This window comes from Salmo trutta, chromosome 2 (genome assembly GCF_901001165.1).
Source record: "Salmo trutta chromosome 2, fSalTru1.1, whole genome shotgun sequence".
Lineage (NCBI taxonomy): Eukaryota > Metazoa > Chordata > Actinopteri > Salmoniformes > Salmonidae > Salmo > Salmo trutta.
Genome location: NC_042958.1, coordinates 33,219,607 through 33,326,943, shown reverse-complemented (window position 1 = coordinate 33,326,943; position 107,337 = coordinate 33,219,607). Strand labels below are relative to the sequence as shown.

Below are 107,337 nucleotides of genomic sequence, written 5' to 3'. Positions count from 1 at the left end.
TACTTTTCTCCGGAAATACTCAGGATACATTCAATAACATAACACTATTCCTGGAAAATGTGGGGTAGGTGCAACATAAAACAAGGGTTTAAGTGAGGACTAAACGGTGTCTCCGAAATGTGCACAGTTCCTAACCTAAGCAATTTCAATGCACTTTTATGGATCAAAGAAGTCTCCAACTATAAGGTACTTTTTTTCCTTTACTAGCTGTGCCTCGAGGAACTAGAGCAAGCACACTTGTAGGCTAGTTGTTTCATTTGAAACAACCCTTCATTCCCGCCATCACACAATTAGTGTTTACGCAATCCAAAAAGGTCCATTGTTTATCGCAATTTGGGTCATGTGGGCATGATTTGAAATCTTGTTCTATTGTCAACATTGACTAGTTAAATGATAAAATACGATTTACAGCGTTAGACTTTCACAAGGCAATTCAGAGAAACGGATCGTAATTTTGGTGCGCATAGAAAAGAGTTATGAGTGCATTCAGGTGCGTGTGGCCCGGCGAATTTTCTTCACAATAAACAACGTCTCATTCTGTTCAGAACAACCCAGGGTATGACGCCATGTCATATTGTAACTACATCAAACAGGGATCATAAACGTTGACACTGTATATGACATGAGCTTCATGATTTGGAAATGTTGCTGTAGATAATGTGTTCTCAGTCAATTTACCTGGTAAAAAAAAGATTTGGAAATGTTAAGTGCATATTTGGTTGACATCAAAGCGGTAGGCTATTTATTATTGGCTAATCAACATAAAATCTTTCAAAATACATAGAGTAATTTTAAATGTACAGCATTTTCCTCACACGGGAAAAACAAAAATGTGCTGAAGTCGGAGAATCGTTGCTGAATGATGACATTTATATTCAGCTAGGGGGATATATGCTGCACTGGCTAGGGGGGAGGTCTGTGCATATTTGTAAACAACAGCTGATGCACGAAATCTAAAGAAGTCTCTAGATTTTGCTCGCCTGAAGTAGAGTATCTTTTGATAAACTGCAGACCACACTATTTGCTAAGAGAGTTTTCATCGTTACTTTTCGTGGCTGTTCATTTACCACCACAAACGAAAGCTGGCACTAAGACCGCACTCAGTCATCTGTATAAGGAAATAAGCAAACGGAAACCGCTCACCCAGAGGCGGCGGTCCTCCTAGTGTCCGGAGACTTTAATGCAGGGAAACTTAAATCAGTTCTACCTAATTTCTATCAACATGTTAAATGTGCAACCAGAGGGAAACAAATTCAAGATCACCTGTACTCCACACACAGACGTGTACAAAGCTCTCCCTCGCCCTCTATTTGGTAACTCTGACCACAATTCTATCCTGATTCCTGGTTACAAGCAAAAATTAAAGCAGGAAGCACCAGTGACTCGGTCAGATGAAGCAGATGCTAAACTACAGGACTGTTTTGCTATCACAGACTGTAACATGTTTCGGGATTCTTCCGATGGCATTGAGGAGTACACCACATCAGTCACTTGCTTTATCAATAAGTGCATTGAGAACGTCGTCCCCACAGTGACTGTACGTACATACCCCAACCAGAAGCCATGGATATTACAGGCAACATTCGCACTGAGCTAAAGGGTAGAACTGCCGCATTCAAGGTGTGGGACTCTAACCCGGAAGCTTATAAGAAATCCTGCTATGCCCTCTGACGAACCATCAAACAGGCAAAGCGCCAATACAGGGCTAAGATTGAATCGTACTACACCAGCTCCGACGCTCGACTTATGTGGCAGGGCTTGCAAACTATTACAGGCTACAAAGGGAAGCACAGCCGCGAGCTGCCCAGCGACACGAGCCTACCAGACGAGCTAAATCACTTCTATGCTCGCTTCGAGGCAAGCAACACTGAGGCATGCATGAGAGCATTAGCTGTTCCAGACGACTGTGTGATCACGCTCTCCGTAGCCGATGTAAGACCTTTAAACAGGTCAACATTCACAAGGCCACGGGGCCAGACGGATTACCAGGACGTATGCTCCGGGCATGTGCTGACCAACTGGCAGGTGTCGTCACTGACATTTTCAACATGTCCCTGACTGAGTCTGTAATACCAACATGTTTCAAGCAGACCACCATAGTCCCTGTGCCCAAGAACACTAAGGCAACCTGCCTAAATGACTACAGACCTGTAGCACTCACGTCCATAGCCTTGAAGTGCTTTGAAAGGCTTGTAATTGCTTACATCAACAACATTATCCCAGAAACCCCACTCCAATTTGCATAGCACCCAAACAGATCCATAGATGATGCAATCTCTATTTTACTCCAAACTGCCCTTTCCCACCTGGACAACAGGAACACCTACGTGAGAATGATATTCATTGACTACAGCTCAGCATTCAACACCATAGTACCCTCAAAGCTCATCACTAAGCAAAGGATCCTGGGACTAAACACCTCCCTCTGCAACTGGATCCTGGACTTCCTGATGGGCCGCCCCCAGCTGGTGAGGGTAGGTAGCAACACATCTTCCACGCTGATCCTCAACACTGGAGTCCCTCAGGGGTGAGTGCTCAGTCCCCTCCTGTACTCCCTGTTCACCCACGACTGCGTGGCCAGGTATGACTCCAACACCATCATTAAGTTTGCAGACGACACAAAAGTGGTAGGCCTGATGACAGATAACGGCAAGACAGCCTATAAGGAGGAGGTCAGAGACCTGGCCAGGTAGTGCCAGAATAACAACATATCCCTCAACATAACCAAGACTAAGGAATGATTGTGGATTATAGGAAAAGGAGGACCGAGCACGCCCCCCATTCTCATCGACGGGGCTGTAGTGGAGCAGGATGAGAGCTTCAAGTTCCTTGGTGTCCACATCACCAACAAACTAGAATTGTCCAAACACACCAAGACAGTCGTGAAGAGGGTAGGACAAAGCCTCTTCCCCCTCAGGAAACTAAAAAGATTTGGCATGGGTCTTCAGATCCTCATTAGTTTCTACAGCTGCAACATCGAGAGCATTCTGACTGGTTGCATCACTGCCTGGTACAGCAACTGCTCGGCCTCCGACCGCATGCCACTACAGAGGGTAGTGCGTACAGCCCAGTATATCACTGGGGCTAAGCTGCCTGCCATCCAGGACCTCTACAACAGGCGGTGTCAGAGGAAGGCCCTAAAAATGGTCAAAGACCCCAGCCACCCCAGTCATAGACTGTTCTCTCTACTACCGCATGGAAAGCGGTACCAGAGCGCCAAGTCTAGGACCAAAAGGCTTCTCAACAGTTTTTACCTCCAAGCCATAAGACTCCTGAACAGGTAATCAAATGGCTACCAGGACTATTTGCATTGTGTGTGTCCCCCAACCCCTCTTATGCTGCCACTACTCTCTGTATATAATATATGCATAGTCCCTTTAACCATACCTACATGTACATACTACCTCAATTAGCCCGACTAACCGGTGCTTGTATATAGCCTCGCTACCGTTATTTTTCACCGTCTTTTTTACTGTTGTTTTTATTTATCTATTTGTCACCCATTACTTTTTTTTTACTTAAAAATTGCACTGTTGGTTAAAGCCTGTAAATAAGCATTTCACTGTAAGGTCTACACCTGTTGTATTCGGCGCACGGAACAAATAAACTTCGATTTCATTTTCAACGCGGCATTAGCTCATGCGTATAATAACGTCATCGGGTCTCACGCTTGTCTCGCGCTGAACTGCGCATGTGCATGCAGTCAACTCAAAAGCACCCCTTCGATATAAAGTTGATTTTGACGAAAATGAAAACGTGTCATCTTGTCACTTTCACGAGGTTGGCGTAATAACATGTTCAACTACTTAAGACATTGTCTCGAACCTAGGTTGTGCCTTTAAATTTCGATACAATTAACAACTAAGGAAGAATCAGCAGTTTGGAATTAATTATATGTAGACCTACCCATTGCTTCTTGAAATATAACTTATAAATTCCTCATGAGCTTTGTTCAACTGTCATTTTACTCCAATGTTTGTAGACAAAGTAAATGTAAACAAACACTATATAGCCTCAAGCATTGAAGGGATTCGATTAAGCTACCCCGGGTTAAACCGGGTTATGTGGGTCGGCCGTCATTGTAAATACGAATTTGTTCTTAACTGACTTGCTTAGTTAAATAAAGGTAAAATAAAAAATATTGCCCGTCACGTGAACGGATGTAGCTGGTGAGGGTGGCGCGCACTGCTCGACTCGAACGGTAATATGTGCTGCTTTCTGTCTTGTCAGGAAAGTGGTCCAATTCACACACTTATCAACAGAACATCCTTGGTCGTCCCTACTGCCTCCGATCTTGCGAACTCACTAAATGTTGGAATGTTGGAGCGTGCCCCTGGCTATCCGTAAATTAAAATAAAAACAAGAAAATGGTGCCATCTGCTGAACAATTAATTAAAATTTACATTGACCCCCCTTGTACACTGCTGCTACTTGCTGTTTGTTTGTCACTTCGCCCCCACCTACATGTACAGATTACCTCAACTAGCCTGTACCCCCGCACACTGACTCGGTACCGGTGCCTCCTGTATATAACCTCGTTATTCTTATTCTTATTGTGTTACTTTTTATTATTACTTTTTATTTTAGCCTACTTGGTAAATATTTTGAGAATGTTTTTTTTACTATTTGAACCAAGAAAAATAACTGATGTTGGCACAAGATGGAGGGAAAGTTGGTGCATAACTAACGAAATAAAAGTATGCTTAATCCAGTATAAACTAATGTATAGCATGTATTATATAAGGGACAAAATTAGCATCCTACAGCACAAAGGCAGAGTCATGTCTTAAACGCTGTGAGAAAAAAAAGGCCGCCCTGCTCTGCTCCGCTCCGCTCCGCTTCTCTCCTCTCTACCTAAATTACCGTCACAGTCCCTTCAATTTCGCTTAAATCCGGTTCGTTTGTCTGCTGAGTCTACCTTAGCTGTCACTCATCCATCATAGCCCTGCCATTCCCAACCAATCAGAGCGCTTGGAAATCCGCATCTGGACACTGCACCCGCCCACTCAGGGTGTTATAGTCGGGAAGGGAGAAGACCCATGTTTCTGAGGACTTTTTTTTATTGTCGTCAGTAACACGAATGTCTGTGCGTGCGTCGAAGTTTTTACATGGTCCGTAATTTCTCTGGATTTAGCGTCCAATAGTTTTACAAGCGTAAAACTAATAATGACTCAATAATCCATGCATTCTGGGACTACTATGAAGTCCGGAAGTTGTGGGCGGAGTTAGAAAGTTAGCTGTCAGAAGTATTAGTAAATGTACTTTTAATCCGTCTGTATGTATCATTTTAAAACACGGCATATGGAGGTGTACTGAGATACCGAATGGGCTGGACGATTCTCTTCTCATCACTCAGCTTAAAAAAAACGTATACAAAAAACGTGGAAATCAATCAACCATTAACAAAATGGAAAAATATAATGCCATGTCTTATTTAAATATTGAGATAGCATGGGCGACCGAGAAAAACAAATTGATCAAATGTTTAAGGCCAAGTGGCAAACAATAATGCAGACACTAGGGATGGGGGTGAGCATACGGCTCTGGGCAGACGAGATGTAGTCATTGTTTGTGTGCGTCTGTAAATTGTTGTTCATATGTATAAGCTTGTATCTGGAGTAAAAATTAAAATTCGGAGAAAAAGCGTAGATTCACCGCTATTCATCAGTCACATTTTCAGATTGTTCAGGTCAACAGAACTACACTGAACAAAAATATAAACGCAAAATGCAACAACTTCAAATATTTTAATGCGTTACAGTTCATATAAGGAAATCAGTCAATTTAAATAAATAAATGATGCCCTAATCTATGGTTTTCACATGACTGGGAATACAGATATGCACCTGTTGGTCCCAGATACCTTGAAAAAAAAGTAGGGGCATGGATCAGAAAACCAGTAAGTATCTGGTGTGACCACTATTTGCCTCATGCAGTGCAACACATCTCCTTCACATAGAATTGATCAGGCTGTTGATTGTGGCCTGTGGAATGTTTTCCCACTCCTCTTCAATGGCTGTGCGAAGTTGCTGGATATTGGTGGGAAGTGGAAGATGCTGTTGTACACATCAACCCAGAGCATCCCAAACATGCTCAATGGGTGACATGTCTGGTGAGTATGCAGGCCATGGAAGAACTGGGACATTTTCAGCTTCCAGGAATTGTGTACAGATCCTTGTGACATGGGGCTGTGCATTACCATGCTGAAACGTGAGTGATGCCAACGGATGAATGCCACAACAATGGGCCACAGGAATTCGTCACGGTATCTCCGTGCATTCAAATTGCCATCTATAAAATTCAGTTGTTGGTTGTCTATAGCTTATGCCTGCCCATACCATAACCCCACCGCCGCCATGGGGCACTCTGTTCACAACATAGACATCAGCAAACTGCTCTCCCACACAACGCCATACAAGTGGTCTGTGGTTGTGAGGACAATTGGACATACTACCAAATGCTCTAAAACAACTCTGGGGGCAGCTTATGGTAGAGAAATTAAAATTCCATTCTCTGGCAACAGCTCTGGCGGACATTCTTGCAGTCAGCATGCCAATTGCATGCTCCCTCAAAACATGAGACTGTGGCATTGTGTTGTGTGACAAAACTGCACATTTTAGAGTGGCCTTTTATTGTCCGCAGCACAAGGTGCACCTGTGTAATGATCATGCTGTTTAAATTAGCTTCTTGATATGCCACACCTGTCAGGTGGATGGATTATCTTGGCAAAAGAGAAATGCTCACTAACAGGGATGTAAACAAATTTGTGCACAACATTTGAGAGAAATAATGAACATATGAACACTTTCTGGAATCTTTTATTTCAGCTCCCATGAAACATGGGACTAACAATTTACATGTTGCGTTTATATTTTGTTCAGTGTAAGTCTAATATCAAGATGAAATCATATACCAGGACATTGGTTGTGGAGATAGAGCTATATGCCTCCACCCAAAATGAATGGAAAAGATAAGCACGGAATAAAACCAGGAAATTAGATGGTACTTATCTTTTCCATTTATTTGGGATGGAAGCATATAGCCATGTTTTTGTGCTACTACCATTTTGTGTTGCTACCATGTTGTTGTCATGTTGTGTTGCTACCATGCTGTGTTGTCATGGGTTTCTGCCTTGTTATGTTGTTGTCTTAGGCTTCTCTTTATGTAGTGTTGTGTTGTCTCTCTTGTTGTGATGTGTGTTTTGTCCTATATTTATATTGTATTTATTTTTTTAATCCCAGGCCCCCGTCCCCGCAGGAGGCCTTTTGCCTTTTGGTAGGCCGTCATTGTAAATAAGATTTTGTTCTTAATTGACTTGCCTAGTTAAAATAAAGGTTAAATAAAATAAAAAAGTAAATAGTGTCTGTGACTATGAAGTTGAAGTGACTATGACTATGAAGTTTTATTGAAATCCATCAATATATATTTTTATAGTTTAACTTTTTTATTTTTTTGACACTTCATTTTACATTTTTATTATTGACCTGCGGAACATTCCCCATGTATTTTATCATATATCATTATGTATGTATAAAATATTATTAATCTAACTCCAATAATCTTTTCATAAATAAGCAAAAGACAAAAGGTGTTACTTTGAGGTCTGAAAAAATATTACAAACTTTAATTTATGATTGAAATGTCCGTTTATGCTCAAATCTGGAGCGGCAGGTAGCCTAGTGGTTAGAGCATTTGGGCCACTAACCGAAATGTTGCTGGATCGAATCCGGAGCTGACAAGGTACAAATCTGTTCCCCGGTAGGCCGTCATTGTAAATAAAGAATTTCTTCTTAACTGACTTGCCTACTTAAATAACATTGAAAAAATGATCATATTAAAAAAAAAATCTCTACCTCATATCTCACCTCAGCAAAAAACGCCTCAAGAGGCTTTGTGTTATGGACTGTTGAACACCAGCGCTGTCGTGTGGTCAATTGATGCACCTGCCTAGAATTTTATTTAAAATAAAAATGCTTAAAAGTAACTGCAACGCAATTATCAATATTTCCTACTATTTATAAATTGATGTTTGACCAAATTCAATGAAAAATATCCTATCAATGACAGAGTCAATGCATGAATTCACAATATTCACATTAAAGTTCACAATAATGCTCTATATCCGGTATGATGTTGCATCATGGTTAAGACAGAACAGGCCCAGGCACGGTGGAAGAGTGTCTCCTATAACTGTGCTTTGATTTGTGTACATTTCCATTTAACACACACAAGGTCTTCAGTCACTTCCAAGTTTTTACTGTCAGTGGTTTTAAGCAGTTATGATTATATGGTTATTAATTTGTTTAGGCATTTTGTTTAAGGTTTTGATGCTCAATTGTCTATTATGAAGAATAACATTATTAGATGTATAATAGGGCTGGTGCCGGACACAGATTAAGTTTAGTCCTTGACGAAAACGCCATTTCAATGGAGATTCTCCATTGAGCATGCATTTTCGGCCAAGACTTAATCTGTGTCCGGGCAAACCGGCCCATAGTGATGCACTTAAGTCAAATCTTCTCTCCCTCTTATGAGGAAAAATATATAGGCTATTATATCTTGTGCCAAATTGCCATAAACGTCCACTTTATAGAATCTATTGCGCTCCATGTTCTGATCCTCTTCCTTATTGGACCTGCTCGCGAGGCTAATTAGATATTGACCGCCACAATGTCCGTAATCACTTTTATTGAGACTGCGTCCCTGCGACCGCACACCATAGAAATAGGAATTCGAATACTTAATTTATTTGATTTAATAGGGTATCTATACCGTAGACGGCCTTGACTGTGTCAATGTCTTTGAGCCTATGCCTAATGTAATTTCTCGCTGGTAGAATTATAATTATAGCAGTTTCCCCCGTTTTGGCGTCAGTTTCATGAAAATCATGAAATAGGCTAGTTGAATAATTGTACATTTGCCATTAGCCATATCGTAATTTCAATTAAGATCGTATATTTTCCTTGGCATTAGGCCTAATTTAAAACATTTAATGAATTGCTTTATGAGGTTCGGTTTAGGCATGTCCTTTAGATCAGAGTTTCTCGAACTCGGTCCTGGGCCCCAGTGGCGTGTATTCATGGTTGTCATGGACCCCAGTGGCGTGTATTCACGGTGCCATGGACCCGAAAAAATGTAAAAACATAAAATAATGATCTTTCGTCTCTCTGTGTTTCATAATTTTCCTTTATTTCGCAGGAGGCTGAATTTATCTCATAGGAAAAAGCATCCGAATTTGTTCAAACGAGTATGACATTGTTACCGCCCATAGCATTGAAGGCAAGGGAAGCCAGCGAGCATCTGGCCTCTCTTGTCAAAAAAAGTCTAACAAATGAGCCAATCAGTTTTCAGCTAACCTGAGCGTGCTCAACTGTGAATGGTTCTGGCGCACCAAAACAAGTGTCAAGGGAAACCAGCTTGGATTTAGCGTCACTCCTATCAAATCCCATTTACATTTGCATGTCAACATCACACTTTCAAAATGTTTTTATTTGTATTTATTTTTTAATAAAAAAAAAAAATTCTCCCCAATTTCATGGTATCCAATTGGTAGTTACAGTCTTGTCTCATTGCTGCAACTCCGGTACGGACATGGGTGAAGGTCGAGAGCCATGCGTCCTCCGAAACACGACCCAACCAACCCGGCACTGCTTCTTAACCCGGGAAGCCAGCCACACCAATATGTCGGAGGAAACACCATACACCTGGCGACCGTGTCAGCATGCACTGCGCCCGGCCCGCCACAGGAGTCGCTAGAGCGCGATGGAACAAGGACATCCCTGCCGGCCAAACCCTCCCCTAACCCGGACGATGCTACTTTCAAAATATTAGCTAGCAGTCATCATCATGAATCAAGTCTACAATCTACTGACAAATCCTTGTCATATGAAGAGAAATTGTCAAGAGAAATTATAGATAAAACATATCGGTGGTCATCGGCCATGGGACAAACATTACACAACAAGTTGGAACTCCCAAATTCAACAATGAGTGGTTTGGAAGGAATCAGTGGCTAACTGAAGGCATTGCAAAGCAATCACTAGCCTGCTATTCAGTGGAGTGGATGTGTGGTCCAAGTCTGGGTTTAAGGGTCTCTGTTCCAAGCTTAAAAGCATAAACATTCAACATTGGCTATGCTGTCAATCCAGCACGACTTCTGACGCTTTAATAACAACTGGAAACTTCATTGAGTTCAGGACAACTGGGAACTCTGAAAAAAACGAGCTCCGACTGGGAAAATACGTTTTGAACAGTCATCCAACTCGAAATTCAAAGTCAGGAACTTTGGCCTCTTTCTAAAGCTCCAACCTGAAGATCACTAACGTCATGATTGAACCTTGTTTTTTTCTGAGTTCCCAGTTGTCTTGAAAACACCATAAATCCTAAGAATGCCAGACTTTGATGACAAAGTTTGATGACCAAATTTTCCCGCGAAGGACTGCCGCCCCACTTTCCTGTTCAAGTGAGCACAGCACAACAAGGCGAGTCCAAAAATGTATTGTATGGTGCTGCATACAGTTGAAGTCGGAAGTTTACATACACCTTAGCCAAATACATTTAAACTCAGTTTTTCACAATTTCTGACATTTAATCCTAGTAAAAATTCCCTGTTTCAGGTCAGTTAGGATCACCACTTACTTTTAAGAATGTGAAATGTCAGAATAATAGTAGAGAGAATTATTTATTTCAGCTTTTATTTCTTTCATCACATTCCCAGTGGGTCGGAAGTTTACATACACTCAATTAGTATTTGGTAGCATTTCCTTTAAATTGTTTAACTTGGTTCAAACGTTTCGGGTAGCCTTCCACAAGCTTCCCACAATAAGTTGGGTGAATTTTGGCCCATTCCTCCTGACAGAGCTGGTGTAACTGAGTCAGGTTTGTAGGCCTCCTTGCTCGCACATACTTTTTCAGTTCTGCCCACAAATTTTCGATAGAATTGAGATCAGGGCTTTGTGATGGCCACTCCAATACCTTGACTTTGTTGTCCTTAAGCCATTTTGCCACAACTTTGGAAGTATGCTTGGGGTCATTGTCCATTTGGAAGACCCATTTGATCCCAAGCTTTAACTTCCAGACTGATGTCTTGAGATGTTGCTTCAATATATCCACATAATTTTCCATTCCCATGATGCCATCTTTTGTGAAGTGCACCAGTCCCCCCTCCCGCAGCAAAGCACCTTCAGGCGTTTGGAAATTGCTCCCAAGGATGAACCAGACTTGTGGAGGTCTCCAATATTTTTCCTGAGGTCTTGGCTGATTTCTTTTGATTTTCCCATGATGTCAAGCTGAGGCACTGAGTTTGAAGGTAGGCCTTAAAATACATCCACAGGTACACCTCCAATTCTCTCAAATGATGTCAATTAGAATAACAGAAGCTTCTAAAGCCATGACATAATTTTCTGGAATTTTCCAAGCTGTTTAAAGGCACAGTCAACTTAGTGTATGTAAACTTCTGACCCACTGGAATTGTGATACAGGGAATTCTAAGTGAAATAATCTGTCTATAAACAATTGCTGGAAAAATTACTTGTCATGCACAAAGTAGATGTCCTAACCGACTTGCCAAAACTAGAGTTTGTGGAGTGGGTGAAAAACACGTTTTAACGACTCCAACCTAAGTGTATGTAAACCCGTGTGGCTCAGCATGGTGTTTGCAACACCAGGGTTGTGGGTTCGATTCCCACGGGGGACCAGTACAGGGAAAAATATATGAAATGTATGCATTCACTACTGTAAGTCGCTCTGAATAAGAGCGTCTGCTAAATGACTAAAATGTAAACTTCCGACTGTAAATGATGTAATATGCCAGGGAGATATGTGTACTGTAGCTAAGAAAGTAATAGTAAGTGTATGTTGTGTCGTAAGCTGTTAGTAGCTCATGTGCCTCACCCTAATAATTTGGTCCCTTTTCCCCTCATAATTTAGCCTAGTGCTCTGACCAGGTGGTGCACATGCAGCCTGGAGCCCGTTATAGAGAAATTTCATTATTGAATATTGTAAGACCTTTCATTGTCTGCTTATGTGCACCTTTCTTTATCCAACATTTCAGACTTGGTGTACAATGAGAATACTGTAAGAACGGCACATGTTATTAATTCTGTCACTGTGCATTTCAAAAGTGCTGAACAAATAGTTGTATTGACTACGTCCATCCTAGCTCTCTCATTAATGTCTTCATCAAAATTACGGATTGCCTCTTATCCACTCATTGTCCCCTTATGCCATAGTTTGTACATCTCAATTGTCAGTAAAAACCTCATTTGTTTGAGCAAGTCAGCCATATCAGCTATGTTTTTTTGAAGGCAGTAAGTAAATGAGCCTGAATGAACTGTTTCGCTGCCAGACAAGGTTTCACTGATAGCCAGGTGTAACAGTATTGGGACTCTGCTGTTGGGACAGCTTTATGTAGACCCTAACAGTTTGTGGGCACCGTTTGTCACCGTTATAGTCCAATTAATGTATTGTTTAGTGTTGTGTTGTGTAGTGGCTTTGCTGGCATGCATGTACAAAAAAATTGGGGCGTTTGCCCCTCCAAAATTTACTTGCTAAAATCGCCATTTACCATAACCCAATACTTTCGTATTCCTTCATAGGCTACACTTCTAACGTGGAAACACTAAACCTTGTTGATTAATCAACCTTCGTGCAAATGGGCAATTCTTCATTCCCAACTGTTCCCAACATTGTTCCCGACCCCTTCAGTCTGACGCAGGAAGTGACAGTGGTATTCACAAACACATGTACGCAGAGCGCATTAGTTGCAGCTCATATAGGCATACGGATGTTTTACAGTCAGAGTTCACGAGACTATCAATGTGTGTTTGAGATCTGAATAAACGTGTAGGAGTTGCTCAGTTCAAACGCTGATGAGGTAGCCCAAGCACAATTTCCGTAGACGCACAGTTTACAACCATAGAGGGATCACTAAAACCTAACACAGTGGATTGGGAGTCACATAGGTCAGTAAACGAAGACACGGGCACATTTCCTCGGCTGGGGTGGAAGGTGAGAGCATTTTCTCTCTTTATTGCTATCATATTTGTCTCACTTTTGACATGAATGCTGTCGCTGGTGGTTATACATTTGTGTTCATTTTGTCAGCGTTAAAATCCACCTGGCATTTCGCTACTGTCAGCGTCGAGAGCCTGCGGAGATGCGCGCAATGTGTTTCAATGTCGCAACCTGGAGAGCCGCGGTCACGACTATAAGTGTCGTATTAGTTATTGCCATGCATTTGCAATGTGTGCCAACTTAGTTCAATGTATTCACAGTTCCTAGTGTATTTGTTTATTTGTCAGTGCAGCATTGGCAGCAGAAGAGAATACAATACTACAATGACATGCATTTGATAGAACATTTCAAGGAGGTAGTGGTGAATACGTATTATTATCACATCTAGAATGACAGGCAGAACGAATGATCAACGTTATCGTCAATACTTATCAATTGCCATTACACTAAATGTTATTAGTAAATATTAAGCATAAAGTATTTGACTATATGCAATGAGGCATAGGTGATGCTTTCCTCATCAATAGAGCACAGTAACTGGTAATTCTCACTCAATTACCACCTCAACTTACAAGTGATGTTGAACTTTCTGGAACTTACTAGAACTGAAGAGTAGTGACATTTCTATTGCTCCCCCTAGTGAAGGTGTCCTCACAGGTGCTGTTCTAGAGAATTCCTTATTTTCAATTTCCGTTAGATAGGATTTTCCATCACTGTAAACTAACAGTTTGAGGCAAGGCTTATAGCAAATCTTCCCAGAATGTAAAGGTTTTTAATGTCTGTTTCACTCAGACTGGAAAGCTCACAGAGGGCATTTTTACTTTCTAACATAAGTTACTTTGATTAAGTGATAAAACAGTAATTCATTTACAGTCTACTCTGTGATATTTGAGGTCTCTGAATTTAATATGTCATCTGGTTGTTAACTTTTGGGCTACTTAATTTTACTTTTGGTCACATAACACTTTCAAAATGTCACATACCTCACCTAAACACTCTTAAAAGCAATACTTCTAAGAGTAAACTCCCTGAAAGAGAGCAGGGCTAAGTTTAAAACGTAAAAAAATAAGGCTTTAAAGGGATAATCTGGTATTCAAACAACAACAAAGTCGGCAACCCGCCGCTTTTTTGGTGAGGGGATGGTGCTGGGGAAATGTAACCGCTCTCAAATTCATAGACAGAGCTATGAAGGCCCAGTCCTGGCAGTTCTGCCGCCCTAGGCAAGGCAACAACAAAAAAAAGAACCCTGCAAAACTTGAATAGTGTAGTTTACACTGTCATTCCGCAATGGAATTGGTAGGACCAAACACAGGAAAAGAACCAGAGGCACGCAGTATTATTGGTTGTTTGACTGAGAGCATTTGATGAAATGCACGCAGCACCGTAACTTTATCTCTGAAGCATTGAGTGAGTAACAGCGTATTTATGAGCACATCCAATGCAGATTAGGGTAGACGGGGGCAATACTGGGGATATGGGCTACTGAATATAGCCTATTCACGTTGCAGTTAGTGGCTAGTACGTTGTTTCCTTCTGCATGTTGTAAGACCAAAGCGGGGGATAGAATTGAACAAATAATTAAACTCTGATTCAAACTAAAACTCAGAACTATGTGTGACAAAGCAGTTGCATTGGCTTTAATAGCCCTGATTTCTGTGACTAATAATTTTGTCAATTTAAGCTCAATGTCAGCTACCCAACTTGCTCAGGAGTTATCCTGAGTTATCCTGAGTTATCCTGAGTTATCCTGAGTTATCCTGAGTTATCCTGAGTTATCCTGAGTTATCCTGGGTTATCCTGAGCCTATTAGCAATGAGAATCCATGTGTTTGCACAGCGGGAAATGTAGATGCATTTTTTCCCCCTGCTATGATGCAGCTCGTCAAAAATTGAGGCATACAAACTTGTAATCACTGATCATCATAACAATTTAGCCCACGGGGTGAAACTCAAGGACAGCAGTTGTGAGTAGCCTGATTATCCATTCCTTATTGACCATTTTACTTTGACCTGTTTTTAGGATATGGTCGTGTCATATTCACATCAAAGTGCAATTTTTTAATTTGATTGGGCTCCAGGTTAAGGTAAATTCACAGACTGTGGAGATTGAAACACTGAGCTAGGCTCTGTATCTTCTATGTCAGTTTTTTTTCTTCACAAAAGGGGCGGCTCCTTGTTATACGCTCCGGCATTCGGCATATCATTCCTTCCGCAGACGTGGGGGCAGTGTAGTCGCTTGGTTCCTTGATCTGATCTATAGGCTATTCATCAAAGTAGCCTATTTTGCATTGATAACCAAATATAATCTCAGCGACTGTTCAAACAGTAAACCAAACAACAAGAATCCACCCCAAAAGGTATTTTGTTTAGAAGTAATAACTAGGGGTTCCAGGCTATTGTGAAATGGCAGAACCTTCTGTAGCCAATGTGCTTTTTTCTCTGTAACCAAAACATGAGGTTCTATTTTTAGCTGATATGGAAATTAATAGACAAGCAGCACATCAAACTGGAATAATGTTTTAGGTTACACCGGCAAGTACAAGAATATTTGCCAGGGCATATTTTTTAAATTATAAATCTGATTATTTCACATGGATATGTGGTAAGCTAAAAAGGCTGTTTTTATCCAGGCTAAAGCCAGCTAGCCAGGCTGCCAGCTACTATCAGAGAGGAAGAGGCAAAGGGATAACTGGGCCCAAAATCTGTCTTCTCTAGCAGGTGTTTTATTTGTATTTATATTTTTGCTCACCAAGCGAGGAGTTTTTTTGTGAGTTGGACCGGCAAGGATATCATGTTAGCAAAAGGTGTCCACTGCTACAAAAATCCCACTCCACACACACACACACACACACGTAGATCAATGGAGTGAAGCTTTTAGTAACCTTTACGCTATTTGATCCGAGAAACGTGCATGATGTAAAAAGTGCCAGTCTCATGACATTGTCATAAATTTGATCTCCAGCCTGTAGGCTACAGAAAATGCCAGTCTTTCTAACATAAATCATATAGCCTATGTCAGATACTTTGACGTAATGTCGGTGTAGCGCCGAAGCGTTGTCTCTCCAACAGTGCCTTGGAGAGACGCGTTGGGCATCAACAAGCTAAATATTTAGCGCCCCTGACTTTGGCAAGGTGGGCACTACTTATCAGGGGGCGGCATCAGCACTCACCTCAGTAGCTCATGCCACTGGATGAGATAAATTGTTTTTGGGCAGAATCATGTGATGTGTTGTTGGATGTGCGTCTTCGTCAGTTTAGCTCAGAAAATGGCGTACTCGTCAATCTGATGCCCTATGAGGCTGCCTAATCCTGCCTAATGGGCGGGCCGGCTCTGGAGCTATGGATGCAAGGACTGACCATCCATGAGATCAAAATTACAATTTTAACCATTTTTTTAATATTAACCATCTAGTGTTTAATAACAATGGTGTAAAACAAGTTTTATATTTTGCATTCTGAAGGGGTAAGACAGTTGAACTAAGCTCATAAGGCATTTATAAGTTAAGTTCTTCAATATCAAGTCCAAAAATGGATGTAACAACCCCAAACGCCTCTTTTTTTAAAAGGGAGCCAGTGACACGAGAGGGCCACCACCTCTGACCAACACAGGACAGGAGTCCATGAGGATGCCTGAATTCTAGTGGGCTCACAATGACTTTACAGCATGCTGCCACTAATCTGGGCATTTAACACACTATGTTTTGTTCCCTATGTTACAGAAACCACATTCTCACTAGATGCCAGTTATAAAAATCAGTTATCTTACATGCAGCCTACATACAGAAGTGAAATGTCTGATGTGTAGTTATTTGCATCCCCCACACTACTAGACCCGATGCTTACCATCCCAGACTAATGGGAATCTAAAACAAGTTGGCTAGGCTTATTTCACCTGCATTTTACACAGAGATAGGCAAAGAGTTTTTAGGAAGAGCTAATGATAGCACTCCTCCCTAATTCTGTTGGCTGGCTTACTTCGCTCTGTTCCCTCTAATTCTGTTTTCACAAGCTGGCAAAGACGTGAGTCATATTTTAGAACCTGCCCCGAGCGATGGGAACTGTTCCAGTAGCCTACTTCTACTACCTCTCGTTTACCAAGGTATTACTGATGAGGTTTGACTTCTTCATACTGACCCCGTACACGCTCGGGTTGTATAACCGATGTACAACGCATTTCACACCACAATGGTTATGATACAACTGATATTCTTGTGACGCAACAGTTGTGTAAATAGTTTTTGTGCAGACAAACTCTGTTCGATCACTGCTTTGTCAAGTGCGTTGTACAAAGGGTTGCACATTTTGGGGAATATTCAGAGGTGGAAACTTCCCATGGGAATATAGGGGAATTAATGGAAATTTATGCAAATTAATATTAATACCATTTAAATGTAGATGTTTTTTGCATTGGATATATTTACCATATCATACGGAGACAAACAAACCTTTTACCTTTATCATAAGTAGACATAATTGCAAATGATTAAATCCTTCCAAATGAACATTTTTTATTTAGTTACGAACTGAACTTTAATTAAATGAGTTGACTCTTCACATGGGATGATTTCACTGAACAACAAAACAAAGGGAATATTGAATGATCCATCGCATCTCCAAAAACATACATCTGTAAAATGATAGTCTAGAAACTACAGCTTTGGTTGTCTTCCTCTCAGGCTTCCATGTCTTCTCCCTAGACCTCCTCAATGTCCACCTTTTGAACATCAGACTCTGAGGCCTCATCTTCACTGTCACTTTCCAACCTTGTTGAGGATGGCTTGTTGTCAGGCTTAAAAAGCCCGGATGGCCTCCAATTTTTCAACCCTTGTATTGGTCAGCCTGTTGTTTGCTTTGGTGTGTGTATTCCCAAACAAGGACCAGTTGCGCTCTGAGGCGGCTGATGTTGGTGGGATTTGGAGGATGATGGAGGCAACAGGGGAAAGAGCCTCAGATCCACAAAGTCCCTTCCACCAGGTGGCTGATGAGATATGTTGGCACGACTGCCATATTGCATCTCCATCCCAAAACCCTTGCTTGGAAGTGTACATCGTCAGACTGCCAAGAACCTTGCCCTCATTCAGGCCAAGGTGGTGAGACACTGTAGTGATGACCACCTTCAATGATCGGCTATGAAAAGCCAACTGACATTTCCTCCTAAGGTGCTGACCTGTTGGACCCTCTACAACCACTGTGATTATTATTATTTTACCCTGCTGGTCATGTATTTGAACATCTTGGCCATGTTCTGTTATAATCTCCACCCGGCACAGCCAGAAGAGGACAGGCCACCCCTCATAGCCTGCTTCCTCTCTAGGTTTCTTCCTAGGTTCTTGCCTTTCTAGGGAGTTTTTCCTAGCCACCGTGCTTCTACACCTGCATTGCTTGCTGTTTGGGGTTTTAGGCTGGGTTTCTGTACAGCACTTTGTGACATCAGCTGATGTAAGAAGGGCTTTGTAAATACATTTGATTGATTTGATTGATGACACCATAGGCCTTGTTCATCTCTGCACCAGACAGGATGCTCTTGCCAGGATACTTGGGTTCCAACATGTACGCTGCGGCGTGTATGGGCTTCAGGCAGAAGTCTTCACGCTTTTTGATGTATTTCAGAACTGCAGTTTCCTCTGCTTGGAGCAACAGTGAAGTGGGCAGGGCAGTATAGATTTCTTCTCTTACATCTGCAAGCTGAGTCTGAACATCAGACAGGATGGTATTGTCTCCCTCAATCCGTGCAATGGCTACTGCTATAGGATTCAGGAGTTTCAGGCTGCTTACCACTCTTCCAAAATTCATCATCCAGGAGGATCATCTTGATGTGGCTGACCATATCGGCAGACTGTGATATGGCCATTTCTTGGAGAGACTCCTTCCCCTCCAGGAGACTGTCAAACATGTTGACAACACCACCCCAACGGGTGTTGCTGGGCAGCTTCAATGTGGTGCTCTTATTCTTCTCACTTTGCTTAGTGAGGTAGATTGTTGCTATAACTTGTTGACCTATCACATGCCTAACCATTTCCTTGGCTCTCTTGTAGAGTGTATCAATTGTTTTCAGTTCCTTGATGTCCTCGAGGAGCAGATTCAATGCATGAGCAGCACAGCCAATGGGTGTGATGTGAGGGTAGGACTCCTCCACTTTAGGCCAAGCAGCCTTCATGTTCGCAGCATTGTCTGTCACCAGTGCAAATACCTTCTGTGGTCCAAGGTCATTGATGACTGCCTTCAGCTCATCTACAATGTAGAGACCGGTGTGTCTGTTCCTTGTGTCTGTGCTCTTGTAGAATACTGGTTGAGGGGTGGAGATTAGAGGTCGACCGATTAATCACCATGGCCGATTAATTAGGGCCAATTTCAAGTTTTCATAACAATCGGTAATCTGCCTTTTTGGATGCCGATTTTGGCCGATTACATTGCAATCCACAAGGAGACTGACTGCGTGGCAGGCTCACCACCTGTTACCTTAATGCAGCATCAAAAGGACATGGAGCCAAGGTAAGTTGCTAGCTAGCATTAAACTTATAAAAAACAATCAATCTTCACAATCACTTGTTAACTACACATGGTTGATGATATTACTAGGTTAACTAGCTTGTCCTGCGTTGCATATAATCAATGCGGTGCCTGTTAATTTATCATCGAATCACAGCCTACTTCGCCAAACGAGGGATGATTTAACAAAAGCGCATTTGCAAAAAAAGCACAATCGTTGCACAGATGTACCTAACCATAAACATCAATGCCTTGGTTAAAATCAATACACAAAAGTATATATTTTTTAAACCTGCATATTTAGTTAAAAGACATGCATGTTAGCAGGCAATATTAACTAGAGAAATTGTCACTTCTCTTGCGTTCATTGCAAGCAGAGTCAGGGTATATGCAGCAGTTTGGGCCACCTGGCTCATTGCAAACTGTGTGAAGACCATTTCTCCCTAACAAAGACTGTAATTCATTTGCCAGAATTTTACACAATTATGACACAACATTGAAGGTTGTGCAATGTAACAGCAATATTTAGACTTAGGGATGCCACTCGTTAGATAAAATACGTAACGGTTCACTGAAAGAATAAACGTTTAGTTTTTAAAATGATAGTTTCCGGATTTGACCATATAAATGACCAAAGGCTCGTATTTCTGTGTTTATTATATTATAATGAAGTCTATGATTTGATAGAGCAGTCTGACTGAGCGGTGGTAGGCAGCAGCAGGCTTGTAAGCATTCATTCAAATAGCACTTTACTGCATTTGCCAGCAGCTCTTAGTAATGCTTGTTGCACAGCGCTGTTTATGACTTGAAGCCTATCAACTCCCGAGATTAGGTTGGCAATACTGAAGTGCCAATAAGAACATCCAATAGTCAAAGGTATATGAAATACAAATGGCATAGAGAGAAATAGTTGACGCGTCATAATGCCGATAATAATGACAACCTAAAACTTCTTACCTGGGAATATTGATGACTCATGTTAAAAGGAACCACCAGCTTTCATATGTTCTCATGTTCTGGACAAGGAACCTAAATGTTAGCTTTTTTACATGGCACATATTGCACTTTTACTTTCTTCTCCAACACACTGTTTTTGCATTATTTAAACCAACCTGAACATGTTTCATTATTTATTTGAGACTACATAGATTTCATTTATGTATTATATTAAGTTAAAATAAGTATTCATTCAGTATTGTTGTAATTGTCATTATTACATATATAAAAATTGGCCGATTTTAATCGGTATCGGCTTTCTTTGGTCCTCCAAAAATTGGTATCGGCGTTGAAAAATCATAATCGGTCGACTTCTAGTGGAGATGATGTAGCCCTCGAACATTCGACCACCCATCAGAGATGATTGCAATACAGTCTGCTTTCTCTATGATTTGCTTGACCTTCACTTGAACTCTGTTGAACTCTGCATCCAGCAAATGAGTAGATAAAGCATGTCTGGTTGGCAATAGACATTGCCTGTGAGCATCAGAGGTGAACCAGTTACATACACAGCTCGAGCAAGACATTCATCAGCATTTCTCTGACTACGTTCCTCCATTGAGTAAAAAAAAACGTCTGATTCCAGGAGGACAATGAGCTGCTGCTATCGATATGATGTCTGATTCATCATTTTCACCTCGAATAGATGTGGAGTGACTTTTGTCAGAGCTTGCTTGTTGTGAGCGCTGAGGGGAACTTTATGCACTTGGCCAGATGATTCTGCATCTTTGTTGCATTCTTCACATATGATTTGGCACAGTATTTGCAAATGTACACAGCTTTTCCTTCTACATTAGGTGCAGTGAAATGTGTCCACACATCAGATGGTGCCCATGGCATTTTCCTGTAAAGATTAGTATAAACAACAACAAATCAAAGTTTATTTGTCACGTGCACCGAATACAACAGGTGTAGACCTTACAGTGAAATGCTTACTTACAGGCCCTAACCAACAGTGCAATTTTTAAGTTAAAAATAGGTATTAGGTGAACAATAGAGGAAGTAAGGAAATAAAAAAACAACAGTAAAAAGACAGTGAATAATAACAGTAGCGAGGCTATAACAGTAGTGAGGCTATATACATACACCGGTTATTCAAGCTAATTGAAGTAATATGTACATGTAGGTATGGTTAAAGTGACTATGCATATATGATAAACAGAGTAGCAGTAGCGTAAAAGAGGTGACCGGCCAACCCAATGCAGATAGTCCGGGTAGCCAATGTGCAGGGGGCACCGGTTAATCGGGCTAATTGATGTAGTATGTACATGAATGTATAGTAACAGTGACTGTGTGTGTGTGTATATATATATATATATATATATCTCCTTTTGATCCTAGACTTGGTGCTCTGGTATCGCTTGCCATGCGGTAGTAGAGAGAACAGTCTATGACGGTGGGCTTTAATAATTTTTAGGGCCTTCCTCTGACACCGCCTTGTGTAGAGGTCCTGGATGGCAGGCAGCTTAGCCCCAGTGATGTCCTGGGCCATACTCACTACCCTCTGTAGTGCCTTGCTGTCGGAGGCCGAGCAGTTGCCGTACCAGGCAGTGATGCAACCAGTCAGGTTGCTCTCGATGTTGCAGCTGTAGAACCTTTTGAGGATCTGAAGACCCATGCCAAATCTTTTTAGTTTCCTGAGGGGGAAGAGGCTTTGTCGTGCCCTCTTCACGACTGTCTTGGGGTGTTTGGACAATTCTAGTTTGTTGTTGATGTGGACACCAAGGAACTTGAAGCTCTTAACCTGCCCCACTACAGCACAGTCGATGAGAATAGGGGCGTGCTCAGTCCTCCTTTTCCTGTGGTCCACAATCATCTCCTGAGTCTTGGTTACGTTGAGGGATAAGTTGTTGTTCTGGCACTACCTGGCCAGGTTTCTGACCACCTCCCTATAGGCTGTCTCATCGTTGTCAGTGATCAGGCCTACCACTGTTGTCGTCTGCAAACTTAACCTGTTATGGATAGGGGGCAGTATTTTCACGGCCGGATAAAAAACGTACCCGATTTAATCTGTTTATTACTCCTGCCCAGAAACTAGAATATGCATATAATTGTTTGATTTGGATAGAAAACACCCTAAAGTTTCTAAAACTGTTTGAATGGTGTCTATGAGTATAACAGAACTCATATGGCAGGCCAAAACCTGAGAAGATTCCAAACAGGAAGTGCCCTCTCTGACCATTTCTTGGCCTTCTTTAGCCTCTTTATTGAAAACAGAGGATCTCTGCTGTAACGTGACACTTTCTAAGGCTCCCATAGGCTCTCAGAAGGCGCCAGAACGTAGAATGATGACTTTGCAGTCCCTGGCTGAAAAACAGTAGCGCATTTGGATAGTGGTCGATCTGAGAACAATGAGACGGGTGCGCGCATGCACGTGAAGAGTCCATTTTACATTTTCAGTCTTTGAACGAAAACGACGTCTCCCGGTCGGAATATTATCGCTATTTTACGAGAAAAATCGCATCAAAATTGATTTTAAACAGCGTTTGACATGCTTCGAAGTACGGTAATGGAATATTTTGAATTTTTTTGTCACGATACGCGCCGGCGCGTCACCCTTCGTTACCCTTCAGATACTGTCTTGAACGCACAAACAAAACGCCGGTATTTGGATATAACTATGGATTATTTGGAACCAAACCAACATTTGTTGTTGAAGTAGAAGTCCTGGGAGTGCATTCTGACGAAGAACAGCAAAGGTAATCCAATTTTTCTTATAGTAAATCTGAGTTTGGTGAGTACCAAACTTGGTGGGTGTCAAAATAGCTAGCCTGTGATGGCCGGGCTATGTACTCAGAATATTGCAAAATGTGCTTTCACCAAAAAGCTATTTTAAAATCGGACACCGCGATTGCATAAAGGAGTTCTGTATCTATAATTCTTAAAATAATTGTTATGTTTTTTGTGAACGTTTATCGTGAGTAATTTAGTAAATTCACCGGAAGTGTTCGGTGGGAATGCTAGTTCTGAACGTCACATGCTAATGTAAAAAGCTGGTTTTGATAACCAGGAATCAGGAGGATAGAATTGTGGTCAGATTTGCCAAATGGAGGGCGAGGGAGAGCTTTGCACACATCTCTGTGTGGAGTACAGGTGATCTAGAATTTATTTCCCTCTGGTTGCGCATTTCACATGTTGATAGAAATTAGGTAGAACTGATTTGTTTCCCTGCATTAAAGTCTCCGGCCACTAGGAGCGCCGCCTCTGGGTGAGCGGTTTCCGGTTTGCTTATTTCCTTATACAGCTGACTGAGTGCGGTTTTAGCGCCAGCTTTCGTCTCTGGTGGTAAATAACCAGCCACGAAAAATATAGATGAGAACTCTCTTGGCCAAAAGTGTGGTCTACAGTTTATCATGAGATACTCTTTTTCAGGCGAGCAAAATCTAGAGACTTCCTTAGTTTTTATGCACCAGCTGTTTGCAAATATGCACAGACCTCTCCCCCACGTCTTATCGGAGTGTGCTGTTCTATCTAGCCGGTGCAGCGTATATCCTGCTAGCTGCATATCCATGTCATCATTCAGCCACGATTTTGTGTAACATAAGATGTTACAGTTTTTCATGTCCCGTTGGTAGGATATTCGTGATCGTACTTCATCTAGTTTGTCCAATGATTGTACATTGGCGAAATAATATTGACTAACGGCAGCTTTCCCACTCGCCTTCTCCGGATCCTTACGACGCACTCTGCTCTGTGTCCTCTGTACCTGCATCTCTTTCTCTTGCCGATAACGGGGATGTCGGCCTTGTCCGGTGTTCTCAGTATATCCTGTGCATCCTGCTTGTTGAATAAAAAATCTTAGTCTAGTAGTGGTGTGGGCTCAATAGCATCTCATTAGTGTGCAAGATCTTGAGAGTCAGCTGTACATGTGATGGAAGAATGCACTGTGCATGCAGAGCATTGCAATTCCATTGAATTGGGGATAGTTTAACCAAAATATGCCACAAGACCCAGAATTGCCTTATGTGTATCCCACAAAAAAGTTCAGTGTTATAAGCTAACTTTTTTTTAATGAATTTTAAGTAAAATTGCCAAAATTCCCCAGGCTTAACTTCCCATGGAAAATTTCCGGAAATTTCCTGGAAAGTTTCCGACCCTTTGCAACCCTAGTTGTACAAACTGGGTATGTATGGGGATATTGATACTAGTATGGGCTTTAGATAGTAATCTGTAGATGATCCAGTCAAATAGATTTTATGAGCATGTGGACACACGCCTTCTTTTGACATGCTGGCCCCATGGTATCCATCCAAACTCAAACAATTAGTTCTCATTTTACCACATTTTAATTTTGAAATCGAATCAAACCTTCTGGGAAGATTGAATATCTTGGCACCCTTGTGTACTCACTGAATCCACATGAAAGAAATTTTTAGTTGCTTTCATCAAATATTGTCTTCATAAGCTTCCACCTTGAGGTTTAATTTGGCACAGCACTATAAAAAAGAACTGAGAATGGTTTTAATCTCGCAAACCCAGAATCAAATCTTGCAAGAGTGCTCCATTTAGGTTCTGGGGGAGATGTTTAGATGTTCGACTAGTGCGAGTGGTGGAACTAGGATGGAACCTCTTTGGTAGTTCCTGGCCTAGCTCTGCTCTGTTTGGATTCATTCTGCTCATCCTGTTTACACACTGTATAAACTGTACAAAATAGAAGCTTTTTTTTCACTATCATGTATGGTCAGTCCTTGCATCGATAGCTCTATCTATGAATTTGAGTGGTTACATTTCTCCAGCCCCATCTGTCTGGGCATTCATAACCTATATGCATTCATAACCTATAGGCATTCATAACATGTATGCATTCATAACCTATAGGCATTCATAACATAAAGGTCATTAACAGCTTGTTACACTCACTTGTTGTATTGAGATTTTACTGCAACAGAGTTGTTCTGCATATATGGATAAAATATATTTGTCAATTGATGGATGTAATGTAGGATTTGACCTAAACTTGGCAACCAAGAACCAAATCTTGCGTGAGCACTTGTGTCTCCCATTCCACAGATCAAAAGATACCAGGTGTAGGTGCACCCCTGTGAAATAGGAGAAATGTGGGATTGATTGACCCACATTCACTGCTTGGACACACACATGCAAGCAAGCACAGACAGTAGTCTGATCCATTAGCTAGCATTACAAACCTGCCTGAGGGGAATGATAGGGGATGAGGGAGCCTTGGGTCAAGACATTGAGATGATTGTGGAGAAAATGAAAGGGCCAAACAATCATGGATGGATCGCGGTCCGGGCCCCGTTTTCTTAATGTCTCAGAGTAGGAGTGCTAATCTACGATCAGGTCCTCCCTGTCCATGCAACCTGATTTTATTATGATCTAAAAGGCAACACTGATCCTATATCCGCATTCCCATGATAAAACACTTCATGAACAAGGGCTCTGCTCTCAGCTGTGAATGTGTGCCTTGAGCATGACTGTCTTATTCATGATCTAGTTCTATTGGAAGGGAGCGAGGGAGCGGGACAGAAGGAAAAGAGCGATTCAGTATCTTTCTATCACTGTTTATCAACGCTTCCTCAAACGGTCTGCTTTTTAATTCCGGGAATATTCCTGACCTTTTCGCTGTCCACAACTAATTCCCATTCTAAACCCCTGTGGTGTGTGTGTGCCTTCATCTGAGAGAGGAACCCGTCATCTGTCTGTTGCCATGTCTTTCTCACTCTCACAACAGAACAGAAAAGGGCACAGAGGCTATTAATAGCAAACAAACAGGATACAACTGGACTCCTAGAGGAACTGGTAACTGATCGCTCTACAACGTTGATTTAATTGTTTATCAGTTTGTTTATGTAGTTAAGAAGATATTATTTGACAAACACAATTCATTTATCAGTTTGTTTTAAATCTGGGCTTGGGCCCATTTGTGTTTTGATGTTTAGTAATAAATCTAGTTGACATGGCTAAATTAGCTTTGAACATGTATAGGACTTTCGTTGGTCGCTTTTTGTCTGTCTATCTTTGGACAACATGGGCTGCACAACGGTTTCAGGTTTAGTTGAGGACGAGAGCTGATTTGACCCATCGGTAGTGTGGAGTGGAATCATGAGCTGTGTTTGAATACTCATACTATCCGCACTAACCATACTTTTTGGGATGTGAATTGAGTATGGATATAGTTAGTATGCCAAAAGTTTGCAGATGTCGTACTAAATTCACCAAAATACAAAGTATACAAGTAGTGGACACTATCGCTGTACTTTTAGGGCCCATAATGCAATTCTTCAGAAAATGGGCGTGGTTTCACAACGTTTTCTTATTTGAAGAAAATTATGGTTAATATGTATCTGAAGTCTGACGAAAGCAGATAAAACAATGAATTTTTAACTAATTATGTTAAGAATATGTTGAGCAATGTAATGACTTTTCAAATAAGTTACACGTTATGTTGGCTGACAATTTTGTTACCTACACTATCCTTACGAACCGCATAGCATTAAAGCAGTATGTAACGTTACCGGTATGTTGCCTAGTTACTTAATGTTAGTTGGCTACTAATACATTGAACTTGCCAGGCAGTATATTAACTAACTACCCAATGTTTATTGACTTGATTATTCTCCTATTTCTTAGCTAAATGGTATAGTCGTTGTGCGTTTTTAATGTACATTGTTAATTCTGGCTATATACTACGATTTCAGAGCACTCTCACGCAGAATAACTAATGAATTTACTAACGCTCAACACCAGTTGAATATGGCCGGTGTCAGTAAACGTCGGCAAAAAAAAAGCCTAATTAAATTGTTGCCAGCAGCACAGTCAGTCACCAACTCTCTGGATAACATGAAAACAGCCTAACCAGCTCTGGTAGGGTGTGTAAAATGGTCAGAGTGAGGTGTTCTCTCATTTGTTTCTGGAAGTAGCTAGCCAATGTTAGCCAGTTAGCTTGGGTGCTTGACTGAACGCTTGGATCAACCTACTCCTCGGCCAGAGCGTCCAGTGTGTGCGCTCTGAACACTGAGATTGAAACGCTCTGAATTTATGAAGAGACAATCTGACAACGCTGTGGATTTACAAATGCCCAGAGCACACTCTGGCACTCCAGGTTGAATTTACGAACACACCCGAAATCGTAAAATGTCTATTTATTTGTTATGCTAACAAGCTAGAAAGAGGTTGCATAGCAACCGCATCAACTTAGACGGTAGAAGGGTGAAGCGCTAGTATGCTCAAGTGAAACGATACTGTCTGTTTACAGTATACTAAAATGAACTAATAGTATGTAGTATGTCAGTATGCGTATTTGAACACAGCTATGGTGTTTTGTAGTCATATAAAAAATAATATATATAACTAGGCAAATTCTTAATTACAATGACGGCCTACCCCGACCAAACCCGAACCCGGACGACGCTGGGCCAATTGTGCGCCTCCCCATGGGACTCCAATCACGGCCGGTTGTGATACAGCCCAGGATCGAACCAGGGTCTGTAGTGACGCCTTTAGCACTGAGATGCAGTGCTTCAGACCGCTGCGCCACTCGGGAGCAGTTAGTGGAGACATGTCAAGTTTGTTTTATGGTCATTTGCTGGCCATCGTACAGCATAGAGCTTCTCCCAGCGTAGATTAATCTGGAAACATCTGTGTCTCACTCTTGTTCTCTCTCTAGGGTGTAGGGTGTCATTTTGGGAGGCACACTAGAGCATAGCGCTGTGCCTCAGGTCTGTTCTCACTGCTCAGTGTCCATCTACCATTGGGAAAGGGAAAAGAGGGATACCTAGTCAGTTGTACAACTCTTCCTCATTTAACCCAAACCCCTGAATCGTAGAGGTGCGGGGGGGCTGCCTTAATCGACGTCCACGTCTTCGGTGCCCGGGCAACAGTGGTTAACTGCCTTGGGATCTGCTGTCTAAGGGACTCCATTGGGATGCATAGAAACCCTAACACCATTATTTAAGATACCTCTGTATGTTAGTACATTGTTTCTGCTGAACAGCCTCATGGCTACCAGTAGGTAAGCACCTTGAGCTATTGACATTTTGCGGTGATCTTGCTCAATAGGGCGTGTGCCATTTTGATGACTGGCCATTTTACTGTGGTATTGTATTCTCTCTCTCTCTCGCTCTCGCTCTCTCTCGCTCTCTCTCCTAATCTCTCTATCTCTGTATGTCCTGTTCTCTGCTTCTCACCCTCTTTCTTTCTCTCTGTCTTTCACTCTCTCTTTCTCTCACAACACTCCCTCTGTAATTAATCAATACTCTTTTAAACATAGTATGTGATTTCAAAATACACAGGGAATACCAGCCCTGTTCACATAATGACTCCTACTTAGTCTTAATGATTAGGCGTTGAACAATGTGAGGCCACATTAATGAAATCAGGGAGATTTCTTCCTGTGTTGTGTGACGGATCTCCTTCAGCACTCTCTACTGTTAGATCAGGTATGTATCAAGCATTTTAGAGTTGGAGTGCTGACCTAGGATCAGGTTCCCTCTGTGTATGTAATCTTATTCATTGTGATCTAAAAGGCAAAAATGATCCTAGATCAGCACTCCTACTCTGAGACGCATGATAAACACAGCCCATCATTTTAAGTGGTTTTAATGGGCGTTTTCCATTTTGATTTGTTTTATACCTAACCAAACTAGGACTAGACTGACATTGAAGTTGTCCAATTTGTAGAATTATTCCTTTATATAGCACTGTAGCAATTTATCATTATAGGATCCATACCATATGTGGATTCATACCGGTATACCTTAAAAGGCGATATATTACCCTGCTCTAACACTAGGTATACATTTTGTATGCTCTAGTCTATACAGTACCAGTGACAAGTTTGGACACCTACTCATTGAAGACATCAAAACTATGAAATAACACATGTAGTAATCAAAACAAGTGTTAAGTAGCCACCCTTTGCCTTCATGACAGCTTTGCACACTCTTGGCATTCTCTCAACCAGCTTCATGAGGTAGTCACCTGGAATGCATTTCAATTAACAAGTGTGCCTTGTTAAAAGTTAATTTGTGGAATCCAATCAGTTGTTGGGGTGGTATACAGAAGATGGCCCTATTTGGTAAAATACCAAGTCCATATTATAGTAAGAACAGCTCAAATAAGCAAAGAGAAAAGACAGTCTGACGTTACTTTAAGACATGACGGACAGTCAATCCGGAAAATGTCAAGAACTTTAAAAGTTTCTTCAAGTGCAGTCGCAAAAACCACCAAGAGCTATGATGAAACTGGCTCTCATGAGGACCACCACAGGATAGGAAGACCCAGAGTTACCTCTGCTGCAGAGGATCTGTTCATTATAGATAACTGCACCTCAGAAATTCAGCCCAAATAAATGCTTCACAGAGTTCAAGTAACAGACACATCTCAACATCAACTGTTCAGAGGAGGGAATCAGGCCTTCATGGTTGAATTGCTGCAAATAAATCAGTACTAAAGGACACCAATAAGAAGAGACTTGCTTGGGCCAAGAAACATGAGCAATGGACATTAGACCGGTGGAAATCTGTTCTTTGGTCTGATGAGTCCAAATTTGAGATTTTTGGTTCCAACCGCGGTGTCTTTGTGAGACACAGAGCATGTGAACGGATGATCTCTGCATGTGTGGTTTCCACCATGAAGCATGGAGAAGGAGGTGTGATGGTGTGGTGGTGCTTTGCTGGTGACACTGTCAGTGATTTTTTTAGAATTCAAGGCAAACTTAACCAGCATGGCTTCCACAGTATTCTGAAGCGATATGCCATCCCAACTGGTTTGCGCTTAGTGGGACTATCGTTTGTTTTTCAACAGGACTGTGGCCCAACACACCTCCAGGCTATGTAAGGGCTATTTGACCAAGAAGGAGAGTGATGGAGTACTGCATCAGATGATCTGGCCTCCATAATCACCCAACTTCAACCGAATTTAGATGGTTTGGGATGAGTTGGACCGCAGAGTGAAGAAAAAGCAGCCAACAAGTGCTCTGCATATGTGGGAACTCTTTCAAGATTGTTGGAAAAGCATTCCAGGTGAAGCTGGTTGAGAGAATGCCAAGAGTGTGCAAAGCTGTCATCAAGGCAAAGGGTAGCTACTTTGAAGAATCTAAATTATATTTAGATTTGTTTAACACTTTTTTGGTTACTACGTGATTCCATATGTCATAGTTTTGATGTCTTCACTATTATTATACAATGTAGAAAACAGTAATAATAAAGAAAAACCCTTGAATGAGTTGGTGTGTCCCAACTTTTGATTAGTACTGTACGTGCTAGGTATACATTATGTATGCTCTAGTCTATACACGCTACAAGATCTCTTATCTGTGCTGTTATGCGAGTGAGATTCCATCTACTACTCCTTTGTGAGGTTGCCAGGTTGGTGAAATTCGCAGAAGATACTGAGAATACCATCTCCTCTGTGGTGTGAGCTGCCAGGTCCAGGCCAGGCAAAACCTCCATATGGCCTGCATTTTAATTCATCACTTATATACGTGTGTGTGTGTGTGTGTGTGTGTGTGTGTGTGTGTGTGTGTGTGTGTGTGTGTGTGTGTGTCTGCATTCCAATGACATTATAGTATCAGACGTGGAGTAGAAGTGATTTTAAATTAAGTGGAACAAATAAACAAAAATAAGTGATGAATTAAAATTTTATATTATTCACACACACAGTTTTCTTTTTGAATCAACCTGTTTTAAAAAGGATTTCATTAATTTTCATAGTAGATGTAATAGATAAACTCAGCAAAATAAGAAACGTCTCACTGTCAACTTCGTTTATTTTCAGCAAACTTAACGTGTAAATATTTGTATGAACATAACAAGATTCAACAACTGAGACAAAAACTGATCAAGTTCACAGACATGTTACTAACAGAAATGGAATAATGTGTCCCTGAACAAAGGGAGAGGGTCAAAATCAAAAGTAACAGTCAGTATCTGGTGTGGCCACCAGCTGCATTAAATACTGCAGTGCATCTCCTCCTCATGGACTGCACCAGATTTTCCAGTTGTTGCTATGAGATGTTACCCCACTCTTCCACCAAGGCACCTGCAAGTTCCCGGACATTTCTTGGGGGAATGGCCCTAGCCCTCACCCTCCGATCCAACAGGTCTCAGACGTGCTCAATGGGATTGAGATCCGGGCTCTTCGCTGGCCATGGCAGAACACTGACATTCCTGTCTTGCAGGAAATCACGCACAGAATGAGCAGTATGGCTGGTGGCATTGTCATGCTGGAGGGTCATGTCAGGATGAGCCTGCAGGAAGGGTACCACATGAGGGAGGAGGATGTCTTCCCTGTAATGCACAGCGTTGAGATTGCCTGCAATGACCACAAGCTCAGTCCGATGATGCTGTGATACACCACCCCAGACCATGACGGACCCTCCACCTCCAAAATTGATCCCACTCCAGAGTACAGGCCTCGGTGTAACGCTCATTCCTTCAACGATAAACTCAAATCCAAACCATCACCCCTGGTGAGACAAAACCGCGACTCGTCAGTGAAGAGCACCTTTTGCCAGCCCTGTCTGGTCCAGCGACAGTGGGTTTGTGCCCATAGGCGACATTGTTGCCGGTGATGTCTGGTGAGAACCTGCCTTAGAACAGGCCTACAAGCCCTCATTCCAGCCTCTCTCGGCCTATTGTGGACAGTCTGAGCACTGATGGAGGGATTGTGCGTTCCTGGTGTAACTCGGGCAGTTGTTGTTGCCATCCTGTACCTGTCCCGCAGGTGTGATGTTCGGATGTACCGATCCTGTGCAGGTGTTGTTACACGTGGTCTGCCACTGCGAGGATGATCAGCTGTCTGTCCTGTCTCCCTGTAGCGCTGTTTTAGGCGTCTCACAGTACGGACATTGCAGTATGTTGCCGTGGCCAAATCTGTAGTCCTCATGCCTCCTTGCAGCATACCTAAGGCACGTTCACGCAGATGAGCAGGGAACCTGGGCATCTTTCTTTTGGTGTTTTTCAGAGTCAGTAGAAAGGTCTCTTTAGTGTCCTAAGTTTTCATAGCGGTGACCTTAATTGCCTACCGTCTGTAAGCTGTTAGTGTCTTAACGACCATTCCACAGATGCATGTTCATTAATTGTTTATGGTTCATTGAACAAGCATGGGAAACAGTGTTTAAACCCTTTACAATGAAGATCTGTGAAGTGATTTGGATTTTTACAAATGATCTTTGAAAGACAGGGTCCTGAAAAAGGGATGTTTCTTTTTTTTGCTGAGTTTATGTTAATTGAGTGGTAATTGGGCTGTTAATTTATATATACATTAATAAAGTTTGCATAGTGTTGCTGGGGTGAGAGTGGGGGTTGATGGTGTGGTGGTGGAGTGATGTTGACACTGAAAATTGATAGAGTAAGATGTTATCTTCCCCTGGAGTTTATTCTCTTTTCAAAGTTGCCTCTCACCTGCCACATTAACCAGAGATGAAATGGAAGACTTGTATCGGATGGAAGTATATTTGATTCTGGACATGTTTTGCCAGGTGCTCCTGGCTGCTTATGATATAAAGTCATGCTTATGAAAAGGGGTTACTTGGCTGTGGCTTCAGTTCTTAATTTGTCCTTCCCTAAACAATCATTAACTTTCAATCTGACTTCTAGCCGCAGGTTATCCACTCTACCTCATCTTTATGTAATATTAGAGCTAATGTTAGCTTAAGTCCCGTCCGCCGCTCATCGCTTTCTCTCCCTTAAGGGGGCTCTATTTTCAGGGCAGTTGATTACTTTGTTTAGCTTTGCCACCCTGTGAGATGCCCTGTCCCTCCCCCGTCTTCTAGCCCTTTTGGGCCAGAAGGGAGGTTTCTTAGCTGTCACACATGGCTGCATCTTTCATGGGCCCACTTTGCTGTGCTTTCCTCCTCCTTGAGTTCCTCCACATTGTTTTTAGACCTTGCTTTGCTCCCTCTGCAGAGCGACGGCTAAAGACTGCTGACTAGAAGGAGCCACAGAGAGAAACAACCATGACAGAATACTATCAGATCTTAGGGGTCCAGAGAAACTCGTCGGCGGAGGACATTAAAAAAGCGTGAGTACCCCAGTCCGGCATGGCCTCTATTTGTACACGCATGTTGACGTTAGTAACGTGTGACACTCCGAAGGATGTAGTAGACTAATTATAGAAACTGAATAGAAACCAACACAGTGCTAACTGCAAGGCTTTCGAAAGTTTCCACTCTGCTCACTCTTCTTGTAACCTTGCTGTTTCACTCACACACACACACACACACACACACACACACACACACACACACACACAGCCCTACTCAGGTCCTCTGATCAATGTTCCCTATTGTCATTTGAGAACTGATGAGTGTTGTGTGTATTGTTGTTTTGCCAGTAATATGTTGTGAATGACTCACACACACACACACACACACTCTTTTAAAACAGCATCATGATTGTGAGAGTATGATCTGCCCATTAGTGCTGCTAGGCTTGTGGAATCTAAGGTATGCTCGGTTTTTAGGGTTTGGCTGAACTTAAAACTAACTCAATTGTGAAGAACTCTTTTTTTCCCCTATACTGTTTTTTTCCCAGTTTTAGTGTTGACTACAAGGTCAAACAACCATCTTAGTCACTAAATGAACTGAGTAGTGGTAACTTAAACACAATCAGAAGTCGTACTAATTGTGTTTTTACTTTCATTCTTAGTGCTGACTGTCCAGCATTTGACCTTTTGAGTAGATAGATACCACCCTAGACAAAGGTCATAAGGTTAGGTCAATTGTTTAAAAACATCTCTCTGATTCAGTTGATACTCTTACCACTGGGCTGCCCACTTCTAATTCCAGTGCCGTCAAAAACTGGATTTTTTCCCCTTCTGTGTTTTATATGTATTTACACACTGAGGTTGGAATAATACTGTGAAATTGTTAGAATGCCCTTTTAGTGTCAGAGCTGTTTGAAAAGACCGCCTGAAATTCCAACCTATTTTGGTGGGAGGGCGTTTTGGCCTGCCTGGTGAAATCAGTAGACCAATATGAGAGTTCCAAACCAATAACAGCTAGTTTTCAGTTTTCCCCTCCCCACTCAGACCACTCACAAACTTATTTTTTTTACCATTTTCATTGAAAACAATCACAGTAAGGTACTTAAAACAGCTGCATATGACCTTTTTATGAACAAAAGTATTATTGATCGTATCCACCACCATTGGATAAGATTAATGAAAACCACAGATGACACCTCTGTGATAGTCACATAATGAACTGAAGTAGCTTGCAAACAGTAGCTCTTCTGAGAAATCTTACCTGTACAGGAAAAGCACTGAAGGATTTGTAGATGGTGCATTTGAAAGTATTCAGACCCCTTGACTTTTTCCACATTATGTTACGTAACAGCCTTATTCTAAAATGGATTAAACAATTGTTTTCCCTCATCAATCTACCTACACACAATACCCCATGATGATAAAGCAAAAACTTTTTTTTTTTTTTAATTGTTGCAAATGTATAAAACAACTATCACATTTACATAAGTATTCAGACCCTTTACTCAGTACTTTGTTGAAGCACCTTTGGCAGCGATTACAGCCTCGAGTCTTCTTGCGTATGATGCTACAAACTTGGCACACCTGAATTTGGGGAGTTTCTCACATTATTCTTTGCAGAACCTCTCAACCCCATGTCAGGTTGGATGAGGCGTGTTGCTGCATTGCTATTTTCAGGTCTCTCCAGAGATGTTCGATGGGGTTCAACTCCGGGCTCTGGCTGGGCCACTCAAGGACATTGAGACTTGTCCCATATCGCATTGTCTTGGCTGTGTGCTTAGGGTTGTTGTCCTGTTGGAAGGTGAACCTTTGCTCAAGTCTGAGGTCATGAGCGCTCTGGAGAAGGTTTTCATCAAGGATCTCTGATCCTGACTAGTCACTACTGCTGACATCCCCACAGCATGATGCTGCCACCACCATGCTTCACCGTAGCGATGGTGCCAGGTTTCTTCCAGACGGGACACTTGGCGTTCAGGCCGAAGAGTTCAATCTTGCTTTCATCAGACCAGAGAATCTTGTTTCTGAGAGTCTTTAGGTGCATTTTGGCAAACTCCAATCGGGGTGTCATGTGCCTTTTTACTGAGGAGTGGTTTCCGTCTGGCCGCTACCATAAAGGTCTGATTGGTGGAGTGCTGCAGAGATGGTTGTCCTTCTGGAAGCTTCTCCCATCTCCACAGAGGAACTCTGGAGCTCTGTCAGAGTGACCATCGGGTTCTTGATCACCTCCCTGACCAAGGCCCTTCTCCCCTGATTGCTCAGTTTGGCCTGGCGGCCAGCTCTAGGAAGAGTCTGGAACCATCAAGACTTCTTCCATTTAAGAATGATGGAGACCACTGTGTTCTTAGGGACCTTCAATGCTACAGAAATGTTTTGGCACCCTTCCCCAGATCTGTGCCTCGACACAATCCTGCCTCAGGGCTCTACAGACAATTCCTTCGACCTCATGGCTTGGTTTTTGCTCTGACATGCACTGTCAACTTTGGGACCTTGTATAGACAGGTGTGTGCCTTTTTTTCCAAATCATGTTCAAACATTTAAATTTACCACAGGTAGACTCCAATCAAGTTGTAGAAACATCGCATGGATGATCAATAGAAATGGGATGTACCTGAGCTCAATTTCAAGTCTCATAGCAAAGGGTCTGAATACTTATGTAAATAAGGTATTTATTATAGAGTATTGTGTGTAGATTGATGAGGATTTTTTTTATTATTTCATCAATTTTAGAATAAAGCTGTAACTTCACAAAATGTGGAAAAGGTCAAAGGGTCTGAATACTTTCCGAATGCACTGGATTTGCTCAGGTGAGAGCTATGCCTTACGGCCAAGTTGTGGTCTACCTAAGGCCTGAAGCACCCTACCAGTCCTCTTATGGTGTATTTTAGAATATAATGAATAATATTAAAATGACAGGGAAGACCTGATCCTAGATTAGCACTTTTCCTCTGAGAAGCTTGATACTTATGGCCCCAGTTCTGTATGGAGGACCAGTTTTTAATGTTCTGATTCCCAGCAGAATGTATTGACTACAGATTCTAATAGTGTCATAAGACACTAAATCCTCTTTCCCTTACGAAAAAAGATTTCAGTCAGAGTGCAGTATAACTGCAGTTATTCTGCAACTACTGTGTCCAACATACCACAGTTGACTGCAGTTACTGCACTTTTACTGCAGTTTCAAAACTGCTATCTTTTTTTTGTAAGGGGTAGTCTGTATACGTAGGTTTCACCTGCGTCAGTCTGTCACGTCATGCCGTTGTTAGGAACGTTCTCAAGCTGCCCTCTGCCGGGGGCGCCATAGTGGTGCCCTAAAGTGGTGATCAGCCCAGTCAATCTGGACAGAGGCTAACTACTGTTCTGTCTAAATTACACTATAGTGCCTGGACATGCGATGATGTTACAAAGCAGTCAAAAATCTAGTAGAAAACAACGTTGCCAGCCTTATCATGTTGTGAAATTTACTTTAGAGAGATGGCAATATCTTCAAAAATAGCAATGCTAATGTTAGCTAGCTAAAATCCGGTGTCCTCCCTTCAATTATAGCTAGATAGCTAACGTTACACTGCATCTAAAGTCAATCTGGCAACATCGAAATGACAAAAGGATTTCCTACTAATTATCCTTTTGAATGTCATAGTATTTCCAATCCACTCTAATGCACTTTTGAAATCTTAGTCTGCGCTCATTGACAATGCATTCAGTAGAACGCTCAGTCAGGCATAAGTTCAAAACGAATGTGAAAAACAATATTGTGATGAAACATGCAACCCATGAATCCAGCCCTATAGATGACCTCTGAGTCTGGCCCATCCTCTGTGGCATCTGTGTGTCTATTGGGCTCTGATCAAAAGTTGTATACTATAAATGGGACAGAGACGCTGTCTCCTGCAGGAAGGGTTTAGTCAGAGAGAATTGCTGATTTAGCACAAACCTCTGTACTGTGCTGTCCTGGACTGCAGAGCCATGGAGTTTACACTGCCTCCCTATTGTTATCCCTTGCTTGGGGGGGAGGGGAGTAGGGCTGGCAGCCTAAAAAAGCCCTGCTGCTCTGCATGTCTCTTGTTGTGGTTGATGTAGTTTTTTTCCTTCTTGATGAAGCATTTAGTTAGGACATACAGCCTGATAAGTGGACAGGTTTTTTTTTCTCCAATTAATAAGTGTCACAACAGTAGGTTGTGTAATTTGAATGGTGAAATCGGATTACTGAATCCTTTTTGAAATCCACTGTTAATTGCTCAAACTGTATGCTGAATCTGTTAAAAAATAATACTTACACTATTGTTCCTGGTCAGCCCTCAGTCATCAACCCCCAATTTATTTTATTAGCAAATGATAAAATAATGCCTCTCCCAACGTATTAATAGTTATGGTGTAGTTAGTATTTGTGTCATTATGTAATAAATGGTGAGATTACCTTCTCATTAGATTACAAATTATACTGTTGTTAATTGACATATTGGTTTCATTACCCTGTTTTCTTTTTTCTTTTATTTCATCTTTATTTAACCAGGTAGGCCAGTTGAGAACAAGTTCTCATTTACAACTGCGACCTGGACAAGATAAAGCAAAGCAGTGCGACACAAACAACATCACAGTTACACATGGGATAAACAAACGTACAGTCAATAACATAATAGAAAATCTGTGTACAGTGTGTGCAAATGAAGTAAGGATGTAAGGCAATAAATAGGCCATAGTGGTGAAGTAATTACAATATAGCAATTAATACTGGAGTGATAGATGTGCAGATGAGGATGTGCAAGTATAAATACTGGTGTGCAAAAGAGCAGAAAAAAAGAAATATGGGGATGAGGTAGGTAGTTGGTTGGATGGGCTATTTACAGTTGGGCTGTGTACAGCTGCAGCGATCAGTAAGCTGCTCTGACAGCAGATGCTTGAGGTTAGTGATAAGTCTCCAACTTCAGTGATTTTTGCAATTCGTTCCAGTCATTGGCAGCAGAGAACTGGAAGGAAAGGCGGCCAAAGCAGGTGTTGGCTTTGGGGATGACCAGTGAAATATACCTGCTGGAGCGTGTGCTACGGGCGGGTGTTGCTATGGTGACCAGTGAGCTGAGATAAGGCAAAGCTTTACCTAGCAAAAACGTATAGATGACCTGGAGCCAGTGGGTTTGGTGACGAATATGTTGCGTGGACCAGCCAACGAGAGCATACAGGTCACAATGGTGGGTAGTATATGGGGCTTTGGTGACAAAACGGATGGCACTGTGATACACTGCATCCAGTTTGCTGAGTAGAGTGTTGGAGGCTATTTTGTAAATGACATCGCCGAAGTCAAAGATCGGCAGGATAGTCAGTTTAACGAGGGTATGTTTGGCAGCATGAGTGAAGGAGGCTTTGTTGCGAAAAAGGAAGCCGATTCTAGATTTCATTTTGGATTGGAGATGCTTAATGTGAGTCTGGAAGGAGAGTTTACAGTCTAACCAGACACCTAGGTATTTGTAGTTGTCCACATATTCTATGTCAGAACCATCCAGAGTAGTGATGCTGGACAGGTGGGCAGGTGTGGGCAGCGATTGGAGGCCATGGAAGGAGTGTTGTATGGCATTGAAGCTCGTTTGGAGGTTTGTTAACAGTGTCCAAAGAAGAGCCAGATGTATACAGAATGGTGTCGTCTGCATAGAGGTGGATCAAAGAATCACCCGCAGCAAGAGCGACATCCTTGATATATACTGAGAAAAGAGTCATCCCGAGAAATGAAGGTCCTGACAACAGGCCCTCCGATTTGACACACTGAACTCTATCTGAGAAGTAGTTAGCGGAACCAGGCAAGGCAGTCATTAGAGAAACCAAGGCTGATGACTCTGCCGATAAGAATTAGGTGATTGACAGAGTCGAAAGCCTTGGCCAGGTCGATGAAGATGGCTGCATAGTCCTGTTTTTCATCGATGGTGGTTATGATATCGTTTAGGACCTTGAGCGTGGCTGAGGTGCACCCATGACCAGCTCGGAAACCGGATTGCATAGCGGAGAAGGTACGGTGGGATTCGAGATCGTCGATGATCTGTTTGTTCACTTGGCTTTTGAAGACTTTAGAAAGGCAGGGCAGGATGGATATAGGTCTGTAACAGTTTGGGTCTAGAGTGTCTCCCCTTTGAAGAGGGTGATGACCGCGGCCGCATTCCAATCTTTAGGAATCTCAGACGATACGAAAGAGAGGTTGAACAGACTAGTAATAGGGGTTGCGACAATGGCGGCGTATAATTTTAGGAAGAAAGGGTCCAGATTGTCTAGCCCAGCTGATTTGTTGGGATCCAGATTCTGCAGCTTTCAGGACATCAGCTATCTGAAATGCTTATTGAAATTCTCGATTATCGTGGATTTATCGGTGGTGACCATGTTTCCTAGCCTCAGTGCAGTGGGCAGCTGAGAGGAGGTGCTCTTATTCTCCATGAACTTTACAGTGTCCCAAAACCTTTTGGAGTTAGTGCTGCAGGATGCAAGTTTCTGTTTGAAAAAGCTAGCTTTTGCTTTATTAACTGCCTGTGTATATTGGTTCCTAACTTCCCTGAAAAGTTGCATACCGCGGGCACTATTCAAAGCTAGTGCAGTACACCACAGGATGTTTTTGTGCTGGTCAAGGGCAGTCAAGTCTGGAGTGAACCAACGGCTATATCTGTTCTTAGTTCCACATTTTTTTGAAAGGGGCATGCTTATTTAAGATGGTGAGGAAGGCACTTTTGAAGAACAACCCTGTAAGCAGTTTATGGACAAGGTATTACAGCAACCCATGCTTTGGTTTTGTTTACCTGGCCACTGATTCAAATGCTAACTTTTTTTGCATTTGTGGCACAAATCCAATGCATGTCAATGTTACCTGTATTAGCATTTTCTCGCTTCATATCCAAATCATCTATAGGTAATGTCATTGAGTTGCACAATACATTTTTAGATGCTTCAGGATGATTTGGACATGATACGTGAAAATGCTAATATAGATACCATTTAACTTGTGGATCTGTGCCGGAAATGCTGAAAAGTTTTAGCATTTGAAACAGTGGACAACAAAACCAATGTATGGATTGCTGTCATACCTTGTCCATAGACTGAGGAAACCAGAAATAAATTATCTGGAACAACACCATCGAATGGTCAACCTAGTAATTGTAGGATGGGACATAAACCTAACAACTTAAATGACTAATTTCTCTGAACAGGATCCCCCCACCCCCACCACCATATTCACTGGGTATTCATTACATGGGATGAAGATCAATACTCCGAGCTGGAGCTCCATACTACTTGTCAGACATAGAGAACTAACACTATATTCTTGCGGGGTGGGCGTGTCTGTGGATGGTTTTGACAATTTATTTGGATTTCTCATGTCTAGCTCATTGGATGTTGGGTACTATATTTATTGAATATTATATGAATCCTATAAATTTAAAATGACCAATTTGTGTGCAATCAATTAGCTTAGTTTCTCAGAGATCAATTTGTTTTACAAAGTAATGTTGCAGGAATGCTAATCTTATCTGTTTCTATCAACAGGAAAAAATGTAATCTGAGATGGTGGGTGTCAAACCTCTTGTGCTTTTTGAGGTGTATGACTAATGTGAGTCTTTCTGTGTGTAGATGATGTAGTGCTGAGCGATTAACTGAAATGTTGGTTATTTTTCATTTTGTCCGACGTCGGTTCAATTATTTGAATTCCATTGTAGTAGGCAGTTGTAGTTTCTAACAGTCCAATATTCTACATAGCTTAGCGCATAAAACGTTGTAATTAACTACAATGACCATAATTCATTGCGCATCTACTTGCCCGGTCTGTGTTTATTTTACGACTGCTACTACAGGAAGAGAGAAGAGTGTGCGATCGTGAGGTGATAAAGAGAGCAGCTGTTGTATTTCTACCTGAAAATACATTTAAGTCAGGGATGGGCAACTTTGATGGGGGTGGGGCCGCAAAAAAAAACAGAACTCATCATGAGCTGCGTTGCCCCATCTATTACACCCCCCCCCCGTTTTTAAGGCACGTTTGCTGCAATTGTACACATTTTGCCAAGGGGTGGAGAGAAGAATTTAGAATTGTATAGCTAATTTCAAGCAATTCTACTCATTTTGCCATGGGGCGGAGAGAAGTGTGCAGTTTTACAGCTAATTTCCTCAAATTCTACACATTTGGCCATTGGAGGCAGATGCTTGCAGTTTAATAAAACTGATGATCAATGGACCCCACCTGGTCTTTAATTCGACCATGTTACTACAAGTTTAGATAGCTAGCTGCTAGACAACTTACCAATCTAAAACCATTTTAGAGTACATGGGCTAATTGAGTGACTGCTGATGCACAACCAAATTTCTAAATTGCACCTTATGTATTCTAACTCTCAACAGTAAGTTGAGAACCCGACTGAGTGTTTTTTTTGGGGGGGGGGGGTTGAGCCTACAAGGAGGAGGGGGCGCCGGCACCAGTTGCCCATCCCTGATCTAAGTGATTTGATAGTTGGTATTCAGCAGTCATAAAAGTATACCTTATTTTCTTTGAAGAACCACAAAATAGGGATTTTGTCAGACAGCATAGGCACCAGCTCTATAAAGATGAGCTGACTTGGAATGAAAATATAGTCATCAAATAAAACAAATGTAATATACACCACTGAAATATTTAATTTAAAATAATGTGAATAATTGATTGTTAATAAGTGACAAGTAGTAATGGGCAGTCATTACCATCCTGGGAAATGTATTAATTGTTTTATTCTGTTACAGCATTCAACCCACATAATGCATAGTGCATTTCAAATGATCGAAATCGAAAACCGTGATTTATTTTTTAATAATCGAACCAAAATTGAACCGACCTTAAAAAGCACTAGTCGCTCAGCACTATAAGGTAGAGTACATGTATTTGTGCCATACTGTAGGTACAGAAAGCTAGCACTCAAGTGGCATCCAGACAAGAACCCTGACAACAAGGAGGACGCAGAGAGAAAGTTCAAAGAGCTTTCAGAAGCTTATGAGGTCCTGTCAGACGGTAAGAGTCCCTCCCCACATAAGACTGTTTAAATGCTAAAATCAAATCAAACGCTATCGCACATGTCTGGAATCACGGATACCAATACCACAACCGGTTGTAAAATCCAATAAAAATATCAAGACATGTTATGGAGAAATGCTTGCTGCTAATATAATAATGAGTGACTACAACTTATTATCTGGTGTCTAGAAATGTATGCTAGCTAGGTACACACAGTAGTGGTGATAAGTGGTGTCTTTCTGCTATACATATTTTATTACATGTATCCCTCTGGTGTCCGAGTTGACCTATTTTAAGAAATGCCATTAATTTGTGTCGAAAAAGTTTAAGATCTTTGATAGGAAGATGAGAGATTGAAAAGGGGTGGCAGGTAGCCTTGGGTGGCAGGTAGCGTTGGGCCAGTAACCGAAAGGTTGCTGGATCGATTCCATGAGCTGACAAAGTAAAAATCTGTCGTTCTACCCCCTGAACAAGGCCGTTAACCCACTGTTCCCCGGTAGGCCATCATTGTAAATAAGAATTTGTTCTTAACTGACTTGCCTAGTTAAATATAAATGAGGTTTTTGTTACAGTATATAATCACTGCCACCTTGTGAGGTTAGCATAGGGCTAATGTGTGCCTGGTTCTGATGGGACGAGCTACAATGCAGCGTTCTATCATGTGACACTACATCTACGATTTTAATTGGCTAATGCTTAACCTTGAACTTAAACTTTTTCTAATGTTTGCAAGTATGGCCCCTAGCTGTCTTCATGATGTTTTCACCAATACCACATTATTTTTTTCACACAAACATATGATCAGTCATGTGTTGCTGCCAGATAGTGAACATACATCACTCTTGTTTGTTTGTCCAGAATGACCTTTCTGTCTGTTTCAGGACCAAACATTATGAAATGTACTTGAGGTGTTGTATGTCCCAAACGGCACCCTATTTTCTATGTAGTCCACTACTTTTGATCAGGGCTCTGGTCAAAAGTAGTGCACTACATAGGGACTAGGGTGCTGTTTGGGACACCGTTATAGGCCTAAGAGCACAACAGACAACTGTAATGTCTTGATATAGTTGTTCCTGTTATATACTGTTCACCTGGCAACAGCAGCTAAAACCAGGCCAGTAATTGTTATGTCAGGGCTGTTTGAGCTGTGGAGTACACACACTTCAACATCGACTTTCCTCTTTTGGTTCTTGTACAAGCCTTTGAGTAGTCTCTCTTGTTGTCATTCGGCTCGTTTTGTCTATCAAGTTCTGGGGTGGTAATTTAGGACTTATGGAAATGGGCATGAACTTGGGCAGCGACACTCTGTCCACTAACTCCCATGGCTTGTCAGCACCGTGCACCCTCCGATTTCTTACTATGGCTCTTCCCAGCATTTAATCCCCATTTTTCTTATTTTTATTTTTTCCTTTCCATTAGCAAACAAGAGGAACCTGTATGACCAATATGGTAAAAAAGGCCTAACAGGAAGCGGAGGGGGAGGAGGTAAACATTGAACATTACTCTTTGATGTTTTGATAGGCTTATCTAGGAGATATGGAGGTTATAAATTAATATAAAAGGACAGTATTTTGTGATATGACACAATGTCTGAAATACCACATAAAGCAAACATGCCAAGGAGAAGTGTATTTTCTTCTACCAATGTACAACTCTATGGGGTCAACTTCAGTGGTTTACCATAAATCTGACAGGGCAATACAACCTCTTTTTTTGGGGGGGGGGGGGTCTGACTTTCAACTAAGGCATTACTACGAGGCATTACTACGAGTCATGCTACTATCATAGTGCCCTTGAATAATTGAAGTATGTTCAGATCGCCATGTGTACTTGTATGACCAGGAATATGTTGCTTTACTATCTCTCAATAACTCTTGTTGGAAATTAGTTGATGATTGTGTCTCTTTCTTCCAGGAGGGCATTATCACAACGCTGATCACTTCGGTGGCGGGTTCACATTCCGTAATCCAGAGGACGTCTTCAGGGAATTCTTCGGGGGACGAGATCCATTTGCAGATTTCTTCGGTAAGTCTTTCCAACCTTCCCCCACTGAGGCCAAAGTGAGCAAGAGACCTCACTATGGCTTTAATAACTGAAGCAGGCATTGTGATTAAGTTTATCAACGCTTTCTCGAGCGGTCTGCTTTTTGATTCCAGGAACATTCCTGACCTTTTCGCTGTCAGATGCCCACAACTAATTGCAGTTTTAAACCCCTGTGGACATGCTACTAATTGTGCACACATCTAGGTCAGCCTAGCTGGCTGGATAAGAGAGATTGGGCTGTTTGCTGCTCTGCCTGAGTGTTATATACACGATATATACAAAAGTATGTGGACACGCCTTCAAATTTAGTGGATTTGGCTATTTCATCCACACCTTTTGCTGACAAGTGTATAAAATCGAGTACACAGCCATGCAATCTCCATAGACAAACATTTGCAGTAAATGACCTTACTGAAGTGCTCCGTGACGTCATAGGATGCCACCTTTCCAACAAGTCAGTTTGTAAAATTTCTGCCCTGCCAGAGCTGCCCCTGTCAACTGTAAGTGCTGTTATTGTGAAATGGAAACTTCTAGGAGCAACAACGGCTCAGCTGCAAAGTGGTAGGACACACAAGCTCAAAGAATGGGACCAGCGAAGGCTGAAGCGCGTAGCTCTTAAAAATCGTCTGTCTTCTGTTGCAACACTTACTATCAAGTTCCAAACTACTTCTGGAAGCAACGTCAGCACAGGAACGGTTCGTCGGGAACTTCATGAAATGGGCATCCATGGGCGAGCAGCCGCACACAAGCCTAAGTTCACCATGTACAATGCCAAGCATTGGCTTAAATGGCGTAAAGCTTGCCGCCATTGGACTCTGAGGCAGTGGAAACGCGTTCTCTGGAGTGATGAATCATGCTTCACCATCTGGCAGACCGACGGATGGATCTGGGTTTGACGGATGCCAGGAGAACGCTACCTGACCAAATGCATAGTGCCAACTGTAAAGTTTGGCGGAGAAGGAATAATGGTCTGGGGCTGTTTGTCATGGTTCGGGGTAGGTCACTTAGTTCCAATGAAGGGAGATCTTAAAGCTACACCATACAATGACATTCTAGACGATTCTGTGCTTCCAACTTTGTGGCAACAGTTTGGGGAAGGCCCTTTCCTGTTTCAGCATGACAATGCCCCCATGCACAAATCGAGGTCCATACAGAAATGGTTTGTTGAGATTGGGGTGGAAGAACTTGATTTGCCTGCACAGAGCCCTGACCTCAACCCCATCGAACACCTTTGGGATGAATTGGAACACCGACTGCGAGCCAGGCCTTATTGCCCAACATCAGTGCCCGACCTCACTAATCCTCTTGTGGCTGAATGGAAGCAAGTCTCTGCAGCAACGTTCCAACATCTAGTGGAAAGCCTTCCCAGAAGAGTGGAGGCTGTTATAGCAGCAAAGGGGGGACCAACTCCCTATTAATGCCCATGTCCTGATTCAGGGGACGGTGAGATAGCCTGGACCCTTGATTAGACACACACTTACCCATACATTTTAGCCTAACTGTGGGGTAGCCTGACTCTCAGGACTGTGCTCAGAGTGCCGTCTAGCCTAACTTTGTAGTAGCCTGGGTGTGACTCAGGACGTTAGCAGTCAGTTGACCCCTCCTGTATGTTATTAGTCTTAGCAGGATCCCAGGCTGCTGCTGACAGACCGACCGACAGACCCCCAGCACCAGCTGGCATAATGACAGCCAGCCATACAATAACCACACCTCTGGCTACAGGCTGGGTACTGTATAGCCATAGGCTTTAGTTTCAACTGTAGAACCCCCATTGCATCCTTTTAGAGTCTCTTTCTAAGCACAGACTGGAGAGCATGGATGTTCTGGGTTCAAGTTTTAAGAGCAAACAGGGACACCTACCTGAGCCAGGACCATAGTGGTGTTCTGTGCCATCAGCCTAGCATTTACTATCCTCTTACCGAAAGCATTGAGAACATGCTGTCTGATGCTGGACACTGCCAACATGGAAGTAAACAGCAACAGCTGTCCTCTGCACTCAGTCTGTGCATGCGTCCAAACTGGCACCCTATTCTCTACAGAATGCACTACTTTTGCCCAAAACCACATAGGCCCTGGTCAAAAGTAGTGTGCTTTATAGGGAATATGGTGCCATTTGGGACGCAGTCTGTGTTTTAAAGATACACTGGGCATTTACAATCTGTAGAGTCATGATACATGGAAGAGTTTACAGACAGAAATCCAAACATCAACATGGAAGTGTTTGCCTTCTTAGATACAGGAAAAGCATCCAGCCTTTTCTAGTCTTATTTGTCAGAGCCATTTGTGTTTATGAAAGCGTTTCATCTTGTTAATTTAAACCAGGATGTTTTAACATGCACTTCCCACACGCTCATACACCACACGCATTTGAGTGTTATTGTAACCCCCTCACCTCACATGTTTCCACACACACACACACACATGGGTCTGCTGCTATTACAACTGCTCTTGTTTTTAATACAGAAGCTATTTTTGAAAGCATTCCAGCTGAATGATGTAGGCTCTCCTATCCGTCCATTTTCTGAGGCTCGCCTCCACATTTATAGCTCTGGGGTTGAACCGCGGATGCCTCGCAGTCATTCGTTATAAATAAGTATATATCAAGGGACACCAAGATAAGAAGATGGCCCGGAGGTTCAAGGGCTTTAATCCTAGATCTTAAATTATGTTAAGGTCAATCCCATTAGAAACATCTTCCAGATTTGGGTGAGCTTGGGATGGGCTGGCATTCTCCTCAACCTACTCCTCAAGGTCCATAGGAGTATCAATTCTCATTGATAATAAAGTCCCATTTAAGTCTACAGAAGTTACTACAGATGCAAATGGATGTTTTTATAATGGTGAAAGGAAACCTGGCACAAGAAAGTAACTTGACTGAATTGTTATTGCCCAAAGTTAATGAATGACCTTGTACTAAAACTACCTCAATGTAACGGGAATATTATATGCGGGGGGGATTTTAAGTGTGCAGGATGCAACTCTAGAGAAGTCATCAACTAAACTATATCCTCTTCCTAACATGTCTAAGGTATTAAACCACAACATCAAAGAGATGGTCTGTGTGAACTGTGGAGATAGAAACATCCAACTGAAAGACAATATTACTCTCACGTTCACAACTCATTTTCAAGAATTGACTTTTGTAATTGCAAACTTTTATTTAATTGACTTTTTCTGAATGTACATACCTTCCTAGAATAATTCCGGACCACAGCTCATTGTCCTTCACCTTAAACTCAAACCTCCTATGCCAATAGCAAAGAAATGGCGATTCAACACAATGTTACTTTGAGATGAGTTTACCTCATCTCAACACAGACATGGTTTTTGGAAATAAATGTAGCCGATGAAGTATGCCCAACTGTTGTCTGGGTAGCTCTTAAAGCATATAGGAGCGGTTGCGTCATGTCTTACTCTTCACATAAGAGAAGACCCATAAAAAATGTGAAATACTAGAACAGAAAATCCATGACTTAGAAATGTTGACACCCTTCAACAGTGGAGCACTTTGAAGCTTGAACATAACACACAGTAACCCCAGCTGAAATGAAAAAGAAATGGTTTGATTTTAAAACGTATGCAAAAAATAATAATAATGATGATCCACAAAAGGGATATAAGTACAACAGGAGGAGGGCAGAGTGACTCTTCACTGTCTGCTATGGACCAGCGCATTGTTGGATAGACCTCAGTGTCTGGCACCATTTGTGATGGTGATACTGTGGAACCTCTCCCAGACACACCAACTGATGGTAAGTCAAGCTTTATTTTCGCAACCATATTCAGACATGGACCACATCTAAATATTTTTTCTTGAAAATGAAATATAATATGTATGTATGTATGTATGTATGTATGTATGTATGTATGTAATGTAATGTAATGTAATGTAATGTATGTATGACAAAATGAATAACAAAACATGAAATCTTGACAGATGTGGGTGATTTGCCTGACCCCTCATCTCCAGGCCTACCAGAAGGATGTCCTCTTTGGCGAGCAATTCAGTTGTGCCGCATGTTTTGACTGATGCAGTCCTGAAACAACAAGAAGAGATCAACGCATCATTTCTTGGACTCAAACAGCAGCTGGAGGATGTATGCAATAGAGAGAAATCAATAATTGAAGGAACCTGTTGATTGTGTCAAACATGTGAGACAAATTCTGGTGCAATGTAAATGTGTTTTCCTTGTCGATTTGATTACAATATTTGGTAGAACAGATACCTCAAACCGTTGTATGATATTGACTCTTGTCCTCAGTGCCAGGGCTATGGGTGGTGGGAAACACTCCCTGTCAGGCATGGGCTCATTGGGTCTGGGTGGATCTTTCAGTGGAATGCCATTTTTGATTGTAATGTTGTGGAGCACACCGCAAACCTAAAAAGGATCCCCTGCTGATTTTGTACGTTTGCCCACTGACAAAGAAATGATCAGTCTATAATATTAATGGCAGGTTTATTTGAACAGTGAGAGACAGAATAACAACAAAAAAATCCAGAAAAACACATAAAAAATGTTATAGAATTATTTGCATTTTAATGAGGGAAATAAGTATTTGACCCCTCTGCAAAACATGACTTAGTGGCAAAACCCTTGTTGGCAATCACAGAGGTCAGACGTTTCTTGTAGTTGGCCACCAGGTTTGATGCGGTGAAGTTGTCCTGTCCCCTTCGCAGAAAAACACCCCTAAAGCATAATGTTTCCACCTCCATGTTTGACGATGGGGATGGTGTTCTTGGGGTCATAGGCAGCATTCCTCCTCCTCCACACACGGCGAGTTGAGTTGATGCCAAAGAGCTCCATTTTGGTTTCATCTGACCACAACACTTTCACCCAGTTGTCCTCTGAATCATTCAGATGTTCATTGGCAAACTTCAGACGGGTATGTATATGTGCTTTCTTGAGCAGGGGGACCTTGCGGGCGCTGCAGGATTTCAGTCCTTCACGGCGTAGTGTGTTACCTATTGTTTTCTTGGTGACTATGGTCCCAGCTGCCTTGAGATCATTGACAAGATCCTCCCGTGTAGTTCTGGGCTGATTCTTCACCGTTCTCATGATCATTGCAACTCCACGAGGTGAGATCTTGCATGGAGCCCCAGGCCGAGGGAGATTGACAGTTCTTTTCTGTTTCTTCCATTTGCGAATAATCGCACCAACTGTTGTCACCTTCTCACCAAGCTGCTTGGCGATGGTCTTGTAGCCCATTCCAGCCTTGTGTAGGTCTACAATCCTGTCCCTGACATCCTTGGAGAGCCCTTTGGTCTTGGCCATGGTGGAGAGTTTGGAATCTGATTGATTGATTGCTTCTGTGGACAGGTGTCTTTTATACAGGTAACAAGCTGAGATTTGGAGCGCTCCCTTTAAGAGTGTGCTCTAATTTCAGCTTGTTACCTGTATAAAAGACACCTTGGAGCCAGAAATTTTGCTGATTGAGAGGGGGTCAAATACTTATTTCCCTCATTAAAATGCTAATCAATTTATAAAAATGTTGACATGCGTTTTTCTGGATTTTTTTGTTGTTATTCTGTCTCTCACTGTTTAAATAAACCTACCATTAAAATTCTAGACTGATCCTTTCTTTGTCAGTGGGCAAACGTACAAAATCAGCAGGGGATCAAATACTTTTTTCCCTCACTGTAGCTTAAGTGTCTATAAAAGAAACACATGAATAAACTATAACTATCTTTTTTCTTCATAGTTTGATTTGGTCCAGTATGTCAATCCTTTCTCCGTTTGGCGGATGGTATTTCATTAGCAGTTTAACTTTCCTACCACAAGGTGCTGTGCATGCGCACGGTCAGAGCTGTGCTTAAATTTACACACATTCTCAAGTATAAGTACAAGTTGATAAATCCCACACTTTGCTTAGAAATGATCGCACGCATGGTTTTGCAAACATTTCTGTTCGTATGCAACATTGATGACATTGACAACGTCTTGAATATTGAACATGTGTACTATGACTTATCTCTACTGTCCTTCAATTACAATACATATTTGGATTATCCAAGGCTGATTTTTATTTCCATTCTTACAACTCAGAAATTGTATTCAACCACTTCAACAGAATATGGATTAACCTAAGGCATCTAGCATAGACAAAATCCTGAAAGAAGCTGCTACGCCAAAGAAGTTGATGGCCAAGTTATATCAAGGGCTGATTTGAAGCTCTACCTGATGGCTCAGAACCTATAAGGAAACAATGGGCAACAGATCTAAAGGAAGAAATTGAGGAGAACCATTGGTCACAAATATGTGAAAATGTTCATACCTGATCCTACAACCTAAGACATAAACTACTGCAATTCATCGGACTTACTACACTCCTGCCAGAATGCACCCAGAAATGTCACATCTCTGTTGGAGATGCTAAAAGCACAAAGGAACCCTATTACAGTGCCTTGTCTGATGGACCCCTTACGGGAAAAAAACACATGAATTTCACATGATCACCGCAACTAGACAAAAAGTTATTACAGGGAAGTATTCACACCCTTTACTTTTTCCACATTTTGTTGTGTTATTGCTTGAATTTAAAATGGATTAAATGCATACAATAATCCATCATGTCAAAGTGGAATTTTGTTTTAAAAATTGTTTACAAAAAATCTAAAGCTGAAATAGCTTGAGTCAGTAAGTATTCAACCCCTTTTATGGCAAGCCTAAATAAGTTCAGGAGTAAACATGGGTTTAACAAGTCACATGATAAGTTGCATGGACTCACTATGTGTACAATAATAGCGTTTAACATGATTTTGGAATGATTACCTCATCTCAATCAATATACCCAGTTACTACAAAGATACAGGCATCCTTCCTAACTGAGTTTCCAGAGAGGATTTCACCATGAGGCCAATGGTGACTTTAAAACCGTTAGTTTAATGGCTGTGATGGGAGAAGTGACGATGTATCTGTAGTTATTCCGCAATATTAAAGTAATTGACCGAGCGAAAAGGTACAGATTTTTTTTTCTTCTCAAACGTCCTGTTTGCAACAAGGCACTAAAATATGGCAAAGCAATTAACGTTCTTTCCTAAATACAATTTGTTATATTGTAGGTACTTTTTAAGTAAATGCCTGCAGTCAACTTGTACAATAAGTTATGGGGAAAAAACAGAACATTATTCATTTCACCTGTCCCATTATTTTACATCATAAAGCTCACCATAGTTCCCCAGAACAGTTGAGCCAGTCTCGTGTTTGTTTGTAAAAAACACAACGGGAGTAAGCTGGGAGCAGGTGAGTCGAGCTGTGTATTGACAGGGGTCACGTTTTATATTGAAAGTCAATAGTTTTCTTTGCTTCAATAGAGTGATCAGGGACTTGCAACTATAGTTTTCCTTCACAGAAAATATATTAGTACAACACATGAATCAGTTGACAGCAGAAGTGCAATGCTATTTGGCTGGCAGTCAAGTTAATGAGCTTACAATGAAAAAGCAAGATCTTTTTTGCAAAAACAATGCGTGGCCATCATATCTCTAATGTTTATCACAAAGAATGTAGCCAGCTACATGTCCCAATGTTTTGCTTAAAGTTAATTTTGCGTTTTACCTGAGAAAAGTAGGCTGAACTTTGAACGTTTCTTCAAGTGCAGTTGAAGAAAGTACATTAACCTATGGAATAAGCCAACATGTAAAGTGCTGGTCCCATGTTTCATGAGCTGAAATAAAAGATCCCAGAAATGTTCCATATGGACGAAAATCTTATTTCTCTCAGCTTTTAAAAAGGCCACTGTAAATTGTGCACTTTTATCACACAACACAATGCCACAGATGTCTCAAGTTTTGAGGGAGCGTGCAATTGGCATGCTGACTGCAGGAATGTCCACCAGAGCGGTTTCCAGATAATTTAATGTTAATTTCTTTACCAATGTCGTTTTAGAGAATTTGTCACTACGTCCAACCAGCCTCACAACTGCAGACCATGTGTATGGGCAGGCATAAGGTGCAGACAACTAACACAATTGCATTTTATTGATGGCAATTTGAATGCACAGAGATAACGTGACAAGATCCTGAGGCCCATTGTTGTGACATTGGGTGCTGAGGAGTATTTCTGTCTGTAATAAAGCCATTTTGTGGGGAAAAACGAATTCTGATTGGATTGGCCTAGCTCCACAGTGGGTGGGCCTATGCCCAGTCAAGTGAGATCTATAGATTAGGACCTAATGAATTTATTTAAATGAACAGATTTCCTTATGAACTGTAACTCATCAATCTTTGAAATTGTTGCATGTTGCGTTTTTATTTTTGTTCTGTGTAAATATGTATTTAGATGGGCCTATGCCTTTTGTATGCTCATGGATTTCAGTTTTTATTGACTATTTGTGGGTGTAATTAACTTGAACTAGACTAATGTGTTGTCATTGTCTGTCCCCTATCCCCAGCGGACGATGACTTCTTCGGCGGGGGTCAAAGACAGCGAGGGGTGAGCCGGAGCAGGACCGGGGGACCCTTCTTCCACGGTTTCGGGGGCTTCCCCCCCTTCGGGGCAGGCTTCCCAGTGTTTGATTCAGGTGGGCCTCCCCTGCAGCACGGTAATACTGTATTTCTAATATGCGTCTCCCAAAACTCTGGTTAAGCTTAACTTCCTCCTCACGGAAATTGTTACAACATAAATCTCACTGCATATTATAAAATATGCTATTTAGATCATATAATTAGCTTCATTTTGAGATCAACATTTGCGAGTAAGCAAAGCGAAGGAAAATTGCGGGGTGTTTGTGTTGATATGAGTGTGATTTTGAGTGTGTGGGCCAAATCAAAGTTATATTTGTCATATGCACAGATTACAGTGTAGTGTACACAGTACAATGAAATCTTGTGTGTGTGTGTGTGTGTGTGTGTGTGTTTGTTTCACTGCTAGGTTTCACTTCGCTGGGGCATATTGGTGGAGGGGGCTTTGCCACGTTCTCCTCTTCATCTTTCGGGGGTAGCGGAGGAGGGGGGATGGGCAACATCCGCTCAGTATCCACCTCTACCAAGTTCATCAACGGCAGACGAATCACCACAAAACGGTACAGCACAGCTAGTCAGTTAATGTAGTCAACTGTGTCACTAACTTGTTCCTGTCTTCACTCTGTGACCTGGGAATAGTTTCCTCAAAATAAAAACAAACAGGATTTTTCTAGGCTGTTTTCCTATTTACTTTGGCTGTAGTCAATTCACCAAGACAAGTTTTGAATATTGAAGAATTGTGTAACACTTAACAATAACGTACCCTTTATAAACCCTTTAAATGATTACCAAAAACAGATATGTATGATTAAAATAACTCTTGTCTTTTATCTTAACTCTGTTTTGTCTCATGCAGGATTGTGGAGAATGGCCAGGAGAGGGTGGAGGTGGAGGAGGACGGTCAGTTGAAGTCTCTAACCGTCAACGGTAAGGAGCAGCGCCTAAGACTGGATAACAAGTGATGACCTCTGCACAACGTTTGAAATGCTCACACCTGAACTGGAAACAAACCAAACTAACTCGGCGTGACGATGCTGCTCAGGGTCGCAATCTTACGGCGAGTTGGTTTCTCTCCTCTCTCTCCCCTGTTGACATTCATAGTTCACGTGTTTCACAGCGAGGAAATGTGTTCTCATCTTAGTTTAGCCGCTGGAGCGAGGGACGATCACATAGGGTTGTAATTTATTCCAGCTTTACCTTTTTGTTTTGGGACCATTCTCTTACTAGGACCACTGTTTATGACTTTTTTTGCTGTACTGATTTTGCTGTATTACAGTTTTTCCGTGGGTGGACTTCTTTTACCTTTTAGTTCTAGAAGCCAGGGGCACAACAAGATGTAAGGGAATACCCCCCTGATTTGGACAAAATAACATGGGAACATATTGGCACAGCACGAATCATACACACGATTGCAAAAACCACCCATCTCCTGGCCAATCATATGGCAATTTTCCGATGGCAATTGCCAATTGTAACACCCCAAATTTCCTTTAGATGGCGAGCGCGCTCCACCTTGGATTTTCATACAGCAAATGATACCCAATTCTTACCCAAGTCTCAGATTTTGATAAAATGATTTTTTTTTTGAAAACTTATCACCTTATAAAAAAGTGGTTTCTGGACCGTTTTTTGAATTTTTTTCGATTGTTATGTCAATTTCACATGTATAAGAGCTGTATGAACATGCTTCTGACATTTTTTATTGACGTCGTTTTTTGGGTTGCTTTTGCTTGTGCACAAGGCATATGTTTTGTGCATTTTGAATATGATTTCATAGGAAAAAAGTGACTTTTTTTTCTTTTTTTTTGCAAAATGACATGTCCAATGCTTTTTTATCAATTGTGAAAGTATTGCATGTGCCAAATCACAGCAAATATCCAATAGATAGCTAGAGCTCTCCGCAGTGAATTTTCATATTGCAAATGTAACACAATTCAAGTCCCAAGAGTCAAATTTAGAAAAAATGACATTTTTTGAAAACTTTTCAACCCTTAAAAAGTGGTTTCTGGACCGTTTTTCGAATTTTTTTCGATTTTTATGTCAATTACACATGTATAAGAGCTGTATGGACATACTTTTGACATATTTTATTGACATAATTTTTTGGGTTGTTTTTGCTTGTGCATAAGGCATATCTTTTGTGCATTTGGAATATGATTTCATAGGAAGTCAAAAGTGACATATTTGCTTGTGCATAAGGCATATGATTTGTGCATTTGGAATATGATTTCATAGGAAGTCAAAAGTGACATATTTATATTTTTTGCCAAATGCCATTAGAAATGTGCAAATGAAATGTCCAATTATTTTTTTGTCAATTATACATGTATGAAAGTATTGAATGTGCCAAATCAGTATGTTTGTCCGTTTGCCATGTACGATCATAGGAAGTCGGTTTCCAAACCCAAAAGTCAGTGAACCATGGTCCAAATGGCATTTATACTGCCCAAATGATATATATCCCTATGTTAAGCCATGAATCAACGCAGATGGTCTACTTGTCATGTATGATGAGGGAGAAGTGGGACTCTGTTGCTTTTAACATTTTTAACGAATTTGACATGCTCAGAATGCATAATTGACTGGCCCGATGATCTCGGGATGGCCGTGCAGTGACTGTGGTTCCTCTCCATCGCTCGTTGTGTTGATTTCATCATGTCAACTTTGGTGATATTTTTTGCTGTTGAATCATATTGCAAATGCGCGTTACATTTGCAATATTGCGCGTTACGTTTGCAATATGATTCAATGGGCATTTAGCATCACGAATTTAGGCATGCTCAAAAATACTGCAGAAATGCATTATTGACTGGCTCGATGAACTCGGGATGGCCGGGCAGTGACTGTGACCCCAAATCCCAAGTTTCGGCTTGATAGGTCATTCGGTGCCCGAGCAATGGCCTTAATTGAAAATCCACTTTTTCAGGGCGTTACTACGGGGTCCCTGAATGAGCTATCGGACAGAGACATTGGGGTCCGTCTCTATGGGCCGAGCCGGTTTCAATGCACCTAGTCTTGCGACTCTGGGACATTTCTACATGTCGCCATGTCCATGATATTCAAAATGAATTGAACATATTGCAAATGCACGAGGCGGTTTCTCGGTCTGAGAACCTTCTAGAGCCCCATAAATCACCGTGCACTATCGACTTGAGCTCTAGAACAGGTTTCTAAAATTTCGGAGCTCTAGGTCTGACGGTTCTTGAATCGTTTGAACGAAAGTAACTATTGAAGGCGGTATAAGCCTCTAAGCCCCACACTATGTACCTATGGCCAAATTGTGTGTGTGTGTTTTTGTTTTTTTTGCAAAAAGAATAGACACACGTTGTCTTTGGGGTAGACATAAACAGAATCCTGAATAAGAAGTCTCTACCTTAAGAATTGACTGAATAAAAGATGGTTGAGTTGCGTGATTTTCACTATATTCAGGTTGACCATATGACAATAGCTCTAGGCTGTTTTAACCACTTCCCGTTGTCACAGGAAGTTCTTACTCAACACAAGTTGTCTTTGGGATAGACATAAACAGAATCCTGAATAAGAAGTCTCTACCTTAAGAATTGACTGAATGACAGATGGTTGAGTTGCGTGATTTTCACTATGCGCACGTAATATGACAATAGCTCTAGGCTGTTTTTAACAACTTCCGGTTGTCACAGGAAGCTCCTGCTTCACACACGTTGTCTTTGGGGTAGACATAAACAGAATCCTGAATAAGAAGTCTCTACCTTAAGAATTGACTGAATAACAGATGGTTGAGTTGCGTGATTTTCACTATGTGCAGGTTATATGACGATAGCTCTAGGCTGTTTTTAACAACTTCCGGTTGTCACAGGAAGCTCCTGCTTCACACACGTTGTCTTTGGGGTAGACATAAACAGAATCCTTAATAAGAAGTCTCTACCTTAAGAATTGACTGAATGACAGATGGTTGAGTTGCGTGATTTTCACTATCTGCAGGTGGCAATATGACAATAGCTCTAGGCAATTTTTAACAACTTCCGGTTGTCACAGGAAGCTCTTGCTTCACACACGTTGTCTTTGGGTTAGACATAAACAGAATCCTGAATATGAAGTCTCTACCTTAAGAATTGACTGAATAACAGATGGTTGAGTTGCGTGATTTTCACAATCTGCATGTTGCTAATATGACAATAGCTCTAGGGTGATTTTAACATTTTCCGGTTGCTCCAGGAACCTTAGAATCGACACAGGTAGACCTCACAGTAGCCTGATGGATTGTTATAGAAGACAGGTTCATAAGGCATTCATAACCCACATAGACTTCAGGTTGAATTTAGGAGAATTGTCAATGTATTCCTATGGGGAGAGAAGTCATTGCACACAGTTTGATCTAAACACCTTCTTTTCACTATGAAGGGTTAATGCCACAGGGTCAAGGCTAGGCTTGCACAGATCGGGAGGACCTTAGGAACGCTCCTGAGGTTGAATTGTGCTTCTAACCCTAATGGTTCTCTCACTGTCACCCATAAGCACTTGACATATTGGTGCAGGCATCATTTTGGGCCTAGTTTTCTCACGGTCGCTGCGCTCATACCGAGCAAGCTACGGTCAAGCGGGGCGTCTCATTGAACTCGTCTCAGCCTAGAGATAATGATAATGCCATTGCAGGCTCTTTGTGTCTTTAAGCACCGCACTGTGTCACTCCGTCCTTGCTGTGTGTGTGTTTGAGAGAGCTTTTCTTTGACATCTGATGGGATAAATGACTGATTTACAGTTCATGAGGGTTGCCTAGTCACACATATGAAGTTGTGGAAAGAACTGACCTTTTTAACCCTTCAAAACAGCCCCTATGACACCATTTTAAGGCATTTCTGGTTGACACAGGAATCTGAACGTTAGGCTCTTATAGAATATTGAGTTTTAAGTGTTTCTGTTAAGAACTGACTTATTTACAGAGGGTTGAACAAGTGTGTGTTGTTTCAGAAAATCACAGAAAATCACAGAAATCTCGCAGGTGCTCCGAAACCTGCCTTAACGGACTCATCTGAACACGCTGCAACTGGATATGTAACTTTTTGGAGAAAAAAAACCTCGTTGTTGAATATCACCAATGTGTCATTGTACAATTTCTCTGAAATGAACATTGGTAAATGCATGGTTCCTTTTCTCCTGACACCGTAGGCTCATGTAGTTTGATGTGAAGCGGTCAAATCAGCACTCTATTTTCCTGTTTGACTTTCAATCCCAGAAAAATAGCCTTAACTCGAAAAGCGTCGAGGCCTCGACTCCATCCTGTTCGGGGCCAACTGCCCATTATGCCAAACCCACGCAGACCGAGTTTCGTCTTCGAATTATTTTCCGTTTAGGAGAAAAAGCCGTGTCGTGATTGGTGATATATGTTACATTTGCAATATGATTCCATTCGCCCTCTCGTGGAATAATCCGGGACTGCAAAGAAATGACCAAAATTTGAAAATTTAATTAAACGGAAACGGAAGGTCCGAGAGACTCCGTTCGATGACTTCCTGGAAGATCCGGCCCCTGTGAGCGGCCCGACGCCGTCCGCGGATTTATCGGACGTAGTCGGACGTCTAGTAAGGGAGCGTACATTTGCAATATGGACTTTCTCACTAACCATACGGCTGGCGCACGTGATGTCCCTTCATGTATGTACATTTGGACGGCTTTGCGTTTGTTCATTTTAATTTTTTTTTATTAACTGTCAAATTATCTCAGCTTTAACCCTTTGCCTATTTAAAAGAAAATCTAACCTCATCTCTCTAACCTGTACACTGTTTTCATGTTCATGAGCTTTAGATGACCCATTTTAGACAGTTAATAAATTTATATAGTGTTAATGTGAACTTGTTTTTGCTTTTGTCTTTGTTTGTTTTTGAATACAAGTGTTTTTTCAGCATGATTGACAAGGCTGTTCGTGTTCTGACTAACTGTTCCATCAGTTCATCATAAACCCTAAACAGAGACTAAATATACAGTGCCTTGCAAAGGTATTCAGACACCTTGGATTTCTTCACTTGTTTTATTGTGTTACAAAGTGGGATTGGATTTAATTGTAATTTGTTGTCAACAATATACACAACATACTCTGTCAAAGTGGAAGGAACAATTACTTTTTTTTTTAATATGAGCAATATAAAATAATAAAATATAGTAGTTGCATAAGTATTCAGCCTCTTTGTTTAGGCAAGCCTAAATTAGTTCAGGACTCACATTTGGTTTAACAAATCACATAACAAGTTACTGTAAGGTCCCTTACAGACAAACCACATGTTTCACATGTCACGTGAAATCATTTGGATCACATATGTGGATCACATATGGATTCACATTTTCACATGAGATTTCACATGTGACGCCCTGCAAACCAAAATGGGTTGTTATAATACACACACAGTGCTTTTAACTTACATTAACTTACAACATTTGATCACGTGAAAACCCAGCTGTCAAATGTAATTTTGACTATTTTACTTTGAAGTGCATCATTTACATGAGTTCACTTTAAACAGTCATGGTCCCCTGCAGGTTTTATCTAGTTCCCGGTTTGTTCCAGGGACATCCCCAAGGACATTCTTAGAACATTGTGTCATGGTCCCCTGCAGGTTTTTGTCTAGTTGCGGTGATCAAGTGAAATTCATGTGTTTTTTTCCCGTAAGGGGTCCATCAGACAAGTATTGAATTTCAAGCACAGATTCAACTACAAAGACCAGGGAACTTTTCAAATGGGTAGTGATTAGTAGATTGGTAACAATATTGAATCAGACATTGAATATCTATTTTAAGTATGACCTAGTTAATAATAATTATGCTGTGCGTTATGCATTTAACCACCCAGACACCTAAAGAATAGTCATCCTTCTGAACTGAGTTGCAGGACAGGAATGAAACTGCTCAGGGATGTTACCATGAGGGCATTGGTGACTTTAAAACAGCTACAGAGTTCAATGGTTGTAATGGGAGAGAACTGAGGGTGGATCAACAACATTGTAGTGACTCCACAATAATGACCTAAATGACAGTCATAATAAGAACACAAACATACAAAATATTCCAAAACATGCATTTTGTATGCAACAAGACACTAAAGTAATACTGAGAAAAAAAGTGACAAAGGAATAAACCTTTTGGCCTAAATGCAAAGCCCTATGTTTGGGGAAACACAACACATCACTGAGTAACTGCCTCCTTATTTTCAAGCAGGGTGTTGGCTGCATCATGGTATAGGTATGATTTAACATTGGCAAGTACTGGGTTTGTCAGGATAAAATGAAACGAGGATAAGCACAAGGAAAATCCTAGAGCAAAACCTGCTTCAGTCTGCTTTACACCAGACACTGGAAGAGGAATTCACCTTTCAGCAGGACAATAACCTACAACACAAGGCCAAATCTACACTGGAGTTGCTTACCAAGAAGACAGTGACTGTTCCTAAGTGGCAGAGTTAGTATTTCAAGCAGATCTAAATCAAAACTATGGCAAGACTAGAACATTTGCTCTCTAGCCATGATCCCCAACATTGACAGAGCTTGAAGAGTTTTTAAAAGAATAATAGGCAAAGCTCATAGAGACTTACCCAAGAAGACTAACAGCTCTAATTGCTGCCAAAGGTGTTTCTAACTTGTATGGACTCAGGTAGCTGAGTACTTATGCAATTACTATATTATAGTTGTAAAAATGTTATGAATCTTTAAAACATTTTAGAATTGTTCTTCCAATGTCAATTTTAAATCCATTTTAATACTACTTTGTAAAATAATGAAATGTGAAGAAATCCAAGTGGTCTGAATACTTTTGCAAAGCACTGTGTGTGTGTGTGTGTTTATTTTTCTATACATACACACACTACCGGTCAAAGGTTTTAGAACACCTACTCATTCATTTCTCTAGGGTTTTTCTTTTATTTTTACTATTTTCTACATTGTAGAATAATAGTGAAGACATCAAAACTATGAAATAACACATATGGAATCATGTAGTAACCAAAAAAGTGTTAAACAAATCAAAATATATTTTATATTTCAGATTCTTCAAATATCCAACCTTTGCCTTGATGACAGCTTTGCACATTCTTGGCTTTCTCTCAACCAGCTTCATGAGGTAGTCACCTGGAATGCATTTCAATTAACAGGTGTGCCTTCTTAAAAGTTAATTTGTGGAATTTCTTTCCTTCTTAATCCGTTTGAGCCAATCAGCTGTGTTGTGGGACTGTCATTTGTTTTTCAACAGGGCAATGACCCAACACACTTCCAGGCTGTGTAAGGGCTATTTTACCAAGAAGAAGAATAGTGTGGCTATTTGCAGAATCTCAAATACAACATATATTTGTTTAACACTTTTTTGATTACTACATGATTCCGTATGTGTTATTTCATAGTTTTGATGATTTCACTATTATTCTACAATGTAGACAATAGTAAAAATAAAGAATACTCTTGAAAGAGTAGGTGTTCTAAAACTTTTGACCGGTAGTGTATATGGACCAAATACAGGGGATTTTGGGTAAAAACAAAACGGTTATTAAAGCTTGACCCTTTTTTTAAGGTCTGTTGCAGTCACAATGAGTCTGTGATGATTCTGTTTGGCTTGAGTGACACTTTCACAGCCGCCCCAACACCCACTTACACAAACTGTGTGTGCTTGCTTGATGTCACCTGCTTCACACCAACACACAGAAAAAAGGAAACCACACATGCTGCCTTTCAATGAAACTCACACACTAATCACATCATACTCACAAGTGTTCATTTTAACCTACTAATAAAATAGTTTTACTGCCATGCTTTTCGATTACACCTGCATTCTTACAGTGGTCCATTGTGTCATTCATTCAGTGATAGCTGTCTCTTCATGGACTATCATGATTTGCAATATGGAATTATTAGCTAGCTTCAACGTAAAATACAGTATGGCAGTGTTAGTTGCCTTTAATCAAGAATGGAGTTAATCTCAACAACAGGTATGTATTCTCACACACACACATATATACACACACACCCATCTTGAATCCATTAAGCTGTGTCCCATGTTTTTGAAGACCTCCCTTGCCCTTCCTGTCTTCTCCTAGCAGCCTTAAATGTGTTGATGATGCGTTTGCTTAGAGAATGGGAGTCATACACATTCTCACCTCAGTTTCCCCAGCCTTCACAGAGGTGTCCCAAATGACACCCTATTCCCTATAAAGTGCACTAAATAGGGAATCGGGTGCCATTTGGGATGCAGACGGTGTGTTTTTGTCTTTTCATCTAGTAATATGTAAGCTGTTTTGTAAGATGTTGCCGGTGTGTTGTCTGGGGAAGCTAGGTTTAAAATCATATCAACACTGTTTGGATGTTCAACACAATACCTTATATTGGAGATGGGTCTGCTTCTCAAATGGTACCCTGAAACCTACATACAGGTAACAGACAAAATAATGGAAACACTTGAGTAAATGAGGAATACAAAGTACAGTGTATTGAGAGCAGGTGCGTCCACACAGTTTTAGTTCCTGAGTTAATTAACCAATTAACATCCCATGCCAAGGTGCATTGAAGCTACTTTGGCTCTTGGCGGCCCAATGCCCTATATTAAGACACTTTGTGTTTCCTTTATTTTGGCAGTTACCTGTAGTGCGCTAGTTAAATAGTTTTACTTCTATGTTTGAACAGAGCCTTACAGGCCCTGGTCAAAAGTAGTGCACTAAATAAGGAATAGGGTGCCATTTGTGATGTAACCGGGGTTGTATTGTCCCTCTCAGCGCCGGGCTGATGTGTTATCTTCAGATGCCGTGCATCCATGCCACTGTCTGAAACTGGTGGCACAGATGGTGGTAGACTGGCAGCAGTGAGCAGAAGGGGTTACAGCTGTTTATTATGCCCTGGCCTGCGGCAGAAGGTGAAGTGCGTGTTTGTTCATGGGCAGAACGACAGATTTTTACCTTGTCAGCTCGGTGATTCGATCTTGCAACCTTTAAGTTACTAGGCCAACGCTCTAACCACTAGGCTACCCTGCCGCTCCAAAAGGAGGTTAGTTGATTTACACAAGCTTCGGTAGAGTAGTTACATGATCAGCGAAAGCTGTCACTGTTTAGCAACAAGAAAGCAGAAAGAACCGGTCCCTCATATCCGTTTACCGTCCGGTTTGTTTTGTGTACGAACCCTTATCCTCTCAATGGAAATGTTTCTAAAATAAAGAAATAATACACAGACCTACTCCTTATCTAACATTTTCTTTTGTATTTTTGCACATTGTAGTGAAACGTTTTGTAACAGAAGCATTTCTTATTTAACAAGCTCAGGTAGTCGCTCCGTTTGTCAGTTTTCTTCCATTTGGTGCCTAGTGAATACAACCCTGCATTTTACAACATTGGCTTACTGGCACTGTAGCTACATTTTGTCCTTCCCTCAGCTGTGGCAGCCATTTCTCCCTCACCCTGCAGCTCTAGACTTTTTTTCTTCTCACCTGAAGGTTGATTGAAGCGGTGGCTGAGCATTTGCAAGTAGTGCAGTTGCTAGTTGACACTGTGGCTCTGTCCTTGTGGCTAGGTGACCTGTGTGTGTGTGTGTGTGTGTTGAGATGTGCTGATGAGTGGAGATTAGCATACCCTCCAATGTGGTAGAGCTGACCGGGTACGTAGAGTCAGGCCCCAGGCTCAATACCAGAATTATCACATCACTGTTGTTTAAAATGCTAACAATTCCCGATAAGGCCTGACATTTAATTGAGTTAGGCTATTACACATTTTGCCCTCAGTGGGAAAAATGATATATTTATAATGTCAGAAAAGCAGCTTGAATTTTGTCTTTTTGCTTTTTAATAACTGCTTGAACCAGGGGCAAATTACAGCTTTGGTATGAAAACGTAATCATAATTAATGTAGGGCTTGAATTTAGAGATTTTCTCAAGTGGGTAAGAAGTATTTTTCCATGGTGCAATAGCTCCTCCTGCTGACTGAAAACTGCCATTGCATTTCTTTGTTTAACTCAATAGAGCAGTGTTTTTTTCCCTTATATTATTAATAATTGAAGATGTATTTATTACAAATGAATAATGTATGTTGTATACAATAAATGTTGAAAAGCCTAAAGGCAAGCCTGAAGACTGAGTGTAGCCTAAACCTTCCTCTCTCGCTGTGTTGTAGAATGTGTCTGCCACTAGGTGACACTGTTTCTACATTAACAGGAGATGATGACATCACTGTTCTTTTCTACCTTCTCCAGGTAAACTGTTTTGTTCTTTTATACTTGTATTACTTGACTGCAGCAAACAACTTGTATTTGGTTAATGTAAGGTAAAATGTATTCCAGCTTAGTAACAGGTAGGTTATTTTATTTTTTGTACTTTTTAAATATCCTGCCCAAAGTCAAAATCACACTGAACAACACACTCTGTAACCCAAATGTCTGATATGGCAGTATATATTATTTCTTCATCTTAAGAGTGTGTATGCATTATTAATGTGGCTAGCACAGTTTAAGGTAGATTCTAGGGTACGTGTCAAATTACACTCAATTTCCTATATAGTGTACTACATTAGTCTTGCTTTGTGTTGACTAGCCCTACTGGTTTAACTACCACAACCAGGTGGAATGAGCAATGATATAATACTACTATCCATGTCTCAAGCCACTTTATGGGCAAGTTGCCACCACCTCCTTGAGCCCAGGAGGATTCTATTGGTCTTGCAGTTGGTCATGCTGTTAACTTCCTCAAAGCTAAAAATGTGAAAAATGAACACCAGTAAGCTTTTATGATTGAAAACTGAAAGGTTGGATGATTTTGAGCGCTCAGGTGGATCTCATGCTCATCCATCACTAATGACAGATCATGTTTTGATTTCCTGTCCCGGGGCCACAAAATGGCTTCCTGGTTGCAGCAGGCGGCATACTGTTTGAATTGCATTCCGCGCGACTGTCCCCGCCAGCATCAACCCCATGGCTGCCGGCTGCTTTATGAAAGATTGAGGAGATGGAAGCGAACACTGGAAACAACCCAGCTGTTGCCTAACCCTTTTTAAACAAGGGCACAGACATTGCCTGCATCACAAATGGCATCCTATTCCCTATACAGTGCACTATTATACAGGGAATAGGGTACCATTTGCGACCTAGTCACTATATGTGTGCTCAGCAGTGGTGTCACCTCAGCAGATCACTGCTGCTGTCCGTCTGCCCAGGATATATATTAATACATGAGGTGGGAGAAACTATTGGGGGGAGATATGTGTGTTGGCCAAACCTTACGTAGGCCCAGGGGCGGAAATCCCGGGGGGGACGGGGATGACCCCCCCATCCTGGGAAAAATATGATTTGTCCCCCCCAATATATCACTGAAACATAACTATGTAATTTAAATAATATTAATAATATGCAATGAAAGCAATTGTGCTGATTATAGACACTTAATAGCGTGTTTTTAAGTTTCAAAAGATTGCGACCCCCCCCACCCTTTGCCTCACAATGGTTTGATCCACTGCCAGTTCCTTAGTTGGCAAGGTAACAGAGGGGTCGTATCTACTGTCTGAAAGGCACTCAATGAACGTAACTGACGTGAGGTTAATCTAGTCAATCGCGCACACACACTAGCTGAATATGCAGAGCTAGCGCGCAAATATGAATTATTAAGCTAGCTAGTACCTATTCCATTTATGTGGCGTCGTCAAAGATGGAATCTTTGCTATCGTCAATTTATTCCAAGATCAGCATGCAGATGATGTAAGTTAGTGCTTCAAAGTCCCTGTGATAAGGTTAGCGATAAACTGAAGTCCAAACTGAACAGAACTACACTCTCTTCTACCATTGTCTTAAATATATTTAATGGTCTCGTTGCAAAAGCTAAATTGTCACAAGGGAACTTTTATTTATTTATTTTATTTCACCTTTATTTAACCCGGGTAGCAAAGATTATAGCAAACACCGCTGAAACTGAATTGGTGCTCGCTAGCTTTGCAAATTCAGCTATTTTTGGAAGCCAGCCAATATGAAACAAACTATTAAAATTACAAAAGGTTGCAGCATATGTTGTGTAAATGGTGAACTCATACAGCTGTCAACTCTTGTCATTTTAATCCGTTTCACATTTGCTAGCTACCTTTTAGATCGAAGCCCAAATAGAATGATTGAAGATGATAGAAGCCCATCTCCTACTGTAAATAACCTACACACTGTGTGTGTAGCCAGCCAGCCAGGTAGAAAAATGGCAGAAAAATAAAAGACGGACATCAGAGTATTTTTCAATACACCAAAACGCATAGTAAGAACCCTAGTAGCCTAATATCTCAAAGACTAGTTGATAAAATGTTCATAAGAAAGAAATGAAATTCTAATGGAAATGTTTCACAATGATGTCATTAGGCAGAGCAGGCAACAGATGGCACACAGACAGCAGAGTTGGGGACAGATATGCAGGGACAGACTGGCAGAGACAGGGAGTCTCAGGTAAGTTTGTTGAGTCTTTGTTTGGCAACATTATGAAAGGTTCTAATTTTTTTTGACTTGTAAAATAGGAACATAATTGGAAAATGCCATGGATACCCCCACTCTCAACTTAAACTGGTGACTGAACTAAGATTTGTTAAAGGCAATGGTATTGCTGTTGTGATTAGTTGTGTCGTTTTGGGTACCGGTAGTTAGGAGTACGGCAAACACCTTATTTCTTTGGTTCCTCAATATACATTTACCATATTACAATGTAGGCTATGTGTTACAGCACTACTTTTGGTGTCCCCCTCAGGAATTGCTCTTGAGAAAATTTCATGTAATTGTCCCCTCCAAAGTTGATATCAGATTTTCGCCCCTGCGTAGGCCTGGATCTGATTTGACTGCTCAGGATAAGTCTACACACCGTTGTTTGGGCTTTCAACCTCCGACCCCCATCAACGTAATCGACTATTATCAATGCAAAAGTCTGCATGAGATTCAAATAGTGTTTCTCTCTGAGAATAGCAGTGAGTGGTTTGTTTACATGAGTTTGTGTGTGCGTGTGATATTTTGTAGCTGAAGCTAATGTGTCAGCCTATTCATGATGAAAGACAAAAAATGTCCTATTACCAGGCTATACAAAATGAAATATAAATGTAATTTAATTGTATGTTAACTCTGTAAGACGCCCTGCACAATCAATGAACCAACAGCATCGCCTAGGCCTATACGTTCTCTCCCAGACTCGTGGATAGAACATTTGGAGTGTACCATAAGGTAACCAGTCCATCCAGTGTATATATAATAATACAGTCCACACTCAAAGGTGATTACTAGAATTTGTTTAATTTTAGAGTATAGGCTAGAGCTAGACCAATTATGTACCAAAGACATCTAAAGTATTTTTTTGTTTTTCTGCCGTGCATAATATGCGGTAGACTATTTATTGTATAATGACACAATCATTATTTTAATTCCGTTTTTTTAACGTTTTGGCTCATATACAGTTTAAGTCAGAACTTTGCATACACTTAGGTTGGAGTCGTTAAAACTTGTTTTTCAACCACTCCACAAATTTCTTGTTAACAAACTATAGTTTTGGCAAGTCGGTTAGGACAACTACATTGTGCATGACAAGTTATTTTTCCAACAATTGTTTACAGACAGATTACTTCACTTAAATAATTCACTGTATCACAATTCCAGTGGGTCAGAAGTTTACATACACTAAGATGACTGTGCCTTTAAACAGCTTGGAAAATTCCAGAAAAGGATGTCATGGATTTAGAAGCTTCTGATAGGCTAATTGACATAATTTGAGTCAATTGGAGGTGTACCTGTGGATGTATTTCAATGCCTACCTTCAAACTCAGTGCCTCTTTGCTTGACATCATGGGAAAATCAAAATAAATCAGCGAAGACCTCAGAAAATAAATTGTAAACCACCTGAAGTCTGGTTCATCCTTGGGAGCAATTTCCAAATGCCTGAAGGTGCCACGGTCATCTGTACAAACAACAGTACACAAGTATAAACACCATGGGACCACGCAGCCATCATACCACTCAGGAAGGAGACGCGTTCCGTCTCCTAGAGATGAACGTACTTTGGTGCGAAAAGTGCAAATCAATCCCAGAACAACAGCAAAGGATCTTGTGAAGATGCTGGAGGAAACAGGTACAAAAGTATCTATATCAACATTAAAACAAGTGCTATATCGACATAACCTGAAAAGCCGCTCAGCAAGGAAGAAGCCACTGCTAATGACCATCGTTATGTTTGGAGGAAAAAGGGGGAGGCTTGCAAGCCGAAGAACACCATCCCAACCGTGAAGCACGGGGGTGGCAGCATCATGTAGTGGGGGTGCTTTGCTGCAGGAGGGGCTAGTGCACTTCACAAAATAGATGGCATCATGAGGTAGGAAAATTATGTGGATATATTGAAGCAACATCTCAAGACATCAGTCAGGAAGTTAAAGCTTGGTCGCAAATGGGTCTTCCAAATGGACAATGACCCCAAGCATACTTCCAAAGTTGTGGCAAAATGGCTTAAGGACTACAAAGTCAAGGTATTGGAGTGGCCATCACAAAGCCCTGACCTCAATCCCATAGAAAATTTGTGGGCATTACTGAAAAAGCGTGTGAGAGCAAGGAGGCCTACAAACCTGACTTAGTCACACCAGCTCTGTCAGGAGGAATGGGACATAATTCACCCAACTTATTGTGGGAAGCTTGTGGAAGGCTACCCGAAATGTTTGACCCAAGTTAAACAATTTAAAGGCAATGCTACCAAATACTAATTGAGTGTATGTAAACTTCTGACCCACTGGGAATGTGAGGAAAGAAATGAAAGCTGAAATAAATCATTCTCTCTTTTATTATTCTGACATTTCACATTCTTAAAATAAAGTGGTGATCCTAACTGATCTAAGACAGGGAATTTTACTAGGATTAAATGTCAGGAATTGTGAAAAACTGAGTTTAAATGTATTTGACTAAGGTGTATGCAAACTTCCAACTTCAACTGTATAGGCGTATGCTATGCATAAGTTCTAATATGCGTATGGGTGTTTTGAATGAATCGTCACCTCAGAGAGCGCTGTCCATTTTCGTTGTGTTAGGCTTTGAAACAACATCCACAATGACCATGTTCCACTCAGTTTCAACCTGTTGTTGAACTTCTTTCTTCAAAGTGATCAATCACAGTGAGGTGAGTTTTAAAAGCAAAATGCTGTTTTGATGACAGGTTTTTGATCTGGTTTTTTGATTACATTTGAATTGATGTCAGAGTGGTTAGAGGGACAACAGAACGCTGAGTACCAGGCCATTAGGACCTGATGATCGTCACCGAGTTGGGTACTAGCAACACATAACCAGAGTGCATGTGGAATTTTACTGCGGTCATGACTCATGACTGCCAGTGTGGCGGTAATACGGTCACTGCAACAGCTCTAGACAACACATGACATTGGTTTAAATTGTGTTTCTCTCTGAGAATAGCAATGACTGGTTTATTATACAGTGTGTGTGTGCGGGCACAGTGTGTGTGTGCGGGCACTGTGTGTGCGGGCACTGTGTGTGCGGGCACAGTGTGTGTGTATGCGGGCACTGTGTGTGTGTGTGTGTGTGTGTGTGTGTGTGTGTGTGTGTGTGTGTGTGTGTGTGTGTGTGTGTGTGTGTGTGTGTGTGTGTGTGTGTGTGTGTGTGTGTGTGTGTGTGCACTGTGTGTGTGTGTATGCACTGTATGTGTGTCTGGATGTTGTCAGTCAAACAGCCTATAAATAGACCTGTACACACAGGACTGAAACAAAACCAATGACAGGCACCCGTCAGACAATAGCTCTAAATGTATGCATGGAGAAGCGGGAACGTCTGCTCTGTAGTACCAATTAAGTCTTTGATCTAGGAAATAAAAGGCAGCCTTTATAAGTATTAAAAGAGCTCATTGTTGTCATTGTTCTTTGATATTGTTTTGTTGAAATTCATTAAATGATAATGGATTACACTGCTCTGTGGGGCGGGAGTCTTATCGCGGAGGTAACCACCTCCATAATACAATCAAATGTTGATCCACAGAACAGGGACATGTTGACAATGTGCTGCACAGCCTTGGATTCTCACAAGGTAACATGCAATTTCTCTCCATTTCTCCAATGCAAAACTGATTAGATCTTCAGGCAGTCTGCAAAAGGGAATAATCACTTGGATTAGTGGTCTTTCAAAGCTGGAAGGAGCCAGGGGAAGGCCTTACCAAAACTGTAAACCACCAATTGTGTTTGTTATTCCACCCAGGGGGATTATCACTCTGTGGTGTCAAACCTCCATTTGGGAAGTGGACTTGTTTGGCAGCATTTAAAAGACTATTGCGCCAGCAGGCCTATCGCAACATAGACTGCAAATTTGCCAGGGTCTCAATCGCTGACTTCATGGTAATAAGAAGTCTATTCATCCAGTTGAAATCTGCATCTCAAATGGAACCCTATTCCCTATGTAGTGCACTACTTCTGATTAGGGCATGGTCAAAAGTAATGCACTATACAGGGAATAGGGTGCCATTTGAGAGAAAGACAGTCTCACCGTGCTTCTTCCTTTGTCTCAGACAAGGCTTATTACAACCTGAGTAAGGACCGGCTTATCCAATTCTCCACTACCTTTCAACATCCTTGCCACCTGGTTTTTTTTCTGCCATGTCTGCAAAAGGGATACTATTTGGAGCTAGATAACTATGGAAATGGAGCTTCAACAACTACTTAGATTGAATAATTAGTGAGAGAGGTCCTCCAAGGCAATTTTTGTTCAATGCAGTTTATATCCAGTGCAGCACTCTGGCCTGCTCTTATTCCAAGCAAGTTGGGCAGTGTGTCGCTGTGTCGTCCCTAAGCACATCCACTGGTTTGATATGTCACTCTAATAACATGTGATTTGTTAAAGGCTTGACTGTTGGATATGATGGAAGGATGATGGAGGGGGTTTGAAAGCTGGTGCAGATCTCTTGCTAAATGAAACCGGTTCGGCACGAGAGAGCATCTGGCTCCTTTCTTCTCTACCCCCCCCGTAATTACAAAACACAATGGCGACAAAATCAGCCCGTATAATCTCAATGCATAATAAGTCTCCCCTCTCTTCCCATATACGCTGCCACTAATTCAATATAAATGTAAATTACCAAGGGAAAATGCATTTTTATTTACATGACTAATCACAATAAAACAAACCCACATGAAATATGAATGAAGTCTATGGTTGCGGTATGAAAGGGTTGCTGCAGCCAGAGGGGATGTTTGAAGATATTTGCGTTTTATCCTCTTTGTTTTTCTGGCACAGCTACAGAGGTTTGACTCACACTTGTGTTCTCTGTAGACAACATGTCATGAGAGGAGCTTCTTGTTCTCACTTTGATTGTGTTCTTTGTGTCAAGGATGTCAAATGGTACTTAAACATCTCTATTCTGACCAGTCTCTATTCAACGAGCACAACAGATGATGCCTATAATTGTGCTGTGTGATTTAATACTGGTCAACACTCAGGCTTCATTTTGCGACATAAAGGAGATTCTCCCTCCCCGCAATCATAATTCAAAGGTATAAAATGGTTTGGACAGCTCAGAATCATCCACTTCTCCATGGGTGGCCTTTTTGATCGGATTCTCCTGGAGAATCATGTTGCCCTTCGTGTGGAAAACAACTCGGAGGTGTCAGAGCTGGGACCGTCATTCCCCTATCTCTGCAAAGTAAAGCTAGTTTTAGGCTTACATATGTGTGTTCTGTTTGTGTAGCACACGGGGATGTGTGAAACTTCCTCCTCAGCCTGAAGTGTTGCCACTTGCGCACCGAACAGTTAACTTTAGGTGCCACCGACTCCTTAGACGCTTCTGAGAAGGAGGTTACGTGTGCTTGTAAGACAGAAGTCCTGGGTTCGAGCCTCGGTGTGAGTCGAATCAGGAGAAAGTGGTACTCACTAAGCAAGCAGAGTAACGTCCTTTAACTAAACTGACTACCCCCACAGGTCTGGAAGATGAGGACTGGCAACAGAACGCTTTCCCTGGTCTCCCCTCCCACCAACGCTACCTGAGGAACACCTCACAGAACCCCCTGGAGGAAGACGAGGAGCGCGGGCTACAGAGCCTGGAACTCGCCAGAGGTGTGTCCCCCAACCTAGTGTTCTTTCCTGGGGAGAAAACGTCTGCTGTGGGGAGGCCGCATAGAGAGACCCAGGAACAGGCCGGTTGTGAAATGTTTTGATGCAAGTTTGCCTACATAAAGGTCATTGGTGTCTGTGAGCTGTCTAGAGACTAAGGACAGGTGTTCTAGAGTAGACTGTAAAGCACTTTGTTATAACTGCTGATGTACAAAGGGCTTATAAAGTACATTTGAACAGTGGTGGAAAAAGTACCCAACTGTCGTACTTGAATAAAAGTAAAGATGCCTTAATAGAAAATGACTCAAGTAAAAGTGAAAGACACTCCGTGAAATACTACTTGAGTAAAAATCTAAAAGTATTTTTCAAATATACGTATCAAAGGTAAGTATAAATACTTTTTTATTACTTATGAAGCAAACCAGATGGTCCCATTTTCTTGTTTTTTAAATTACGAGATAGCACGCTTACACTAGTGAGTCCAGCAGATCAGAGGCAGTAGGGATGACCAGGGATGTTCTCTTGATAAGTTTGTGAATTGGACCATTTTCCTTTCCTGCTAAGCATTCAAAATGTAATAAGTACTTTGGGTGTCAGGGAAAATGTATGGAGTAAAAAAGTATGTACATTATTTTCATTAAGAATGTAATGAAGTCAAAGTTGTCAAAAATATAAATAGTAAAGTACAGTACAGATACTGTACCTCCAAAAAGTACTTAAGTAGTACTTTAAAGTATTTTTACTTAAGTACTTTACACCACAGCACTTGAAATTTGAATAAGACATTTTCAAGAGGTTTGTAATAACTATGGATTCTGCTGAGACTGAAAGGGACAAATATTTATATTTATTTCAAACTTTTACGTTGTTGATGAATTTAGAACAGCAGTCTCTAAAGTTGTTGACTGTAGACTACACGTAAGGTGGTGTTTGTTTCGTATGGATTAATCAACGGCCGCCAAGCTAAGTTTTGTTTAAAGACGAGCTAACACCTTAACAATGCTGGCTAATTGGTTGCTGTTGTAGCGGGTGGCTAAACAAAGGGCCAGTGACAAAGGCAGCAATGTTTGACTGGTTGAGTTCAACATTGAGGGGAATGAGTTCATTAGAGGGCTCTGTTGTTCTGCAGTGTAATGACTCAGGGTCAAAGGTCATCCTCTGTTTTCCTCCAGGGATCACGGGGTCAAACACAAAAGCCCTGCAATTATCTCACACACACTGACACACAAGGGTTGTAATGAGGCCTCCATTGTTGTTGGGGTGGACTGAGGGTGGATTTCACAGTTTTTAAGATAAGCAGAGTTTGCAATTTTACCAGGACATTGTTTAAGCTTTGCCTGATGAGTTATAATGCCAATAATTAAGGTTTGAGGAAAAAATCTAGAAATGTGGATATACATTCTGCTGAGGTAAGTAGCATGCAATTTTCTGTAGATTATTACCCAATAGAATATTGTCGTTTGCCCTCCCTGTCGTTTGACAACAATTTTTCCGTAGGACACATGGACACTAAGAGGAACAAGTATCCTTGGAGACAGGAGGCGGAGCTCAAAAAGAAGAGAACACCTCGATTGGCTCCTCGAATTGGTGCCTCGTTCTAAAGCCCCACCTTTTGTCTGCCCTTCCCTGTACGTGTCACCCGGAGGGGAAGAGCATCGGTCGATGTGACATTAGCACGACTCAGCCGTAGGGATGCTAAGTAGGTTTTTCCTTAAATTCCCCTTCCAAGATTCTTGGAATCAAGAGGGATTGAGAATGACATTTCTGGAAAAAAGTTACCGGAATTTTGCAAACCTACTTAACCGTCTACATTGATCATGCCAGCCCACCACCCTGTCACTGTGCCAGGCCTCCCCTTGTCTATCAACTGCTCAGCGCAAGCAGCAAATCTTATTAGATGTCGTTTATGGAAGACATTAGACTTTCTCAAGATCTGTTTTCTCTACCAACAGCTCCTCTGTTTTCTCCTCATGGCTCCTCTGCAGTTTATTTATCGCCCCCCCCCAGATGTCAGTAGAGAGGAGCAGTTCTGTTTTTCATTATTTTGCATTCATCACAAATAGATGGTTGGCCCTGAGGACCTTAGCATGAGCATGCGCACGTGCTGTCATAATTGGTCTCCTCTGAATGGAATGCTCAATATTTCATCAAACGTACTTTCAGAAATGTTTCTAGTTAGTTTTTTTAAAGGGATCTGCAGGGTCGAAGTAAGTCTAATGGGTGTGAATGGTCTGGAAGAGCCTGCAACAGTACTGTAATGATGTCAGAGACGCTGACGGCCATTTTAGGTATAGGTGGGTCTTTAAACCTTAAAGAGAGAGTTTATAGAAATGATTTAAGTGAATTTGGGTGAACTGTCCCTTTAAAGACCAATATGAGGATAGAGAGTGAAATGTCCAGAGAGATCACAGAGCTTGGCTTAAAGACCAATATGAGGATAGAGAGTGACATGTCCAGAGAGATCACAGAGCTTGGCTTAAAGACCAATATGAGGATAGAGAGTGACATGTCCAGAGAGATCACAGAGCTTGGCTTAAAGACCAATATGAGGATAGAGAGTGACATGTCCAGAGAGATCACAGAGCTTGGCTTAAAGACCAATATGAGGATAGAGAGTGACATGTCCAGAGAGATCACAGAGCTTGGCTTAAAGACCAATATGAGGATAGAGAGTGACATGTCCAGAGAGATCACAGAGCTTGGCTTAAAGACCAATATGGAAAGAAGAAGATGGAGTTGCAAAAGCACTGGGTGTAAAGCACTTTGTGACAACTGCTGATGTAAAAAGGTCATTATAAAATGCATCTGATTGATGCAGAAAACATACAGGAAAATACTGTAGCTTTTGTCTGTGTTGAGGGAAATATTCTTGCTATCTACACCAAAGAGAATAGTAATAGCAAAGTAAAGACTTGCTGTATTGGGGTAGTCACTCACCTCTTCATGTACAATAGCTTCCTTTCCCCCCTCTAGCATCGTTCTACTGTAATCTGAATTGTGCCCATATAACTGCATGAGTAGCCGTCTCCCTTTCTAGCCTCTCACAAAGGCTTGTCACTTGTTTTTTACGTTTCAGTGCTTTGGTTGGGATGGAAACCTCGGATGGAAGTCCCAGTGTTGAACATGTTTATGTCTTTCATAACTATTTTATCAGATTTTTTTTGTTTGTTTGTTTAGTTTATTGTCAATTTGCTTTTATTCATGCCCAATGCCAGGGGAGATGGAATGATTGTTTCATTTTCTGTAAACGTCCACCAGTAAAGCTTCATGTCCAACAGATAATGGCTATGTATTCATATGGTTATGTGGTTTTTGAGGGATATATGACACATTATCCTTTAATAAAGATAGAAAGCACTATGTTTCAAAGGTAGTGAAGTAATGGATGTCATCTATTGAATCCTTTCTCTCTCATATTGAATCCTTTCTCTCATTGTGATAATTTTGATGGCATCTGAAATGCTGCTTTCAATATGACGCGTGGCCTTGTATTCATTGTGCTACATGTATACTGTAGTTGTATAATTATGAATTGTATGCATTATTTTGTGACATGCTCTAAGTGGAAAAACATTTCAAGCGTCACTAGCTTTTCATGAATATTGCAATTTATACGTGTTGATTTAATTTTTCCCACAGTCCTTGGTCGAAAAAAGCATTCAGACTTCAAAATTACCTATTTTTGTTCAACACCTTATTCTTCTAGGTTACTTCAAAGTCTGTATTCTAGGTTACTTCAAATTCAAGGAAAAGTTCAATCGAAAAAAAGGTCTAAATTGGGCAGCATAAACAGAGCAGAATAGACCAGTGAAATCCTCGTTTGTGTCTCAAATTGCACCCGATCCCTATATAGTGCAATACTTTTGACCAGAGGCCTTTGGGGAATATAGTGTGGGGAATAGGTTATAGGGTGCCATTTGGGATGCTACCCTCTTTTGAAACTGCACACCTTCCTTCATTGAAAAGACCTCTTCAGAACAGCTCTGGATTAGGCTGTCATTGGCAGAGCTGTGAAGGCGGCGACAGCGACATTCTCTGTGTGAATGTCTACAGTGTGTTGTATTATTCATGGGCTAAGAAACATGCACATGACCTACAGAGTAATTTGGCCCTTGTTCCTAGGAACCAGGCTCCAGTCTCTAAGGGTTTAATTAAAGACTGTGGAGGCAGTGGCCCGTCTCCCTCCATTGCCTTTCATTTAACGGAGTGGCTGCTGATCCAACTTTTCCGCAGCCTTAGCCTTCATTTAAACACCAAATGCATCCCAAATGGCACCCTATTCCCTATATAGTGCACTACTTTTGACAGGCTCTGGCCTGTCAAAATTCGTACTCCAAGCTCCTTTTATTTATCACCTGATTTACTTAACAAAAGCCACATCTCAATAGGCGGTACAGTTGTCCTCTGACATGGCACAAGTGGGGGGGTGGTAATTTACTCTATTGTTCCTCAAGCAAGGGGAGAGGTCGATGACATCAGAAGGCACTGTCAGACCAGCTCCTTGACGATCCATGAAGTTTTCCTGACATATTTTTTTACCCTTAGTGTGAGACTGATCCGTGGAGAACGGACACCAAGTTAGAACGGATACATTTTGGTCCGTGGTCTGTGCATGCGTGGAGTGTGTTACGTAAACTGCGTGGGGGTAGGTACTGTAATTAGCTAAATGATGGTTACGTATCCGTCGGCCCGTTAAAATTTCAATGGATGAAAATTGTGTGCATCTCCGTAGCATCTCTGCTGACAGTCAATGTACTACTCCCAATGAGAAACTATTGAAAATCATGACTATGGAACAAATCAACAGGCCAATCTGGCCTCGCCCTTAAGTGTGTGTAAATTACTGTTTTTATACATGGATATTGTTTTTTAACATGAAAAGTAAAATAAAATCGTTGGAGTACGTCTTTGAACACAGATCCTCCCTGAGTTATTAGGAGTTTCTCCTCCTGACTAGGAAGTTGTTACCTATCTTCCATCCCAGAAATGGACAGAACATCCTATAGTGAGTTGTGTAATGCCCATTCAAAAAAGACAATCAGGATTTATTTTTCTGTAACAGATCAATTAACTTTGCTCTGAATCGGTAAGTAAACAATGGGTACTGTAAATGCGTAGTGATTTTGTAAAAAAATATTTTCATTCAAAACCCAATTTTTAGGGGTTATTGTTTAGAATGATAGACTTTCATTCTGTGTTGTTATAATTACCAAAAGTGTTTCAGGCAATTGAATATTGGGTTGTGGTCAAAACAAAAGTACAGTGTTGTTAGACTGAATATCATTTTTTTAATTGCCTTGGATTGGATTAATTCAAAAAGAACAAGAATGGGAAATATTGCATAGCCGAAGCTGCCTCTTTCCTTTAGCGCTTAATTGCTTTGATGAATAAAATGCACTTTATTCCCCCTGTATGTATCAAATGTTTATATTAGGACACCCTCAGAAACTGGTCACATCGTTTATTTTCTGCGTACCATATTTCAATTACAAATCAAAAACATTCATGCAAAATATATTGAAGAAATTACAAATTTCCATTTCAAATTCAAGCTTTCTAAATCACTTGTGGCTGGTGGATTTCATCATACGCACATATCTGCCCCTGGCTTGCTGCCTCTGGATCACCATGAAGTGAAATAGTGTACTGTATTTGTATACAGTACCTTAGTGACATACAGTAAGTAGCACATGCCAAATGGATTCCACTAGTAGCACATGCCAAATGGATTCCTGCAGTTTAATAACCTAGTGGACTCATGGGTGGAATGTTATTCATATATTTCATAATTACTAAACAGTTTTTTGGTGTTTCTATGTCAAGTGGTGTGATGTAATATTGGGATGCAAACTCAACATGTAATACATTTCAACTCTATAGGGGTGGCAGGTAGCCTAGTGGTTAGAGCGTTGGGCCAGTAACTGAAAGATTGCTGGATCGAATCCCAAGCTGACAAGGTAAAAATTTGTTCTTAACTGACTTGCCTTGTTAAATAAAAATAATATCTGACAAGGTTTCCTCTTTTTTTAAAGCCCATAACCATTTGTGTGAGGTGCCTTCAGAATGTATTCAGACCCCTTGACTTTTTCCACATTTTGTTACGTTTGTTACGCCTTATTCTAAAGTTGATTTAAATATTTTTTCCCCTCAATCTACAAACAATACCCCATAATGACAAAGAAAAAACTGTAAAAAAACCCCGGAAATATCACATTTACATAATTATTCAGAACCTTTACACAGTACTTTGCTGAAGCACCTTTGGCAGCGATTACAGCATCAAGTCTTCATGGGTATGATGCAACAATACACCAGTCTTTGAGGAGTTTCTTCCATTCTTCTCTGCAGATCCTCTCAAGCTCTGTCAGGTTGGATGGGGAGTGTTGCTGCACAGCTATTTTCAGGTTTCTCCAGAGATGTTCGATCGGGTTCAAGTCCAGGCTCTGGCTGGGCCACTCAAGGACATTCAGAGACTTGTCCTGAAGCCACTCCTACATTGTCTTGGTTGTGTGCTTAGGGTCATTGTTCTGTTAGACTGGGGCGAAGGTTCACCTTCCGAGGTCCTGAGTGGGAGCAGGTTTCCATCAAGGATCTCTGTGCTTTGCTCCATTAATCTTTGCCTCGACCCTGACTAGTCTCCCAGTCCCTGCCACTGAAAAACATCCCCACAGAATGATGCTGCCACCACCATGCTTCACCGTAGGGATGGTGCAAGGTTTCCTCCAGACGTGACGCTTGGCATTCAGGCCAAAGAATTCAATCTTGGTTTCATCAGAACAGAGAGTCTTCTTTCTCAATGTCTGAGAGTTTTTAGGTGGTGAATAGTTATGCATGCTCAAGTTTTCAGTTTTTTTGTCTTATTTCTTGTTTGTTTCACAATAAAAAAATATTTAGCATCTTCAAAGTGATAGGCATTTTGTGTAAATCAAATGATACAACCCCCCCCAAAATCCATTTTAATTCCAGGTTGTAAGGCAAGAAATTAGGAATAATGCCAAGGGGGGTGAATACTTTCGCAAGCCACTGTAAGTCCTCAGTTGATTTCAATTGGTGGACTTTTCAACTTCTTCCCCTTCAAATTTCAACAACCTTGGAATTTCGCCAAACTTCTGATTTCTGACTGTACTGTGTGCATTTATGCCCTGGTTCATTGTTAGTTTGTTTGCCTGTGTTGTTTGTAACTGCATTAGCGCTATTAATGATGCTGAGTGTCAGGAACGTACAGGGAATTTACGTCTGTGTGAGGAAAGCCTCCAGTGCTGTCTCTGTGTACTGGAGGGATCAGTGGAGACAATCTGGGCTTTACACTGATTGACTTTGAGAATAGGAATAAGCTCAGGGTTTCTTCACATGTAGTGTGAATGAAGAGAAGGAAGTTTGGAGGACAGAGGGACTGGAGGCTGAGGAGCAATCACTCCCTCTGTGTCCCAAATGGGCACCATATTCTGTACATTATTTTTGACCAGACTGACTAGACTTTGACCAGACTTTTGACTGCTGAAAAGTAGTGCACTATATAGAGAATAGGGTGCCATTTGGGACCCATGCCTCTGAGTGAGAATAACAAATAACTAAGTATTGAAAAGGAAATGCATTGTAATATCAAGTATGATCAACATGAACATGACTCATTTGAGGTAGGCATTTTCGTTCATGTTAAAGTTGATAGGCCTACATTTTGTGATTAGCTGACTATATTGTATGTACCTTGTCCTTCGAAGAAATATGGATATACTCTAGCTATGAATCATCTAATGATATTGAATGACTTGAATAGGGATTACCATTCTACTGATTCTATTAATGTGGTCCCAGACACACCAGTCTATGGCCGTCTGACCAGTTGTTAGAGGAAACACAAAATATTTTCCCTCTGCCCCCACTGTACCCATTGGCTCAATTTGGATCAGCCATCAAAGTTCCTGATAGGCTGCAGCAGAGAGACATTCCTGTTGCTAGGAGCCTGTTGCTAGGTTCATTGCCATCTCAGGCGGCTCAGCAGGAAACATGCAATGAATCATGGATGGTTGATTTCTCTCTGGCCCCGTTTATACAGTGCCTTCAGAAAGTATTCATACACCTTGACTTATTCCACATTTTGTTGTCTTACAGCCTGAATTAAAAATGGATTCAAGATATGTATTTTTTTCATCCATCTACACACAATACCCCATAATGACAAAGTGAAAACATGTTTTAAGAAATTTTTGCTAACTTTTTCAAGATGAATTACAGAAATTTCTCATTTACATAAGTATTCACACCCCTGAGTCAATCATTTGTAGAAGCATCTTTGGTTGCGATTACAGCTGTGAGTCTTTTTGGGCAAATCCCTAAGTTCTTTGCGCACAATATTCTTCAAGCTCTGTCAAATTGATTATTGATCTTCGCTAGACAGCCTTTTCATAGTCTTGCCATAGATTTTCAAGACGATTTAAGTAAAAACTTTAACTAGGCCACTCAGGAACATTCACTGTCATCTTGGTAAGCAACTCCAGTGTAGATTTGGACTTCTGTTTTAGGTTGTTGTCCTGCTGAAAGGTGAGTTCGTCTCCCAGTGTCTGACGGAAAGCAGACTGAACCACGTTTTCCTCTAGGATTTTGCCTGTGTTTATAGCTGTTTTCCTTATTTTTATCCTAAAAAACTCCCTAGTCCTTGCCAATGACAAGCATACACATAACATGATGCAGCCATCAAAATGCTTGAAAATATGAAGTGTAACTCAGTGATGTGTTGGATTTTACCTAAACATAACGCCTGTGTTCAGGACAAAACATTAATTTCTTTGCCAATGTTTTTGCAGTATTACTTAAGTACCTTGTTGCAAACAGGATGCTGTGGAATATTTTTGTTCTGTACAAGCTTCCTTATTTTCACTCTGCCATTTAGGTTAGTATTGTGGAGTATCTACAATGTTGTTGATCCATCCTCAGTTTTCTCATGTCACAACCATTTAAACTCTGTAACTGTTTTAAAATCACCTTTGGCCTCATGGTGAAATACCTGAGCATTTCCCTTTCTCTCTGGCAACTGACTTTTTAAACACATCTATCAATTGGTGCCCTTCTTGCCAGGCATTGGAAAAACCTGCCTGGTCTTTGTGGTTGAATCGGTGCTTGAAATTCACTACTCGATTGAGGGACCTTTCAAATAAGTGTATGTGTGGGGTACATAAACTCAGCAAAAAAAGAAACATCCCTTTTTCCAAATAACTTCACAGATCTTCATTGTAAAGGGTTAAAACACTGTTTCCCATGCTTGTTCAATGAACCATAAACAATTAATGAACATGCACCTGTGGAACAATCGTTTAGACATTAACAGCTTACAGATGGTAGGCCGTTAAGGTCACAGTAATGAAAACTTAGGACACTAAAGAGGCATTTCTATTGCCTCTGAAAAACACCAAAAGGAAGATGCCCAGGGTCCCTGCTCATCTGTGTGAACGTGCCTTAGGCATGCTGCAAGGAGGCATGAGGACTGCAGATGTGGCCAAGGCAATAAATTGGAATGTCCGTACTGTGAGACGCCTAAAACAGCGCTACAGGGAGACAGGACGGACAGCTGATCATCCTCGCAGTGGCAGATCATGTGTAACAACACCTGCACAGGATCGGTACATTCGAACATCACACCTGCGGGACAGGTACAGGATGGCAACAACAACTGCTCGAGTTACACCAGGAACGCACAATCCCTCCATCAGTGCTCAGACTGTCCACAATAGGCTGAGAGAGGCTGGACTGAGGGCTTGTAGGCCTGTTGTAAGGCAGGTCCGCACCAGACATCACCGGCAACAACGTTGCCTATGGGCACAAACCCACCATCGCTGGACCAGACAGGACTGGCAAAAAGTGCTCTTCACTGACGAGTCGCGGTTTTGTCTCAACAGGGGTGCTTGTCGAATTCGCGTTTATCGTTGAAGGAATGAGCGTTACACAGAGGCCTGTACTCTGGAGCAGGATTGATTTGGAGGTGGAGGGTCCGTCATGGTCTGGGGCAGTATGTCACAACATCATCGGACTGAGCTTGTTGTCATTGCAGGCAATCTTAACGCTGTGCGTTATAGGGAAGATGTCCTCCTCCCTTATGTGGTACCCTTCCTGCAGGCTCATCCTGACATGACCCTCCAGCATGACAATGCCACCAGCCATACTGCTCGTTCTGTGTGTGATTTCCTGCAAGACAGGGATGTCAGTGTTCTGCCATGGCCAGCAAAGAGCCCAGATCTCAATCCCATTGAGCACGTCTGGGACCTGTTGGATTGGAGGGTGGGGGCTAGGGCCATTCCCCCCCAGAAATGTCCGGGAACTTGCAGGTGCCTTGGTGGAAGAGTGGGGTAACATCTCACAGCAAGAACTGGCAAATCTGGGCCAGTCCATGAGGAGGAGATGCACTGCAGTACTTAATGCAGCTGGTGGCCACACCAGATACTGACTGTTACTTTTGACCCCCCCTTTGTTCAGGAACACATTATTCAATTTCTGTTAGTCAGATGTCTGGACATGTTCAATTTATGTCTCAGTTGTTGAATCTTGTTATGTTCATACAAATATTTACACATGTTAAGTTTGCTGAAAATAAACGCAGTTGACAGTGAGAGGACGTTTCTTTTTTTGCTGAGTTTAGATGTGGTAGTCATTCGAAAATCATGTTAACCACTGTTATTGAACACGGACGGGGTTGCATACTTATTGATTGACAAACAAAATTCCACTTTGACGTTATGGGATGTTCAGGCAGTAACATAGCCAAAAGGGGTGTGAATACTTTCTGAAGATACTTTTCTAATATGCGTCCTCTGTCCTGAGCTTGTCCACATTATGACTGTGCCCACATGTGTGGACAATTAAAAGACATTGTGATCTGATTGTGATTGGATCTTCCTGACCACCTCTGGAGGTAATCAGACACAGCGCAGACAGATCTGGACAGTGAACCCATTTAAATCATCATTATCCCGCCCTCTACAGTCATTGACAGGTGGTGCCCTTGACTTATTTCATCAATATGTGTCTTAAAATAAATAAATCAATATTATTTTGAAAGAATATCTGCAACCAGGATATCTGGTCACAATGAGGACACAGTGGACGGATAAGATAAATATTTTACTAGTGTGTGTAGATACAACGGCTACAATGTCAGCACAATCAAGATGTGCAGAAGATCAGGACCAAGGTCGCATGTTAGCCCCAGGTACAAACGAGGCTTCTGAGCAGCCTACTATGTATCGCAGGTGCTGCCCCTCATGCCCTCACCAGCCCCTCCCCCTCCAATGTGAGGGTTTATTAAAAATCTAAGTTTGGAATCAGGAGGCTGGCATTTCGCATAGTCTATGGTTGCCACAGCTGTGACTGGCGGAATATTGATGTAAATTGTTATGCAAATGGTAGGAACAAAGGTCATGATCAGTTATTTGTTCAGGAAAGGCATGGGGGACTCACTGTGACCCCGAATGACAAATGACATGCGCACAAGACAAGCCAGAGATATAGCCTCACCTCCTGGAAGGAGAGAAAATGATCTAGTTTGCATCCCAAATGACACCCTATTCTCCATATAGGGCACTATATTTTACCAGGGTCCAAAGGGCTCTGGTCAAAATAAGTGCACTACATAGGGAACAGGGTTGTATTTGGGACACCGGCTTTAAGTACACTTCCTTTCTCACACTGAGGAGAGGTGCCTGAGCTTCAGACTTAGACCGGACTTGATGCAGAACCTTCATCCTGACCTAACACATTCTCCTGGTGTAGTTGAAGTTTCACACTGTGCACCAGTCTTTGCTTTGCTCTCCCGGAGTAACTTTTGGTACTCAATATTCATATGGTTTACTTCCTGGTGCCAGAAAAATCCTTATTTAATGTTAATCTCAATATTCATCATCAATACATATTTTCAGAATATCAACCTACCACTGTCTCTGCAACTGCTTTGTCTTTGACAGTATTGGGAATACCATTGAGCACAAATACTAAATACTGTTTTTGATATAATTTGACTCTTTCAGCAGCGTTAAAAACATTTAGGTGCTGCCTGACAACAGAAACATCTAACCCCAGTTATTGTTCCTCATGGTACAGTATTACTATCGTTTTGTTTAGAAAACTCATGAAACTGCCTCTTTAAAATGCACCAAAGGTCGTCCATCTTGGTGAAAACGTGTGCCGTGTGACAACAATCGCTGTGGGCATTTTTAATATCATGTTATTAAATTGTGCACAGTAAACACAGGTCTGTATTAGGCAGGGTGGAACACATGGTCTACTTCCCAGAATGGCACCCTATTCCCTTTATAGTGCACTACTTTTCACCAGGGCCATGGGGAATAGGTTGTCCATTGGGACACACAATATTTCATTTTTCCAATGAATCACGTTCCAGTTGGGTAATCTTTTGGTGCTATGAAAAGTCTGCAGCTGCTTCCTGTAAAAAGGTAAACAATTAAACTGTTCATATGGAATAGTTGTCTCATATGGGTCATTCGACAAAAATGGTGGCTTTCCTGTCCCGGCCTTATTCACCAGGAAAAACACTTAAAAGTGTGAGATAATGACCCCCTAATTTATTTAAATGTTTTAATTGAAGTGTTTTATTATTAATAAACATATGTAAGACAGTTATTATTACAAACAATGTTTTTTATATATTGTAGAGCACAGTCAGTACCATGAAATTAGCTTGTCCCTCAGGTCAGGAGTCATGGTTTAATGACATATTTTGAGTTAAAAATATATTTTCTCCCTCTTTAAATGTCATAATACAAAGGAAAGTAATATAGTTATTTAGTGGACTATATAAAAAAAACGAAAATATCAAATAAATATTACAAAAAATGTACAAGTAATAGCTGTTCCTCAATTTCATGTCACTGGTTTTAAAATGTATAAAAAAACACCACTTTGAAAAAATTAAACAACCTTGACAAATTCTTCCTGGGTCAAAGGTTCATTGGAGACAGGACTGTTTTGAAAAGCACCCTCAACAATTATATTAAAAAAGACTTATTAGCATTTTATTACTGTTTCAATATTGTAATTACATAATATGGCTTTCCTTTTGATAAATATGGCAAAATGAGGTGCAACTAAAAAGCAAAGACTCTACAGACAGTGTAGGAATGCTTACACACACCGCAAAGAAGCCTACCTTAAAAACACCACACTTAAAGCATTTAGAGAGTCAAAAAAGAAAGAGTGAAGGATCTCATAGAGAGGGAAAAAAGACAGGAATGAAGGAAATGGCAGGTCAGACAGAAAAAACACAACAGTGTTGTCGACAGTGTTGACCCCCCTCCCCCATCCACTCCAGACAGTGAACCCAGTACTGCAAGGTCAGAATTAAGACAATGTGTCTGTAGGAAGACACATATACTCTGTATCTACAGAGTTACTTAAAGGAATAGTTCACCTAAATTACAAAATGACATTTAGGTTTCCTTACCTGGTATGCAGTCTATGGACAAGGTATGACAGCACTTTTGTTTACCTGGCCACTGTTTCAAATGCAAATGATTTTGCATTTGTATCACAAAACCAAAGCATTGATTGCTGTCATACCTTGTCCATAGACTGCTTACACAGTAAGGAAACCAATATGTAATTTCGTAATTCAGATGAACGATCCCTTTAAGTAGGCCTACACAATATTTGTCACATGGCACGAGAATTTACCTATACTGTTTAGCAAGCTAGGTAGTTTTGTGGATAGGCGTGGCAGAGTAGTATTTCATGTTTGTATTATGTTGCATGCATCTTACACTGGAAATACAATTCTATATTACATCGTTACAGACAACACATCTGTTGTTATGAAAGGCACATTTTAGTCAATAGGCTTCATCTTTGGTTCTTAATCTTTGAACAATAACCCTCATTTGATTGTTCATATTAAATCAACCCATCTTATGACATCTGAAATGATTTGTAATTAAACATATTACTAATAAATTGATGAAATTTGTTTGAAATAATCGTATGTTTGTCATTGGTTTTACATTGTGCCACTGATATTACTCTTAATTAACATAATGACAGATGACAGGCAATATGGGCCTTCTACTATAATGTCAACATGCTGCAAAATGGTAGGGTGAGCAGAAGGCCAGACATGCTTTCTCCAGTATTTTTTACATGCAGGCCTACTGAACCTGATCCTTTCAAATGATGTGTACTGTATATCTTCTATCTCTGCCTAATCATTGGATATTTATCAACCCTCTGTAAAGATGCGAAATGCTCAAACTCCCACTGCTCATATATCTATACCATAACATACACTGAGTGTACAAAACATTTGGAACACCTTCCTAATATTGAGTTGCACCAACCTTTGCCCTCAGAACAGCCTCAATTTGTCTGGGCATGGACTCTACAAGGTGTCAAAAGCGTTGGGCCACAGGGATACTGGCCCATGCTTCCCACAGTTGTGTCAAGTTGGCTGGACGTCCATTGGGTGGTGGACCACTCTTGATACACTGGTTGAAATGTTGAGCGTGAAAAACCCAGCAGCGTTGCAGTTCAAAGGCACTTAAATGCACTGAGTGTACAAAACATTAAGAATGCCTTCTTAATATTGAGTTGCCTTGCCAATTCACCCTCTGAATGGCACACATACACAATCCATGTCTCAATTGTCTCAAGGCTTAAAAATCTTTCTTTAACCTGTCTCCTCCCCTTCATCGGCACTGATTTGAAGTGGAGTTAACAGGTGACATCAAGGGTTCATAGCTGGATTCACCTGGTCAGTCTATGTCATGGAAAGAGCAATTGTCCTTAATACACATAACAGTTTAAGACCTGTCTAAGCCGGGGAAGGGGGGATTCTACTAAGCTACATGGAATTGTTTTAAGAAGGTCGTACTAAGGATCATTTAGCTATTTGATTGTTTTGTACCCTTTAGCTCTTTTACTTTCCATCCAATCCATTGCCTCTAAATGTATTCTTTAAAATATAGTTGTATATCTAACGATGTTATGACACATTTGTTAGCGGCGTCCTTCTCATTTTTAATTATGCAAAGGAGGTGGCTCCTCTGCCAAGCAGAAGAAAGCAATCTTAGTATGCAAATGTTTAAGGTCCCACTGGAGTGCACGGATTAGGTGTGTTAATAAACTCACTTATGATGAGTGACAGTGAGCAACATTGGGGTCGCACTGGTCAGTCACGCAGCCACCGCTGATAAAAACACACAGAGGCAAAATGCCAGGAGTTTCCCTGATGCATGATGGGACAGTGATGAAACTGGAAAATGTCAGTGTCACACCTGTTTGCCCGTTAATAACCGGGGAAGGAAGGGGTGTTTGTGTGTTTGTGTGTGTGTGTGTGTGTGTGTGTGTGTGTGTGTGTGTGTGTGTGTGTGTGTGTGTGTGTGTGTGTGTGTGTGTGTGTGTGTGTGTGTGTGTGTGTGTGTGTGTCGCTAATGAGCAGAGATATCCACCATGATTGAAGGATTGCCTTTTTATCCCACCAGATGTTGTGCTGCTTAAAATCTCATCGCACTCTTTTTTTTCCTAACTGTTAAAAGTCTAATAACCATTCCCCAAAAACCTCTTAAACTCAAATTTTACAGCCGTGTCCCAGGTGTCATATTCCAAGGGGAAAACACACATTTGACTTGGATTGACTGGTTAAAACCTTAAAACCTGAGACTGAACCTTAGACTTGAGTCAACACACCTGACCTGATAGACCATACTTCCTCATAATACCGATCAACCCTCTAGAGTTGAGTGGATCAGTTCGAGCTGCTCATCATCTCTCCAGAACAGCATCATTCAGAGCAATAAACACAAGCATTTCGCTACACCTGCAATAACATCTGCTAAATATGTGTAGGTGACCAATAAAATTAGATTTATAGTCAAAATCTCAGTCTCCCACCTACCAAGGCAAAGAAGACTAAAATGGAAACGGCCTTATCCCTGTTGAGCCGTTGGTGACAGTGACACTGCCTGCGTGCGTAGAGTGGGTACCTATGGGCTGTGTCTCCTTTTCTCGTTGCTGACGTTTCCCTCCCCTGACAGCTCTTATAACTGGGGCTGAGAACAGGCTTACTGCCGCTATTCGTCATTCCTAAGACCTCATTATCATTAAAGATGTGCAGATGAGCTGCCACGGCCATCCGTAGCCCATCCACAGCTCCATTACAGGATTTAAAGTACACAGCACTAATCAGCTTAGAAATGACTGTATGGAAACCATAATTACACATATTTAATTGCTTATCATCTGAAGGATACAATTTTATTAGAAAACGTATTCATGGTAATTGCTTTCTCCTGCTGTCGCTTACCTAGTGTGTTCCAATGCCTTTTGATATTCTGTCATCTCTCATTTGGGAGGATTAACATGTTTCAAGTAGTTAAATATTACAAAATTAAAAAGTGCATAGCTTTTTATGTCCATTGGTTTAACAAAGTGACGAGGGATTTTGACGTTTCCAGATAGCTAGGATGCTTCCTCTAGTCTAGCGTGACAACTCCATCTGACTCAACTATCAGGCATTTGTTCGTACTTTCACAATGTGGTCAGTCTGAGTATGACAGGTCCTGGTCAAAGAGTACATAGGAATGTTGTGGGCAGAAATGGGAGGAATTAGTGATATCAAATGGCAAAATGCATCTGTCACAGCAACAACGTTAAATATTGACGCTATCCTCAAGTGCATGGCTCACTCAAACCCCAAACAAGCAGCTTGAAAACCCAATTATCCTTTGATAATAGTGCAGGTCCCTAAGACACAGACCAAACCCTGAACGACGAGTGGACCTTTTCAGTCTCAGACCTTTTCAATTGCACTTCAAATGCTCTTACAATCCACTCTGTTACAGGTATTGACATATTGAATGCTCGGACACCCATGCATACCCCACAAGACATGCCACCAGAGGTCTCTTCACAGTCCCCAAGTCCAGTACTACATAGCGCCATGACTACATGAAACTCTATTCCACATCAGGTAACTGATGCAAGCAGTAGAATCAGATTTAAAAACAGATAACAATACACCTTATGGAACAGTGGGGACTGTGAAGAGACGCAAACACAGACACATGATAACATACGCACTATACACACATGTACACATGGATTTTGTGTTGTAAATATGTGGTAGTAGAGTAGAGGCCTGAGGGCACACACTTAATGTGTTGTGAAATCTGTTGTGAATGTATTGTAGTGTAATAATATTGTATAAACTGCCTTAATTTAGCTGGACCCCAGGAAGATTAGCTGCCTTGGCAGCAGCTAATGGGGATCCATAATAAATACAAATAAACTAAGCCCGAGGGGGTGAGGTATATGGCCAATATACTACAGCTAAGGGCTATTCATACGCACAACGCATCGCGAGGTGCCTGGACACAGCCCTTAGCCGTGGTATATTGTCCATATACCACAAACCCCAGAGGTGCCTTATTTCTATTATAAATTGGTTACCAACGTAATTAGAGCAGTAAAAATACATGTTTTTCATACCTGTGGCACGGTCGGCATTCAGGGCTCGAACCACCCAGTTTAAAATCTGTAACAACCCACCCTTTTAATGTTCTCACGTGCTCTCCTCTCCTCAACCACGACCTCGTTTTAATTACTGCTAACTCCCAATCCCTTAATATACCGGTAAATTCATGATCACATTTGTGTGCTGGTCTTAGCAAACTCAATACTTCACCAATCAATAGGTCCTCTGTGTATATCTAAGTCGTGGTATTGCTCTTGACTTCATTACTAGGTTGGTGTTAGTTTGGTTGAATTACAAGGTGCAACGTTAAATTCCCAATCGTGGGTGGAATCCGATTGGCTAGGCTAGATAGTTAGATGTGATTATCGCAGTGAAAGGAGAGTTTTACACTATAAGACTTACTCAGCTGTTCAAGCAGCTGCTTTGTGGCTGTGAATCATAGAGGTGGGTTGTTGTTACAGAACCAAACACCTGCTGATCAATGGATGAGTAACACAACAAGCTTACAAACATGCCATTTGGCCATGGAAAGCATACGGAAATCCCAAGTGTTTGCTGGGAGCTGGCTGGGATGCTTTCCAGGAATCCCCCCCCCCCAAAAAAAAGGGGCCTGGTGTTGTTGGGAATGAATGGGGAGAAGATTGCTGAGGCAGTCTCTCATGTCTATCCAAGGCCCTGATAACTTTGATCTTCTTCACAAACGAATAAGGTTTTAAACTAGTTTGCGCTGCTGGGCAATATCCTTGTCCCTCGTTCGCTTTCTTCTGTCTGTCTGGTAGAAATGCTGATCCTGAGTAAACTGCTCCAATATGAATAGTTAGGCACAAGTGTACGGCAATGACTTGTGAGTAGGAATATGGACAGCCACCATGTGCTCAATAACTTTCAGAAACTGAAAAGCGCAATGACAACTTAGGAAGTAAAGATGTGCCCTGCTCTCGGTGCAATAGGCTACACAAACCTGATGTGAGATTGAAATGAAGACAATCAAGGGCCTCCCGGGTGGCCCAGTGGTCTAAGGCACTGCATTGCAGTGCTAGCTGTGCCACCAGAGACTCTGGGTTTGAGCCCAGGCTCTGTCGCAGCTAGCCGCGACCGGGAGGCCCATGGGCTGGCGCACAATTGGCCCAGTGTTGTCCGGGTTAGGGAGGGTTTGCCCGGCAGGGATGTCCTTGTCTCATCGCGCACTAGCGACTCCTGTGTCGGGCCGGGTGCAGTGCACGCTGACCAGATTGCCAGGTGTACGGTGTTTCCTCCAACACATTGGTGCTTCTGGGTTGGATGTGCATTGTGTCAAGAAGCAGTGAGGCTAGGTTGGGTTGTGCCACCATGGCTCTCGACCTTTGCCTCTCCAGAGTCTGTACGGGAGTTGCAGCGATGAGACAAGACCGTAACTACTACCAATTGGATACCACGAAATTGGGGAGAAAAAAGGGGTAAAAAATAAATGAAGACAATCTCATTGTTGTCACCCATACAGCGGCCCAGAAATTTCTCTCCTGGTATTACCCTCTACTGTATCTCAGTTGGTAAATCACTGGGCTGATTATCTGTTTCATTGCCTGCCTTGTCTCTCAACTGACAAAAGGTGGTAGGCCAAGCATTTCATCTGTCCAGGCATGGAGTTCTATAAATATCACTGCTTTCTTCACGTGGGTTAAGCCTGATGAAGACCTTCGGTGGATGTGTTGCAAAATAAACTGCAGAATTCATCAGCGTGCGGGTATGTCAGTCAATGCACTCACCCTCTGGTAAAAGAAGCTGGCTTTTATTCAACTGATCAAATGCCATACGTACTTCTTCCTTTTTATGTTTTCTGAAGAGCTACAGTAGTGGAAAAATTGACAGACAAATGTCTGGTCAACCATTCTATGGTTTATTATCAATCTGAATTTTGTTTCCACACAAAATATATCATTTTCATTGACAAGTTCAGTAAACATTTTAATAACATTTTAACAAGCTTCCAATAATTTATTCTATACATGGACTTTACCTGTACACATGAGTCACAATATTCTGTTGATTTAAGAGGACAAAACAAACATATTAACAATGACAATATAATTCAGCTTAATCATATATCATATTGTTAATATCTATATTGCTCACTCTACACTGAGCGTACAAAACATTAAGAACACCTGCTCGTTTCATGACACCAGGTGAAAGCTATGATCCCTTACTTATGTCACTTGTTGACTCCACTTCAATCAGTGTAGATGAAGGGGAGGAGACAGCTTAGTTAAAGAAGGATTTTTATGCCTTGAGATAATTGAGACATGGATTGTGTATGTTTGCCATTCAGTGGGTAACTGGGCAAAACAACTCAATATTAGGAAGGTCTTCTTAATGTTTTGTACACTCATTGTATTTATTATCATTACATTTCAGTGATTTTAAATATTAACGGTATTAAATTAATATACAAAACAATGTACAAAACAAACAAATGCAGTCTGCACAAGAGAACAACTAAGACCTAGATTAAATCAGATCAAGCACTAACCAGCGATTGCAGACACCCACATAGCGGATGTTTTGGCTGTGTCGGAGGTTGAATTGCCTTGGAGCCGTGAAATCGGTGAGCAGCTGCTCTAAGTCATTGTCATGAAACCAAACCCGCCCCAATCGTGTTAAAGTTCACAACGAGACATTGTAGGCTTTCTAGAAATAATGATGATCGAATTGAAAAAATCATTCAACAAAATAACATCTCACATTCCAGGGTTCGAACTGCATGGCTGCATGGGATTTCTGATCATGCGACTCTGCGCAGCCAATGGCAATGTTCGCTTTAGGTATAATGCCGGGAGCGGCTTGTGGATTTGACAGCTCTTAACACAGTTCCACCTCCGACACAGTCAAAACAACTGCTATGCGGATATTGGCTAAAGCATATCTGACTAAATCGAGCCTCACATACAGGCCCTGTTTAAACACTTCCTTACTACTTAAAGTTATCACAGATATGAATCGGTTGGATTGGGGGAAAGTAATAGGGTGGTGGCACAGCCAGAAGAGGACTGGCCACTCCTCGGAGCCTGGTTCCTTTAGGTTTCTCCCTAGGTTCCTTCCTTTCTAGGGAGTTCTTCGAGGGGTGGGTATCTGTACACTACCGGTCCAAAGAACACCTACTCTTTCAAGGGTTTTTCTTTATTTTTTTAAACTATTTTCTACATTGTAGAATAATAGTGAAGACATTAACACTATGAAATAACACATATGGAATCATGTAGTAACCAAAAAAGTGTTAAAGAAATCAAAATATATTTTATATTTGAAATTCTTCAAATAGCCACCCTTTGCACTGGTGACAGCTTTGCACACTCTTGTCTTTCTCTCAATCAGCTTCATGAGGTAGTCACCTGGAATGCATTTCAATTAACAGGTGTGCCTTGTTAAAAGTTAATATGTGGAATTTCTTTCCTTAATGCATTTGAGCCAATCAGTTGTGTTGTGACAAGGTAGGGGGGTATACAGAAGATAGCCCAATTTGGTAAAAGGCCAAGTCCATATTATGGCAAGAACAGCTCAAATAAGCAAAGAGAAATGACGGTCCATCATTACTTCAAGACATGAAGGTCAGTCAATCAGTAAAATTTCAAGAACATTAACGTTTCTTCAAGTGCAGTCACAAAAACCATCAAGCGCTATAATGAAACTGACTCTCACGAGGACCGCCACTGGAAAGGAAGACCCAGTTACCTCTGCTGCAGAGGATAAGTTCATTAGAGTTACTAGCCACAGAAATTGCAGCTCAAATAAATGCTTTACAGAGTTCAAGTAACAGACACATCTCAACATCTACTGTTCAGAGGAGACTGTGTGAATCAGGCCTTCATGGTCGAATCGCTGCAAAGAAACCAATACTAAGGACACCAATAATAAGAAGAGAGTTGCTTGGTCCAAGAAACACGAGCAATGAACATTAGACCGGTGGAAATGTGTCCTTTGGTCTGGAGTCCAAATTATAGATTTTTGATTACAGCTGCCGTGTCTTTGTGAAACGCGGTGTGGTGAACGGATTATCTCCACATGTGTATTTCCCACCGTAAAGCATGGATGAGGAGGTGTTATCGTGTGGGGGTGCTTTGCTGGTGACACTGTCTGTGATTTATTTAGAATTCAAAGCACACTTAACCAGCATGGCTACCACAGCATTCTGCAGTGATACACCATCCCATCTGGTTTGCGCTTAGTGGGACTATCATTTGTTTTTTAAAAGGATAATAACCGAACATACCTCCAGGCTGTGTAAGGGTTATTTGACCAAGAAGGAGGGTGACGGAGCGCTGCATCAGATAACCTGGCCTCCACAATCCCCCGACTTCAACCAAATTGAGATGATTTGGGAAAAATCGGACCACAGAGTGAAGGAAAAGCAGCCAACAAGTGCTCAGCTTATGTGGGAACTCCTTCAAGACTGTTAGAAAAGCATTCCAGGTGAAGCTGGTTGAGAGAATGACAAGTGTGTAAAGCTGTCATCAAGGCAAAGGCTGGCTACTTTGAAGAATCTCAAATATAAAATATATTTTGATTCGTTTAACACTTTTTTGGTTACTACATGATTCCATATGTGTTATTCTACAATTCCACAATGTAAAAAATAGTAAAAATAAAGAAAAACCCCTTGAATGTGTAGGTGTTCTAAAACTTTTGACCGATAGTGTATATCACTTACAGATTCTGAAGGAAGGCAGAAAGAAAGGAAGGAAGGATGCATTTCGAATGTATTTGAACAGGGCCATAGAATGTGGTTCAAAACTTTAATAGTAAAGATCACTTCGACATTGTTCCTTGAAGCATCTTCTCTATATACAGGACACAGATGTTCAGGCCTTGAATACAATATCATGTTCATCACACATCAATAACCAATTATCTGATTCTTAGTATAATAGATTATTCAGATCACAAAGAGAGAGAGAACACATGTGACCTTGTCTAGCTATCTGTAAGTGGTGCTGGAACATATGTTCGATAACAACTGCAAACAGAATACATCACACTTACGAAGACCAGGTCGGTCAAGTATCTGGCACAACATTCATAAGTATACCAAGAGAATCAGAGGAGAGAGAAACAAGAGAAGATAGGTATGTATGTCCCAAACGGCACCACCCTATTCCCTACATAGTGTACCACTTTTGACCAGGCCCTTATGGGCCCTGTTCAAATGTAGCGCACTACATAGGGAATAGGGTGCCATTTGGGACATAAGCGAGATGTCAGACTTGAGTGGGCAGAAAAACATGTGTTTAAACAGCGAGACGTGGCACGGTGTGGGGCGGCGTCGAGTTTCACTGTGGAAGTGCTTTTAGGATGGCATTCACCTCCTCCGCTACGGCTGTCAGCGCAAGCTCAAACTGCTCCTGTGGAGAGAGAGAGAGAGAGAGAGAGAGTTGTTCAGTGGCTGGTTTATAACTACATCTTGTCCGGTGTGTAAAGGTATATGACTGTCAGTGAGTCATATCGCAATGACACTTTGTCTAATGCCCCCTTGTTGTGTTGTGGCTACAAAGACAATGGAGGGAGCAGTTGTGCCCTTCTCCGAGCTTCCTCTCTGAGTGTGTGAGTGAAGTCAGTGCCACCGTAGACCCAACCAGGGATGTCTTCAAATAAGCTTCTAAGGCCTAGATTCAATCATATCCATGCTAGCCGACACCAGCATAGCTGATGTTTTGGCAGCGGAACTGCATTAGAGCTGTCAAATGCACAAGCGGCTCTCGGCGTTATACCTATCACTGGACGTTGCCATTGGACGCACCAAGTCACATTAGTCAAAATCACATGTAGCCATGTTACAAGTTTGAACAGTGGCATGTGTGATGTAATCTACACCTCGATTAGGCTGATATAAATGCTGATTATTTCGTTCTTTTTTAAAATTTGAGTATCATTATTTCTATATAGCCTACACTTTCCCATTCGGAACTTACGCGGTTGGAACGGGTGTGGCTTCTAGACAATGACCACAAGAGCAGCTGCTCACCGATTTGACAGCTTCAGTGCAGTTACACCTCCGACACCTCCAAAACACCAGCTACGCAGGTGTTGGCTAGCGCGGGTTAGCGCTTGAACTGATTGAATCTAGGCCTAAGTCAACTCTTCTCTCAAGTGTGTGTGTGTGTGTGTGTGTGTGTGTGTGTGTGTGTGTGTGTGTGTGTGTGTGTGTGTGTGTGTGTGTGTGTGACTCACTGTGCTCCCTGAAGAGCACAACAGGGCCGATCGATTTTCACCCTGAAGACCTACTGTTTCACATTCCACTCCTCACTCTCATTCAGCCTTCAGGTGCTAAAATAAACTCACTGAAGAGAGGTAGGCGTTCACAAGAATCCGGCTTCAGAATTGTCAACACAAAACATGCCACATTTTCGCCTCGGGTAAAATAAAATCTATACTGAGGAGTTCTTTACAACAAGTAATGTCGACAGTTTTTTTTGCTTAGGTTGTTCCTATTTTTATAGGTCTTTATACAGGACCTTTAATAGCTGTAGTTAATTAAAAAAATAGATAGACGCTGCTTCACCTATCGCAGATCTCAGCTTTAAGGTGCATTATGGTGGCCTAGGAAGAGGGTTTTACGTTTCCACCACTGGAGGGAGTCAAACCTCTGTCTTCACCACAAAGTTACAGGATGCTTGCTTGAGCATAGAGTAAGTAAGTATTGTCTATTGGTATGACAAAAGTGTAATGCTGTAATATCTAACACTTCTATCTACATGTAAGACCAGAACAGCTAATGTTGTATATATTGTACAGCTAAAAGCTGTCCTAAAAACTACAAACTACAATTTATGCTCTTCATGAAACAGTGAGGCACCACATCAATAATATTGCTAGTTCTCTGATGTAATTTAATTTGCCCTTAGATGTTTTAGTAAAAGACTTTAAACATTTATTTTTGCCAAAATGAGAACTTCCCTAACAAGCTCCAATCAGAGACCTGAGTCACTGGTAAATGGGATTCAGCGAAAGCTGGATTAAATCAATAGAATTTACATAAATAAAACATTCAGGAAGTCTCCAGTCTTCTAGTAAACAACTTTCACAGATGTCATACGTCCTAATTTTGCACTGAGTTTGCCTTAATTGATATTCCGGAGCTCAATGCGTCTGTCTTAAAAGACACAAAAAGCTTTCGCTGCCCATCATAATAATTCAGTATTCATAAATGAGAGACCATTGTCTGTTTAAATAGAGAAATTCTCCAGGGAACCTACTTGATTGTAATGAGACGTTTCAAACCTCCCTCGCTAAAATGAGTTAGATTATTTGAGTTATGAACAGGGGAATTGGAGTTAAGAGGCTTCTCTAATTTCCAGAGGCAAACAAGAATTACATGAGTTTTGGAAGTTGCAAAAGGCCAACCACTTACATCCGCTTGGAGATCTTAAACTCTAAGGGCTCAGGGCTGGTTTCCCAGACAGAAATTAAGCCTAGCCCTGGACTAAATAGCTCTTTCAATGGAGATTCTCCATTGAGCATGCTTTTTAATCCAGAACTAGGCATTTATATATGTCAGGGAAACCAGCCCTTGGTGTTTGTGGACATAAACCTCCTCATTTGTGATTTGGAATATGAACTGACTGAGTATAATTCAAAATAGCTCCTCCAATAAAGAAATGGTCTTGATTTTTTTCAAGCAACCTATGAAATCGCTTGATCATTTCAAGCAACCTATGAAATCGCTTGATCATTTCATTTCCCGTAAGGCTCATGTCATTATGCGCTTACCCGTGAACTAGATGCACCTCTGTGTGAATAACATGAGCACCCCCACTCCTTCTCCCGCTCAGAGCGAGGGACCTTACCTTTGTCTGGACCATGCCGGCTCTTTGGTCTCTCAAGTGCTCCAGGGTAGCGGCAATATCAATCTCTTTAGCACCTGCAACAGACCGCAAATTGGACTGAGTTCAAAGCAGCAGATTAATCCAGCTCACATCTGTCAATCTCCTTTCTACCGGCTCCCTTTGGAACGGCACAGTGATTGAAAATTATTACATTCATCCCTCGAAAGACTTGGCCAGGAGCCACTGACTGTTTTCACTAGAATAATGTATGCATGGAGATATTTCTGGAGCAGGGAACCTTGTACAATGAATGATGCAATCAAAGAAACTGAGCACCGCTTAAATTAGGACAATGCATTGTAGTAGCAGCACCACACTATGCCCAACTGCGATTCAGAAGCTTCAATTCAGATATATCTTAGAGAATCAGATTTCAGAATGATGTGTGCAAAATCAAGCCAATTTGCTGTACTTCTTTTGATTTTGAAAAATATATACATATTCTGGATGTGATGTAGTTCACCTTCCCTGTACATTTCATTTTGTTGTGTCATGGTAAAACTCAGCAAGTTATGTGAGCTACAGTATGTTATGTCTGAGTAACAAACACAGTGATAGCAACTAGCAGTGAATAATCCTTTCACCTTTAGCTTGAATGACTTCAACAACCAGACTGTTGTTGGAGTTGGAGGGGCTCATTTGAGATTTAATCCCCCTAAAATAAATAGAGGGAGAGAAATCCTCAAGCCCTTAGAGACTTTTTGAAAAAGGGGAGAGAGGGGAGGGAGGAAAGGGGGCCGGTTAATGCAGCTGGACTCCCAGCTCAAAGTGCTCCAATACTTTCATGTTTCAGACGTGTTGGATTCTCAAGTTTAGGAGGGGAGAATCTCCTCTAACAAGAAAAAAGCTTTGGAGTGAAATTCTCATTCTTGTGTACAATTCACACTCTGGAGTAAAGAAGAAGATGAAGAAGAGGGGGAGGAAGAAGGAGAATGTGGGATTTTATGTCTGGGCCTCTGGGCTTTTCATTCTGTTTGGAAACACAAGGCCTCACACTCCTCAAGACCAGATGAGCCTCACACCAGACAAAGATGGAAAGGCCACTCATACTCTGGGTTGCTCATTGCTCAACATAACAAAAACCTGTGGGTCTGGCCCCAGCCCCAGTGTTTTCCACACGTACATAGAGTAGCTAGCCAAATAGAAAAGTAGCCAACCAGGCACCCCCAGGCCGGGAGGGTCCGGTGGGGTATTTTTTTTTCCAGAAGTGTAGCTCTATTTTGATGGCCTCTGGTACATTCTAATGCCTTGATGCCTTGTTTTGGATATCGTCTACAGTAGGTCTAGGCCTATATGATCAGGACCATTTTCTAAGTAAGAGAACATTAAACCCTTTTTAAACCTGTCTTCTCTTGAGATCAAAGTCTTATTTACAATTTTACTGCAAGATGTGAATTGTCACAAATTATGTACTTTATTAAACAGAAAAATTAAATAAATAGCCGACATTATATTGAAAAATGTATTAAAGGTTACATTGAAAAAATAAAAGGGTTATATCAGTGTCAAGTATTATAACTTGCTGATTTGACATAGCCTATTTTTTTTACAATTGTCATTAGGTAGGGCCCTATAAAATCAGTTTTATCTTTTGCCTGATTATGTTTTGTTCTTTCCCAAATTCCGTTTTCTCCATTTAGTTTTTCCAGGTTTCCGTTTTTCCATGTTTTTTCAGGTTTTCGGTCTCAAAATCACATTTGTAAATAGAAAAACCACAAAACTGGATGTTCTAAGTCCACAGCAATGCTTAAACCACATCAGCAGACCACTCTTGAGCTCTGGGAAAAATTGTAGAAATGTAGATTTTTGGGTGTAAATTTAAACCCTTTAATTCAGGTGTGCACCTAGCAAGAGGCTGCTGTTTAGCAGTGTTTTTTTGTGCACATGTGATGATAGAGTTTGCAAAACAAATACCCACTGTATTGATGAAAATGATCATGACATCATTCTGCCAGGTACATTTAATTGATCAAGTTTTTGGGAAAGCCTATCAATCTACCAGAATACTGTTTCGTTAGCATAATCACTAACGGCTACACAAAGTGATACACACACACACACACACACACACACACACACACACACACACACACACACACACACACACACACACACACACACACACACACACACATACACACACACACACACACACACACACAGCCGTAGCAGGCAACATGAATCACTGATGCATTCTGTTCATGTCTTATGATAAACTTGGGCTAATTAATACATTTTCTATACATTTAGTTGATTCCCTACTAAGGTCAATACATTTTTGAATATTGTTGAATTCCATTTTTATGCCTGGATTCCGTGAGGGCCCTTATTATCATATTTGGACCAGAATGAGGCTCTCCACTATGTTTTGTTCCTGCAGTGACGATTCACCATCTTCAACTAATGTTTTCATAATTTATCTGCAGATAATCACCAGAAAGCCTAGGTCGACCAGTAGCCTATGCAAATTAGGGAGCCAAATGAATGGCTCTCTCACCGATGCGATTCGGTAGGCAACACTGACTGATGAGATGAGAGTCACTCAATTAGCGTCACTGTCTAGCAAGCCCCAACATCCTAAGAAACCTAGGAAATCCTTTGGTTTACTTGTCCCGACGCGATACCATGGACATATAACAACGTTGCATGATTTATGAATGGCAAAGGGATATAGGAGATCGGACTAGTGAGTTTGAACTTTGAAATGAAAAGTAGCCTAGTTAATATGAAGTGTAGAAGGTAACTGACTGTTTAGTCAACGGCCGCAACTAATGGAAAACACTGCATGCCGAGTCCCATCCCCAGGCCAAACCCCTAGCCCCCAGTCCCAGTCCAAACCCCTAGCCCCCAGTCCCAGTCCAAACCCCTAGCCCCCAGTCCCAGTCCAAACCCCTAGCACAACCTCTAGCCCAGGCCCCAGACCAGGGATGTGTGTGACAGATGTCCCATTAAGACCAAAGCTACCGAGCAGCGGGCCGAAGACATGGAGCAGGGGGAAGGGGAGGACGGGGTCAGAGCCAGATGTACAGATGACCTGTTCTGATAGGGGTGGGAAGGCAGGGGGCTTCTACTGTATTCTCTACTGGAGTTATTTCCGATTATGCAATACCGAGACTTGTGCAGTATACTGTATGCGCATAACCTTCTGAAAACATATCCAGAGGTGGTTGTGTGAGTTCATGTCGATTAGTATACCAATATTTGCATCTTGTGAAAAACCAAATTAAGATGGAATATATACATTATAATTGGAATAAATTAACTTGCCCTTCACAGGGAAATGAATTTGACATTGATGATGTCAGTTGAAAAATGTACCTTTTTTAAAATGAAATTACAAAAAAAATACATATGTGAATGTTATTAGTATCAACGCTATTTCTCACCCTCTCTCTCTCCATCTCATGCTCTCTCTCTCTCTTAACATCTCTTTGTTTCTCTCTCCCTCACCCCCTCCCTCCCACCCTGCCTCTCTCTACATCACACACTCTCTCTCTCTCTCTCTCTCTCTCTCTCTCTCTCTCTCTCTCTCTCTCTCTCTCTCTCTCTCCCCTTCCTTCTGAAGAGCCCTCCCAGAGTAACAGCAGAGGCCTCACTCAGTTACCCTCCAATGCATCCCAAGACCTTTGGCTGAAAATGGAGGCTTTTTGCCGTTGCCATGGTAACGTCATCACACAAGCAGAAAAGAGTGCGAGACGGAGAGGCCCGTCGACTCCTACCTTTAGCCATCCTATTGAGGACCATGTCAATCAGAATGTATGTTCCGCTTCTGCCAGCCCCGTCACTGCAAAGCAACCAGAGAGGAGAAGACACTCATTAGTGAGGCAGAAAAAGAACACAAGACAGCTTTGCTCAATACCACATTTAGTGTCTGCCTCTTACGTGAAAACAAATAGGCCTAGCTCATTTAGATTTTCTTGCATTATAAATTAAAGATCATAGGACATTAATAAAAGCTTGAATAACCCTTGAGTACAAAGCTGTTATCAACACACAAATATTTGTGCAAATTACAATTAGAATTTTGTACGTTTTTAAAAGAACGTGTGTGGGTGGGTGTGTGCGTGTGTGTGCACACATGCATGTGTGGTCCAAATACTTTAGAGGACTGATTTGGAACTGATGTTATAAGGGACAAAAGCTTTTAAAAGCAGCAGTGTGAGCCTGCAGCAGGCAGGCACCTCAGGAGCAGAGGGGAGGTGAAGAGGCCAGAGGCCATTAGCAGGGCAGCTTTGGAGAGCCTGCTTTTCCATTCCACCAGCAATAGCTGCATGAAAAGCCTCTCTTTGAGCCCGCCGGGCATTCAATCTGTCTGCATGTTAATTGCAAACAAGGCGTGCACCATCTCTCCAATAAAGGCAAAGCCAATAAAACAGGAGGGAGAGCGAGCAGCGTGAGGCGTGAGGAGCGCCACTGTTTCATTAATCCACTGCTTCTCATCTGGAGACTAGAGACCTCTATGGCCAGACAGACAAATGGACGGACGGACAGACAGACCCTCTCCATGCATGACTGAACACTACTCACTATTAAAAATATGGAGGCAAATACCTGCCATATTAAATAACGAGTGGAGCTTCACTAACTAAAGAAAATAATATATAATTTACACATTTGTATGGTCAGTGATTATGATCAGAAAAAGAAATAGATCCATAATTTAGGTACTGTAACTGTAAGTGTGACTAAAGGATGTCCACATGCTTCCCAGCCTAAACAGTTCGGTAGAGTTCGCGCATATATTATGATGACATTTTGTAAAGTTTTTGTTCGTTTTGTACTTTGGTGAGTTTTTTTTGCGGCTGTTCGGGCACACAACATTTTTTCTGGAGGCAAGCCGAAGTTCGGAGCTAAAGTCTACGCCTCTTTGTCGGTCATTGGTCAACAGTAGCAATTCTTCAATAAAGTCTTTGTTGTCATTGAACAAGAGATGACTCGTTTTCATGCACATTGTTTCATAAAAAAATATAGCACCAAACATCAATATTAATAATCTTTGATTATTTTGAGGATGACGACGCCGTCTCAAAACGGACAAACTGTAAAAAAATTTCAAACAAAGGTCTTTTAAGGGAGTATGCGAGCAGCCTCGTTAGGTTCGCTTAGCCGACTTCGGCTAGCCACCAGCCGAACTGAAGTATGCTGACGCCTTGAACTGTGTCTTCCTTCTCAGTCTGTCATGCAATGTAACTGACACCCACACAGTCTGTGCATCGTAACAAGGTTATAATTATTGTAGTATACTTGCCTGCAGTGGACAATTATTGGACAAGACCGACCCCGGTAGCACTTGTTAACCTTTCTGTAACGAAAGAAGAATCTGCTATTAATATCACACTTCACAACAATACAGGTAAAAACATGGAGCACTTTAAAATGTATAAATTTGGGCAAAACATCTGTTCAACTTTGCTAGAGTACACTATAACATTTGATAAAAGTCATATAGTATATTATGTAGCAGCAATTTAAATATGTGGATGACTCGCAAAAAAAGGTCCCATACTGTATTTCACTGATCTGGACAAATTCAGTTTATACTTTTAGAGGCAGCTGTTTTTCTCATCATTTTTCTTATGCATCCTGTACTTTATATACCAAAAAAAAAGAATAAAATGTCTGTAATGCTTAAATCTTTGTGGAGTCAAGTTGTCAATCAAAATAAAATGTGAAGTCCATGTTGAACAACGAGAATGAATGAAGCACCATTTAAAACACCATATTGTGACGTATTTACTGCCATGATGGATCCGGTGGTGAGATATCGTGATCTGCGACGCATTAACCTTGCCCAATTATGAATGCTACACACCGCAGGCACACAGTGGGGGGCCAACAAGCCGTCTACACCAAGATGTTGCCATGGAAACTATTGACTACACTGGTCAAAATCAGAGGTGATTTAGACAAGAGGCTGGCTTTTTTTCTAACTTCAATGAAGTTCCAAAAAAACCCCGATACATATGAACATTTTTCTCTAACCCTACACAGTAATATTATTTGCCTTCATATCATTTAACATACAGTAATTAGTGACACACTAGCACTGTATGTACATCATTTCACATGTCATCTTTGTGAGCTAACATTTATAACAAACCATATTCCAAATAATTCCAGATTTTAAAAGGAACATCTAAATAAATAAGAAAAACACACTTTTTAATAACACGTGGAAAGATTTGTTTGTGAAAGAAAAATGTTAAACAAAGTAGGGTGAAAATGAAATGCGTTTTTACAGGTAATCCATCAAATGAACCCGGCATTTTGAGTAGTTTGAGAGTGATCTTAGCAGGCGGGAGTTATCATGCAAACCTAAGGGGAAGAAAATTGAGGGGAGGAGTGGAAAGAGAGATTGTGCGCACAGGCTTGGCTGAAGAGACACAGTTTCCAATGATCACTTTTGTGACTATGCAACTGGACTCATATTACTAGCTGCAACATCACAAAAATGACACTGGCAACCGCTAATTTCATAGTTAGCCAAAACCGCTACATGACTGGCGTATTGAGTGTCACATGTGGGATCTGAACCTCAGACTCCCACCCAGGAAACCAACATCTTAAGCATTAGACCTAGTGGAATTTCCCTCTGGGGCTGAGGATGACACTGATTTTGAAGTAGTACGCAGGGGAACCTCATCATGAGAGTCCGACTCGCCTCAGCTACATGAGGCTGTAGTGTTCTGTAGTGAGAGAGCTGGATATCAAATAACCTCTAGTGTGACTGCGATTACCCTTTAGCATGGTGAGCTCTCTCTAACCTGCAGAACTTCTACAATTAGTGGGCTTGCAACATACTGGTCTAAATTGTGACATATTCTCATTTGGAGTGGGATTTCCCATTCCTTTCAGGCTGTTTCCCTGGGGGTCTCTTCTGTCAGCGCACATCAGACGAAGAACAGGGAGGAGAGGTTAGGCAGTCATTGGCTTTCCCTTCGATTCACCCAGGTTTTTTAGCTTGACATGTCCCATTTAATTGGCTGTTTGAATTAAGGTTTTTTCAAGCCATGTCATACGGACGGTTCATTAGCTGCCTTGCATGAGCAGGGGAGAAATAGCCCTACGATCAATTAAGTATTGCTCGATCATACCGACAGTGTCATTGTATTTTGGTACACCAGAAGTACACTCATTTCCAATGGAACTCTGTGTTTGTCTTGCAGCATTTCTATGCAGAGGCAGTTGCAGTGTGTTCTGTGTGGTGCATACGTTGGATTTATCGAACGTATGCATCAAACTGTATGCGTAGACGGCTTGACAGAAACGGTAGCAGAAGGTGAATGTTGAACTTTTGTTGCATACATATCCAGATGATGCTGTGGGCTATTTTGAGCAATGACGCTGCCGGTGTAATCGAGACATTACTGGAACGAACATACAAACCCATTCTCCACAGGACTTAAAGGGAACAGAGCAGCGGAGAGAACAGGTAGACAGGTGAAAGGAAGGCAGCAAAAAAGGAGTGTTATCACAAGCTAATACTTAAAGGGATACTTCTGGATTTTGGCAATGAGGCCCTTTTCTTCCCCAGAATCAGATGAACTCAAAGATAAAAAAAAGTTGTCTCTGTGTGCAGTTTGAAGAAAGTTTCTAACTAACGCAATTGCTAACTAGAGCTAGCGCAATGACTGGAAGTCTATGGTATTTGCTAGCATGGTAGCAGATACCATAGACTTCCAGTCATTGCGCTAACACTAGTTAGCATTGGCTCGCAAAACTACTTCCTTCATACTGGACGCAGAGACATAAAAATTATATCCGTGAGTTCATCTGACTCTGGGGAGTAGATAAATGGCCTCATTGCCAAAATCCCAAAAGGTTACAAAATTCTGGTAACTTTACCAAACTTCCTAGGTTTTCCAGGAATATGCAGGAAATCCGGAATCCTCCAACCTGGATTTCTGGAAAACCTGGGAATTTTGGGAAAGTTACCAGAATTTTTGCAATCCTAGGTCAAAGAGGACACAGAATGAGGATCAGACGGAGACGGAGACACAGATGGCCTACCTACGGAAGTCCAGCAGGGTCCTGGCTGAGTCAGGGATGCTGTGGTCCACCCAGGAAAGGAAGTGGAACTGCGTGACAGTGCGTGTCTCGTTGGTCTGCAAGTTCTTCAGGTAGAAACTCCTGACCAGGAAGTCCTCACACCAGATGTGTTCTGACACAAGGTTCACCTGCAGACACAAGAGACGGGAGTGAGAATCATAGAAATAAAACCCCTAGAATGGGCTTAGAACCTAGAACCTTACCACTTACAGTATATCAACTACTGTACATTAACTCTTTCTGAGTGATACCCCTGAACCAAATCAATTACAAGCAGATATGTGGAAGGACAATAATGTTCCCAAATTAATGAAAATAAAGATGGTATAATATATTAAACAAATAAAGAACACATACTAAACAAAGATAATTGTTATACCTCATAAACATGGTAGACATTGGAGCCCTCGTCTGGCCAGTACTGTTGACACTGTTTGACTCCATTTTCAGACAGGGGCGTTAGCATGACGATGACCACACAGCCACTCTCCCACACCATCTGAAGACACAAGAGAACATAGGAGGGCTCCAATCTAGTCATATTAACAAAGACAGGGCACTCATACAGTAGAAGTTAATATAATATGAATTAATACAGTAGGAGTTAATACAGTAGGAGTTAATACAGTGAGAGTTAATACAGTATGAGTTAATGCAGTATGAGTTAATGCAGTATGAGTTAATGCAGTAGGCGTTAATACAGTATGAGTTAATGTAGTATGAGTTAATGCAGTATGAGTTAATGCAGTAGGAGTTAATGTAGTGAGAGTTAATGCAGTAGGAGTTAATACAGTAGGAGTTAATACAGGAGGAGTTAATACAGTGAGAGTTAATACAGTATGAGTTAATGTAGTATGAGTTAATGCAGTATGAGTTAATGCAGTAGGAGTTAATGCAGTAGGAGTTAATGCAGTAGGAGTTAATACAGTAGGAGTTAATACAGTGAGAGTTAATAGAGTGAGAGTTAATACAGTATGAGTTAATGCAGTAGGAGTTAATACAGTAAGAGTTAATGCAGTAGGAGTTAATGCAGTAGGAGTTAATGCAGTAGGAATTAATACAGTAGGAGTTAATACAGTAGGAGTTAATGCAGTAGGAGTTAATACAGTAAGAGTTAATGCAGTAGGAGTTAATGCAGTAGGAGTTAATACAGTAAGAGTTAATACAGTAGGAGTTAATACAGTAGGAGTTAATACAGTAGGAGTTAATGCAGGAGTTAATACAGTAGGAGTTAATGCAGTAGGAGTTAATACAGTAGGAGTTAATACAGTAGGAGTTAATACAGTATGAGTTAATGCAGTAGGAGTTAATACAGTAGGAGTTAATACAGCACCACAGAAAGGTCCCACAGGACTTTGGCAGCACATTAAGAAATGTGTAATGATGTGTTGTGATTAATTGATGTTCCTACATCTCTATTTTCACCTGCTTTCAACAAACAAAGTCAATGTTAGCCATTCAGCAACATAGATCCATTATTATACAACGTACAGGATTGTGTGACTGATCGTTATTGGTCTGCACCGCCACCAACGTGTGATCAGTTGAGCTGTACTACTACTGTATTGTAGATCAGATGACGTCCCACAGTGCCTCCCGTGCGCCCCTGGCTCTCTCCGCCATCTGAGCTAGCTCAACTGATCCGCTCCATTTCATCTGATTATTTTATCAAAATCTAATGGTCCTTGGACGATAGAAAGGCCCAGCGCGGCCATTAGGAAAATGAGGAAGAAACACTGGTTTTATGAGAGCAATAAAAACACAATGGTCCTGCCTATAAACTAATGACATACCTCTGTGATTCAGCCCAGCGGTGTCATTACAAGCCAACTGTGCCCACGTCTAGCCACGTTGGTTATCAGTACGTACCAAAGAAGAGGTGTCAAATGAAATAATCTTGTTTTACTAATTTACAAATACTGTCAGAAAGAATAAACAAATAAACTCAATGTAGACTTTTTATTTAATTCACTTCTGAAGTAATTTAGTCACTAGACA

General features: G+C 41.3%; 2 protein-coding genes across 8 annotated transcripts in view; one reads left to right on the top strand and one right to left on the bottom strand.

The window, feature by feature from the left end:
* The first annotated feature begins 12,884 nt into the window (after positions 1–12,884).
* On the top strand, positions 12,885–75,353 carry LOC115154216 (dnaJ homolog subfamily B member 6). Of its 5 annotated transcripts, none has more exons than XM_029700235.1 (10): positions 12,885–13,008; positions 33,368–33,482; positions 42,335–42,444; positions 43,867–43,932; positions 44,362–44,472; positions 52,882–53,010; positions 53,361–53,511; positions 53,808–53,878; positions 71,836–71,970; positions 73,465–75,353. In XM_029700235.1, exons 2-10 carry the CDS (start codon positions 33,418–33,420, stop codon positions 73,566–73,568), a joined length of 942 nt encoding a protein of 313 aa, XP_029556095.1. In that variant the 5' UTR covers positions 12,885–13,008; positions 33,368–33,417; the 3' UTR covers positions 73,569–75,353. The 5 variants fall into 5 exon arrangements, with proteins under 5 accessions (XP_029556095.1, XP_029556080.1, XP_029556114.1 ...); XM_029700220.1 differs by having other exon boundaries at positions 52,882–53,031; XM_029700226.1 differs by lacking the exon at positions 12,885–13,008 and adding an exon at positions 25,864–26,258 and having other exon boundaries at positions 52,882–53,031.
* Positions 75,354–94,017: 18,664 nt separating this feature from the next.
* The window catches only part of LOC115154194 (receptor-type tyrosine-protein phosphatase N2), a 312,884-nt gene continuing 299,564 nt past the window's right edge, over positions 94,018–107,337 (bottom strand). For all 3 annotated transcript variants that reach the window (XM_029700191.1, XM_029700198.1, XM_029700204.1), the window contains 6 exons: positions 105,719–105,838; positions 105,301–105,467; positions 102,539–102,592; positions 101,010–101,074; positions 97,252–97,325; positions 94,018–94,809 (listed from right to left, as the gene is read on the bottom strand). In XM_029700191.1, the coding sequence (XP_029556051.1) occupies positions 94,738–94,809; positions 97,252–97,325; positions 101,010–101,074; positions 102,539–102,592; positions 105,301–105,467; positions 105,719–105,838 (552 nt within the window). In that variant the 3' untranslated portion in view covers positions 94,018–94,737. The remainder of the gene's footprint in view (positions 94,810–97,251; positions 97,326–101,009; positions 101,075–102,538; positions 102,593–105,300; positions 105,468–105,718; positions 105,839–107,337) is intronic.

Coding starts and splice junctions, on each gene's coding strand:
- LOC115154216 (XM_029700220.1), top strand. CDS start 33,418: ATGACAGAATACTATCAGATCTTAGGGGTCCAGAGAAACTCGTCGGCG. Junction 53,032..53,360: donor TGGGCCTCCCCTGCAGCACG/GTAATACTGTAT, acceptor TTTCACTGCTAG/GTTTCACTTCGCTGGGGCAT. Junction 71,971..73,464: donor GAGCCTGGAACTCGCCAGAG/GTGTGTCCCCCA, acceptor ATTTTTCCGTAG/GACACATGGACACTAAGAGG.